We start from the raw sequence: 144179 nt of genomic DNA, 5'->3' as shown, positions 1-144179 counted from the left end.
CTTTGTCTTCTAAAACCAGCCTCTTGTGGTCGTTTGAGGATGTGCAACTAGAAACTGAATCTTTTCTACTATAATGTCTGTGCAGACATGGATGATGAGCTAATCCAGGTAAATAAGTTGCACTATAAAAGGGGCTATTGAGTTGCGTCTTGAATTATTAAATTATTGAATTATTAAACATTTCAAAGCCTTCTGAATACATTGATTTTAATAGTTCTGGGAGAAGAAGAGCCGAAAGTTATAGTATCATAGGTAGCTACCAAAACAAAAACGTATACAACTCATAAATATTTCATTGTTCAAGTTAGCCTTGAGTCACATTCAGATATACTGCATTTTTGTATCACATCCGAAGGTTCTTCAAGCTGTTGTTTTGAATAATTACAAAGCAAAGACAAACAACTATGATTCATCAAGATGAACTATAAAAAAGCTCATTAGGAACCAATGATGAGAAAAAAATGGTGACAAATTTTGACATGGATGAAAATGTTTCCCATAAAAGTCTGAAATAGTTTGTGCACAGACAGGGGGTAAATGAAGATCACATGCTGATAAGGAATGTGAGATAAATTCCCAGAAACAAACTCAACAAATGGAAAATTTTGGGACATTTCAAAGAGCCAAATAGATGCAAATCAAAAATTGGTTGTAAATGTAAATGAACTTTAGGCAAAAATTGGGTTACAGAAATATTCAGTACTTAGTCAAAATACAATTAGATTTTTTTTGCAATTTTTTTTGATTGATTAGTTTGATTAGTTTTATTTTCCTACTTTACTGCAAGTATATATAAATATCAATCACCCTTCCGCGGGTGGTTACTCACACAAGCTCGGGTCCTCTACCAGAGGCCTGGGAGCTTGAGGGTCCTGCGCAGTATCTTAGCTGTTCCTAGCACTGTGCTTTTCTGGACTGAGAGGTCTGAGGTCTTTCCAGGTATCTGTAGCAGCCACTCCTCTAGCTTGGGAGTTACTGCCCTGAGTGCTCCAATTACCACAGGCACCACTGTCACCTTCACTTTCCAGGCTTTCTCCAGTTCTTCTCTGAGTCCCTGGTATTTCTCCAGTTTCTTATGTTCCTTCTTCCTGAAAACTGCCACATCCACCACAACGGCTTTCCTCTGTTCTTTATCCACCACTACATAGACTGCTGTTGAAAAAACAAGCTAATTTCAGTTCACCTAGAATTTCGAAACACCTTCCAGGTCTAGTTTCCGACATCCTCAATGTAAGGATTTCAATAGGTTTCATGTCTTTGAACCACAGCCATGTTTGAGCAGTTATTGAAATGTAGCGTATTTTCCCCACCTGTTCCATTATAATACGCAGCGACCATGAATGGTCAATTTTCAAACTCATGTCATATAAGGCACTTTAAGTGAGATATTTGTCAGTCAGTCAGACTTAATTAACAGAACTCACAGTAGATCTTGAAGTAGTTTGTAAAACGCTGCATGTCAGACATGTTCAAAGCATTGTCAATTCACAATAGCTGTAACTTGTTTGCAACACATGAAAAAACAGACTGATACAGCTAAAACAAACGTTTCTGAACATTTTACTTTGTGTTTTTTCTTTTAGAGCAAATACTGTTTTTACCAAAATCCCTGTAAATTGGTCAAGTTTTCATACCGTTAATTCCCAGTTAGCTTGTCTTAAATAGCTTGTCTCATCTGGTGGTGCCACTTCGTTATGAATGTGAAAATGTAATTTGGCTAACCACAATGAAGAACTGTACAAACAGTTTTTATAAAGTGCTGGGGGGGCCGCATACTATTGATTTTATGAAAGGAGCCAGCGGGCCGGTGGAAATTTGAACATGGGTCGGACTTTGGACATGCTTGCTCTAGACGTTAGCCCTGTTAACATATTCATAATAACACCCAACCTTGCTTCCATTAGCACAACAAGAATTAATGCATATATTGGGTACCTTAGATTGCTCTGCGTCTTTGATATTTATTTTCTTTATTAAAGCTTTCAATTGGATCTTATAGTGCAGAAAATACTGTCATTAATGTCAGAAGTGTAGACATTACAAAGTCTATAATAACAGCTATACTCTTGACAAAAGCAACTACTGGTCAAAGAATCTGCTGATACTAACTAGTACCTGAAAGCTTTTGAAACCAAGATTAAGACAACTGTTTAAAATTATTTTAGAAAGCTAAATATTGACTTTTGAGACAAATATGTTTGATGTAATTCCCACAGTTTCTTCTCAAATGAATCAGTACTTTGTTACTTTGCCACTAACCCCACTAACCCTTCTCTCCTCTCCGAACATCTTGAGATGCGTTTGTTGTGTGATGTTAATGCTAAAAATTTTACAGTTATTTTAAAGCTTCCTTTTGTTGTAAATATGATATATTTGTGCTGTTATTTGGCTAGATTATCTGCTTTGTCAAAATAAAAGAAAAAAATAGCATACTCACGGAGCCATACACTGTCATTAACACTTTCTCAAACTGTTTTTACGTATCTTATGGGGTCCAGATGACCCCACTCCCAATCTTAAAGTACGTTGGATAGCACCTTTGTGCTATCCTAGGCACTTTGGCCCCATATACACTGCATGGTTCAAGTGACCCAATTCCGATTTTTTCCTCTCATGTGGCACAGATTGGATATGACCGGAGAAAATGTAAGCAGGAAAAAAAACACATGGATTCCGTTTTTCTCAGATCGCTTTCAGGCCTCATTCATATGTGGAAATATTCAACACTACTCATTCAAAACTCAGCGAGAGTAAATAAGCCGGCGGAGCAGCCCTCCTCTTTCCTCACCCGCGCATCCCCTCTCGTGCGCCTGCCTCATCAAGGAGTGGCCAAGGCAACGCCTCCTTCCGTCGCTGCGTTGCCTCCATGACAACAGTCACACAAAAATCCAAAGGAGGTCCGCGGAAGGCGGAAATGCTGCTCTGCGTTTGATAGTTTCAGCATTATATAGTGTGAATGCAAAAATCGGATACGGGTCACTTTTAAAAGATGATGTGAGCGGATCGTCAAAAAAAATCGGATATAGTCAGAAAATCGGATTTGGGCATCAGGACCTGCAGTGTAAATGAAGCCTTTACCATTGGGAGTTGGGTCATCTAGACCCACTAGACAGTGCTCTGAACCTTTTTTCTTCAATGATTTGTGATTTTCACTGGTGTCCATGGATTACATGAAATCCTCTTCACCTTTATCCACCTCTGTCATGGTAGGGAGAACACGTCAGTGTAAGGGTGGGGTCATCTGGACCCAAATACACTAGTGTTGAACTTAAACCTGCACATAGGGTAGTAATGGGATTTAATGCAAATTGTTTTCACACTTGTACTTTTTTCAACATATCTTGTTCCTTCAGAGTTCTGCTTTTGATACTGAGTAATGTAGACTGGTACTTTCCAATTAGTTGAAAGCAGCTGTTTGCTACAGATGGAAATGACTCTTTTGACAACTATGAGACTTCAACAAAGCAGTTGCTGAATGAAAACAGAACTAATGAGCTAAAAAAAGTTTATGATCTCAACTTCTCACATAACACTTGACAATTTAATTCATTTATTATTAAACATTATGTATTTGTGTGTTTTGTTTCCCCATTTCAAACAGCCTCTTTTTCTTTTCTTTTTTTACACACATGTTCCTTTTAAACTTGGCAAAGTTACGGCGGGTATGAAACAGAACAATAAGGACAGCAGAAAGCTGGAATGCTCCTCAGTTTGGAGGATGGAAATAGGTTGCCACATGGTTGTGCTTTTTGCCGATCTCACTTCAGATGCAACTTTCATGTCACACCACTTTCTTGAGCAGTAACTTCATTCTAACTACAGCATCTTATAAATCAGTCGTTTTCACTGTTCTACCTGTCCCACAGAGCGGAAAACTGCCTCAAGGCCCCTAAAGAAAAGAGTGGTCCTTCACACTTCAACTTCAATCAAAGGCTGCTCAGCCAGCGTGGCGAAAGGAGAACTTTTGAAGTCTAGGTGCAATGAATTGACCACAGAACACCTGTCACAATAAATCATGATGCAGGTAGATCACATATTCTAGCCAGTGAGGTTTACCTTTCCCTGAGGACACTACCGTCTCGTACAGTTACCATGCAGGAGGATGACATGCTCAAACCCATAAACTGTTGATGGTTCTGAATATGAAAGCCCCCTGGTGTATATAGTCAGAACAATAGTTTAATCTACTGAAAAGATGCCCAACTTTTCCCTCCTTACGTCTATCTCCATCCTAGGATCACCTGGCTGCCTCAAAGTGCGCCACATAAAGAAGTGAACACATCACTGCTCTGCTGTCACCTTAACACCTGCTTCCTTTGAACCCATTTAAGAGTCTACGACTGGTTTATAAAGCACAGAATGATCTGGTTCCATAAGACATTTCTCACTTGGTTACGTTTTTTATCTGCCCGCTGTATTTTCTCGGCTCCTATAATGGAATCAAAATCTGGGGGAAACTGTTCTAAGCCACTCTGCCCTGAAACTGCGAAACAGCGTGCCAGATGACCTGCACCGTGGCCCTCATCTTATCGCTTTAACAACAAGGCTTAAAACATTCCACTTCTGCCAGGCATTTTATTAGTTTGCATCCAAAGCAGTGGTGTGTGAATGTGCACCATTTTGCACTCTTTTATGTGCATTTGAGTGAGCATGAAAGTGTCTGTTCAGGCAGCCAGAAGCAAGGTGCCTAAATCTTCTGTCATGCATACTGGATTTGGAATTTTATTTATTGACAGTGCTGCTTTTCATGTGAATCGCCTCAAATGTACTTTGGAAGACTGCAAAAGAACTGGGACTACTAATGACAGAATTCCTGCAGCTTATGTTTGCAAATGAGTTCTTCAAGGATAGATCGCTATACAATAATGCTCTAAGGAAAATATCACTTTCAGTTCACCTCTCTGCAGAAGTCTGTGACAGCATCTGTCCATTCAGGTCTGACTGAACAGTACACTAAGTTTACTAAGATCCCTGATGAAAAATCAAAAATTGGGTGCAGGTGCAAACAGTCTATTGTCGATTTGCCCAATGCATTCATAACATGTGCAAATGGTAGTGTCTCAAAGTGGATTTAATGTGGGGTGGGGTTTGGAGTTAAGGACAAACACATTGGTTTGCTCTGCCCAACCAAAAAATGCTGGAAAACAAGAATGAGATAAAGAAGTTTGATTCTTGTTTGGGTCCACCCACCGGCCAATTCCAAAATTATGCCCCTATAATATCTACAAAAGTCTAAGAAATGAATATCCATTTTTTTATATACAGGCTTGAATAAAGATATATTACCAAATAATAAAAAAGCTGATTTTTCTAGAAATCCATCACCACAAACACACGAATGGAAAATGAAGAAATATATGTAAAAAATATATATATTTTTGTGTAAATTAGACATTTTAGGATGGAAGTCAGTGGTCATTTCACAGTGGGCCTGGAGTGTAAATCACATCATCAAATCACTTGATACAAAAACATTTAAAAGATCACAACAACAATGAAAAAAGCAAAAGCAAAACACTGTAAAATATGATAGTTTGAACTTATTAAAAACATTAGTTAGGATTGTCTAGATTAAAAACTAATCTTTGGAGAAAAATCATTTTAAAATGTAAGTAGGAGAAGCATTAAATGCCTCAGGGAACCAGCTGATCGATGCACAGGAGCTATCACAAATCAATACACCAATAACAGGTCTTCATTACCTGTTAGCATAGGCTATAAAGGATGCTTTAAATGTCAGGGTTTTTCAAGCTAATTTGTGTTCTTTTCAAAGAGTCACAGCTAAAGGACCCACACAGCACTGAACATTAGGTTCACACTACAGTCATTTCATTAGGGAACTAGGTGACTCACATATTTGGTTGAATGCTGTAAAGCAGTCAACCCATTGTTTTCTTGTTTCTCTTTATTTCGTTATCTTTATTATAGTATCTTGATGCCATTTTTCTGCGCTTGACCCCTTCCACAGTTTTTCAGCTATTTTAACCATTCAAGTATTAAAATGTTCAGCTCATTCCAGCTATGACTTTTCAAATCCTTGAACTTTGTAAGATTTTCCAGGATTTTAGCAGCCGTAGAAATACATGGGGAATGCTTGGTGCAGAAGCTTGCCGGTTCAAGGCCCGGCTCTGGCATTTATTTTTCAAAAAAATATCTTTTTTGTTATTGTGGTATTTTTACTTTATTTATGGTCAACTTTGAGCATTTCTTTCTTTAGTTTGTTGTTTTTTTTTTTTTTTGTCAATTATTACCCTTTAAGTTTCATTTTCATTCAGCAAAATAGCATTCAACCCTGCATTTTCTTCTGGAAATGCGGCTCCTTCTAGTTTAATCTGGTTTTCCTTTTTATACATTTGTTTATTTCAGGAAAAATAGAGCCAGAGGTGAGCCAAAAAATTGGTAAAGAACAAGTTTCAAAGCACATATGGGTTCTGCTTTGATTGGAAACTAATGTTAAAGAGCGGAAAACTCCACTTCCTTGTGCTATAATGTGACTTAGTCCAAATTTCTACATTGAGAAATCTTTTGTTTCCAGTTTGGTTTGTTTAAATAATCCATGTAGAATGTTTTTTTTTAAATCAAAGCAGACACTGTTTGTGACAAAGCAGCGTCACAGGTTGCAGGACTGCACCTTAACACCAAGCTGAACCGTCATCTCGTAGTCAGTCGGCAGTCTCTGCACCAAACACACCCACTTCTCACAAGCACGCACACAAATAAATCACTCACATTCCACCACCCCATAATATACAATTTTGATGTAAATAGAATTGTACTCATCATTCAGGCTTCCCACAGGGGGAGCTGGTTTAGCTCATGCTGGTTTGCAGCACCTTCCGTCCATGAAACCAGGGTTTGACTCCGGGCTGCTCCCTGTTCCCCTCTCTACCTCTGTGCCAGTTCCAAGCCCAGTTTGAGAAGGTTGCATCAGGAAAGGGCATCCGGCGTAAAACATTGCCAAGTTTACCATGCAACTTGTTCGCTGTGGTGACCCCTGATGGGAGAAGCCAAAAGTGGAAGAAGATTCAGGCTTCCCACCACAAACTTTTAAACCAGAGCATTGTACACATCATCATACATATCCATTTGTAACAGGAAACAGGAAATGACTTCACGTCAGAATTCTTAGGTTTTTTTTTTCTTTCAGTCTAAATTATTTATGTTGCTCACCTATTTCTGTATTTCATAAGTTAGAATGTTTCATTTTTATGGTTTACGTTTGAGAATTCTCTGAGTTGTAAGGAAGAAGTTTGTTTTGAAGAAAAGTTTGATTACTTGGCCTGTGGGAGGGGCTAAGCCTTAATGAGGGTGGACCACTTGGTTGCAGTGTTGGCAACAAGCTCTCCCAGGGGGGTTTTCCAGAAAGCAGGTTATGCTAGCTCTCACGGTAAGTTTGAGGCTAAGGAAGTTGATAACTTCAGTTTTCGGTTCCAGAAATGGAGGTATGTTTCAGGGTAGGTCAAGTTGCCATGGCAACTCATGCTCTGAACATAACCTGGTCGGGAGCAGGTTTAGTTGAAGGTTAGTTTGTTTACAGAGAGGTGAAGCAGCATGGTGTGTCCATTTGAAGATGATTTAGTGGATGAAGAAGCTCAGATAATACTTTTTACACCATGAGAGGGTGATAAGACCACATATGGATGTTGGAAAATTAAACTTTTTTACTTTGATCTAACTTAATTATTTGCTTCAGTTAAGATAAATCATTTGTTTGTTAAGTCGGTTTAAAAATAACACAGTTTTCAGACAGTTATTTTACTTTCATTCAAACTAATTAAATTAAGTAGGTGTAACTTTGGTCCTGCTGTTAGATCGGCACCGCAAAGGATTGTGGGATACCATTTCCTTTGCCTGTCTGGACGGAATTTTGTTTAAGTGTGGGTTTTTGACCAAATGTGTTTAGTTGTTTGTTGTGTTGTGCCATGTTTTGCTGAGTTGTTTATTCCTACTGTGCTTATCTCTCTGCACCATGAGTAAGAGTGAAGGAGAGGATGATTAGTTTATATTGCACCCCTACCGGTGCTTGATGTAACGACATCGACGGAAAATTCTTTAATGACGTTTTGCGCAACGTGCTTTTTTTTCCCCCCGTCCTTTTTATTGTTATAAAAATGAGCATATCTGCCGGCTCATACTTAGACATATGAGAGATCAAGAAATATAATTAAGTAAGATGGAAAAAATATTAATTGAATTGGAGTAATATGACATTTAGTTAGATAAATACATAAATTTGAGTTGTATAAACAATTATTTAGTTTTATAGACGTAAGAAATTAGGTTGATTAAATTTTACTCAATTATTTATTACCAATAGAGGTAATTCATTTAAGGTGGCAAAATTGGATAATTTATATATATATATATATATATATATATATATATGTATATATATATATAAATACATATATATATATATGCGTCACAAGGAAAATGGAAATAAGATCAGAAACTTGTGCGTTTACTTTGTTTGTTCTTACTACAAGCAGAAACTCTTTCTTTTGATAATGCAGCCATATTACTTTTTTTATGGACGTATAATCTTCATACGCCATCATTAAAACCTCTTCGGTGAGAAGTATAGCGCTTTCTTTTTTTCCACGCGTTTCCATGGTGACTCCAGAAATCGGCGATCCATTGAGAATGTCGTTATGTACTTGACATGCACGTGCATTAACCCAGGCTTACCAAGTCGAGCGTAATTACGCCAACTCATATCCGGTCTTTTGGAACCGACATACCCCAGGTAAGCAAGTTCAGGCGGATTTCAGCCAGAGTTCAGGTTTAGAGTCAGGATAGTTTAAACATGCTTCCTGGAATACCCCCCAGAAATGCTTGTGGTGTTTGTTTGTTTGTTTGTTTTATTTGGGAATGATAAAATTCCATTGATTTATCCTCAAAATGTATGATTTGGTCATCTTTTTTTTGAAAGTCTTTCTCTTTCACACCACGTCATACTATTGTATTTCTCTGCTAGGCATCTTAAGCAATAGTTGCATCTGCCCCGCACAGGTGGATAAAGGCTGTCTGCGGGCAAAAAATGGGAAAACTGGGATAAGGCACATATCAAGCCTTAAGGGCAGTTGTGACTAGCTCTGTAGAAACAACTAGGATGTATCATAAGGGTACCCCATTCAACATACACCAGAAGTGTGTGCAACTTATATTAGCTTTACGAATACACTTATAATCTATTTTCAACAAGCCTTAAGGAAACTGCAAGACCTGCGCTCCCCTTAAGGCGGCCTTTGAATCTCCACCACCCTCCACGGACCTGGACAATCCAAAAACCCGCAGCACCCAAATGGGGCAACCCCCAAAACAGGTGCATCCTTGAAGTAAAGATTATGTCTTTCTTTTGATTAACTTGAACTAGTGAGTGCTTTTAATCCAAAGCAGATGTCATTGTATTTCTCTGCCAGCCATCTTAGAATAAACCAAGTGCTTCAAGAATATATGCAATATCGTTCCCTAACCAGCTCCCAATTATTGCTTGTCCAAAGACAGCATCCACTGTATGGTAGAAGTGTAGGGGTCACTAAATAACAGAGAAGTCTGGTTTTTCTTTTGAAAAAATTCAAAAGAATAATGGTTTTACCCACTTCTTTACAGCATCTGTCAGGTTTACATTGAATTGATTTTTTGGGGTTAAACTAATAAAGCTGAGCCTCAGTACACTATGCAACACACACACACAAAAAACATCATCTGTTATTAGTAACAATGAAAAATACCATACAGATTAAAAAACAAAGCCGGGCTGGAATCATTATTTATATGTTTTTATATTTTTCTAACTTCCACTGCTGTCACATAATTACCACTAATGAAGTCAGAAGGGACAACAACAAAAAAAAGCTTTGAAAATTATCTTTGGTTTGAACTTAAAAATCTGTCCAAGCAGTACACCATTAGGAAATGCACAGATAAAGGCATTTCAGCTTTCGGCAAGATGCCTTGCAGCCTCTGCCAGCATCTCCCTCTGGGTGCAAGCTATCTCGTAGCACTGCAGCCAAAGCGCTGTGATTGAGCAGGGAAGCTCAATGAAAGCAGATATATTTACTGAGAGGGTTGCTATGGGAAACATCAATTCGATGTACGGCGTTTTTCCAAACCCAATTTGGTGTGTGTGTGTGTACGTTGGGGGGGGGGGGGGGGGGGGGGGGGGGGGGGGGGTGATCATTGATCCACAAAATATACTAAATGATTTAAGAGTAAGCATTTCTTCAGCAACACTTATGCAGCTGCAAAAGGGCAAAGCTTATAAAGGAGAAAAACCAGAATGAAAAGGAAGTGTGAGTATAGTAGCTGAGAAAATACAAGGGGGCTAGATAAGTCGAATAAGGGGGGGGGTGCTAGCTGTGGACGAAAGAACCTCCATCTTAAACTCCTGGAATTTTACAACCCAAATTTCTACCACTTTCTCATACGACCACTATGAGGTGGTTTCAAAAGAGGGCAACTTCCTTTAGACTCCCATGTAAAGAAGTCAAGTTTACGCCGAAAAATAATACAAGGTATAGCTGTCATAGACCTGGGTGTAGACAAATGTAGAACTCTATATTTGCCCCCTTTCCTGTTGGAGTGGTGAGCTGCACACATGGCCCCACTCAGGAACCCCCTTTGGTGGTTTAAATTCCCAATCTAACCCTTTAATGCTGAATGTCAAGAAGGCAGGCACTTGGCCCCATTTTCAGTCTTTTGTATGACTGTGGATTTCAACCCATGACTTTACCTTTCCAGAACCAACATCCTACCACCACCAATGAAAATGGTGTTTTGGGTGTTTTTAACATGTTTTTGTGGCATAATTTTCATAAAGGAGGACATTTATGAAGAAAATTATACTTAAAACTGCATTTCTGAGTATTTCATTTTTCAAATTGTTGTGCATCAGAAGCAGACGAGAAAATGCTGTTTGAAAAAGTAGTGATGTAGAAGCTGCAAGCTACATGTCATTGTATGACCTGTAAACATGTGAAACATTTTTGCATACGTGTTTACAATGTATGAACTTGGACAGCTTTGCCTTATACTGAAAATGTTTACAAAGTGTATCACAGGCAGTAAATGTGAACAAAATAAAATCTGGGATGACTGGCCTATTCTCTGGAGGTGCTGGACTGAGTGAACTACTGGTAAAATAGTAGAGAAATGTCCACAAAAAAAAAAAGGATTTTTGTTTTTGGGATGTTACTGTTCAAACAATTTTTTAATTAATTTAAGCATGTTAAATGTTTATTACAAAGAGGAAAAATTTAAAAAATTGCCATAACCAGCACATGGTTTGTACATAATCTTTCAAATTGAAACACTTCATTTGGTGATTTTACTTTGGATGCAAAGAACAATACATCTAACTGATCTAATCCTACAACATAATGCTAATTTTAAGTCAAAACAAAATGCTAATTTCAAGATTAAAGCAAGAAAAACATCTGTAAATAACCGGAGAAATGTATAACAAACAGGTTTGGCCCGGATTTAGGTTTTCGAGAACTGTGTTGGTTTCTTTGCAGGCAAATGAAGAGGCAAAGCCAAATTGAATTGAATAAGAAGAAACATTACTGTCGGTTAGGAGGAAAAGAGTTTTGTCTTGACTAGAGGCAACAAAATAATAACCCAAGACTTTGTTAAAGTGAAGGAAATATTTAGAAGACTGCAGACTTTGATACAAGATTTAAAAGAAAGACCCACCAACAAAGAAATTGTATGGAAAGAGAATTAGTTTTTTTGTTTTTTCCTTCTTTCATTTCCCTTTTTCTTTTATTTAGTTGGTTTAACAGGATTACCTGAGTTTAGGACTTGTTCATAAAGTCTGCAATCCTAAACCCTTGTGCTATCCTAGGCACTTTAACATTGGGAGTGAGGTCATCTAGACCCACTAGACAGTGCTCTGAACCTTTTTTCTTCAGTGATATGTGATCTTCACTGGTGTCCATAGATTACATGAAATCCTCTTCCCCTTTATCCACCTTTGTCATGGTAGGGAGAACACGTCAATGTAAGGGTGGAGTCATAGGATAGCACAAGGGTTAAGTTGTTTACCTTCACTCAGCATCGGAGATATTCCTGTAAGAAAACTGACTACTGCCTGGAAGTTAAAACTACTTTAATGTGCTTCTAACCTCTGGCTGAACTGACATAAATCTCAATGCAGTCTCAATTCAAACCCACAGAACAAAGTTATTCCCGGTGTTTGTATGCCAAGCAGGACTGTAAAAACCCATTAAACTGCTTTAAAGGTAAATAATTTTTTGTAAAGTGCAAAAAACAAATTATAGCACCATTGACGTATTCGGCTCTCATGGTACAGTTTTCTTGTTGTACATAGAAAATATGAAGTCCTAAGCAACTTGGAGAATTTGTCACTTTTGTCCTGAGTACTAAAGGCGTCACAGTTGTCTAGTCTCATCAGGTCATACCACAAAGATGTGACAATTTTGAGATCAGGGCTTGGTCGGGACCGTACCATCTGTTGCAGAAATCCCTGTGGCGGCAGATAGTTGGCTGTGGGTCTGGCTGTGAGATTAGTCTTCATGCTGCAGAGACAGATGCCCTGTTGCTGGCATTAATCAATGGATCATACTCCAAACACACCCGCACTCTTACACGTGTAAAGCTAGCTAGCAATATCTGAATTATGAGGCATCACTATGTAGGAACATGCGGTTGTTGGGTGAGCAACGAAGCAGAATATGTTCCTCATGTCCACTAGAAATGTAGGATATTTACTGCCAGTTTATTAATTTTTTTATGTGTTTTGTTTGCTTAAAACATGAGGTAGGACAGCTGTCTTCCCCACCTTAGCGAAAAGCAATTGCTGCCATGTTTTAGAATGTTTATTCTAGTACAAATGTACTTTCTAAAAAGCCTCTGATGTTGCCTGCTCTTCACATTGACACTGTTGTAACAAATTTGCACCCAAACTAAAGTTTACTTAGGTTTTCCTCTTTAGAAGCTTCCTTCATACTTTCAGGGCTGTAAATGTAAACACTTTGTCTTTCAGTTTTTGCTGCACGACTGACTGAAGATCATTTTCATATCACATAAAAAATGTCCTTCTATGAATATTAACCAACATTTCTGCATTGCATGAGATCAGCATTTGCTACAGTCCTACAGTCCTACTAAAAAGCATGCTTTCCATCTTCTCCACAACCTTACCATAAAATGCTGTAAGTATTACATTTATGAACTCTGATTTAAAAAAAATCAAAGTTTGGTCTTTAGAGGTTAATTAAACTCTCAAGGCCGGTTTATACTTCAAAGCCATCAGTCATCGCATCAATTGTCGCATCAATCGCACGATCTAGTTCATACCAATGTTGGCTGGTTTTGCTTGCGTCTGACCACGGTAACTGCCATGAACTTATGAGTGGCATTTATACTTTTTAAGCGATGCATGTATTTTTAACATGAAGGACATCTTAATCATACACTTGCTGCGTCTGCGAACATGTAAGTACATGAAAGGCAAGTGAGGAAGTGATGTTTGTCCACTAAACAGAAGCAGGCGGAAAAAAAAAAACAAAGACATTCTTTAGTGCTGCAAGATATGAAATCTTTCCAGTTCCATTTTCTATGAATTTGTCCTCTTTCTGCATCTGTGTGAAGTTAGGTATTTCCTAGCTTCTTTAATGAAGTTTTCATTATCTTTAGTGTTAAAAAGGACACAATCGCTCAAAATAAATTCTGGTTAAATGGCGCAACTTGCACACGATTGCACTACGGGCGTAAAATTCCACAAATTATGTCATCAGCAAATGTCACACCAATGCGACCCAAGTGATTACAAATTGCTATAAACCGCTCCTTAAGGTACACACACACCGGGCATGTGACGCTAAACGCACATTCTTGCACGTGCTTTTAAGCCCAAAGTGCTCACACTGGACAAGCAGGGAGGGGCTTCTTCTTCGTGTTCTTTTTCTTCTGTTTACTAGCTCTTGTCCCCCACCTACAGTTGGAATAAGCTTGGTGCCAAATGTCAAAGGGGTGCAAATCTGGTGAATCTTGCTCCAGGCTTTTTCCTTTATAGCTGTATTGTATGTACTTGGCGTCATATAATTCCAATTCAGGAACAATCAGCAATTCCATCATTTTTTTACTGGTTGACACTTCCATGAATTAAAAGGAATGCCATCCATATGTCACTATCAAATCCAACTCCCGGATTGGTTAAATTTCAACCTGTTTTGACTTGCAACGTGTGTTCAATTGCCAAGCTTTGTATGTAGAAGCCCGACCATGGTCGTAGAAACTTGAATAGCTACGCATGACTGCAAGAGTTTTGAAAGAGGAAGCTCGAAATGCAGATTTACACGCATTTACTTTTCACCGGAAGTGGCCACTTAAATGCACCATGCTGTGTGACAATTGTTCCCTTTTTTTATTCAATAGTCTTTCTGAATAAAGTGTCATTTCACCTTAGCTGCACCCTTCTAGAAGGTCCCTAATAACAGATTACATAATATTGCACAAAATCAGGTGCAGGCATGAAAAAAAAGAATGTATCCAACAAGTCTGTTTCTTCAGACGATGTTTCTAAAAGAACAGTTAATATTTTATGAACAGGCAAAACGAATAAACCGTAATCTTGCCAACCTCAATCTTCTCATCTTTTAATGCGAACAAGACGACAAGATGTCTCCAAAATGCCCAATGCTTCCCCTTCAGTTTCGGCAAGCCGCATTTCTCTCTCAGCTAAGTTGTTATGCAAGTGTGCAGCTCAGACACTTGCTCATTCACAATTCATGCACACTGCTTGTACACCCACATAGCAATACCTCTCCGCGAGCTACCTCCCGTTTTTCTCTCCCAGACAGCAATTTTTGTGGCAAAAAAGAAAGAAAACATCAAATGCATCTTCATCACTCCGTGCTGCAGACTGCTAATGATTCTTTACATGTGTGACGCTGCATGTCTCTTCCACGGCGGAGTGGGATTCATTTGGCGAGGGACATTTTGCATCCTCTTCACAACATCTTTCTTGTTATCCCCCCTCTGAACAGAAAGCAAGCGGGGTTGTGAGCTATTTTAATTCCTGTCAGCATGGAGATAAGTTGTGGGTAAAAGAGATTTTAGCAATGATGCAGTCCAGTGTTGCAGAGCTGACCATGTGTAGTGGCAGCAGTTATCTAATCAAAGCACTGCTCCCTTGTCACTTCTGTTCACATCGTTGCAGGTGAGAGTCGTGAAGAACACGGTGGCTACAATCGGAATTGACAGTATCTTGATGCGGGGCCCAGCAAGGCAGGAGTGATATTGTTATTAATGACTCCATCCAATGTCAGCGTTTTACTCACTGGCAGCCAGCGGACTGTAAAGTGAAACCCCCCTGCACAGCGAGAAACAAATTAAAGCACAGTGTGAGAGGTAGCCAGCCGTCCTAATTAGCTAATTTGGTGCAACGTGCCTGCAAACATTGCTCGCGCTTCATTTCTGTTGTGTAAATGCAACATTTGTGCTGTGAAGAATGCAGAATATTTCAGTAGCAGGCCAGACGTGCTGGGTTAGTACTGCTGTTACACAGCAAAGAGGGGTTTTGTGTTTCTCCACAAAGAATGTGGGGAAAGAAGGACAAACAGAAGCAGACCAAGAGATGTATCTATGTACCCATTAAGTGTATGTACATACTAATACACTGAGGGATTTCATAGCAACTTTGTATTTTCTTCACCAATATTGTTTTTTATATATAAAGACACAAAAAATATGTATTTTGCTAGAAAACTAAATTCATTCTGGCAAAAGCAGCCTTTTATCAAGAGGGGAAGACATATTTTAGAATGAATAAAATCAGCATGTTTACCTTTTTTTATTTTTAATACAGTGTAGTATATTAGGAAATGTTATCTTCCCTTCTTAACTTAACATGAATAGTTGCAACCGTTCATAAGGAGAACAGGACTGAGAGTCTAGCAATGAAACATCTCAAGAAAATGACATAATGGTGATATGCATACAACTTCTAAAAACAAAAATTTGACCATCTAACTATCAAAATTTGGAATAAAAAACATGAAATACATTGAAACTCTGTATAAACTCTTGTAAAAAATGTAAATACCAAGTAATTACAGGGCTAGTATTGCTGACATCGATACTGTTATAAAACAGGCCGATGGCTGGTGCCAATTGCAGCAGGTTGATAAGATCAGCTAAAAGTCCATGAAACTGAGTCAGACGCTGTGTCAGAATCCCTTCACTACTCACTACTTAGTGCATTATATAGCGCGTTTGCCATTTTGTAGTGCTGTCAGAATCTACCATTCTAAACTTGAGAGCCCTAAAAAAATTTCCCAGCATTCTCTGTGGAAAACCAGTGTGCATCGATTTGTGCTGGGGTTGCTGGGAAATGTAGTATGTTCAGAACTCTGGAGATGGTTCCCGCCGATGACCAGAGGGTGAGAGTTCTGACTTCTGACAGATACCGATAATTTTTCCTTTAAATGTTGTGATTATTGATTAATTAAAAAAAATTTGTTAATTAAGTGTATACTAAAAAAAAAACACAGAAAGCAGACATTTGGAAGATAAAAATGTAAACTAACAAACTACAACAATCTGAACAGATCATGCAACAAAAAATAAAAGAACAGCACCACAAAAATATATTTATTTTAAATAAAAAGCAATAATAAAATAACAAAGTCACTAGTGAAAAAAGTGAAAAAAATCAAACAGTGTAATAAAGTTAAATTAAAGTCTTGATAGCTGTCATACACCTAGGTGTTGAAATGTGTTCTCCACATATGACCCCTCCCCTGGGGGAGCAGTTCACTGCAGACACAGCCGCACACTGGAAACATTTGATGTCATTGAGGTGGGGGCAGGTAGTGCCCACGGGCCATGCAGCGCCACTCGTGACTTTCATTTCAATTGTTTTCTGTCATTCTTATTAACTGTAAAATGATAAATTTTCTTAAAAAAAAAAAAACAAACATTTTTTTTTGTTTTGTAAGCACTGAATTCATGGAATACAAAAGAGAGTTATATTTGACACAAACACAACCACAGCATGTTTGTTGCTTCACACTCGTCCACTCAATCGTCACATTTTTATTTAACTCATCCAGCAAAGTCCCAAATGTCCGTATTGACTGATCCCCGAGCTGCGACCTTTAAACCACCCCTGCAGCGCTAATTAATCTGAGCCTAGTGATACATTCCCAGGCTCAAGTCCCACCTTCTACATGCAGCCCGCTCTCCGCCCTCCCTGCTCAGACCATTAGCAGACAAGCAAAATTCCACATCAAAAAAGACACACAGAAATGCAGCGCCCCCTGTTCCGACAGCAAACGCATGAATGCAATTTCCTGTGAGCTAAGAGCTTTAAGGAGAGCTTGAACAGATAATAAAGATTTGAATAAATGCTGAAGAGAACTCGTACTCTATCTTGGGGACATAATATGTCTGGGAACACTTGGCAGAGAAATTCATGAGACAAATATTTGCAGCAAAAGATAAAAGAAAAGAGCCGGGGATTTGAGTCCCACACCTCGCTGAGCACTGCTGGTTTTGGTATTCATTTCCCAGCAGGATGAAGACAGAATTTAGCAGACACATAGATTATTCATCTGTGACTCCAGCACAACCAGTTCATGCCTTATATCTCAAAAATGTAAACGTGACAAGCTGGATGATTGACGGAGAGTCTGCAGACATTTACGATGCAATGCGCTGTCCTAAAATATGACAGGGTGTCGACTTCAAACGAGAACGTGTATTTTTTCCAACCATTGCGATCGATGGACTGGCTTGGAAGCTGCATTGTCTCTTCCGTTGAAGTATGAAGAGGTCAGAAATGCTTTTGGAATGAATAATTTGGTGATTTTTCAACTAAATTTCTTCCTTTTGCTTTGTGTTCTTTTTTAATGTTTTGAGGATGATTCAGAGGGAACACAGCAATCACAAAATTTCATTTTTTATGTGATCTAGAGGTTCTTAAGTGAGTGTGAGTGACTTAAAACATGGATGAATAACTGATGTGTGGGAAACCACAGAAAATGAAACTAAGAGCCTCCACTCTACCCCACAACCACATCCAAACTCGAAGTCTCAGTTACCAAATAAGTCATTTTTTCACTTCCTGATTTAAGGCATAATGTAAGAAATTTGACAAAAAGAACTACAGAATTTTTTTACATTTTTACCAAAATACAAAAGACTTCAAATTGAACTAAAGTAAAAACTATATGCTTGAATCTTATTTTGGAGGGTGGGGGTGGGGGTGTGGTTATTTACCCCTACTGTGGTCGTGTGACTATCTGCTCTTTTTTTTGAATAATCTACATTAAAATGAAGGAAAAACAGAAGAGAGTGGCTCATTGAAAGGCTTGTCAGTGCTTTCAATGTGTTGCCCTGAAGTCAGACACAACCTTGGTTTCTCCGGTGGGGCTGCTGAGTGGTCAAACGCTGAAGATCCCAGGCTGTGCAGAGCTGCTTGCAGGCGGGAATGTATGCAGCTTAACCTGAATGTTAAACAGGGCTTAAAAGTGCAGTGGCGCACTGTTAACAAGTTAAATAAGATAGAATAGGCAGAAAGGAAAACAAAAACAAAACAGGCCTCATTTGGGGAGGAAAGCTGCGAGCCAAAAGCCATAAATGCAAGAAATGAAAACACTGAAGCCTATAGAATCAAATATTGGAGTATTTTTGTTTAGCTCCAGTTATGTGTCTTTATTATAAACAACAACAGACAAAAAGTGTTTGTTGTTTGGAGAGCATCTTTGCATTTTGGCAATACAGTACTATTAAATATCTAGCTGTAATTTGACTAAAAACTACTACAGGCTAATTAGACTCCAACTCATCAGTGACTATGACTACCAGTTATAAAAGTTAGATTTTACACAAAAATAATTACACACACACACACACATATATATATATATATATATATATATATATATATATATATATATATATATATATATATATATATATATATATATATATATATATATATATATATATATATATATATATATATATATATATATATATATATATATATATATATATATATATATATATATATATATAAATGTTTTTTGTTTGTTTTTATGTCAATTTACAACAGTTCTAGGAAGTACTTTTTAATTTAATCATCATGAATTTAGACTTTGTGTTTTCTTCTGTTTTAAATAAATATTATTTGTGCTTTCCTGGATTATAGTTAACATGTTTAGCATGATGGAGGTGGAAGTGCACTATTTTGAAGTCAATTTCTTTTTTTTTCATTCTTTAAAGATTTTATTTAGAAAATTCCTCCTTTATTTTCAATGGCTAACTGATTGTTGTCTGAGTGTTTACTGTGCCCCTTAAAAATACACACAAGAGACATTACCATAAAGTTCAGAAAAAAGCAAACAAACGAAACCCACAAGAAAAATAAATTATTACCCTTTTTAAGAAATACAATAACCTTTTCTACGGCTGTTTGGTTGAATACTGAACTTTCATTTGTCTTCTATGCAATGGTGCAGTAAGAATTGGGAAAGAGAAACAGAAGGTAGCTAGCATAAAGGTATTGCTGTGTGGGTCGACAGTAAATATAAAAGCAGGACCACTCAGAAATACACAAAATCACACAAAATCATCAAAAAAATACTAAACTGAGACATCACAGAAGGACAGAATTTGTAAACAAACAGTCTGTCAATAAAGCTATGCTAAGGGACTAATTACAAACAAGAAGCAGCTGTGGTAATTAGTAACTTAAACCAGGTGTGATCATGACCAGGGGCTGGAACAGAACAGGTATCAGAGCCGCATATGAAACAGAAAACACACCTTAAAAAATAAAACATACACACAAAAAACCCTCATTACCTGTGTACATATTGCCAACATGAAATCCCTTAGAAAAATGTCACGCTATAGTAATAATACAATAACATTTTGTCAAATGAAGGACTTACATTCTACAGGGAACACCCCTATAAGCTGCCTTTTTGTCTGAGCGAGAAATTTAAAATGTCAGAGATTTCAGTTTTCATGTCTTTCCTTTTCAGGAAGTCAAAGTGGTGTGAAGAGCTGGATAAAGAAAACAGTCCAGGACAGTGTTTGGGTGCGCTGTTTGCAAGGCGGTGTCATCATTCATGTAACTTTTAAATATTTATGTGGTGTCTGGAATTACCATAAAGTGGATAATCAGCCCAAATACTGAAGTCAGCCAGTGGCAGAGAAACTGGATGCCTCAGTGCTCTGCCACCGCAGGATACCTTTAAAAAAATGGATTTACAACAGTGCGCTTCCACAGAAGTAATGGCTGTGGGGTCGTTAACAGATGAAGCTTCTTTAGTTTAGCTTCTTTTGTTAAACAAAGGTATCTGAGAACATGCAGCAAGAGTGAAAAGCAGGAGTTGATCCATACAAAATTCAGAGCAAATTTTACTTGCACACAGTAACAAATGGAAGACCTGCAGTGTATTGTATTAGCAGCTAAGAAAATATCAAACAGATTTTTCTCTTTAGCATATCTGATGACATGACTGCCCTACAATAACAGTTACCATATTTTCTGCACAATCAGGCGAATTTAAAAGCCTCAGGGTTTTTTTTCCAAGATCGACAATGCACCTCATATATGGATTAATTTGTCGAACCAATCTTAAGAGGTAAAAAGGAGCTCTACCAAAAAGGTCAGCCTGTTTTTTATGAGTTGCAAACAACGTTGGGTGTTATGATGAATAAGCTAACATGGCTAAAGTCCAAGCAAGTCACATAGCCACTACATAAATTTCGCGCATATTGCGCTAGGATGAAAATTGGTCAAATGTGAATATATGTGGAAAATGTGAAAAAAGTTGTTGTCTTTACATGAAATTTTCACAGATGTATTCCAAATGGACCACATTAAAACCATGGAAAAGGTAGTGATAAACCAAGCAAAGAACACTTAAATCAAAGTAGAACATTGTTGACATTAATCATTTGTGCATCAATTACGTGGTTCCAAGGTGACAAGTGGGCCATGTACGTGATATAATAGTCATGCATCAGTGGTACATGCATGAAAGGTCAGTTGGACAAACGTGAACATATGTGGAAAAGTCATGGAAAACCACAAATTGAAGTATGCATCTTGCAAAAATTACACACAATTGTGTAAGATTTATGTAATAATTGCTTTCATATTATGGTCCGGGTGATTTCTTGATTCTGACTGGCTGCTGGGTGTGCATTAAAAAGTGATAATCCACATTGATAATGCACGCCTGAAAAAGAAGTTCCGGTCACATAGCTGAAATGTTCTATATCACTGCGCTTGCTTCTTCAAAACGAACTTTTGCTTCATCATCTGGACAAAAACAAGTGGTAAGAGGTGAATCGTCCATCTGAACTGATGCTTTCTTTAACCCATCATGACGATCAGCATACATATCGCTTTCCTTTACCGCTGCAGTTGAGGTCGGGGCAGGCTCACTGCCGCATTGTTATGTTACAGTAACAGTAATAGTCCGCTTTTTGAAAAAAAGCAATCTAAACCTTAACAAAACACAAGAATAAAGTACTAAAAACTGATTTAATATCATTGTTTCTTTTGTAAGTGACCATGTCATAAGTGGGTTAATGGCCTTTGAAGAATGCATTGTCAGAAGTTAACGCACTTCGCGGAAGCAACCGTCCTCCATGAAGGTTTCTACGGTGTGCGTTTATTTCTGATAATGTACACTTCGTCTGCCATTTTCCTTTACATATACCATGTAAAATACGCTTAATTTGTTTAAGTCACAATCAACCAAAAATGTTGAACTTCTCAAACCACGTAAAGACCCGTCGGCCAAAACCCACGACGGACATCTGCGCACATCGATGAATGAGGGACGCAAAAAACGCATGTATTACATGTATCACGCATGTATCACAAAAGACTGACATTTTCAAACGTGGAAAATGTGCCAAATGTACATAGTGGCTGTGTGACCTGGCCTTAACGTGGTTAACATGTAGCAGTGTCAGACTGTGTTTTCTTTTACGTGTTGCCAATAAGTTTTGAAGTTAGCATTGTCACAGTAACGATTATTTTAGCTGCATCAGATGCTGTATCAGATGTATTGTAAACAAGATTGGGTGTTATTGTAAATAGGTGAATGCAACTAACGTAAAATTATGCACCAGTAAAATGTAATTTTTTGAATCTTATATACAAATCAAAACAGTGCAACTCTTTCAAAGCTTCAAAAATTGCTCTTTATTAAATGATTTATACCATTTACCAGTAAAATGTGAAAGAAATACATGGGCAACCAGGGATAACAGCCATGTTGCAGCTCAAGGATTCCATGTGGATGAAAAGATGTTTTCCTGTATGTCGCATCCAATCCATAACCTTTGAATTGCAGGCCATTCTCTTTCCATTTTTTCTAAGTGGTAATGTATCAGAGCTTTTTTTTCCTCCAAGGAATTTTGTCAAGCCATAAGTTGATGGAGACTCTCTCTAGCAGAGATGAACCAGCAGTAAATATGATAAAGGCACAACACGAAGAAAGGCTTAAACTGCATTAGGTCTGGCATTACTGGATCTGTTGCGTCCGCTCATGTTATGATGGATAGGCAGCCGGAGGAGGCATTCCACAGCAGCCTGCTATGAGCTTCCTAAAGATATCTCTACCTCACTGATGGGACTCCAGACTGTTTGGAAGCTATTAAGCTGCAAAATACTGCAGTACCTTTTTTTTTTTTTGTAACCAAGTTACCTTTGTGTTATAATCGATGCATTGTCATACGGCAAATGCCTTGGCTCCAAAGCAACAGATGTTCAGTCATCCCTCTGCTTAAGAAAGGTTTTCAAGATCTTTATCGCCATTTTTAGAAGAGGTGACTTTAAAAAAGGCCAGCTGTTGAAAGGCCTAAACCAGCCTATAAATGTCAACCGAACACCAAAAGGTCAATCAATAAAATTCTGACACAGTCTAAGAGAAAATCCTTGGATCCCTATGATATTATTTTATATTTCTTTTTTTTTTCAAAGGCTAAACAGAGAGTTTAAAATCTGTTTGGCTTTTTAATACTGCCTGTTTTATGAAAAAGGTTAAGGGGAACACCTTTACCTCATTTTCTAGAGTTACTACACTAGCTTTAAGCCACTAGAAAATGAAATGGAAAACAGGAGAACAGATTATTAAATGAGGATTTAATACACAAAAATAAATCAAATGAGAATATTTTAGTAATAAAGAGATAGATTCTATTATTATTACGGTTTATTTCCCCTTATTTCAGCCTTTACTCCTTTTGGCTTAATGATTTTTTTTCCTGATTGAAGTTTTTGCCACTGAGATTTAGAAATAACTTTTCCTCTTAATCCTATATGACAAAAATATAAAGCAATAAGCCTTTTAGAAGTGGAAAGTCCTTGTTTTCTTTTTTTAAATTGACAATTCTAGGGAAAGCGTTTGTATGTTGGTTGTGTCCATGAACAATTTTTGCCAGATGTGATCTGCTGTTGCCAAACAGCTCAATTTGCTTGACTCTTGTTTGGCGAAGTGGACGATTGAAGCCTGATGAAACAAGACATTTTGGCAGTTTGAAAATATATTTATTTAACAGACAAGAGCCTCGATCGGCGGCATGGGGACAGACACAGCTCAGTTTCCGTCGACAGACACCCCAAATTCTTATCCCTAGAATACAATTTGCCTTTTTTGGTTTCTGAATTTAAATGTTACGTTTGCTGCACAAATTCCCTATAGCATTGAGATCTTGGCTCCAAGAGGGATACTCTAAAAAGATTTTTGTCCATGGAGGACGTTATTTAAACCGAATTAAAGATGTTTTGGAGGATTGTGTTTCTTAAAGATCCAGTCGTAACCAAAGGGTATATATTTATTCATGTTTCTCCTTCAAATGTCAACATAATCCTCTTGTTTTGTGATCTTGTTCGCCGTAATGAGATTTCTGCTTAAAGCGGCAAAACAGTCCCACAGCATTGTGGTCTTATCATCCCATTTCAAAGTAGGCCTCGTCTTTCTGTCTGCAAAAAAAAGGGGCATTTATGAAGTCAAACAGTTGAAGCTTATCAAACCAAAATATACACTTTTGGAACTTATGTGCTGTTGGATAAACTTTCAATTTGGCTTTCGTGTTCCATGCTTTGGCCTTAAAGCCATCAAGATGAAGGTATTCTAGAAAAGATTTCCATAAAAACACTAAAGTCAGAAAAAAAAGATCAGTCCAGACCTTGTTGACAATCTCAATTTTTATCATTAACATTAGGGGATGGATAAGGGCTGATAAATTTATGACTACATTTGCTTTTTGTTTGGTGAGGATTCAATGCACATCTATACACATCCAGCTCCAGAGGAATTTAGCTGTGGGGGGCTTCTGCTCATTCTGCACCGCGAAGGGGGGTCTAAGGGCAGGGATGCCAGTATAGCTTAGTCAGTTTGTTAGTTCATTTTAGTATTTTTCTATTGAACTCTTTGTATTCGTGATCCTTTTGATTTCATGTTTTACTTCGAAGCCCATCGAGACGACTGTTGTTGTGATTTTGGGCTATACAAATAAAATTGAATTGAATTGAATTGCACAGCTACCAAAAGTTTTCTTTTGAAATAAAAAAAGGCATTTTTATAAATTTTCCAAACAGAAACTTTAACCTTAAATCTAAATAAAAACGTAAAAAAATAGATTTCACAAAACATCACTTAGATCAGATTATATCATGATGAACTGGTGCGGCCCTTTAACCAGGGGCTGCTTTCGTACCAACAACTAGAGAAACTGCATTTCTTTCCAGAGGAATATTGCACTGGATCATTTTTGAGGCACGCTGACTTGAGTTTATTAACTCCAAGGCCGCACTTGCCTCACTGATGCTGAGGTACTTTCAGTAGTTTCATGCAACTGCTTGTGCATTGTGTGCTCACTTTTTTAGTTCAAATTCTCACGTCAATTTTTATCATAATTAGGGTCTAACAGTACCGAGTTTGAAACAGAAACTGTTCAGTAACACCTGTCCGGGGGCCGGGATGGGTGACCCTGGCCCACCCTCTGGCACAGGGCCTGTGTCTACAGGAAGGCAACAATACGTGTGGACTAAACTTTTTATTTTAATGTAATCGGTTTATTTATTTACTCATTTCCATGATTTTTCATTTTCAAATATATACTAATGGTATCATCATCAACTCCCTTTTACTAAACATAAACATTGCAATGCTTTTTAAGCAAAGACTTCTCAGAGACACTTCTCTAGATGGAAATAGATGACGCAGTAAAACTTGTAAAAGGTGTATTTTTCAACATTTTTCTGTCCGTCAAAGATCTGCATGTATTTTAAAACTTGTGCCCCACAACGCTCTGAGATGCTGGCGTTTGCACTTAGCATTCTGTCAAAACTGAATGTAACCTTTTTTTTCTGTGGCCTGGAGGATGTGCTGACCACAATTTCCATTAAAACCTTTAAATCACGAACCCTCAGAGCCTAGAAAAATGTATCACGCCCATCTCAGGGTCGTGTTCATGTGTGGGACTAGATCTTGCTGGGTTAATATCTGTCTCATGATGCTAGAAGTCTCTGTCTCCGAACAGGGAATAAACCCAGAGGGCAAAGCTGTCAGTTAAACTACAGCCCAAACCTCCCCTATTTTAAGCAACCTCATAGGTAGCTGCACCCGTAGGGTTGGGGTCAAGAGTTCAGTCATCTGGGAGAAGAGTTGCTCCTCCCGTGCATCAAAAGAAGGAAAATGAGGTGGTTGGGGAATTAGGAAAAGAGGTCTTCTCACCAGTGGAGGTGTTTGGATGTATCCAGTTTATAGGAGGCCTTTGACGAGATCCAGGACTCCCTGTGGGGATGAGGTCCCACCTGGTAGGAACAATTCCTTGTGTTTGAGGCAGATCTAGGGTTTCTACAAAACTGCTGCTTCTGTGAGCTCATTTTGAGCTAGCAGTAGAAATCCGACGTGTGTGTAAATTTAAACCACTGGAGTCAGACTAATGATCCTATGCTTAAAGTTGGCAATGGGTAACAGAACACTAACAATTGTGTTGTGTTTGTCACATATACACATATCAGGGATGTACAAACAGATGAGGCAGTGCCTTACTTGCTGTCCTTACCTTCCATCATGAGATGTGTACTAATATTAAAACAAATATGTTCCACTATGTTCTAGAAATGGCATTTCTATGTATGAATCCTGTTTTAATAATTTCTTTAAAATAAAAAAACGCTTTATTTTGCGCATTTCTAGTTCATTTGCTTGCATAAACTTCGAGGTGAGGCAGCACCGAGCTCTGCCTCACAGGCCCATTGCATGCCTTTGGTTTACTCAGTGTATGCAAATAATGTAATGCTTAACTGAAAAATATAAACATTTTGGACATTTTTTTTTAACATCTCCCTACTTTTCATTTAATAGGTAATGTATTTCTTGTTCGTCTATCATTTATTTCATGTTTGGATCTGAATAACTGCCTCTTTATATAGAGGGCGCTCGTGTTCATTCTTCGGTGGTTGCTAATAAAGTTAAATAGGAGTCTGTTAGTTTTTGTTTTGCTCTGACTGACAGCAAAAATGTGATATTGTAAAAAAAAAAAAAGGTCTTAAAATTGGACTCTCAATCAAAACATGAAGTAATACTGAACAAACAAAATGCTATGTCAATGTCTAAGCCACAAAGGCTGTCCATAGCATTCACCTCCATGTTTTTCAGGGAGTCAAACGGAACTGCTTCACATTTTACATTCTTCCTTGGCCTAATATGTACCTGCTTTACACAAAGAATGCTGATATGAGATAAAAAACACAGGTTGGCAAATATATTGGGAGCATACATTTCTGAATCTGATGAAAAACAAGTCAGTGCCTCAGGCCTGGGAGCTTGATGGTCCTGAGCTGTATCTTCCCTGTTCCTAAAACTGTTCTCTTCTGGACCGAGGTCTCATATCTACAATCTGCTGGAGCCATTGTCCCAGTTTGGGGGTCACCGCCTTGACTGAACCAAGTACCAAGGGGGACTAATGTTGCCTTCTACATTTTTTCCAGCTCTTCTCTGAACCCTTAGTTTTTCTCCATCTTCTCGGGTTCCTTCCCCCTGAAGTCGCTACCACTTGTGATTGTTGCATTTATTACTTCGTCTTACTTCTTCTTTTTCAGCAGTATGATGTTCGGTCTATTAGAAGTTACTATTTTGTCCGTCTGTAGCTGAAAGTCCCACAGAATCTTAGTTTGGTCACTCTCAACGACCTTTGGAGGCATTTCCCATCTTAACCTTGAGACTTTTAGCCCAAATTCTGCACAGATATTTTTGTGTATTTTCTAAAGTATTGTTTGGAATCACTAATGCAGGAAGAAATGTTGCTGTAGTCCTAATAAGAACAATAAAATAAGGCGTGATTGGTTATATTTATTACATGACAAATTTTTATTTCCTTCATCCTCTAAAGGATCTTCACATCCTCTGCACCGACTGTAGGAAGGTGCCAAAGAAGACAGGACAAATCAACAACTGCAGACGGACTTAAAAAGACGAATTCATCTTCGTGCCATTTCATTGCCAGCTACTCTTAGTTAAAACAGAATTTTAGAACTGCTGAATAACAAATCCCATTGCAGAGTATGTGTTTTGAATGGCTAATTTTTTTTAAAAAATCCCGGAATTAATAAAGATGACAAAAAGGGTTACGTCGGGGGCAGATTGCTCAGAAAGTAAAACCGCTGACTGTGTGATCAGAATTCTAATAATCTTGTCAATTCTGTTTTTTTTTAGATTTTTTTCAAAGTTAGACTTCTGAGTCTTTGCAACCCTGCTAAGAAATGTGCCTACATCACAAAACATGACCCCGCACATCAAAGCCTATCATTCCTCGGGATTAGCCGCCATTCCCACCGGGAGGAATTCCAATGAAGAGCTGCAGCGCCAACTGGGCAGACATGATAACCTAGCATATGAGTTCCACACTGCACAGTCATTATGTGTCCACCAATAGAGAAGAATGTAAATCTCATTTCGTCTCCGTCCAGAATCCACACCCTCTCTGTACGGTGAGTTTAACTCCACAGGGCTTTCTTTCTTTTGGGCCGTGTTTCATGAATAAAAGGGTGTCTAAGGCTTCTATCTAATTTAGGGGCACTTAAGTGAGCTTCGGGGCTTTTGAAATGATGAGTTTTGTGTCAGTGGGAACACAGTTGACCTAATTTAGAGTACTTTACCAAGATACAAAGATGGAGAAGAGTACAAGCCATAAAATAAACACTCCTCCACGTAAAACCCGACCATAAATGATACATTGATGCACTGAAGGTGCTGTTCTCAGTCCTATAAAAAGTTGGACGATTTATAGGCTCAATTTTTCTCTTGGTGTCATTCTTTTTTGTTGTTGTAGTAAAGTTTAAACTTTGATACATCTGATAAAGAGGGTAGCATACATTCAGTGCAGAACGGCATTGATCAAAGTGTCAAATTGATGGGGAGCATCGGTAAGACCTCAATGTCTTTTGTATTTCTTGCAGAAATTGTCGATATTTCTCTGATCCCCTTCCCCCTCCCCCACACCAAAGCTCCCTCTATACTGAAACACTTAAGTGAAGACATCACCACAGGGAGGCTTTTTTCCTACAGGTCTGACATATTCTGGAAGTGGAGCAGATAATGTGACTGACCTAAATTTCACAACACACTTCTCTGGAACACATGCAGAACTCTGTGAAGTGTTTGCACTTTAAAGACCCACTGCGATAAAAATAGTTTTTTGGGTGATTTTAACATGTTTTCGTAGCATATCTCTCATTATGAAGGATATATATATATATATCCTTCCTTGTCTGAGTTGGCATCTGGCTCAAACAGTTGAATACCTCTGACATTTTTTTTTACTTGTAATGTTAGGTTGGGGTTGTGAGGGGCGGCAAGCTAGCAGAAGAGCATATAAACAAAAGGATGATGGGAAATGAGTGCAGCCTCACACTGCGCCAACAGACCCGCCCACAACTCAGAAGTGAATTTCTAATGAACTCTTGCCGCTCTGCAGAAACTATGGCCTAGAAAATTATTATTTTTTTCTATTTTGGATAAAAATGGCATCAACATAAATAAAAGACCACTGGCAACTCTTTTATAATAGATCAAATAATGATCAGAGTAAGACTAAGAAAACAGTAGTCGTGTCCATTAAAGACACAATTTGATTTTTCATTGGCTGTTAATTTGAATAGAACTGACCAACAAATTGTTAATATATATATATATATTGCCTTAAATTTATTTTTCCACATTGGCATAAAAAACATCCCTTCTCTCCAGCTTTTCCTTTCTCAATCCGGCCCTCAATTCCCAAAGCAATTTCAAGCCAGTAGTTCCATTAAAACAATATCGTCTCATGCAAATTGCTACTGTCAAGTTTAGTTTTTTTTTTTTTTTTTGTCTTCTTAAAGATCCACTCCGATCATCTTTTGATCTATTTTAAAAGTGTTCCCAGTGGTCCTTTACAATTTTAGGCTAAATTTAAAAAAAAAATGTCATTTTTTTATAGAACATAGTTTCTACAGAGCGGCAGTAGTTCTTTAGAAATCTAGCTCTGAGTTGTGGTGGGTTGTAGCACAGAGTAAGCCTCCCCTCATTTCCCATTATCCCTCTTTTTACACTCTCTTCTGTTAACTTACAGCTCTTAACATCCCCAAGCTAACATTAGCGGTGCAACAAAAATGGCGAGCAATACTGGAGCTACCCAGAGGTACAGTTTGGAGTCAGATACCAGCTCAGACGAGGAAAACGAAGACGTTCATGGATCCATTTATCTGTAAGTAGATGCATCAGGATGGAGCGGAGCAGGTAGATGGGGGCTTACTATAGAGGCCTCTACATCACTTCCAAGCTTGGCATTTTTTCATCTGCTCCTCACTCTAAACAATTTGAATAAAGAAATACTTAAGTACTCGCTTAGTTTTCTTTATATATGTCCTCCATCATGACAAAATCCCACAAGAACATGATAAAAGCACCTATAACCTAAATTCATCGGAGTGGGTCTTTAACAAATCTTTCTAATTGTGTAGAGCTAACCCTGTGACCTCAGTGGTTTACATTAAATCTGTTCCCACTTTCAGACAAGGAAAAGAAAATCGTTTGGCACTAAATAGTTGAGCAGCTCATCGGTAAACGCTGCCAAAAAAAACCAAGGCGCAACGGCAAATCTGACTTTCACGTCCTCCGAGTCTTTTGCAGCACAATAAAACACTTCACTGGTGGTGGACGTCCAGTGAAAACAAAAGAAGTCTGTTACCTCTTGACATGAGATTTATTTTGTGGGTTTCATTAGCAACTGTTCAATTAAATTAATAATTAACATGCTGGGTATCTTGGCATAGTTCAACCTCTCCCCACATACATTAGTCATAAAGTGTTGCAATGCGTGCAAGGCCGCCTGCAGAGCACCCTGTTATGTTCATTAGGACTGCCGTCTGCCCAAGAAATCTTCGCGTCTTCAGCTCCGACGAGTGACTGAGACTTTTTTTTTCTTTTACTTTTGGAAGTCAGGCTTTCTTGGTGGTTTCAGACATGCTTTCAGGGCTTTGTGAGTAAAGGTTACTGGCTGATTGGGGAGAATTAAGAGTAAATTCAAGCATTATTGATCTTCTGGTCAAAAGGAAGATATCAAGTGAACCTTTCATCAATACCGCTTAAAGGGAATTTTGTTTCAAGAAGCTCCTGAGTGCAAAATAATCTAATCAAGTCCAACCCATACATCAGTCATGTTTTCCATTTGATACTCTCAGTTGGTAAATTCTGGTGTAAAAAGCTACTAAGAACTCAATAATCTGATCTGGAGTGGAAACTTTGAGCCAAACCTCTGCATTCAACTCCATTCTTGTTGAATTATCATTAAAATCCTTTGTTTATAAATGTTTTTTTAACTTCTCCTTTCCAACAGCTGAGCAAAGAATGGAAGATCTCTTGTGTTACATAGATGTTACTGTTACAATAGGTGTCAGAAATCTTTGGACACATGCAGGGTTTATTTGTATAAACTCTTTTTGTATTCAAGGCAAAACTTTACTTATATTATCATTTTCGAATAAATGTTTTGGTCTTACAAAAAAGAGAAGATATAAAAACCTTTGTTTATTAATTAAAACATAGATAAATAGATCTTTATTAATACCAAAGAAAAATTGAATCATTTAGTAAAGTATAGAAATAGATATAAATGATGTAGACTTTCTACAATTAGTAAAACATGAGAACTTGACAACAACAATCTACAAAACCACAAAAGGATGCCATCAGGTTTATCTATCTGTCAAGCTGCAGACACACTGGGTATGTGACACACGTTCAAGTATGTGCTAAACGTACTAAAAACAAGTCCTTGGATGTGAGTATAGGAAAAAAAGCACGTTTTCCACGAGAACACCCAAAATTTTAAAATACACACCCATATATATACATATATAAATACATATAATAGTTTTCTGTAGGTACCCTTCAAGTTTAAAGACTGCATTTTGCGTATGAAGACATCAAATATTTTTTTAACAATTGACTGTATGGCCACCATCTTTACAAATGCCTGCCATTTTGGAATTTTGTTGTGGCTAAAAAAAAATTCTGAAAGAATGGATCCTAAGGTACATCCATGCCAAATTTGGTCCTTTTACCACAATGCATTGTGAAATGTCGAAGCGCTACAGATCCTGCAAATCTTGCTCCAGAAATTTTCACAGCTCTATCCTGATATGAGAAAGACTTGGGTTGTGTTGGAATTCCTTCACCACTCACTACATAGTGCACTATATAGTGCGTTTGCTGTTTTGTAGTGCCGTCCGAATCTACAATTCCAAAATCGAGTGCCCTACATATTTCCCAGAAGTCTCTTCGAAAAACCATTGTACATCAAATATAGACTACAATGCATTGCGTCTGAACAATTTTTGTCAAAAACATTTATTTAAATGTCTTTTTTTTTTATAAACCCTCAACGTTTTCATCTTCAGAAGACAGTGAACTCATAAATGGTTGTCGTAAAGCGCTCATCTCAATTAGATTTTGACTTTGTGAAATCAATGACTTCATGTTCTTGTTTAAAACAGAAAAGGAGGCATGGTGTCCTGACTGCTTTTAAAATCCAAGGCACTAGACAGTCCCGCACTATATAGTTTCTTAGTTGTTAGGGGTCAGGGTGGGAATCATGTGGTGTCACATGATTCCGTCTGGGCACAAACCCGGATTATCAATTTCTCCTCCATGATCATTTTTCAGATGGCTGGCACTTCTCTCTGAATGAAGAAAGGACGTCATTCATTTGTCACAACCAAATCAGAGTTCCTGTTTGGTCAAAGTTTGACCTTGTTTAACTTTAAACGTGCGTTTAATGGCCACGTGAAAAACTTGTATAGCCATGTGTAAACAAATGAGATTCAAATATGGAAGCCTAAAACGCCCATTTATACGTGTTTACCTAGACTTTTCGTTGGGAGCCGGTTTAGCTTGTGCTGGTTTGCGGCACCTTCCGTCCGTGAAACCAGGGTTCGACTCCGGGCTGCTCCCTGTTCCCTTCTCTACCTCTGTGCCGGTCCCAAGCCCGGTTGCTTTGAGAGGGTTGTGTCAGGAAGGGCATCCGGCGTAAAACATTGCCAAGTAAACCATGCGACTTGTTCGCTGTGGCGACCCCTGATGGGAAAAGCCGAAAGAGAAACAACCTAGACTTTTCATTGGAAGTGGTCATTTGAATATGCTTTGCTGGAGGCGATGTAAATGCAGTTTTAGACTTTATCATGTCCACGACTTTCATTAAAAAAGAACTGTTTCTAATTTTAATTTTTGCAAACTGTCTTTCAAACAAAGGTAAACAATAATGATAAAGCAATCCCTTTGTTCTCTTTAGGAAATTGTTAAACTGATTCCTAACTGTCTCCACACAAAAGTTAATGTTTAACATTTTGTAGAGTAGTCATTGTGTGTTATGTCTCCACGACCTCCTGCTTTCAGCTGAAAGCCCAAATTTTTATAAAAAAGGGTTTAAATTCCTTTTTTTTTTTCTTTACATAAGTTTCTAACAACAATGTCATTAGGCTGAAGACTGCCTGCCTTGGTAGGAGGGTGTCTGCTGCTGCCATGACTTCTTTCAATTGTTGACCTTTTCTAATTTAGCACGGCAATTTCTCTGTATCCATAGCAACACACCAATCATGAATGAGGTAAATTGCAGAGGTGGTTTATGGTCATCTGAGGTAACTGACTAGCACACTTCAACAACAGCAAAGTGTTTTATTGACGTAATTATCAATATTCATAGTTTTTTTTTTTTAAAGGTAAATTGTTATAGAATAATACATCAAGAATAGGGATTCACAAATTTTTAAGGAAAAGGTCTCAGTTATGATTTGTGGCAGTAACTATTGTGCTGCAGGAGAGAAGTGGTATCCACCTCACCTCCATGCTGCTGTACTTATCAGATGTTCATTTTGAAACCTTTTTTTCAATTGGGTCAATAAGGAATAAACAACAGTTAAGACAAAATAAAAATAAAAACTGTTGCTAAACAGGACCAGAAGGCAAAGTTTGGCCTCCTTCAGATCTCGTCCATGGGCTACAACTTTGGCAACTTCAGTACAAGCAGGGGCTTCTAAGCCTCTAAATAAATAAGCTTTTTGTTCCACTGTCAGTCATTATGTTAATTTGCAAATGCAGATTAAAAAGTAATTGTTAAAGTGTACACAGAATAATCTGTCGTGCCTGACTGCTGCAGAGAAGATAAAAAAGTGGTGCTGTGGAGATGTCCGGTGCAAAGCATTATGCGCTTCATTACACACCTTTGTTAAAGAGTTAAACAGGAAGCACAGATCCAAACATGACCTCAACTTGTATATTTATTATCTTTAACTCATTCTAACTTCTTGTCCACACTGTAAAAATGAAACGTGAAAGTTCTCTCAATATATAGAGAGTTTCCAGGGCAATTTATACTGCATACCCGGAGTATAAATTGCCCTGGAAACTCAGACATTTGTGAGCACTGTGATAGTAATCTACCTGACAGTTACATGCATGCACTGTGGTTCTGTACACCTGTCCCGCCTCTCTGGCAACAGGTATGTGCGGATCTATCAGTCTGGCTTAATGTTTCATTCACCTGGAATGTGACAAATATTGAAAAAATAAACTTTTCTTGACTTACTGACAAATCAATCATCAGAAAAAAACTACATCCAGGTTTGTTCTGTTGTTCTTTTATTTTCTTTTTTAATTACATCAGTAAATTAAGTCTTTGATTTTTAGAGTGCTTCCGTAAACAGCTTCTGAGAAAATAGCTCTTGGTTGTTTTTGTTTCTTTTATTTATTTTTTTAACCCTGTAAAGCTCACTAGCTTAAAAACTTGACAGAAATTTTGAATGTCTTGGAATGAAGATCTCTTTCAAACCCTTTCTTCAAATCCAAAAAACACTTTTGATACTTTTTATGCTAATTATGAAGGTCGAATGATTTGGTTAGTCTTTGTCAGATTAAGATGCAAATATATTGACATCGATATCCATGACAAAAAACAGCTTATTTACTCAAATTTGATCCACACATTTTTAACGTGGTATAACTGTATAAGAAAGAATTATTTACCAAATTTTGCCTTATACAGCAAGTAGTTATTTATATTATTTTTTAAAAAGAAGTGCGTAAAGTGTTGAAAATTAGAAAAAACTCACCAAGTGTTTTTGAGATTTCTTGGTAGCAGCCATTTTTGAAATAACCAGGAACAGCATTTTACTGCCCCTACTGGAATAATGATGAACTACAGGGCAGAAACATGCACCAAGTTAAATACAACGGGTTTTAAAGGGAAAGTTGGGATCATGCTAATGAGATAGAGATCTCAGAAATGCATGTACTAAATATGATACCAATGGTTATCTAGGGTTATCTAAGACAATGCTGCAATCTTAGTAGCAGATCAAGAAAAAAATACACGTTTTTAATGTAAAATGACAGAAATTGCTTAAACTACTGTAAAAATGTTGAGCTTTGAGTCTTTTTGGTAGGTGAAACCTTCGCCTCCTTTTCCTGTTTGATTCCCACACTTCAGAATTCCTCCCTCGTTCCCCGAACAGCATTCCGGCAGCCATCTGCTGCAGGTAAGACACAAACTGCTCATAAGTGTGTCACATCACCTCCCTTCAAAAGAAGCTGCGGACATCCACGCTCCATTTCATGCGTGGAGATGGATGCTGACCCAGTTCGTTTTTTTGATCTTAAAGAAGGAAAGATGAAATGACCACAGTGACTTTGACAGAGGTCGGCGGCACAATCAGCCAGATCAAAGCGCGCACCATTCAATCGGATCTGTGACTGCGCAGACATCTATCACAGGGAGAGCGGTTAAAAAGAGTCATGGGACTGACACTGACAAGCGCCACTGTGCCGCCAATAACAGGCGTCTGCGGTAAAGAGGCTCAGAACAGATTGGCAGCTTTAGAACTTCCCCCTTTGCTTCTTAAAAGGCCAGTAATGAAAAGATGTGTTGCCATGAGGCCACCAAAGTAGGAGACGCTGTGATCCAGCCTTGGGTTCAACTGACACGCACCACATGTGAGGAATTCCGGCCAATTAATCTTCTGGAATCAAAAGAATCTTTAATCATTTTTTTGTTACAAAAAAAAGAAGGCATGGCAAATGAATGTCATGTCACCTAAAAAGAAAGGGACTTTTTTGACAAAAACATTCAGAAAAGTGCTTCAACACTCATTTCTGAATTCATTTTATTCTCTTTATCTACGTGAATGGCAATCTTGACACTTTTAGCGCACAGATTTATAAAATATTCACACTAAAAATCAGTCAAAACCTTAGTGTGCGCATGTTCAAAGCACAGTTGGAGAAGGATTTAAGACATTTTAGGTATAAAGCGGGCAGCGGAGAGGTAAAACACAGCTTCCAGGCTGCAAACAAATGACAGTCGTATCCCCCTTTCAGTTGTGTTATCGAAAAAAAGCAAACACACGCTTAAAGGGTGTACAATGAGATCTTTATGAAAGCCATTAAGACACTACTGTTTTATTTTCTTTTCCATTATGTGCAAGGTACAAGTTCATGGCTGAAATTACAATATAAACACTGGATGTGCGCATCTTTGATGAAATTATCAGGGTTTACAGATCCTGTAGGGCACGTCCACCTCCAGAATCACTTCACGTAGCAGGCGGTGGAGGGAAGAGGGTCAAAGGTCAGCTGTCTCACACATCCTACAACATCTTCCTCTTCTCGAACTCCTGCGGAGAAAAATGCCCAGAGAGAACCGGCGTGAGAGGACAGCCCAACTTTTAATCCCGTGAGCTGGATGTGCTTTGCAGGACTCCCACCCGCCAAACAATGCGGCACATGCGTGTCAGCGCAGCGCATAAAAACAGCTCACTCCGACGTGACTGATGAGGCAGATAGGGGTGTAAAGATCTGATTTATGTTGGCTCAACGCTTGCCGTGTTTATCTGCGCGGTCCAAGCATTGGAGACTTGAAATGAGGAAGCGTTATTCTAGCCATTAGAACAAGGATGTTGCTATTTACATATTCAATTTGGAGAATATCACACAAATCGCAGGATGATAGAATACATCGTTCCCTGAGAATTCATTCTTTTTTTTCTATTCTGGGAGTAACTTTATGCAAATGCCATTTATCAGGACCGGAGCACATGTTGGTTCCTCTGTAGCGTGTGGATATCTAAAGGTCTACTGCCACCCTGAGGAGGAGAAGGGCCTTGGAATTAAAAATCAAAATGCAACACAATTTATTGAAGGACAACATTTATTTAGGACAACATTTAGAATAAAATAGACTCTTGTGGCCTGGTTTACCGCATTCCTGCTTTAGAGTTTGGAACGGAGCGCGACAGGGTTAAGTGGATCGGCTATAAACGTGCGCTAAAACAGGGAGGTTTAAAGAGATGCGAGCGCTGACGAGAAGAAAGGAGACGGGCTGTGTTTGTGACAAAAACAGACGGCGTGCTTTGATGTGTGGATCACAACCAGGCAGTAACTCAAGGGTACTCGACAGGAATCATAACTCCGAGGTACAACTGCGGAGCAGTTTGTAATGAACGGGGCAGGAAAACAGACGGCGGCAAGAGTCGAGAACAAAACGAGAGGTAAAAAGCAGAGGTTGCCACTCAAAAGTGATGGGAGAGACTGAGACAGAAGAGCTGATGAAAGCGTGGCGTGAAAGAAAGCAGGCAAAACAACTGCAAACAAGCAGCGATGAGAGCTCCGATACAGGGGGGGCATCGTAGGCATGCTGGGAGCATGTCTTTTAGAAGAAACCATTTTGTTTAGTTTGACCTTTACAGCTGGAAGGAAAGATTATAAGATGATTGAAATTTTGGATTTTGGATGAATGCTTTCTTTTTCTCTAAAGAAAAATGTAAAAACTTTGTTGATTTGTCCGTGTAACATTTGCAAAAATACTCCAGATAACTTCAGTTCCACCAAAATAAGAGTATTTTCTTTGCTGTCTTCAGTCCACTGACTGTAAAGAAGAACTGGAACGAGTGAGTATGACATCACCTCTGGCTCCAAGGAAATGAAGTCACTTCATTCACCACAGACACCACCATATTGGAGCCAGGCAATGTCAGTAAGCAGTGATTGGCACAAATTGGTCTGAGTCATCACTTCTATGTCAACCACTCTCGCCAATCAGGAGTGAGCTTCTTAGAAGGCCACACCCCAACCATTTGAAAGAGGGCTACACGAAATCTGTCGATGGTCTCAAATGTTTTTGAGGCATCTGATTGGTCAGCTTATAACTTGAACAACTTGAACTATAGAAAAACTATATTAAAAAAATAGGATCAGCAAGAAGATGTACTTCCTACTTTGAACACGAGGGGGGAGGAATTAATCAGTCCAGTTCTCATATACAGTCCAATATACAGACAACGCATATACAGACTTTCATATTAAAATGCAGAGACGACCCAGTTCCAGTTGTTTTTATGTAGTGTGATAAAACTTTTGAAAGTAAAACACTATTTATGGTCTGATCATCAATAAAAAAGGATTTTCTAAGTAAACAAAGGACACAGATTTAGGATTAAAGCCTTATTTTTCTCTTAAAAGGGAAATGCCCTTATTTCAAAAGGTTCAAAACCAAAAATACAGAAAGAAGAGAAAAGAGAAGAGAAAAAATATACGTGTTTATTAGCAGTTAAAAAAAATTACATAGGTATGTTTAACTCAAAGAGGTTTAAGCCATTCCTCTGTTTTCTTCTATATTCAAAACTGTTCTAAACCAAAACAAAAAAGGAAAGTGAGCAAACAATAGCTTCATGAAAAAACAAAAAAACTCCTTTTCTTCTTTTTGGATTAGACTTGAAAGGAAGAAGCGTGCAAATTTACCCCCCCTGGTCTGGAGGGGGATATATATATTCGCATATGCTGCATCCAGGCTCAGGGGATTAAACTTTAAAACTCTGTGCTACAGAGGAATTTTCTGACAAGATAGAAGGCGTGAACTGGTTGCTACTGGATCTTTCTTTCCCTCATCCCCCTTATTTAAACGTTTCCTGCCTATAACAAACACTCGGGTTTGCCTCTCCTCCGCGCCAATGGCTTCCAGGTACGAGGCTGAAACGCATTTCCAATAAAGACGCTGCTATCGTTTTGCAGGATTCCAACTCCGGGTTTTTTTAATGTTCTTTTTTTTTTTTTTGCTCCCTTAAAGCCTTAAATCAAACAACAGGAAACTATGTGAAGCAGAAAAATGACCTGCCACATTTGACCTGGAATGAACTATCTGGAAATAAAGGGGTCAAAGTTCCACTTCCATCATCATTTGTTCTATTATAAAAGCGTCCCAGTGGTCTTTTCATTAGGATGATGTCGTTTTTAGCCAAAATTTAAAAAACTGTCGTTTTCTAGATCATAGTTTCTGCAGAGCGGTGGGAGTTGTGGGCGGGACTCTTGGCGCAGAGTGAGCCTACCACTACTTCCCATCATCCACTAGCTTCCAGCCCCTCACGCCACCAAGCTAGCATTAGCGGTGCAACTAAAATGGTGAGCAATTTTGGAGCTATCCAGCCGTACAGTTTGGAGTCAGATACCAGCTTGGACGAGGAAAACGGAGACGTTTATAGATTTTTTTGTCTGGAAGTGGATGCATCAGAATGAAGCAGAAAAAGGAGCTTGTTGCCCCTCCAATTGTAGTTTGTAAATTCAATCTTATTCAAACGTAATTTTTTCATCAGGTTCTTAATCACAACAAATTGAATAAAGAAACAAACAATTTTAAGCTGAATTTTCCTAATAAATGTCTCCCATCATCAGAGAAAAGTCATAAGAATATGTTAAAAACTCCATTTACATTGGAGTGGGTCTTTAAAGGGCCTGTATCATGCTTTTCTTAAGCCTTTCACAGTAAACTACCGGTATATCCAAATATATGATAATATATTACTAAGAATAAATTATTCATGATATATGAGTTTTCTTCATTATCTCTTTTCCTACCGGGAAATAAAACGCCATGAACTCTGAGGTACCGCCTTTCCCTCCTTGTGGGTGCCACCCATTTTATATCATAAAGGAGCTTGGCCATTATTAGAGACCGGCAACCGCTGGCTCTGCAGAGAAAGTGGCTGTTTGGCTGTGTCCGAATCCCCACCCTAACCCCTATATAGTGCACTATATTCCAAAATTAAGTGCCCTAGAAATTTCCCAGAGGTCTCTGCGAAAATCCAGTGTGAATCGGTGTTCACTAGATCGGCGAATAAGGACCACAATGCATTGCGTCGGAACAATTTTTGCCAAAAAAATGTATTTTAATGTATTCATTTCTAATAAGCCACCAGCGTTTTTATCTTCAGAAGACAGAGGACTCATAAATAATCATCGTAAAACGCTCATATCAATAAGATTTTAACTTCATGAAATCGATGACATCATATCCACCGTTTAAAAAAAAAAGTAGTGAGCATGGTGTCTGAGTTTCTTTTAAAATTTAGGGCACTACATATACTACTACGTAAACGATATCGTTTTTTAGTAGTTAGGGGTTAGGGTGGGTTTTCGGACAAAACAGTCAGCGCAGATTCTTCCTGGAAGAGGCTGTTCTCACTGGTCTACATCAGCTCGTTTTGTGAGGGGCTGGTGCTCGGAGCGCAGGTTTTCAGAAGAATGCCAATCAAAATACTGATCAAAATACCGCTTTGTGGATGTTTACAGGGAGGAATGAACATTATAATACACCTAAAAGCTCAAAAAGTTGATTTTGCATGATATGGGTCCTTTAAAGCATCAGCAGAAACAAGAAGCTGTTAGTATTTTTAGGGAAAAATTGCTGCTAATACAAAACGTCGATACTACAGGGTGATCTTGTGCCACTAACGTTAGGTCTTCTCTGCAGGTTTCACCTGTACAGGTGAGAGTGTTTTCTGATCAGAAGATACAGATGTGGACTCAAACACCTAAGCAGCCCAGAGAGCGGAGGAGGAGGAGGAGTTGTTGTTTCTGGCCACACCCAAAGCGGTCGGTACATATAATTATTTCAATTAGAGCGGTCAATGAGATTAACAGAGATGTATGAACACAACATGGTGCAAAATGAGCAATCACACAGCACGTTTTTCATCATTACACATAATGATTAGGAATTAAACTCTAGGAAAAAAGAAATGTAAATCTATATCTGTGTGCAGTAGTGCCAGCAGTGGTAATGAAAGTATAGGATGATGAATGGCCGTAATCCATGCTTTCACTTTTTATACATCTTGTTAACTGGGGCCTCTCTTGAGATAAAGTGAAATAAAGAAGCAGTTGCACCAACGCAGCAGCTGTCAACGCATTTCTGCTCCGTCTTTTTTAGTGGCACATTCAAAAAAAAAAAAAAAAAACAAAAGGTTCAGGCTTTGGACCCAACACACTCTCTGACACTAGAGCCTAAGGGTCAAAGGAGTAATCTGATTTAATCTCAATAACTGAGTAATCAATTTTGACAGTAGAATTGTGGAAAAGTTTACTTATGAACCTTTTTATCGTCCGATATAATCAGCTGTTGATGTGAAAATGTGGATTTTGTTTCATTCTGAGGCACTAAAAAGCCCAGAAAACTGACTATATTCTGTGGAATTGAGCTGGAATAGGTCGTAGCATCTTCTACTTTACAACTGTGCATGTAAAACTTTCAACATAAAGTTCAAATAGTCTTTTTTTGTTTATTTTGCTGTAATGAAACAGCAAAAAAAACTGCTTGGGGGATATTTCCAGACGTAGACTGTATTGATGTTATCACAACACGCCGCTTCTGTTCCTCCTGCGCCTTTCTCCCGTTGCCAACATGGTTGCTCTTTCAGAGTAAGCCAGCCTTTAGGTTTTAGTCAACTGAATAAATCTGCTTCGGTTAAAAAGTCTCCAGCGCAGAAAATGATGTGATCTGAGGACAGATTGGTCAGTTTGTGCCAGGATGTTGGCCTTTGTGATTATAATCAAGATCATTTGGGCTCAAAGTTTGGGAGAAAAAAAGTTCTGGTTTCTAAAACACTGTTGTTTTTTAAGCTGCAACCAAGAAAAGCAGGGTTAAATTAGATCAATGTTTTTTATCAGGTATATACAAAAACGTCTCATCTTTTTGCCAAATTCAAATCTATAAGGCAAAACATTAAAAATATGTTTCGTTTTAGTCAAGTGTCATGATAGTGGGAATCTAAACTACAGGGGTAAGATTTCAAAATGAAACGTATGTTCTTAGACAAAGTTGCAAAAAACTATCAATAACACAAAATTTTGTTTTACGTTTAAAATTTCTGTTGTGAATACAATTCATTTTATATAAAGAAGTGGGCAGTTTATCATAGTGACTGTTATAAAAATTAAAATTAAAACAGTAAGATCAAAATGAGCAAGCTTTTTTTCTGGCATTTTTTGCTTAAATTTGGCAAAAGTTGTTTTATTTTAGTTTTCTCTTCAATCCCTCACTGTGGTGTAATAGTATTATTATTCCTGAATCTACATTGTCTTGTTTGTGACGTCACTGCTGCAACATGACAGTGTTTTATTATTTATTGTAACCGACAATCTACAATAACAAATTATTAAAAAATAAACTATTGCTAGAAAATACAAAGTCATTTATTAAAAAACATGTAAACTGTTTATCGGCGCCCAATTGTTCCCCATTGCAGAACAATGGAGTTTTATCTTTAGTGGTAGTCGGCATGAATGCGCACTTTGCTGAATTGATGTTTTGTGACTCGACATATGTGCCCGTGACCCTGTGTTGTGTTTTTGACGGTAATTTAACAGGGGAAATTTGGTCTTCAAATCAAAAGAGAGTCAGCCAAACACAAAACCAAATGTGTTCATTTTGACACTAACCGGCAGCTCGGCCCGTACTAAACCCTCACCTTGTACATGGTGCTGCCCAGTTGAGCCGGGGACATGCTGACGACAACTCCGGCAGACTGAAGGGCGGCGATCTTCTCTTTGGCTCCGCCCTTCCCACCGGCGATGATGGCGCCGGCATGGCCCATCCTACGGCCAGGAGGAGCCGTCAGCCCCGCAATGAAGGACACCACGGGCTTTGCCTTAGCACCCTGTATCATAAAATTACACATTAAGAAAAGAATAAAATAAAATAAAATAAAATGTACTCTTTTGGGGGAAAAGTGATTTAATTATATTGCAAAACAGCGTCTTAAGAATAAGGGCAAAACAATGGGATGATGCAGGCAGTTGTGATTAAAAAAAAACAAAAAACAAATGAATTTGTTTTTTTCACCAGCATTTTATTCATTCATTAGACACAAAGCACCTCGTGTCCTCCCATTAGAGGCTTCCATGATAACAGGCTTGTCTAACCAGTCATCTCTGTCTAAGCCAGCATTATGAAAACAAAGGGTCAATCAAGCCATTTAATTGCATGGGCTGCTGGATGACCAGATAGAGGCTCAGGCTGCTGTCATTTCCCATCATCTCACTCCTGAAATGGTAATTAGTCATGCAGCCAGTGATTAGCTTAGCGCCTGTCTGTGCTGCTTGCTCATTGATGGATGCTACGTTCAACAGTTAAGATCATTTCCAAGGTGAAGAGAGCCAATATTTCATCTTCAGCAATAACATCATAACTAGCATAAGGGACAGAGACGCAGAGTGTGTGCTCCAACAGCAGCTAATATTTCTTACTTAGGAATAACAGCGTAATTGCAGAGGACGGCTGTGCATGCAGCTGGCAAGCTGAGTTCGGGTGCCGGCTGCGGCACGTGCACGCGGGTCTTTCCCAGACGCACGCCCCTGCCACCATCTCCACGCCGAAAACTGAGACGCCTCGCTGGCAGCAACAAGATGGCAGCCAATATGAAAAGCCGGAGATCATCTTTGATGAATAAAAGCAGCTGGACATACATCAGCGAGGCAGACGTTGATGGCCTCTGTTCAAAGTCCATTGCTAATGAGAGCGTAAACAACCACGAAACTAATAGGGGAAAATGGAGATGGAGCACGGTAATAACACTTTCAAAAACTCAACCTATTTTACAAACATCTGTTCTGTATGTGAAGAAATAGTAAGAACAAAGCAAATTAGAGGAAAGAGGCTGCTTCAAAGTCGAAGCACGATCTGAGTGCACAGAACGCCCCTCTTGTGAATCAAGTCTTAAATCTACCTCAAACGAAAAAAAGGTTTAATTACTCTATTAATCGCTGCTTCCCTTGACACTGAGCAACAACTCCTGCAGGGAGGCGATTCATAGTGTTATTGGCTTCACACGTCTTTTTGTCTTCCACTGTTAACAATACAGACTTATTACCTCAATTATGAGAGCAACAATGGACCCCCCCCCCCCCCCCCCCCCATCTCTGTGCACTTCCATGACTGTTGCTCGCTCTTTGGAAAACATTATTTAGTGTTTAAAGTGAGGAAAACAGAAACTCATAATCTGGCAAGGGACTGGCATGTGCTTGAATATGCTATTCTAAGCATACACTGCAGAAGACAATTTAGTAACTTCAGGGTGTAGGATATTTATTTATAAATAAACGAGGGGGCAATAAAGTATTTGGCAGTCACCAAGAGGAACACGTCAACCATGAGAGGCAGAACATAAAAAAATAATCCAGGAAATCACATTGTCTGATTTTTAGCGAATTTATTTATATAACGGTGCAGAAAAGAAAGGGACAGTTAGAAGACAGTCAAAAACAAAAATGTATCTCAGTACTTTGTAATGTAAGAGGTCAAATATTTCCAGTAGGTTTTCACCAGGACTGAACTCAGTGTAGCTATTTTGGTCCATTCCTCCATGCAGATCTTCTCAAGAGCTAATAATGTTTTTTGTTTTGGGATGTTGTTGGTCAACAAAGACTTTCAACAATATCCACAGATTCTCTACTGGAATGAGTTCCAGAGACTGGATAGACTAAACCACAACCTTGAAATATTGTAGCCTCTCTGTTGCCCAAAAAGTTGGGATCATTGTCTGTTGTTTGGCAGATCCTGCTACGTTTTATCCACATTGCTCTCACTATTGAAAGGAGGTTTTTGTCTAAAAATCAAACACTACATGGCCTCATTCATCCTCTTCATTTGTCTTCCCTTTGGGGAAAAGCGGCCCCTAAGCATGATGTCCCCCCCCCCCCCCCTGCTTCAAAGTGCGTATGGTGCATCTCAAAAGACCCCCTCCCCCCAACATGGCATGTAGTGCTTATACCAGAGTTTTATTTCAGACTAATCTGACCACATGACACTCTCCCAATCCTCCTCTGGATCATCCAGATGGTCTCTGGGAAACTTTAGACAGACCTGTGCATGTGATGTTTTAAGCAGGAGGGCCATTAGAGCACTGCAGGATTACAATCTATGAGGATGTAATTACTAACAGTAACCTTTGTTACTGTAATCCCAGGTCTCTTCAGGTCATTGACCAGTTCCTCGTGTAGTTCTGGTCTGTTTCCTCACCACTCTCAGGATCATTTGTAACACACTAGGTAATATCTTGCATGTATCACTAGGTGGAAGGGAGATTGTCAGTGATCTTTTATTTCTTCCATTTTCTAATAATTGCTCAAACAGTTGATCTCTTTTAACCAAGCTCGATTGTTGCAGATTGGTTCATCCCAGTCTTGTTGTCCCTAATGTTCTCTGACAGCTCTTTGGTAGGGGTCATGGTGGAGAGGTTGCAGTCTGAGTATTTAAAGGTGTGAACAGGTGTATTTTATACAGAGAACTAGTTTAAACCAAAATCTATCAATACAAGTAATAAGTGGAGGATAGAAGAATTTCCTAAAGAAGTAACAAGCCTGTGAGGGACAGAATTCTTGCTTGTTTATAGGAGATAAATACTTATTTTCTACAACATTAAACAAATCAATTCTTTAAAAATCCGACAGTGATTTTCAGGATTTTTTTTTTTGCATTCTGTGTCTCAAAGTTGAAATGTATCGATGATGAAAATTACAGATCTTTTCTTAAGTAGGACAACTTGCAGAAAAAGTGACTAAAAAATGTATTTGCCCCAAAGTGTTTCTGTAGGTATACATACTTGAATATTGGTCATGCGTGGAAGAAGTGAGAAACGTTGTGGTCTACATGTGAAATTTTCACAGATGTATCAAGAATGAACTACCAGTACGTTAAAAACACGGAAGAAATATGAATAAACCACGCAAAGAACACGTAAATCAACGTAGAACATGATCCGCGTGTGATTATTGTGCTGCTTATTTGCAATTTATTAGTAATTCGTCCATCAATCGTGTAACTTGAATGTGATCTATGCGCCATATGGGCGATATCAAGGTTATACATCGGTGGTACATGCGTGAAAAGTTCGTTAGACATCCGTGGAACAGTCGTGGAAAGTCACAAATTTGCGTATGCATCTTGCAAAAATCATCCACAATTACGTAAGATTTATATACTAATTAAGTATAAACTATGCAAAATATGCGAAAACCACTCAAGAATTTTGAACAGCTAAAAACTGAATACAGGTGGAACAGAAAACAAACCAGAGACAGATATAACTCCTGCACAGTCTCCATTAAGAAACTTTACGGAGATAAACTTCATGTTGGACTTAATGGCCATCATAAACAAATGTAAAAAAACTGAAAGAATTTCCTCATTAAAAAAAGCTCCGATACAAATGAACTTATTATAAAACACTATATAAGTACAGTTATTCACTGCGCCAAGTAATGGGGATTTTTGAACCGTGATGTCGAGAGGAGGTTAAAATCCGGTAGAGAGGAAACAACCGGCTGTGAAATGACAACAGTCAGTCAGCTGTTGGCTGAAAACATCAACGGACATCTGCGCACATCAACGAATATGTGGAAAATGCACTAAAAGTACGTAGTGGCTGTGTGTCTTTTTCCATGTGTTTTCCACATAAGGGCACAACCTCCTAAAAGCAGAAAGCCATGGAAGTAGCTCCAGCTATGTGAGACTAGCCTTTATGCCAGCTGAATCCCAATGTATTCAAATGAAGAAAAGTTAAGTTTGACTCAGAGTGAAAACGATGTGTTCTGACATCTTTGTACGGTTCCTGACTATTAAAAATAAGGTCTAAGAGCACTGTTTTATGAACAATTTTCTCCACAATTGACTTTCAACGGGACATCTGCAGATTACTCCCACGCTCTGCTGGGCTTTTTCATGCCAGTGTTCCATTTGAAGTGTCCCTCACTGTCAACACTCCCTGTGATTGGGTGGAGGGTGTTTGTACTTTATTTGTTGTCTGAGAGTAGTTATTCTCCTGAGACGCCAGTAGGAGATTTGCATGCATTAGGGGAGCTGAGGGCAAATCAAATCTATTTCTCAGCTCTACACTGTTTAGCACAAACATTCGCACACATACACACAGCTCCAAAAAACACGCCAAGAAAAATGAACACGGAAGAAGTCATTTGCAACACAGAAAACGTCTTAGCAGATGAAGTCGTGAATGACATGTTCACGGTCTCTTGGCTTGAGGAGCTAATCTCCAGGCTTCTGGAGTGGGGCAAGACGAGAAACTGTTGACTTCGCCAGTATGACCTGGGAATCACACCTTCGTTCCATCTGTCATTCTTTAACCTGATCACATACATCACACGGAGAACTAAGAGAGAACGCCAGAGGCTGCAATCTAAAAGAAAGAACGCACTGACAGCTTCCCTATGTTATCACTTCTGATGATTTCCTGTGTTCACTGGAGCAAAGGCAAGATGAAAGGGCATTACTAAGTGTTCATTAAAAAAAAGAACAAAAAAAGCTATACATTTTTCATACCAGCACACACATCTGTTGATGTGAGTTGCCGTAGAAAAAAAAACTACTACTAAGAAGGTGAGGAGAAATCAAAGGCGGGTTTTTGGCTTACAGAGTTGTGCTGTTTCAAATACTCAGCCGCGTTTTCCTCTGCATTCCCTCCGATCTCTCCGATAAGGATGATTCCCTCCGTCTTTGGATCTTGCAGAAACACCTCCAGACAGTCTATGAAGTTCGTCCCATTAAAGGGATCGCCGCCAATACCTAACAGGAGGAAAAAAAACACCTAAGCACCCCCAAATGTTCTCTGTAAACGATAGAAAACCCTCTACATTTGACAAAAGAAGCAGTTTTGTGCAAATGGGATCTGGTAGCATTCTCAAAATGTACCTCAGGAACATAAAGCAGGTTCATTGCAGCTTAGGATGAACTTAATATCAATTTAGTTAACCTATAAATCCTGAGAAATTGGTTTTAGACAACCTTTTGAACCAAATCTAAGGTGTTTATTCCAAACTAAACAAAAGGCTTCACATCGGAGGCACTGTTCTCCAGGAATTGTGAACATTTTTTAGTGTTGGTTCTATTTTCCACCACACCTTTACCATAATGAGACAGCTTAAACAAAACTGTGTCATTGGCATTTTAGGAACAATGCGTTAAAATCTACAACCCTACAAAAAGTACCTTTTTTGTGTACAACAGTTTGTCAGTCATAATAAGTCATAAGTCATAGGGATCAAAAGCCACCTAAATGTCTGCTAATACCACTGGCAAAACGCAAAAGACGAAGAAAATAGATTAGGAGAATAATCATCTAGCAGAATCATATTACCAGCACTAAAGATTAGCAATCTTAAATATTGCATTAACTGTAATTTGCACAAGCCCAAAGGGCATTCCAAAACCCACTGAAGTCTCAAAGAGGCTCACCAATAAAGGCCCTTAATGAACTTTACAATATTTAATACAGTTGCAAGACTGGCTTTATTAACTCTGACTGGAGGATACTCCTTAATTAAATGTTGAAATAATAATGAAGCCAAGTTGTTTTTCATTCAATTCATGTGTCCAACAGAGACGTTACCAAAGTATTTTTGGCAACATCCTGAAATGATACAATCCAGTAAATGTTTCTGACTAAAGTTAGCCAAACGTAAGATCCTAACATTTAGGTGTAAGCTAATTTTGATGCTAGTTATACTTAATGAAAGGTTTAAAAAGGGACAAAATTTGTCCAAAACCCACAAAAAACAAAAAATGTGAGTATAGGATAAAAATGTCCACATTGGCTCTTTGGTAAATATAATTCATAAAAATGTAAAGGTTGCATTTTGTAATTTTCAGAATATTTTAGCTGAATATTTGGCTACATTGGTATGAATTTGATTTGTTGATTTAAGTCTGGTCTAGTAAGCCCGATACTTTTGGTGAGAAATAACATTTTGAACTTGTAAAGACGCTATGGAAGGATGTTTTTGAGTGTGAGAACCAATGGACTTGTGTCCTGTTCCCAAAGGATATTTTTGCACCAGGCAGCAGTGGGTGCAGTTTATTTTTTTCTAAACACTGAAACTTACTAATGATTTAACAAAAGACTGAAAAAGGAAATGGGTTTGTAACAGAACTGCTTTTTAAATATAGAAGTGTTTTCATTTACCATAAGTCTGCTGAGAGAAAAGGGGAACAATAACATTCTTTTAGATTTACTTGAAACAAAAAAAAAATGAACACAAGTATCTTAATAGTGTTTTGTAAGTTTTTAAATCAAGAAATCTGAGTTTTCCTGAATCTCTAAAAAGCCATAATTTATTGGTAAAAGAAATGATTGTAAATTACTACTCTCTGTGAGACAGACGCAAACACTAAATCTGATTGAAACATTTTTAAAAACCAAAAATGCTGTTGATGTTCTGCAATGGAATGTAAATATGCTTGGTCTCAACTGTAAGCTAATGTATACAGCAATTGTCATGTGCATTATGACAAAATGAAAAAGCCTAACATCATAGGTTCATTGGTTACCCTAAACTGTCCCTAGGTGTGAGTGTGAATGGGTGTGTGATATGTGTGACAGACTGGCGACCTGTCCAGGGCGTCCCCTGCCTTCGCCCACAAGTGGCTGGGATAGGCTCCAGCAGCCCCATGACCCCGAAAGGTTCAAAACGGAAGAAGATGAATGTATGAATGAATGAATGAAAAAGCCTAACAAGAGACTGCAGAAAAGCAGTTATGAAGTGTTTTAATGGCTTTAATTGCTGCAAACTTAGATAATTATCTTCAGTGGAGATTTGAAACCATTCAGCAAAGGTCAAGTTCATCTCGTTAAAAGCTCCATTTATCCAAGTAAATAATATCCTTACAGAAAGCGTTGTAGGAAAAAAAAGTGAAACAAGCTTTAGTGGCAGTATTAAAAAAAAAGTCAGTTATAATTACAGCGAGGCTTACAACGTTTACCCTAAAGATTGTTTATTATGCTTTACTCGATCATAAAGAAGAAAAAACAACATTAGAGTAGGAAATAGTGGAAAAATCTACTTACATCTTAGTCACCTTTCCACTGATATTATCGTAACAAGTTTAAAAGTTTTGTGCAAATCAGCTTAGTATTATTAATCCTATATTCAGTATAGATCCGTATATTGGCCTAATCCAGTTCTGAAATGGTGCAGGAAAAACATCATTGCTGTAGGTGTACATAGGATCCAAGGCATTTTATCCCTGATGACATCAGAAAAGGTTTCAAATAAAGCCTCCTCCTCATATGATGTAGTGTGTGTGGTCAGAGGCATTCTGCTAATACCCCCCATCAGCAGTCTGTGAAGTCAGAAATTATATTTACATTTATGCCAGAAGTTTCTTCAAGGGGGTTTCTGGATTTCAAAAGGAATTTGTTTCAACTGTGATGTGCTGTTTTTGAATGGATGATGTCATGAGGCCTTACCCACACAGAGCGACTGGCCCAGGCCCACTTGTGTAGTTTGGTGCACAGCTTCATACGTCAAAGTGCCCGATCTAGAAACAATGCCTGGAATGGGGAGCGTGAAGCATGGCATAAACGTACTATCCATGTAAACAAGTGCAAACAGATTCATTAAGACTGATATTACCAAATGTTCATCACATATCCTTTTTTTTTTAAAACATCCCAGCAGAAAAGATGCTGTAAAGGTTCAATGGCAGCAACAATCAGCTCATCGCGTTATCCACAGCAGGAGTCATTGGAAAAACTGCCAACTTCTATAGAAAAAGTTTCTACTTTTTTTCTAATGTTGCCCAAGTTTTGTCCAAATTTACAGAGGTAAGTGAATGAACAAGCATGATACAAAGAAGCAGAAAGCAATAATGATCCAATCTCTCCAGACGTTCTTTTTTAGGTTACGGTAAGTGTTATCAAGCTGGGCACAGAGCTGAGGATGAACAATAAGGTAACATTTAGATTTTAGCTTTAGCTACTGAAATACAAACTCAGAGATGCTAGAAGGAGGAAAACCTGGGTCTCGATTGACCAGATTCATAAAATTCCAGAATTGTCCTTAAAGTAAAGAGTTCAAGGAAGATAACTCTGTCTCTCTCTCTTTAAATCACTCATCTATTTACTGTTTCGTGTTAGACACAGTGATGTATTTACCAACTGATGTATTTACTAAATATTAAAAGAGAAATTGGTTCATAGAAGGAATGTTTTTGAGGTCAAGAACAAACTGCAAAATGAAATGGAATGAAAAATCCTGTTTTTTTATAGAATCTCTATAAAGGGCAGCTTTTCTTTTTCAAATATTGCTCGCATAGCAAATTTTGATCATGCTGAATTTTTTTTCTTTTATGGAAACTGGATTTTCATTTTAGAAAAGAAAAAAAGGAAAGGCAGACTTCTCACCGATGCGTCCTTTTTTGTGAATGTGCCCTGGCATGATGCCAATCTTGCATTCCCCAGGCTGAAAAAAAGAGGAAATGGTTTAAATTAAAAAGAAAGAACATTTCCTCTGACAGTATTACTGCTGCTTCCAATTAACAGGGTCCTCCACAGAGAAGCAACTGTCATGAAGATTTGGTATAAATCTGAGAAAGCACTGTAACCAGTTAGGAGCCTAATGCCCCCGAGTTTGCAGGGGGTGAGGACATCCAGCTCTAATATATATCATCCAAGTTCAAAAATCTATCATCTTTTTTTATTGGATGTCATGTTGTTGTTTGCAAGTGAAAATTCTTTTCTTTATGATAATCCTTTTTCTTTTTTCTTTACTTGCAGCAAAATGCGTAGCAGGAAAAACAACAAGTTGAGGCAGAAATATCTCACTTTACCTGAATGTCATGTCATTATATTTTCATCAAATTTCTGTCTTTTGCTCTTTAACTAATTAAAGGGAAAAAGTGACACACACACACACACACACCCCCACACACACACACAAAAGATGAACACGTGAGTACTGTGTGTGGATGCAGGGTGCTTACGTTGATCACTCCGGGGCAGTTGGGGCCCACCAGGCGGGTGGTGTTCTGGCGCAGCAGTTTGTGTTTGACTCTCACCATGTCCTGCTGGGGGATACCCTCGGTGATGCACACAGCCAGAGGGATCTCTGCGTCGATGGCCTCGATGATGGCTGCTGCCGCAAACGGGGGAGGGACATAGATGACAGTGGCATCTGCCCCTGTGCCCTCCTTCGCCTGCAGCCAGGAACACAATGACTGAGTGATGTTTGGAAACAGTCACCCCCAATGTTTCTGGGAAGAATGCAGCGTAAATCTCTGAACGTGAAGGAGCACCAAAGGATGAGACGTACCTCTTTGACCGAGTTAAAAACCGGAAGGCCGAGGTGCGTCTTGCCGCCCTTACCGGGTGAAACGCCTCCAACTAACTTGGACCCATAATCAAGAGCCTGCTGACTGTGAAACGTGCCCTGTGTGGAGGGAGGGAACAGAAATCAGCCAGATCGAAAGCAGCGGCTCTGGCAATCCAGGCTGCAAAACTAAAGAGGACTTTGAGTAATCTGCTGGTAAGATGGAGACAATTCAGAGTTTTATAGATCAGAGAATTTAGGAATTAAAGGACTTTACTGCTTTTGGAGGATGAAAAGGTGTTCCAAAAAATTGTATTTTATTTCATTTAAGAAAAAAGACACCAAAATAATTAATTTCCCTTCCATCAACTTTATAGGAAGTGAAATAAGTAGAGTGACTTGCTTTAATCTGGCTTGCAGAAACGTGCAGCTTCTGACTGACAATAACTGATAGAAACAGTTAGTTGGAGGTGAGAATTTTATATTTACTTTCAGAAAAAGCGTTATTATTGTGCACTAAAGATCCGTTTGAGTCATCTTGTGTTTCATGTGCTTGAGTCTTTCCAAAGCACTTCCTCTGGACACTGCCAACATTTTAGCCATTGACCTTTTAATTATTGTACTTGAGAATTTTGTAAGAAATGTGTTGCTTTCTGTGTTAAGCCAATCAACAAAAGCCTTCAGTTCACACATTGAAGGAGCTTCTAATGGATGGAGCTGAAAAAACGGTCATTAGCACCAGCTTGCAAAGATAAAACGACTTTTTCTTCCTTTTTTCACTTGTGTTTCTTAATATGCAACAATTGAATACACAGAAAATTGTATTTTTGCATCTAAATAAAGGTTAAACTATTTAAAAACGCAGAAAGAAAAAAAAAAAAAAATCAAGAAAAACTTTGTAATCTCAAGTTTGGCTTGAATTCAAATTACACTGACAGTAACTTTTTTGTAACCTTTACTAAACCTGGTAAAATAAAAGATGACGTTACTGCAAACGAACTTAAGAACAAACATTAAACCTCTGAGAAAAGAGAAGGAGTTTCATATGATCTCAATATCAACCCTCTGACACCAGAGAAACCACTTCTGCCCCAAAAATTCCCTCAAATTAAGAGATTGTGTTAGCTGAAAATAAAGTCAGGTATCAACGGGTCAAATAAAGTAACAATTACACAAATACCTAAAAATTAACATCAAATGGCACAAATGAATAAAAGAGTAAAAAGTATCTGAGGTGCTGTTTTTCAGTCAAATATGGATTTATGGATTTACTTTTTATGGAAACATAGTTGGCATTATTAAAAGGACTGAGTCATGTTTTCTGACAGTTTGGATGAAACTAAATAAAAAGGAGAAAAGCCTCCCAGCTTGTTTGGAACATTACTTTTCTTTGTGACGTGAGAAAAAGCATCAAACTGATCCCAGCCCTCTTTGTCAGACACATTAACTGGAAAGTGACAAACGTCTGATAGAGAAAATGTTGTCACTTTAACAAATGAATGGAGCCATTAAAAGCTGCCTATAGCCTGGGCTGAGAAGGACGGCAGCCAACTCTCACTACTGACTCTTCTCGTGATTACCTTCAAGGCCCATTGGAAATGAAAATGACGCAGAATCAGAGAGTTTAGGAATTCAAAGACTTGTTTTAGAGGATGAAATGATGTGAATGAATCAGTTTAGCAAAAAAAAAAAAAAGAAAAACTTTGGTTTGCAGCCGGTATGCTCCATGATTACGTCGTGACTCAGTTATTAGCGAAGATGCTAAGACAACGAGGAGTACAAATTAAAAGAACGAATACAAGATCCGAACAAAAAAAAGAAAAGAAAAAAGGATAACAAGCCAATTAGAAGGAACCAGAAGCTATGAATCAGCATTTTCCTCCACAGTTTTAACGAGCTTCTTCACCCTGCTAACGCGGCGGATTTTACCACTTCTTATTATCGCGAACGTTGGGACAATCATTTGGAAAAATGGCTCACTTATCGAGCCGGGAGGACACCGAACTGTGCGCTGGATAGCACCTGCTTCATTGCTCATCTATTTCTAATTACCAGAGTGTTCATTGGAACTATATTTAATAGCCTCATGCTGGAAGCTGAGAAATGAAATGTGAGCACAGACACAAGCGGAATGTCAATTTGCTAAATCCCCGCTTATTGAACACACTTTGCCCCATTCAGAGGGGAACCCCTGCATTTCTTTTAGCTCAGATAATCAATGAATGAGAGATGTTAAAGGTCATAATAAAAACAGTACAACAAATGTAAAGCCTTATAATAAATCCAGAAACGTCTCTAGCCCAGACGCCGGGTTCGCCTATGCCTCCCGGCGCCGGGGGGCCCCCTGCCCCTTCTGCGCCTGGCTTGGTGGGTGGGCGGTCCCTCCCCCCTCCCCCCCCCGGGCTGCTTGGGTCCTGTCGCCGGGGGTGCTCCTGACTTGGGGGTCTCTCCCTCCGTCTCCTGGTCTGGCTGGTCGGGCTGCAAAGGATCTGGTTCCCCTTATGATCACGCGGTTGACTTCAGCAGCATGCATGTATCTCCACCACCACGTGCAAACTGCCACACTGCTCCCTGTCTGCTTCATCCCTCCTCCTAACCCACAGTGTGTTGATGGACTGATATTCTCAGCTTCAGATTTTCACCTTTGATGTAATATTTGTCTTTCCAGCAGATCTGGTATAATTGTTACAGCTTAAAATAATAATTGATTCAAATCAGCACTTGTCTACCCCACTTTCTCCACCTCTCTTCCTTTTATTCTCTTTCACCCCCCCCCCCCCCCCCCCCCACACACACACACACACACGCACAAACACTCTCTTCCCCTCTCCCTCCCCACACACACTAAATGTAACAATTAAATAAAAAATTTAAAAATAATAAAAAAACAAAAAGGGGTTTATACAAATTTACACTCTGGTTTTTTGTAATAATAAAACCTGTCCAACACAAAAGGCCTTCAGCTGTAATATGTTTGCTCAGTTGTTGGACAGAACAAGTTATGAAGAAGAAAAAAAGCCCGACTGATGAAAATGGTGTTTTTGGTGTTTTTAACATGTTTGTGTGGCATTTTTCTGATGATGGAGGACATTTAGATAAATAAATAAAATTAAGCTCAAATTTACATTTCTGGGTAATCAAATCAGTAGCAGATGGATAAACGCTGTTGGAAGAGAGCTTATTTGTGAGGTAGAAAATATTCTGTGAGCTCTCAGTAATGGGGAAGGGAAGGGGGGTGGGGTTGCTCTGCTCCCACAATTCAGAGGCGAATTTCTAATGAACGACTGCCCCTCTGCAGAAAATACACTCAGGTTTTTTTGATTTTGGCGCTAAAAACAGCATCCTCATAATGAAATGACCACTGGGAACGGTTCTACAATAGATCAAAAGAGGATCTATTTTTTGAGTTTTAACCAAAATTGTACTGACTGCAGTTATTCCATAAAAAAAACTTTAAAAAGATGTTTTCTTTCCTTTCCTGCTTCATTTGTGCTTGTTAGCTTTGTTTGTTTGTTTGTTTTAGGAAGCCATTGGCAAAGCATCCAGCAAACAATAAGAAGCTGCAAACGTCAAACTAATGAAAGGCCTAATGCAGCATGTGATGAATAGTGGGTTCTCCTCTAAAAGTTAAATGGAAACAAAAATGTAAGCAAAAGAGGAATGAATGCAGCTTGAGGTGTTGCACAGTTGCTCACATGGAAGCAGTATGAAAAAAGTCTGACCTTTACACACCACTACAGGAGTTCACGGTTCACCATCTATGTTACATATTTGCTGTTAAACTGAGATAATCTAAGCAAACAAAGGCACATCTGACAAAATCAAGCTGTTTGTGCCCTTTTTCTGCTGTAATTTCTGCCATGGGGAGAATTGATTACATCTATTTTTCCAAAGAAAATGTGTTATAAAGTGTTCTGATTGGGCGTTTTCTTTTTATTATATGGTCCAATTCATATTCTATATGAATTGGACCATATGGTATATGGTTCATATTCTATTTGGTTGTGGACAAAAAAAGAGATAGTTTTGATAATGAAAATAGTGCATAGTAATAAAATTGTACTGAAAATAAAAGTTTTGTTTCAAATACCAAAAAGAGGTTTATATAAATATGTACCTTATGTACTTTTAAACTAAACAACCCTGGTAACAACACATCCAGTCAATCACAGAAGGCTCAGTTTCTATCTATTTGCTCAGCTTCTGGTCAGGATAACATAGAAAAATTAAAAAATAATAATAATAATAATAATAATAATAATAAAATAAAACAGCATTGCACCATTCTAGAAATAAAACCAAAAAAGTTTGCATTTAGTCATACAAGAAAAGAAGAACATATCTGAGATTTCCCATGACAAAAGCTAAATAATTGAACGTGAAACAAACCTGCTTCCCTGTGAAACCCTGACAGATGACCTTTGTGTCCTTGGAGATGTAGAGGTTCTTTCTGGATCCTGTATAGCAGTGTCTGACTCCACTCTGCTGCACTAATGGACGGATGGAGTGAGACACACAACAACACAGGGAAGAAACTGCTGTCAGACATCAACACAAAGCCTAAAATTACTGTCAAGAAATCAGGAGCTTGCATGATGCAAAAACATTTACCACGTCCAATTTAAACATGAGGAGAAGCAGATATGGAAAATGGGAGGCATTTCACCTCGGAGGTTCGTCTTTGCGTAGTGAAAGGTGAAATGTTTGATGGCACTCCTAATTTCAGGATTCCTTCAAGATCATCATCAGTAGGGTCCAAAATCCCTAGTGGTTTGACAGCAATTTCCTTTACTGTTGCTAAGCAACACTGTCAGCTTATCTCAAACCTTCATCAAAACTTTTAACTAAAAACATGAGCAAAACAAAAATACGTTGACTATGTAGATGTCAAAACTGTCGATAGTTTGACACGTACTGAGCAGCTGTCTTACACTGTAAACAACAAGCTATAAATAATATTTAAAAAAGAAAAGATAAGTTTAGAAGCAGGGCGTGCATTCATTGTATGGACAATCTTAGTTTCTAGGGGTTCTAGGCAGATCTTTACAACCTTAACATTTACAGAATGTTTGCACAACATCAGATTAGACAGATTACTGTGATATAAGATTTTGTTTCAACACCAAACCAGTTTTCTACATTTTGACTGTGTTCATGTGTATCAAAACCCCATACTAACATGTATTGCTGTGTCTGTGTGGGTAGAATTTGTGTCAATGACCAGAAAAGAAGTTAACAGAAAAAGAAACATCAATTAATCATTTTTGATCATTACTGAGCTTTAAAAAGGCCAAAGTTTTGCAGCTTGAAGTTTGGAAATGTCATCTGCAGCTTTGGGAATTTGTGGTGGCCTTTTCTTTCCCGTCCGTCCTGACATTTTGGGAAGTAATTTGAAAACATTTAAAAAGCAAATAAATTTGTTGAGGCCAAAAAGTTTTCGGGTGACATGTCACTGATTTTTGAAACTGAATGGCACAAGCCACAGCGGGCTTAAACAGATGACATTGTTTTAAAGCCAATGCAAAAATGGTTTTAAGCAACAAAACACTAAATATGTATAAACAGTATATAAAATTTTTTAAAATGGATTTTCAAATAAAATAAAAAATTACTTCACTTTGAACAACAACAGATACAGAGACATTCAGTGTGAATATCAGCGGAAAAAGCAAGTAGAAACAAAGTACCACCTGCTTGCTAAATGAATGAACTTTGACCTCTCATGCTTAAGATACCGACGTCACTGGGCAAAGTTCATTGTACCTACACTAGCTGAATGTTGAAGTGCTGTTATAGTGGGGGGAAAAGAACAACAAATATCTGCTATTAAGTGTGTCAACAACTGTCAACAACATCGTAAACACTTCATTATAATGCAGACTGGATGAAAACTGATAGAACTGCTAACTAATAATACATCAGTCATGCTAAATAACCCTGCCTGTTTCATTCATGAAACAGGTCAAGGTCAACACCAACAGCTGCGTTGTATGAGTAAAGGTATGGGACTGTTCTCGTTAGCAAAAAAGTTAGCTGGGTGACTTAGTGGCTAGCTGTCAGTGAGCTCCCGTACAGTCCAATCCGGTTGAAGCGGTCGAAGTGCTAATGTGGCTAAGTAGCATCGACAGTTTGAGACTCTTGTCTAAAAAAGTCCACAGAAAGCGTAAAAACGGAGAGCTTTAAGTATGCATATGTTACAAAAAGCTGCGGTTAAGCATTTCAAACGATTAGAATTGCAGCGTATATAAATACTTACAAAGCAGCTTGGCAAACAACCTGCTATGAGACATCTTCGGTCATTCAGCAATGACACCAGGGTCTAAGGACCTCACACTAAATGCAGCTGACCACAGATATCCCTGTAAAATATGCGAGTTTTAACAATATCTAATCAAAAAGAGGTTTTACATTGCATTATATATTAAGATATTCTTTTCAAGCCGATAAATGATTTATGTTTGTCTATAAAAAGAATAATAAGAGAAAATTGCTTTTGTTTTATTTTTTTAATACAGGCGCAGATCAGGGGCCTCGGCACCCTCTGAGTTCTGAAGTCGACTGTTAAGTGTGGAGACAGAACGGCCACTAGATGGCGCCCTTAATCTGTCAAAGTAGGCTACTTCTTTTATCACATCTGCAAATGATAAAAAAAAGCACTTTTTTAATATTAAATAGCCAGAAGTTTTCAACCTCTTAGATTTTACTACATTTAATGATAATAAAGACAAACCCTGATTTGCTTTAGGGATATCTACATTATTCAGGTATTTAGCTGCAGATCCTCATGTATCAAAATTTTGAAAAGCTTGCAATCAGTAAGCGATTTAAAAGTACTTAAAGTTTGCAATTACTTTTAAAACAATGTGACATTGACTTTTGAACACGTTTCAATTTCCTTTTGTAAAAATAATTACTGCAACTTTGACTTGATTAGTGATGATTCTCCTCTAGTACTTTACAACTGAATTTATTGCAGTTATTTGTGACTGTATGGGATTTTATTTATTTCATTTTATTTACTTTTCCACATGGTGAGGGAGTCCACAACATCTGAGCTAGGTGGCCCTGTCTGGGGCCTCTGCTGGTCACCAGTGTCCGCCTTGAGTGCCTGGATCGGCTGGGCTGCTGCGCTGTCTGCAGCTGGCTGTGGGGTGTGGGGTGCCGGGCCTCCTGCCTTTGCTGGAGCATTCAATGTGATAAAGGTACACTCTAAGAAGCACACGTTCATTCACCTGCTTATTCACTTTTGCAAAAATATTGGCATGCAATGTTTTTAACACCCCTCTCCAATAATGTTGGACATGCAAATCTTGTGTGTACCTGTCTGTGTGAATAACTCAATTTTCAGTCAGTGCACCCTGTGAGATACACTAGTAACATGTAAATAGTTGTGTGCATACAATTTGTTGGTGTGTGATGGTGTGTATGTGAGAACTAAGTCATGCAATTTACTTATGACTCTTGTGTTATGACTCTGTATTATCAAACTGCTCCCCCCACTATCTCCCTCATCTTAAGCCTTTATCCCCCATCTCGAACATACCACTCTTTTTCTGCATATAAACATAATTATTATAAATAAAGCTTTTTCTCAAATACAACACTTTTTATACAAATTTACACTTTGTTAGTCTGAAGATCCATAAACCCCTGTTGTAACAGTAAAATCTGTTCAACAAAACAGGCTTTCAGCTCTTATGTGTTTGCTCAACTGTTGGACAGAACAAGTTAAAAGTAATACTAAATAAATTATAACAACTTATTTGATTTATCTCTTGCCATTTAACTATTACTGACTTATGTGATACTATTTTGCTTTCACTTTTACTTTGAAACAGTCTCTCTTTGTTTTTAATTTTGTTTTTAATTTTTTAATTGCCTCCTAGTCCTCAAACTTAGCTGGATTTGTTTATCAGCTCCTCATTTGCATTGACCTGGTAAAAGTGCAGCCTATGGAGAATCAACTTTTTTCCCCTTTTCAATACTCTTGCAATTTCACTTTATTTGTATTGAATATACTTAAAATCTATCTTGTGGCCTACATATAAAAACGTCTCTAATATTTTGATATTCTATTGGACATTAATGTTTTTATCTTTGACTGTTACAACCGAAACATCAGGTCCTTTATTTAAATGCTTTTATGTTTTAAAACGTGAAAGCTCATAGGAACATTCCACAATTCTTTTTTTATTTACAGGGGGAAATGGGGATGAGGCACAATACATTCGGTATTTGGTGAGAATATAACTATATTCATATTTTTAGTGATATTTTAGAAACACGTTTAAAATCGAACAAATTTAAACGATGAAAACTCTAAAATCCAGCCAAGGTGCCCTTTCACAGCATCATTAGGTTGCACCACCGGCGTCCAATCAGAGTACACCAGCTCCTCCGACGCTGATTGGTCGAGCGCTGTTGTCACATGACAACAGAATCTGTATTCACGACAGTGTCTACGCTTGGTTTCGGGAGTGGCGACTCTTTTACGGGCGGAGTTTGCGCACGCGCGCCAAGGCGCGCCTATAAACCAACGTAATGACATAAAGCGAACCCAGGAACTAACAAAGTCAAAGCCAAAACAGGACCCCGCGGAGCGATTCGAGATGGTTTTAGAAACTATTTCAAGAATAATAAAAGTCCAGCTTCCAGCTTATCTGAAAAAGCTTCCACTACCGGAAAGCATCGGTGGATTCACCAAGCTAACAGGTAAAATAAAAAAAGCCTTGCGGGTCTCTGTCATGTGAAAAATGACAAGTTGAACTTTTCAACACAGAGTAACAAGCTAATAAATGTGCACATTTGAACCCGCGATAGCATCTATTGATACTTTTTACACCAAAAAAAGCACGTGTTTATATATAAAAATAACTAGCAGAAATGTGAAATGTGACCCTGGTTACAGATCAAAACTAATCCCAACCTGCAGAAACATGTGATTATGGTTTTTTATTATGGTTTGTTCTTTGAAATGTGCCATTTACAGGTGAATGCAGGTTTTTGTTTTGTTTCTAAGTTTTAAGATAAAACATTTATAAATCACATGGGTTTTTACCTCATTCAATTCATCAATGGTTAACTCAATTTCATTAATTGCAATGGTTCTTTTGGGTTTAAGCAACTGCATTTCCTGGTCTGATCCCAGGTTTAGCACCAACAGTTCATTCATCAGCTGCAGCTGTAGTACTTTGAATATATCAAACAGATGCATCTCTATTATTTTCCCTGGACCCTTTTTTGCATAGCAACACACTAAACCTGTTGTTACAGCTCAGTAGGATGATGTGTGTCAAACCATAAACACATGACACTGTGTTGCAGAATTCAGTTAATATCCTGGTTTCAATGGGGGGAAAGCAACTTTGTTTACAGGTTTGATGCAATAAATGAGTGTTAAAGTTGAAAAAAACAAAAAATACTTGCTTTGTTTTGACATGAAATTATGACATTTACTAAGTATTTATCAGGAACATCACTTAGAATCTTCCATCTTGAAAGACCCTTCTTCCTTATTTTATTTTATTTTTAAGAATAGAGTTGTTTTAGAGTAAAAGTGCCTCATGATTGAGTAAAACTCTTTTTGTGTAACTGATCAAATCCTCCCTCTGTGGCTTGTCCTTGCTTGCGCCTCATAATGTAAGGAAGGGTTTTCCCCATAGCAGTTTCCAGGCGGTTACTGATGATATAAGGTGACACTAAATGCAGCTCCGGCATGAAGCTGGTGAATTGCACATGACATCTATGTAAAATTGTTTACAAAATAAGAGCGACATGATATGTGACATACTTGGTTGCATCGCTGAACTCATTGCGCTGAGAGGACGGAGCCTAAACACAACTGTATTTTCAGGAAATATTTCCTGTCAGCTCAGATCAAGCTGCTGGTGACGACAAAAAGGGATATTCTGGGAGTTTTGACGAGCCTCTTGTTAGGATTACCCCCGACTCTTGATGGCTTCTTTTAGTGTGTTGCTGATGTGCAAACGTCTTTGTCTGCAGTGTCAGAGTGGCTCCGGTTGCTGCCGCTCCTGGGCATCTTGGCCTTGCTGGGCTATCTGACCATTCGCCCTTTTCTGCCCAAGAAGAAGAAGCAGAAAGACAGTCTGATCAATCTGAAGATCCAGAAAGAGAACCCTAAAGTGGTCAACGAAATTGATATTGAGGACCTGAACTGTCAAAATGTGTGTTACTGTCGCTGCTGGCGCTCCAAAACTGTAAGTTATGGAATTTTTTTTTTTTTTTTCATTAAACTTAACAGAAACTGCTTTATAGTTTAGGGTTTATTTTCGTGGTTGAGATAAGGGTGTGTTTTCTGCATCTCACTGATCATCATCATCTTCCTCTTTTAGTTTCCTGTTTGTGACAAGTCACACTTAAAGCACAATGAACTCACTGGAGACAACGTGGGACCGCTCATACTCAAAAAGAAGATTCTATAGCTTTCTTTTTAACAGATTCTGCCACTTGTTTGTTTTTCTGGTTTTGTCTCTGTGCCACATTTGCTCTTATTGGATAACACAATCTGCAGCCTGACTCTAAATTTTTAATTTAATGAAATTAAAGAAGTCACTTTCTGCAAGGGCCTTTTTTTTACCAGCTTGGCCTTTAGAAAATGGTTAAAGCCCCTCATAATCATGTGCATTCTTTGTGGAAGAAAGAACAGTAAGATCGCCATGAAGCCTGAAAGACCTACAGTAACTCCGTGATGAAGTCTGATAGTCAGATGGAAACCTTTTCCCTTAAAATGTCATTACTTAGTCTGTAGGCCAACATGTCTACTTGTTGCACTGTAAAGGTTTCTTTCTTGCCTTTTGGTTGGCCATATTTTAATCTTTTTCTTTATGGTGTGAAAGTTAACATTATATATAAAATAAGTTATAGTATGTATGATAGCCAACTTAGTCATTCCTTAAAGTTTCTTTTTTTGTATTTAACCTAATTTCCTTTATACACCACTAAGTGATACTATCATATTGCTAAATTTAACATGAGTTAACTGCAAAGGATTATGGTCTTTTTGCTGACAGTATGTGTTATCTAAATCATTGCTATAACTTTTAACTAAAGTACTTACAGTATAATTGTGAAAAATGTCAATTCTTGTCAAAATAAATGCTCATAGTTAACTAAAATAGTTCTGTCAGATTAAAACTGCTTGTTTTCTTCAAGTATGAAAAAATGTTGAAGTTTAATGCAAATAAAAATGTACAAAAGTCATTTGTCTCATTTTCTTAATATTGTCAATTATCTTTTCAATAGACACGCTAACAGTCTAAAGCTGCTTTTAAGGTAAAGCTAATGTCTATGCTAACTTTAGCATGCTAGCATTCACAGATAGTAGCAACACTGTGATGGTGCTAAATACAATTACCAAAAAATCACTACTTTGTACATAATTCTGTGGGTTTTAAAGAAGTACATACATGGAGAGGACATTCTGTAGGCAAAAATGTTGCTGTGATAGGGCTGCAAGGGTCCCAAGTAAGAATCTTATTGCACTGGTCCCAAGCCCGGATAAATACAGATGTCTTTGCCTAATAAGATATGTGAAACAGACCTATGATATCCAGACTGGATTGGTCGAGGTTAACCACGACCACCATGTGTGCTACTTGTCCAATGGGGAACCAGTGGAAATTGGACTTCTGTTGGTCGAAGGACAGCAGGAAGGTGTGTGTGTACCAGGCAAGAGGTCCAGAGGAAGACCAAAAGGTTTATGGACGTAGTGAACAAAGACATGAAGGTGGCTGGTGTTTGAGAAGAAGATGCAAAGGACAGGTTTAGATGGAGGAAGCTGATTCGCTATGGCGACCTCAGAAGGGAAAGGCAGATTCTGTAGTAAAAATGGCTACAGTACAAACTTTTTTTCAGGTTTTCAATTATGAAATGCAAGATTGTACTGCAAAGGATTCAGACCATTATCAGTTGAGAATCATTTGTATAAAAACTATTAAAATTCTCCAAGCTTTAAAGTAGCACTGGTAGGAAAATTAAAATAAAGTCTCCATTGGTCAAATATGATCCATAATAGAAGAGAGCTCCTTAAACGCTTCAACAGGAATGATCATTTTAGCAGCATTTTAAGGATATGTTGTATAGGAACACACAAAGCCATGAATTCAGTGTGATAAAACAATTTATGCAAGTTCTATTTGTACAAAGTGTATTGGTTAATATTTGCAGCAATACTGTAGATGTACAAAAAAAACATTTAAAAAAAAAAAAAAACTTAAACCATATTCTCTAACATTTGTTTGAATAAAGATAAAATTAAAGACAAACATTACACTCAATGGATCTAAATGTGTTTAAACTTATACAGTGATAAAAACACAATTCTCTATTGAATAGATCAACATATAAACTAAAGCATAGGATGTACGGTAGTAGCTGTCTCTTGGCATTTCCATTAGCATTATGTATCAACCCAAGTATAGTGCAGTAAAAAATGTGGTATTTGTTGTAAACTATTCAATTCATCAACATATAAAACATGTCACAAACATGCTGAACTATCACATTGACATTAATAAAAACATATTGCTTTAAGGGCTGACTTCAAAACCCCACAAAGACAAGTGCTTTTAGTGAGTAGTCTAAAGCTACTTTCATACCTCCCGAGGCGTCGCACGTTCAAGAGACTACGTCCAATGAAAAGTCTATTGAAATGCGCGTCTCGGGCTTCCTCGTTCAAAATCTTGCATTCACGCAAAGCAATGCAGGTTTCCATGACTGTTTTCGGGATCAACGTACAAAACGTGTGGATACTGAACGCACGTTGAAAGTTTTGACCAATCAGGGACTTGGATTTGATAGTGAGGAATAGATTTTTTTTTTTAATTCATTGAAGTGCTAACCTTTTGAACAGTGATTGCGGAAGTTAAATTAAGAGTTGCGGTTTGGAATTCTATGACATTTATCGAAAATGGAGCTGTAAAAGAAAAATCCTGGAGCAAGATGTGCACCGCTTTGATATTTCACACCAAGCCTCTTCCAGTTGTCGGTGGAAGACATGTGCTAGTAAACAGTGGAAATAGAAGAAGCAGCCCCTTCCTGCTTGTCCATGATAGATATGTGCATTGAATGACCCACGTTTAGCCCGGTGTGTCAGCAGCTTTAGTAAAACAGTAGTTTATCTATACACCCCTTTTCCTTTCAAGTCCAACTACTAAAACCAACAGAAAACAAATACTGGATTCAGTGAAGCTCTGGATAATCAATCCATGTTTCTAAACGATTGGGAGCCTCACAACAGCATATAGAAGAATAATTTCCTTTCCTTAGACAAAAGATCTTGTTTTAAAAGATTCATCCAGCAGGACACAACAGACACAGTGTCTTTGTTTAGAATGTGGGGTCTGGAAACCACCAGAGGCTATAAATACAGGACTGATAAACATCCGGAGCTGACCAACGGAGAGCCACTTGGTGGCTAAAGGGCAGCTCAGACATCTGAGGTGTGAAGAACAGTGGATGGAGTTATCAGAGTGTACTCTCGAATGTGACTGGAGTTTCACCGTCATCATCTCCTCCTGCTTCTGTTCCTAAATACAAAAAAAGACACACATTTCATAAAATTAAATCACAAGTTGTTCAAGTTCTGAGTTACAGATGTAAAGAGGAGTGAGCGATAGAGAAGCAGGAAAACTCACTGGGATTTTGAGCTGAAACTAGAGGATCTAGAACTATGCAAATGTTTGTTGACGTGGACCAGGCTGGAATTTAAGTAAGGTAAGGAAACTAAAGCAGGTGGAGGGAAATCACAAAGAGCAGCAGTGGCACTTTTCATTCCTCAACGTTGACCTTTACCCACCTAAAAAGAACGTAGACAAATTGGGTTTGACTCGCTCACCACAGTCTAAGATCTTTGGTTTTTGCAGCAGGCGGGGCCCGCAGAGGCCTATAATAAGAGCTCCTATGGGAGCAGTGAGGAGAATGGAGAGCACAGCCACAGTCAGCACGTCCATGCCGTTCTGGATCAGATGTGAGTCACCGTTTACTCGAGCCATGTCTAAAGCTTTGGAGCCTATAGCCGCCTGGTGAGGACAAGAATGAAACCAGTGACTCATCTGGGAGAGAATTTTTGGATACTCAATTTGGTGCAAACTGCATGGAAACCATTTGCTGACCTGCACGGTTGCTTTGGGAATCCATGCCAGAGCTATGAACACCTTTTCTCGAGTGTTGAAATCAGCAAACAGCACACAGACATAGGTGAACAGCACTCTAACCAGCAGAGCGATGAGCAAAGAGGCTATACCCAAACCTGCAAAGACAGACAAAAGGAGAGATAAAACACCTTCAAATACATGACCATCACAATATCAAAAACAAGAAGGTTGGGCTTTATTGTGAATAAAAACTGATTGTTATACCACATTTGCATTGGAATAAACTCAAACCCTAAAGGCAAATTAGTCTGCTACTTTAGGATACGAGTGTCGGGAGTGACAGGGATTTTATTATTAAGAAAGAGATAAAGAAGTAGCAAATTATGCAAATTTGACATCAATTTCACGTCCCGCGTCAAATTCACTGCGTCCCGCTGTGTGTGGGAGGAGCTACCACTAAAAGTGTTTAGCCTCATCTACGCATTAATGAAGACACGGATGATGTGGAATTCTTTTGAGGAGCCCCTCAAAAACATCAGTAATCATGTCTCCATGTCTGGGTTCATGACATCATTCAGACATTCTCTCAGTGCGGGGAGGTTCACCATCTACTGCAGGAGCTGCGCCTGAATGACGGCCCCTTTTAGAGCTATTTCCATCTCTCTGTGACCCAGTTTGACAACTCGCTGTCCCACATTAGTCCAAGGAGTGAAAAATGTTAAATAAGATTGAAATGAAATTTTCCTCATATAAAAAAGTGAAATGTCAAGTTAAGTCGAAGCACAAACGGCAGAGATCAGATTCTCCTCCATGTTGGTTTTGGTTGATCAAATCATCAACACGTCACAGACCAAAGAAGAGTTTCTGACTCATGAGATGCAAATTCTTTGCCAAAACTTCTGATATTTGAACTCTGGAAACATTGGGATCTTGAAAATGTGCCACAGCATCTCTGATTGCATCTGTACATTGACTTAGCGGCCCACTCCCATGAAAATCGTGTTTTTAACATATTCTTGTGGAATCTTTCTGATGATGGAGGACATATATATAAAAAAATTAAGCTCAATATTGCCCTTCTAAGTTTTTGGAGTATATAATACGCTGGGCGGGCAGCAAGCTCCCTGCTCCAAGCTCCAAATAATGGGGAGTGGGGGGGCGGGGTTGCTCTGCGCCAACAATCCCTGCCACAACTCAGAGGGGAATCTCCTATCAACTCCTGCTCCTCTGCAGAAACTATGTCCCAGTATCCAGTCATAGATCAAAAGATGATCAAAGTGGGACATAAATATTGAAACTGGACTTCTCTGTTGTGTTTGAATGTAGCTTAAGGTTTTTCAGTAATCTTACCGACTGCATGTCCCTCCAATTCAGAGAGGCGAATTTCCGCACCAATTAGTCCGAACAGCAGAGGCTGAAAGACATCCCAAGCCCACCCCACAACCTCCTCCACACGTGCCTTAAGACAAAACACAAGACGATATCAAGGCCGCAGCAGACACGTGGAATCTGCTGATGCTGGGATCTAACACTCTCTGCACAGCCTTCACCTTTTCTGCCCCCCAGCCGAGGCCAGCCAGGAATGCCAGCAGCAGGGTGCAGAGGCCTCCAGAGCCGGGAAAGCCTGCCACATCACTGCCAAACACAGCAAAGACAGACAGACCCAACACCAAGAAGGAACGCTTCATCACCACGTATTTCTACAAGAGAAAGTCAACAATGACAATATTTCAGCTGAAGGAAACATCCCAACTTTATGTCACTGAATTATCCTGGTAAAGACGTCTGCAGAATCGGAATTTCTAATCCCATTCTAATCAAACTGCACTGATTCGGAAGATCATGTTTACAAAGAATAACCCGCTGTCAATACGACACACTTGTAGGAATGTAATGCATAAAGACATGGCACACCTGGTCCACACTTGGGAAGTACTGAATGAGGATGCCGAGGAGAATTCCAGCAACCGTCCCGCCGGTCACTTCCAGAACCCCTCGGAGGAGGTTGTACCCCGTGGAGCCTAATGAGATTAGGAGAAAATGAATTAAGAAATCAGTTGTGCTGAATATTAGACTGAACGTTTATTTGATTCATTTCTCAGCCTTGAATATTGAGTTGAGCTGACTTTTTTGTGTGGATATTTTAAGAACTCTTTGGTTCTGTGTCTCCTGACAGAACATTGTTCCGTCTGCTCTGTTGATCTACGGCATGGGTCGGCAACCTGAACCTCTCAAAGAGCCATTTGGATCAGCTTCCCACAGAAATGAAAGCACAGGGAGCCCCAACACTAGGGGTGTTAGAAAAAATGTTTTTGCAGATATATCGCAATAGTTCATTTGGAGATGCTTGTATTGATTTAAAATGCTGTCAGGATATTTATTTAATTATTTATTTTAGTTATTTTTATTCTTTATGAGCGTGATTTTTCCTTTGATCTTTAGTCCATTTTCCACATCCTTGAGTAGACTTTTCCATCTGTCAAACACCTAGAGATAAGATGAATGAGATGATGGAAACAAATTCACTTTAATGCAGACTCCTTTCTATTTATCTATTTTCTTTAAATCCAATGAACCCAATAAATTATATTAATTTTTGGATGACAACTACTTTTTGTTAGGGAGCAGCTGTTAGTTTGTTGCGGGTCTGGTATCAAAAGCGGCGAGTCTAAGCCCCGCCCCCACCTCGCTACCTGTTCGTTGTTTTCCCCCACGTGCAACCCCCCCTCCAGCGTGTTCTACACAGACATACGGTCATTATAGCAGCAAGGTGACAGGATAGTAGGGGCCTCTTGATGCAAATTTAACTAATTTAGTCTACGGGGAAAAAAGCCTTTTTTTTTGGGCGCTCATGTGTCCCCTACGAGATCGCTACTGACTGTCTTTCCAGAAAAAATTTCCATCCCATTACAGACTCTGGTCGGCGTTTACAGCTGCAGACACGCCCCCTCCTGCCTGCTTGCACTACCTGACAGTGTTAAAGGCACCACGACAATCTTAGAACATGATAGTTATTTTACAAGAGCAAAGAGAGCCGCAGCACAGGCATGAAAGAGCTGCATGCGGCTCTGGAGCCGCTGGTTCCCGACCTCTGATCTATGGTGAAGAAAATCATAACGCTTTCACATCTCAAAGCTAAAAAACTAAAGTTATGTCTGGTTAAACGCCATGAATTAGGAGAAAAAAATAATTTCATGTCAAAAAGATATTTTAAGTCAGTATAGTAACACACAGAAAACATTGTTTAATTTTGAGGTTTAAAAACTTTTAAAAACTAATACAAGTTTAAAGTGTCTTAAGATCATGAGCTCAGTTGGTCCCTCTGCTGGGATAATGACAGATCACAGGGTTTCCAACACTTGTAGATACAAAAGTACTTCATGTACTTAAAAAATCTAGTAAATGTATGGATTGCTTTATTTAAAGGAGTGTACATCACCTGTAGCAAAGGCCATGCCTAAGCATGTAGTGAACCCTGTGATGGCAAGAATGTCATCAAAACTGCCGGCGGCCATCAGCAGAGTGGGAATGCCCTTCTCCACGCCGTAACCCTGCTTCTGCAGCAGCAGCATGGAGGGAACCACCACCGCTGGACTCACAGCGGCCAGAACAAAACTAAAAACAACAGATTCATCTTACATGGAGATCTGAAAATCTAAAGGAAACATTTCTGAACAGAGCAGACATTTATGACCTGATAACTCCATCTATAAAAAGATGCTGGACTTACAAAAGTGAAATTCTTACAGACAATGTAACCATGGAGAAGTTTGTAAGACTTAAACTTTGCTAAAACAAACCTTAATAATAAAAATTATGAATTGTATTTATATAGCACCTTTCTGGAAACCCAAGGTCGCCTTACAGATACAAAACAATTACAGTTACAAGAAAGATAAGTATAGTCTTAAATGTTGGCAGTACAGATTTTTGCAGTCATTTCCAAACCATAAATCTATTTCCAAAGTATAAATGTCTTAATTGGAGCAGGGAATTGTCATATTTGTTTAATTTCCTCATGGGTGGACAGCTTTACATTCACATTCATTCCTTTATGCTGAGACTCAAGTGTCAGTCACCTCCCGTCATTGCATTTCATTTAAGATTAATTCATACATTCTGCATTGACAGACAGTTTATTGGCAGATGTCTTTACATTCACCAAAAACCTTCAAGAATTCTGTCATTTTTTAAGCCACAAGCTCTTTTTGCACACATTTGGTGGGAAGTGGGGGCGGGCTCACAACTCAGCTGCAAATTTCTTATAAACTCCTGCCCCCCTGCTGATATGTATGCCCAAGAAAACGACAAAGGTTTTATAATTAAATACGGCATAAGCATCAGTAAAAGATCATTCAGAATAGATCATTTGACGATTGGAGTGGGATTGTAAAGATGGCAATCATTACAGATTAGGGGTCTTTGGTAAATTGCTGGGTTGTTTTCTGTCTTTGCAGAAATCAACAAAAAGGTCGGGATTCTTTTGTAAAAATTTGAGAGGTTAAAAAGAGGGTAAATCACTGCATTAGAAAAACAGAATCTTAAGATTTAGATGGGGCAAAAAAAAATATCTACCCGAGAATGAAGCCCCACACCCAGGGTAAGCCCATGAGGAAGTGAGAGACCAGCGCTGTGGTGCAGGCCTCCACCAAGCAGGGACCAGCTGCCACGCGAACACACACAGCTTTTAATTTCTTCAGAGCCTGACAATTAAAAAACAACAACACACAGTTAGCTCCTATTTAAACAGCTGCGTTAAAAAGTCAAATATAATCTCACCTTAGGATCCAGCCCCAAACCAGCTCTGGCCAGGATAACAGCCAGAGCGATATTCCTGAGAGAACCAGACCACCTGAAGTCAATATGCATGGCGTCTGTTACCACTGGGATGTTTCTCAGCGTTAAGCCCATCAGCAGCATACCTGTGGCCCAGCAGAGAGATGGAAAACAGGAGAAGGGCCGATCATTTGTTTATTCTAGGTGGTTGTTTCTCACACAAAGGCAAGAATCACCTGCTGACCCCTGAACTCAAACAGGAGATTGTCTTACAGCATCAGCATGAAAGCTGAACTAACACCCTTTTTTCTGTAAATAAAACACAACCAGGTTATAGTTGATGTAAAAGACCAATATTTGACCTTTTATAAACAGGAAAAGTAAGGATAAAAAGTGTGACAAGAGAAACTGTTCCAGAGTTGACACCCAGATTTATCATGGGACAATAAAGATCTGAACTGATACAGTAAACTAATAAAGTTAAAGTTAAAGTCCCACTATCTGTCACACACTTGTGTGCTAAATTTGTTCTCCTCATTTGACCCATCCCCTGGGGGAGCGGTGAGCAGCAGACACATTCGCGCTTGGGAACCTTTGAACATTTTTGATGAAATGACTTCCTCAAACCATGCCTTATCAGGACCATCTGTATATTTTAAAAGAATCTTTGTGTTGAATCAGATCCTATGTGCAGTGGCATTTCATCCCAGGCTTTCAGAAAACACCAGGGTTTGAGTTTTGGTACGGAACCATTGTTACTAAGCTTTAAGAGGTGGCTTATAGTGATCAAATGTAGGATATTCCTGCAGCCAGCAGATGACCCTCACTCAAACGCTACGACATTGGTACCATTATGTCTTCTGATAGCCTTTTGTGTGGGTGGAAATCAGTTTACTGAAGTCTTTTTCTTTTGTGATGGGTGTAGATTTATGCAAGATGATAAGATATAATGCCAACCGGTCCAGACAGATTAGAAAGAGCTCCTTTGTAGATGACACAGATAAAAACGTGCCATTGTCCGCATTAAAAAAAAAGTGTTCTTACTCACCTAGGAGCGGTGGAAATGGTGGTAATTTAGGCAGCCGGATGAGAGTGACTAGTTTGCCACCAACGACAGCGCAGATAAAAAGAACAGTGATGCCAAACAGGTTTCCATTTGGAAGACATTCCTCCCCTGTGATGGACCAAACCACCCCGAAGAGCACAGCTGCTAGAAGGACTAAAGAGACGGAGAAGATGGCGACTTAAATACGGCAAAGTTTACTGAAATTAATTATAGACGATGTACATGCATCTATTTAAAATCTGTTTAAACATGTATTCCTGCATTACAGTTATACGCAGACTTTTATAGATAAAGCGATAAATAAATGCACTATGAACTCAGTGAAAAAACAGATGAGTTTACGATCAGATGAACTGGCTCACCTTTGGTAACCAGCGAGGCGAGCAGGCCCCTGGGCGGGCACGGGCAAATCTTGCGGAGCAAAGGGCAACAAACCACAGGTGGGTCTGTGTTGGTCCCGGCATCCACAACTGGGTTGCGAGGAATAAAATAGGTGGTCTCCTCGGTTACATTTGGAGTTGAGCAGCGCCGGACCACCACCTGGATCTGGTTAACGTTCAAGTGCTTTCAAAGAAAAAGAACAAGAAAGTTGTTGACATAGTGGACAACAAGTTTAGCTAAAAGGTCCTAAAACTGTACTGAGCAAAGAGAAGATCTTTTCTAGACATTTTGATGAAACCTAAATTTACTGTGTCACTTGTAGAAAAAAAGAGGAGAGAGTCTAGCTAGAATAATTTTAGGTTCTAATTTTACAAGCAATTCTGGATAAATGTCCGACTGCCTAGACTAAAGGAAATAAAATACACAATTCATTGTTGAGCAAAAAACGAGCCAAACTTTGACTTTACCTCTACATGGTTTGCAGCAGGTAAAGCGATTCTGTCGAGCATTAGGGTGCCTGCTGGGCTTGGCAGTGGGCTGGGTACGGGGCTGGGGGGCGAGCTGTGTGGAGGGCTGGGTTCCACAGTGGCAGCTTTCTGCTGGCTGTCCTCCATGGCTGGAAGCAAACTTCCTTTCCTCCTTTGTCACAGTAGAAACCTGGAGACGGCGTGGGCCATCGCTGCTCACTTCATTCCTTCACTCCACTCCGGACTGAGGCGCCGTTTGAACCTAAATCGCTTCAAAGGGAATGAGGGAGATCAAATAGCTGTTGTGTTCAAATTATAAGACAGCAACTGCATATGTAAATTAAGATATCATCTTTATTTACATTTTTTGTACCAAATACAGCAAAAGCAATACAAATACATGATGTCAGCTACTCACTAAATAGAAAAGGAACATCAAATGGTGTTTTAAAGACAAATCAAGCCTACATATGCAATTCATAACATGTAAATAAGGATTTTCACGTCATTAAAAACACTCCTAAGTGCTTCTTACACTTATAATAAATAAGGTCTTCATCAACTTCATCTTGAACATTAAAACTTCATCCAGGCCACGTCCTTCAGTCAGATAAGCTGGATTAAACAAGTTCCTTTTTTGTTTAATGCAACACAAAAATGAAATACTGAAAGAGACACCTCCATTCCAAGAACAACATGATCAGCAATCTCAGGAAAATTCAAAGAAAGCTCTTTTTACTTAAATTCAAGACAATCCATCCTATGTATTATTGAAGCATCTAAGCTGATAAATCCAAAAACATGTAGTTTTGTAGAAAAAAACTAATAGAGGTATAGTTCTTTGTGTATATTTAATACAACTTGAAGTAACCCTACCTACTACGATGTTTTGAAAGCTGCACACATGGCAACAGACGTCGGCTAATCCAATTGTGAGCAAACCACACTACTTACAGCCCGACCATATGGTCCAATTTGGTTAGCAAGAAGAGCTTAAGTCACTGTGTTAAAACGCATGTATATGGAATTGGAGCTATATGTATGTGTGGTTAGTTTCTGCTAACCTCTGGCATTGTAGGTAAACCACGTCTCGTCCGGCAAGGGGGGAATGATGTAGGCGTAGTGAACACAAACCACGTGACTGAGCAAAGAAATGAACCGTTACTAAATCCATTATCGGACATAATGTTTAGCTAGCATTAGCTAGTAGCCGGTTTGGATGTTAAGTCAAATATTTGACCCATTTGCTAATCCGCGCTGTTTTAACTACTACATGAGTTGAGCGTAAACAAAAAAACGATGCTCAATGAAAACCTCAAAATTATACATTATTTTATATCAAATTGCTAACAAAGCTAGCAAAACGTGAAGTGATTTTTCACCTAAAAGTGCTCAATAATGTCAACACTAAGAAGGATGTGGGTGTCTCAGCTGCTAGCGCTTCCTTTTACTTCAGTTTGAGCAACTCCCACTCAACCCCCCCCTTTGCAAAATGTCAGCTGGCTCGTGCCTTCACGAGAGCTGGGCACAAAACTTAAGAAAAAGGCACATAACCCACCTGGTTTCGTAAATACCATCACAGGACGTGGAGTGTCATCTGCGCTTCGCCTTTTCAACGCACACCAGCTGGTGTCAGAGGAATGAGGCAGATTAGTGCTGGGAACACGATCCGCCCTCCTTCCCCCTCCCCGCGTGCGCTCCAGGAAAGGCGGGAGTGTGAAAGGTGAGGGGGCAACAGGTGAAAACTAGTAAAGCCACTTTACACCATCAAACCCTTTGGAAATCTGCAACATTCTTCCATATATCCTTTTGGTCACAGCAGTATCTTGTAAATAAATATTGGTCTGAAACAGACCATGTTTTCAAATGTTTTTATTATGTTTTCTAATCATCTGGCACATTTATTACACACATTTGAAGTACTGTATGCTGCATTATTTTCAACAATGATTCAAGTAATCTTCAACTAAGTAAAAACATCTACAGAATCACCATCAAGAAGTGCAGCTTCATTTTAATTTTGAATGAAAATTTCCAATCATAAAGGATTCTTCATAGACTCCATCCTCCATCAATGATGTGCTCCGTCCCAGTCACATAGGCGGACTGTAGAACATAGAAATGCTTGTAAACTGCTGGGAGAATTCAACCAGAACTAATCAACAAGCTGACTTTGGAAAAATACATTAAATATATGTGTGTATATGTATATATATATATATATATATATATATATATATATATATATATATATATATATATATATATATGTATATATATATATATATATATATATATATATATATGTATATATATGTATATATATATATATATATATATATATATATGTATATATATATATATATATATATATATATATATATATATATATATATATATATATATATATATATATATATATATATATATATATATATATATATATATATATATGTATATATATGTATATATATATATATATATATATGTATATATATGTATATATATATATATATATATATATATGTATATATATGTATATATATATATATATATGTATATATATGTATATATATGTATATATATGTATATATATGTATATATATGTATATATATATATATATGTATATATATGTATATATATGTATATATATATATATGTATATATATGTATATGTATATGTATATATATATATATATATATATATATATATATATATATATATATATATATATATATATATATATATATATATATATATATATATATATATATATATATATATATATATATATATATGTATTTAAAGTATTAAATACAAATACATTAAAGACCCACTCTGATGAAAACTGTGATGGAGGATATGATAGATATCTCTATCTATCTATCTATCTATCTATCCATCTATCCATCTATCCATCCATCCATCTAAAGCAAATATATCTTACAGTTGCATTTCTGAGTATTTCTTTATTCAAATAATTTTGAATCAGGAACAGACGAAAAAATGTTGATGGAAAAAGACATAACTGGTCCGCTCCATTCTAATGCATTTACTTGTAGACAAATAGATCCGTGTATGTCTTTGTTTTTCTCGTCCGAGCTGAAATCTGGCTCAAACCTATACAGCTCTAATATTGCTCACCATTTTTGTGGCATCGGTGATGTCAGGTTGGTGTTGTGAGGGGCTGTAGGCTAGCGGCTGTGAGCGTAAACAAAGGGATGATGGGAAGTGGGGGAAAGGCTTACTCCAAGCCACCGGTCTCGCCCAAAAGTCAGTGGCGAATTCGTAAAAAACTACTGCTGTTCTGCAATAACGATGCCTTAAAAAATGATTGGCTAAAAACGGCATAATCATAATTTTTACAAAAAATCAATGGGAATGCCTTAAAAATAGATCAACAGATGATCAAAGTGGGACTTTAATGCGTTTCTTAGGAAATCCTCACCTCATCGGAGGCAAGGTACACACAGAGGTGTGCAACTTCTTCCGCCGTGCACATTCTTCCAGTTTTCTGTCTAGCCATGAAATCCTTATATGCCTGCAAAGAATAAAACATTCAAACGTTACAAAACCTTTCAGGACATCCAGTTATTGGCGCGCACACACGGATGCCCTTTGTTTTTGACCGTTGCCCTTCAGCGGTTGACAGCCTAGATATACATAGCTGGAAAGTGTTTAAGGTATGATAAGGAAAATGTTACTCTTTAATCAGAGTTCTTATCGACAAAGATGCATAAAATTGTTAGTCCAATAAAAAGCTGAAATGCTTAGGCTGAAATCAGAAGGGCCAAGTTGTATTTTTTATCCTCCTGGAATGTCGTTAGTTTTTTTTTTATAAGCCAGAAAAGGCAAAATAATAAAAGGTAAGGAAAATAAAGACTAAATATTAAAAAAAAAACATTGCTATCCAAATTAAAGATCTTTGTAGTCCACATTTGTGTTAATGTTGAAAATATGTATTTTCTTTTTCTTTTTCCTTTTCACTTCAACTTATAAAGGTTATGTAGACCCTATTGCTAAAGGGGATGATGCTGCACAGAGGATAGAAACTGGTAGAATTGTTGTCATATGTCATTTCATTTAATGAAAAACTTTATTTGATATACTGTAGATTTTTCTCAGTCAGAGCTCTAACACCCTTGAAAAGCTTTACAAACATCTTCCAGTGATGATGTGTTAAAGGCAGGCGCCTAAACATTTATCCTATGCATGTTTTATTTATTTATTTCTATCTTTTTTGTACATGTAAAACCTTAAAAAAGGGTTTATTTGAAACAATACAAAACAATACAAGTTAAAAGTGAAATGTGCAATATAAATAGATTTTTCCTTTTACCGGTAATTATTTTGTTTTAACTGAGAAAGTCCTACTGAGATCAGCAGATCTCTTTTTCAAGGGCAAAAACCTGAAACTTTGAATATATTAAAAGGAAAGAACATTTCTATCAGATATCAATCAAAATATTTTGGAAAAAATTAGGGTTTACTGTACTTTTTCTGGGTCAGGTTGGGCCTGGATCCTGTCCCGGAGGGACGGAGTATCAACAGTCCCTAAGATGATGGGGAAAAAAATAGTAAAAAGGCAGGTTAGGCAATATTCCTAAACAAAGAAAAAGTCTGTTTTTTTTATTACTTCACTTAGGGGTTCAAGGAATTTTCCACGATATCAAAAAGTCAGCAGAACGTAAGAGCAGAGCGGAGATCCCCTGTGACAGTGGGCGGAGACTTACCGGGACAAATGCAGTTGCAGCGGATGCCTTGCTCGATGAAATCTGCCGCTATGGATTTGGTGAGTCCTATTACAGCAGCCTTCGATGTGCTGTAGACGAAACGGTTCACCACACCTGCATTCACAGGGAACAACCGTCATTCACAAACTAGCATGTGAAGAAGAAGCTTTTGATCACACATGCAATAAAAACTATCAAACAAAAGAGAGAAAAGTATAAATTCAATAGTCAACATTTATGTTTTGGCTTTTTAAAAGTGTAAAGTCTCACTAAATCATGTTTTGATCTATTGTAAAAGTGTCTCCAGTTGTCTTTTAAATATGATTATGCCATTTTTAGCCAAAACATACAAACAAAAGAGTTGTTTTCTAGGACAAAATTTCTGCAGAGCAGCAGGAGTTTAACAAGAGTTGTGGGCTAACATCACCGCCACAACAAAAATGGCGAGCAATATTGGAGGTATCCAATTGTACAGTTTTAAGCCAGATGACACCTCAGATGAGGAAAACAAACACGTCTAGTCATTTACAAGTGGATGTATCAGAATGAAGCGGAGCCAAGCAGCACCAAGAACATGTTAGAAACACCCAAAACAGGATTTTCATCTCAGTGGGTCTTTAAAGGAAAGTTAGCAAATTGTTTACAAATTCAAGTGCTCAAGTGCTCTTTTTTTTTTTTATCTGAATTATTGATAAACTAGAAAAAACAGAATTCCAGTCTGTGGAAGCGTCTTCTTGCCTGTCCCAATAGAATGAGTGAAGACTTTTGGGATAAAAAAGCAGCAAAGAAACGTATGTGACATTTTGTTTGCAGAAATAATTTCAAAATGTGCTTTTTCCACAATTGCCGCAAACACTAAGGAGAATATTTTTACCTTTAATGCTTGAAGCAACTGAAGACATGTTAATAATATTTCCTGATTTCTTTTCCAACATCTAGAGAGACAAAAAACACAACATATAACAGTGACTGACTTCATTTAGTAGTTCATATTAGCCAACAAAGAATGAGCCCAGCTTTGATGGCTCACTAAATACGTGTCGTTTTGTCCAGTGTAGAGTAAAGAGGGTTGGGGTTAGCCACCTTGGGCAGGAAAGCCTTGCACATGAGATACATGCTCCGCACATTGACATTCATTGTGAAGTCCCAGTCAGCCTCCTCGCAGTTCAAGATGCTGCCATGGTGCACAAACCTGTACCAACATTTAAAGCTTTAGTGCATGTCATCACAGGCTCCAGACCATAATGCCTCTTATTGGGGGATAACACAATGGTGGAAACTAGAAATGTGGTTGAGGTGAATGTCATCAGTCTCTGTGCTTTACCAAAGCATCAGCAGTAGTCCTTTAAAAAGGATTGACAGCAGCTCAAGCTGAGATTTAACCCTTTCGATGCAAGGACTTTGGAGTGGCGATTAAGCAGGGGCGTAAACAAGTGAGGCAACCGTTTACAGGAACAAAAAGTTGGGCTGTTCTCTAAAGAGAAGGAGAGTGGGACACACACACACCCTGCAACATTGAACACCACATCCACATGAGCGTGTTCTTGAGCCAAAGCTTCTACTTCCTCCTTTTTGGTCACATCCACCACTTTGGTTCTGATTCCTAAAATCAGGAAGAAAACGGATCAGTGCACACAGTTTTAATGTGCATTTCTACATCCTCTTCTATGAGTGAGAGTACATGCATGTGTGCTGACAGCCTTAGCAGCAAAAACTCGTTCAATAACCCTTTTTTCTCTCCACCATTTATTTCTGGTAGACTTTAGTCTGCCAAATACTTCTACAGTCTATGATGGTCGCTTATGACCAGCGACTTGCAGAGAGGTTAAGGGTTGGCGATGCTCAGATTCCTCTAATTTACAATTTCAGTAACTAAAGTTTTTGTTTGTGCTAAACAAAAAGTTAAACATAAGCAGTTTCCACTTAACACATAAATACACTTGTATTTAAGGATTATGGTTAATTATAAATATATTACAACTTCTGCTGTTTTGCAGAAGCATACATATTTTTGTGTGTTTTTATACATTTTTTTTTAATTATCAAGTTTTGCTATAAAAGTTGATGAATTGAGCACTTTGTTTCAAACTTGTCACAAGATGATATGATTTGGTAAATGAAGCATTTTTGAAAGCTCCACACACTCAAACCCAAACTAAGTCACAGCTTTAGAGGTTGTGTTTTAAACTTAAAAGTCAAATCCATAACAATTAAGATGTAAAATGACAGAAAAATCTCCCACTGTCCAGGCCTTAAGCCTCTTGTAATCCAGCAGATGGCAGCAGCAGACCACTCTCTTTATCTTACCTCTAATTCCTTCCAGCTTCTTCAGCTTTTCTCCATTTATGTCTGTTGCAGTGACCTGAGCTCCTTCATTTGCAAAAGCCTGAATTTAAAAAGGTTGAGTTAGTTCCAAACATCTATGTCTGTCATGGCAGTTTTTTGCTCCTTTTTTTTTTTTTGCAAAAGATGGTTACTAACAGCCTTTTTTTTCTATTATAGAAGTAGGAATACATTTGCCAGATGGATATTTTCAAATCCACAGACCTCTTAAAATTATTTAGAGACTAAATAGTAAATTCCTTAAGTAAGACACATCCAATAAAATTGATTTGACCAATGTGAGTAAGGCAGTTTATCAAAATAATAGCTTATAGGAAAATACTGTATTTTCCGGACTATAAGTCGCTGCAGAGTATAAGTCGCACCAGCCCAAAAATGCATTATAAAGTAGAAAAAACACAGATAAGTCGCACTGGACTATAAGTCGCATTTTGACGGGAAATTTATTTGACAAAATCTGAGACCAAGAACTAATAACTTGCACAATCTCATATGACACAATCATAGCAGACTGTTTATCTCATAATTTCATAGTAATTCTTTCTCATACTTATTTATTTATTCCTTTCTTGAAGCATAGTTGTCCAACTAATACTCTGTTTTCATCCTGTATTTGTAGAAACAGTTGTCATTTTTATTGCATTTCTGAATCTATGAAATCATTGGAAAATAGAAAATTATGTTTTTAGCCTTCAAGATCTTACTGTAAAAAAAGTTTGCTGATTCTCTGAGTCACTTAACATACTCTTAACACTTAACATACCTCATACAACAAATTGACCCAGGAACATCATCTCTGTTCCTCACAAATGAACATAACAGGAGGGTTAACAATGTATTTATTTCAATTTATTTCTAATATAAGTCACTGCTGAGTATAAGTCGCACCCTTTGCCAAACTATGAAAAAAAGGGCGACTTATAGTCCGTAAAATACGGTAGTTGTTGATGATAAAACATTGTCTACACAAGGAATGGCTAAAATACGTGATGCAGGTCAAACTATTCATAAATGTTACATTTGCAACCTTAAACTATTTGGAATTTGTTACAATGTAATTTGGAAGAAAATTGTAACAAAATCTACATACAATTGCTGCAGCACGTCCAATTCCCTGCGCAGCAGCAGACAGCACAATCACTTTCCCATCCAGGCGACCCATGATGCACCTTTCACGGCGGCTGTGAAACAGGCGAAAATACAGCACTGATCAATAAGAAGATCATTATGATGATAAACACAAAACCTGTTTGTTCATTAGCTGTGTTCACTGTCTATTAAACAAACAGCTTTTATTGGGAAATCTGTGGCTGATGACATAAATGTTTCTAAATGAAGAGATACAAAGATTCAAGATTCAAAGGGTTTATTGTCATACGCACAGTGAGAAACGGGTTTCCCTGCACTATGAAATTCTTACTTTGGTGTCTACTCCGAGTGCCAAAACCTATACAGGAAACTGAAAATTTGCACAAAACATACACACAAAAAACACAAGATGTCGTGCAAATTTCTATATGCAAAGCAAAAAGTAAAAAAGAAATAAAAATAAAACGAGAAAAACCCATTTAAAGCAATAAATAACACAAGATAACAGCTAACTGTTAAAGATGATTGTGTGTGGCTGCACCAAGAAAAACAGGCCAGTAGCTTCCACTATTATCCATCCTATCATGGCTTATGAAAACTCACCAATCAGAATTATGTAACTCAGAATTTTCTAATAACTTCTGCAGACTTTACAGCATTTATAAATCACATTGATGACCATTTTAAGGATCACAGAACGCTAGTGACAGTTTCAAAGTCCCATGCTATAAACCTTACAAACCTTTTAAGTAAATATTCTATTTGATAGCAGGTAATGTGAATGAGAGCTTATGCTGTATCTTATTAAACATGAACTTCGCCAATACGGTCTTTTCTCATCAGTTTCTTTCAAAGTAAAACATAAAGCTTAATTTCATGACGCTTTTATTTTGAAAACCAGACACCCTCTTTTAAGCTCTAACTAGGTTGCAACTAGAGTAAAATGTTAATAAATGATGGGACTCTTGACAATGACAATACTAAATGTTCTTGTAACGATTTCGTTACAAGAACATTTTTACATTTTAACGAAGTTTGCATTAAAATATCTTATATTAGAGAAAGTTCGCTAAAAGTTGCGTTAAAGCAAAAGAGAAGGGGATTTCAAACCACACGCAGCTCCTGCAATGCGAACAAGGCCTATGATGAGACAACTGCGTGTTCACTCCGACAGCACGCATTTCTGTTATTAATACTTGCATAACACCGAGGACGACTTTTCATTACTAACTAGAAATTACTTCGTGCTTTCATCCAAGCAATAACAAAAAGAAAACCCAAAACTGGTGGTCAAAACCACGGGAATTTGTTGAGAACTTACTTTTTGGCTGCACAGCAATCACAACGACAGACGAAAGGGAAAAGACACGTGATGTCGTTCTTGGATTCCTATTGGTTCGAGACCAGGAAGTAGTTCCATAGAACCTGCTACACTTGGACTATGGAAGTTCAAAGTGGAAATGACCCAATCTACAAACCGTCACTGCATTGACTAAAGACAAAACAACTTTTATTTTTACACGTTTCTTTACAGGAGATTAGAGCCAATGTAAAAAAAGTTTTTTTTAAACGTTTTCCTCTTTATTGAAGGCTATTCCTTAAGTATGCTGCAGTTTACTAAAAGCACTTACTCACTAAAAGTGGGAATGTTGTATAATTCAGTTTACCTTTGATATACAATCTTTATTTTGCAAATCTTAACTGTTTCCATTTTTGTCTGAGAATGTTTTCAGTTATACTTTCTGCATTACTTGTATTAGGTCTACGATAAACATGCTGTGCTAATATTCAGGTATACTTTTTAAAATAAACTTCAGTGTACAGTACTACTTTTTGCTTAGGGATTTGTCCAGTCTTAATCTCCTCATCACACCTTCACTTTGAAATATTGGGGGGAAAAAAGAAAACATTCTGTTTGTTTTACCTTTGCAAAACATTTCGCATATTGAATGCAATGAAAAGTAAGTGAGTAAAGGTCATACCTAAAGGTTTCAATATTCAAACAAAAAAATCCCCCTTGATAAAAGTAGTACACTTAAAGTATATTTACTTGAGTGTTAGTATAAGTACTGTATATAAGTCATGTACAAGTAATGCAATAGTGATATTAACTCAATACTTCTTCAGACTAAATTGTAACATTTTAAACTTACAACACATAGTTTATAATAATAATTTCAAGTATAGTGCATCACTTGTAGTATAGACTTATTTTTGTAATAGACTTAAGTAGACTACTTTCTGCTAAAGGAAGTCAAGCAAAAGTTCCCAGATGAACAGTTTGTTTATATCTGTTGCAAAAATCAATTCTTACATACATATTGAAGGGGTATTTATTGAATTGCAGAGTTTACAGGAATGAGCCTCAATATTTTTTCCAAATGCGTCAGTCATTGCTAACTGTGGGAAGACATTTTGCACAATCATCTGACTGCACCACAGACCGTTTATACAGCCATTATTTGCAAACTTTAAAGTGTGCAGTTTCACTAAGTATGTGCAATGTTTATACTGTAAAAGATCTTGTATCTCATTTAAAAGATCGTCAGACACATTTAAACTAAAGTCTCAAAAAGTTTTTCAATCGTAAATAAATCTAAACATATTGGAATGCAACTATATATGTATTGTACTACTCCTTAATATTACCATATTTCACCTACTGAATAGAAATTTGAGGGAATAATTATAACTCATTACATTTTTCTCTTTTTACTTAAAACAAGCCATCAGAATTGTACATAAAGCCGGATATCTTGATCATACAAACAATTTATTTTATCAATCTAGACTTTCAAAACTATATGACCTTGTGGATTTTTAAACTTTTATACAGAGCCAGTCGCCAAATCGTTACCATTCAATATAAAAAAACAGTTCTTAGAAAATGAAGGAGGCTACAGACTGAGGGGATGTAGAAACTTCAAGATCAAATTGATAAGAACCACAAAGAAAAGTTTCTGTGTTGGTGTGTGGCACTAAACTATCAACGGGTTAAGTAATGAGCTCAAACAATGTTCAAATATTCAAGAAAATGTATAAAGAAACTGTGATTTCAGGATATGAAGATAAGAGGATTTAAGGATCAACAGGTGTTTGAATAATTTCAAAAACATGTGTGAACTTTATTGTGGTAAAATAATCAGTTCTTTTAATTACAACCAAGTATTACATTGTAATGTGCAATAATGATTACTGAAATGTTTTAATTATAATCAATAAGCTATCAATTTTGTTTACTTGATCTGCAATGTGTAGCAAAAATTAATGGTTTATTGTGATCATGTGTTCTAACGATAATCAATTATTATTACATATCGGTACCGTTACTGTTTACTGAAATCATGAATGAATGTTTTCTGAAGATCATCAATCATTACTAGGTACTGGATTTTGTTACTTCAAGAGAATCTATCCGATCAGAACCGGATTTAAAAACACTGTTAAACTATCAAATGAATGAACTCAGTAGGGGTGGGATTATTTAAGTTAGCTTCTTCCCACTCCTTTTCAAGCAATAAATCAAACTCTACTTAACTTTAGTTAATTATCTCTATATTTAATAAAGCAAATGTGATTTAAGTGACTTTTTGTTTTTTTGTCTTTTTAAACTATGCATTTCAACATTTTTGTAATGAGTTTGAAAAATATTTGTAATTTCTTTTTTTGCTTTGACTACAATGCTTGAAATAAATCAATAGATAAATTTAAAAAATAATCTAATATTGCAGAAGCAGGCCCGACATGTCTTCTTTTGAAACTGGTTGTGGACATGACGTGTTTAAGAAAAAGCATAATTTACTGCTTACACGTCTAGGAAGCATAAAGCAGGCTCATCTGAAAATTTTATTATGTATATGCTGCTTTTGAGGCCCATTTTTATAGGGTTCAGTTTTCTCAGACTTAAAGTTAGTGCTTCATGTGTTGCCACAGATTTGAAATGTGTTTTTGACCTGTGTGAGTGTTAACTTCATGCTGTCAAAGAGCTTATTTGTCATTTTAAGACCACGTGAAGGAGGGATGCTCTGTATCATGTCCAGTATCATGCGGTGTAGCTTTACAGATCGTGTCAGACCGTGGAACAAGTGAAAAAAATTATTAACGATTTGTGATCTTCACTGGTGTCCATGGATTAAATGAAATGCTCTTCACCTTTACCCACCTGTGTTATGCTAGGGATAACCCGTCAATGTAAGGATCACGTCATCTGGACCCCATAGGATAGCACAGAAGACATCAACTATCATCAAATTCTAAAAAGAGAGGAATAGAAGAAGCCGACACCAACCGTGGACTGGCCTGTGAGACACCTGGTGCATCACAGCGCTGTCAACAGGCAACAACATCAGAAGAGGATTGAGCGGGAAAACCAAGTGAGTTATGAGTCTTTGCTCCAAAACAGAACATTTTTCTTTAACCTTAATACATTTCAAGAATGATGCACGCGTTATAAAATACTCAATATAAAACGGACTGTTTTAATACTTTTTATTTGTTTGTCTGCTGAGTGCCAAACACAGTGAACAAAGCTGTTCACTGTTTAGGACGTCTCTACTTACATTAGACATGACACAATAAGTGGAGGATTATTTCCTTTGCTTGATGATCATTTAAAAATCATACAATGTGATTTCCTGGATTCTTTTGCTATATCCTGTTTCACAATTAAAATGTAACTATGATGAACGTTACAGACCTCTCTCAAACTTTACCATGAGAAAACGAGGAAATCTATTGACTGACAAAAAACTGTTTCTCCACTACATATGGAATATTTCATGCAGATTTTAGCTTTAAACAGGATTTCTGAAACAAAATTATATAAACAACACAAGTATACCTAACTTTGATTCCAAGAGTGTGTTTAGAGAGTGTGATGAGAAATGGGGGTTACATTTGTTTTGCGTTTGATTAAATAAAAGCAAAATTTGCTTTAAGTTGTCTGCCGTTTGTACTTATTGCTTTCCTTTAGTAGGGGGTGGGGGGATCCGGAAAAAATCGGAAATCGATTGAATTTTTTTAATTTTTGGCCACATCGCCCAGCCCTAATCCTAACCCCGACTCTCACCTGAAACCTTAACCCCTAACCAGAACCCTCAGAAAAGCACCATTCCTGTACATCTACAGATCCGTCTCAAATGAAAGTCTGAGCAACAGGTCATCCTCCGGTCTGTATTCACTGTAATGACTAGCTTTAGAACTTTGCTTATTTGTAGGTGCTGTTGTTTTCCTGCTGTTTTGATCGCGTCACTACTCTGCCCGACCCGGTGATTTCTTGGTGCACCATTGCTGAGGAGCGTTGCTGCTGCCAGGACTCCCAGGGGCTGAGTGTGCCTCATACTCTGATTCAGCTGACCTTCGTCCGTCCGCAGGCTGGAGCAGCGTCCAAAGCCGGATTGAGAGCTGTCTGTTCGGGTCTCCTGGCGTCCCGGACACCACTGGAGCTCAGTGTACCCTACCTCGGGTTGGCAACAGTTGCTGCCACTGTACCCAAGGGGCGTGGCTCTGAGACTTTGCAAGCGTAAGTGAGACTCAAATAGGGTTGGGCGATGTCCCTTAAATTGGCAGTTGACGATGTTTGCTGTCAAACATCGGGATGGATGATGATATCGTCGGGGGGAGGGGCTATTTTTAATTTTTCGTTCTTATATAATTGCTATTCGTTATTTTACTTTATTTATTTTATTACCCAACTAATGACTCATCCGCGATGATCCAGTCCAAACTGAGGGAAGGGACTTTAACAAAAAGAGTAACAAACAAAATAGAAAAGCAGTAGTCTGCTCCCGCACTTAACTAGTCTAGTGGACCGGCGGGGCGCGGACTTACAGCTTTGTGTTTGATGGGGGGGGGGGGGGGGGGGGGGGTTGCTTTGTTTCATGTGAAATTCACAGCATTTGTTACCCTTTTAATCCACGTTACAGCCGCCGTTCCTTTTCTATTAAAGTCCCAAAATGAAAGTCCCGCCCCACTGCTTGACATGCAAATTTTAGCCAATCAGATCAACCAGAAAGATTCCTGCCCCTAAGTGACAAACACACCCCTGAATACCGCCCCCAAGTGACAAAAACGCCCCCATAACACCGAGCGTAAATCCAGCTGAGGGCGCAAAAGAGAATTGACCGAGCAAGATCACCGCTCGGTTAGGATTTCAGCCGTTCACTTGTAAAATACGGGGTCGCTTGGTTAGGATTGCGCCAGCACGGTTTTAAGGTTCACTCACTCAGTTCCTGAATACGCCCGCTTAGTTGTCTTTACGCCCTTTCAATTTTTGGCTGATATGTAATCCCATATGTGCGAATGATTTATTCCGACCTAAAGTGACCCTTGTGAATGTTTGTTATGTTCTGAAAACATTTCTCTGGGCGTGGCATCACAATGTTTTCTCTCCATCGTGATGTCACTCACCCATCGTCCATCGGCACAACCCTAGAGTCAAATGTATAGTTTGAATCAACTAGCAGAGAAATAATCTACATTTGATTAACTCATTCATAAAATGCTTCAATCATTATGTTTGAATATTACTGACTAAAAAAAGCTCTTTAGTTTGTTTCAGTAAAGGTTGTTTTTCTTTTCTTTCTTTTAATACAAGAAGTAAATCCACCAAGTACAGTACAGAAACGACACATTAGGCTAAATGATAAAAACTGATCATTCATGGTCACGTGTTCTTGCTTTGTCTTTAGTGAATTCTAAGTAAACGACTGAATAGCTTAACTCACAACAGTACAGAGAATTATTACAGAGAGCACTTAATTCAGATCTATGCTGTTTTTTCTTACATAAATATAGAATATTTAATTTTCAGGAATAAAAAATGTCTCTTTTGTTCTGTTGCTTAATTCATTTTTAGATTATATTTAATAAATGGCTACATGGTTAAATCTCTCTTTTCAGCATCTTCAGGTTCCAGGTCAGTCAGCTCCAGAGCCACAGTCAGTGAGACGGCTACGCTTGAAGCCCAAACTACACACGATGCAACCCAAGAACCCTGCTGCTAAGAACATTGGAACGACAGAACTCTGCAGGCCATCAGGATCTACTTCTGTAAAACACAAAGAGAACATCTGAGTTCTGACGGAACCATGAACTGGTCCAGTATGTGGACTCTACTCTCATTGGCCCTCTGGACGGGCAGGGGGAGCTTGAACTCAGCAGGGAGCTTGTCCTCAGTGTAACCTGTCTGTGAAGAACATCCTCTGAATCCGACAGTTGGCATGAATCTGATGAAAACGACAAGCTAAGATCAAACAATCTGCCGTAAAACATTTCCTCGCCAGCTTCACGTCCACAAACCTGGATTCACGGCGTCCCTGTTAAGTCGGATCGGAAGGAGGACTTTGTTGTTATTACCGACAGGTTGACGGTCTTGTGGCTCCACCCGTCCCCAAGGTTTAAGGCCAAGATGCACCTGAAGTGGTCCACCTTGTTTTCCTTTTGGATGGTGGGGAATTTGATCCATTGGCGGACCGTTTTATCATCCAAAATCTGGACTTCAAAAGAGAAATACTTTTTCCAGTTTTTCACCAACAGGACCAGGAGTCCTTTAGCAGAGTCTCCGGATATTCAGATCCGAAGGATGCTTTCTTTAAATCCGACAGGTTAACCCTTGTGCTATCTTAGATGACCCCACCCTTACATTTACGTGTTATTACTACCATGACAAAGGTGGATAAAGGTGGAAAGATTTCATGTAATTCATGGACACCAGTGAAGATCACAAATCATTGAAGAAAAAAGGTTCAGAGCACTGTCTAGTGGGTCTAGATGACCCAACTCCCAATGTTAAAGTGCCTAGGATAGCACAAGGGTTACACTGTTTTTGGCTCCACCCGTCCCACAGGTTTAAGACCAAGTTCACCTGAAGTGGTCCACCTTGGTCTCACTCTGGTTCTCACTCTCATTCTGAACCTCTGTCCTGCCCTTCACAAAGAAAGTACAACTCCCCGGGGCTCCCGCCGGCTCTCCGGCTTCGCTTGCGTTACCGCACTGGACATCTCGCAGCGCCTTGTTACCACTCTATGTTCGGGGATCTGAACCCGACTCGCTTTCGGCCGGGGGCAACAGAGCCCACCCCCCCTGCGCTTCCGAACGCCGTTTTCCCATCCCTTAGGACCGACAGTGATTTTTAGTATGTCTCCACTGGTGGTTCCACAGAAGAAGAATTGATCATCGTTCGAGAACTGTGAAGATGTGACTAATTCAGCAAATTTGGCCTATTTTTATAGATTGTGCTGATTTTTTTTACCACACGTTACAGCCACTAAAATACACCCACATCTAGTTGAAAGTCAGTTAATGTTTGATCCAATCAAACATAACAGCTGAATAAGGAGACAAAATCTTGTGCTTTTTACCTCCACACATTTAACATTCCTCTGAAGTCTACCTAAGTTACAGTCTGTGGGTCTAACTTTTCTGTTGACATCCAGTTCCCAAACTCATCGATAACCATGCCTGTCATTTTTTAGCAGAGCATTTATTTATTTATTAAATGTAGTCACAAAGTTATTTTTGAACACTATATATTAAATATATCCATTTACATAACATAACAATTCAAACAAAGAACATGAAGAAGAAAAACAAAATGAAGACAATTAAAAGCATTCTTCTTCCTCATTTTTCTCCCTGAAATCACAAAAAAAAATATTTTTAACTATAAATTGTACTTTGAAAAAAAAAATATCGTGGAGAAATGAGGTGTGTCGTGTGTGAGAAAGATGTCATGTTTTTGAGCAAACATTTTTAACTCACTTGGTTTTCTGAGGCCACCCTGCGCGCCTCCTTGGCGCCGTTTGTGGCGCTGTGCCACACCAGGGGCCTGGACCGGGGTGGGGGGTTATTTTGCGCCATAGATTTGTCGGAGGCGGCGTCTCTCCTCCTCTGAACTGGCCAAGGCCAAGAGCCTCCGTAACAGAAACTGACAACAGAATAAAATCAACAGATGACTTCACAAGTGAAAACTTCAAACAATCTCCGTATATAAAAATGTTTAAATAAGAAAATGTGAAATTTTAAACGTTGTGCCGACACAAAATATTTCTACATAAGTCAGTCTAATGGAAAAAGTTTAATGATGAAAACTCTAAAAAGACTCAATTGCAAAGTGTGTTTCATTTGAAATCAATTTTAGAAGAGTATTTGTAACTATAAATTGTACTTCTTTAAAAATATATATATATATCGTGGAAAATTGAGGCGTATCATATGTGAGAAGGATGCAAAGGATTACAATTGTGAGAAAAAACAGTCAAAAGTATTGAAACTTTAATTAATTTAATGAGTATTTTGTGACGAGTGCACCATTCTTAAAATGCACTTTGGTTAAAGAGAAATGTCATGTTTTTGAGCAAAAACTTATAACTCACTTGGTTCTCCCATTGTATTCTGGCCAATTCCCTGGCCCTGCCCTGCGCCCCATGCCATATAAATGGCGCTCTGGGCCGGAGTGGGGGTCTTGGCGGGAGCGGGGCTCTGGGAGGGGGTGGAATTCTGGGCCGGAGTGGGGGTCTTGGCTGGAGCGGGGCGCTGGGAGGGGGTGGGATTCTGGGCCGGAGTGGGGGTCTTGGCGGGAACGAGGCTCTGGGAGGGGGTGGGGCTCTGGGCTGGGGAGTGGCTCTACGAGGGGGTGGGGTCTGAGAGAGGGTGTGGGTGGAAATTTCTTCATTTTCCTGTGAGTTCAGAATACATATGTGAACGGTTAAGGCACATATCACTAGAGGAGACATCACGTAATTCCTCATGGGAGGAGAGCACCGCCATCTTGGTGGACAGAAATCCTTAAAAGATGAGCACACCAATATCTTGTATAAAGTAAACACAGCACATTTTTTTCAACTTTACAGCAACATTTTCAAGTGGCACCTCTGTCCACAACACGCTGAATTGTTGCAAGCAGAAAGGGGAAGGATGCCGTTCAAATGTCGTGGAGAAATGAGGCGTATCATATGTACATAGGATGCAAAGGATTACAATTGTGAGAAAAAAACGGTCAAAAGTATTGAAACTTTAATTAATTTGATGAGTATTTTGTGACGAGTGCACCATTCTTAAAATGCACTTTGGTTAAAGAGAAATGTCATGTTTTTGAGCAAAAACTTATAACTCACTTGGTTCTCCCATTGTATTCTGGCCAATTCCCTGGCCCTGCCCTGCGCCCCATGCCAAATAAATGGCCCTCTGGGTGCGAGGTGTGAGGTGAATGGTTAAATTTATCCATTTATGAACATAATGTTCAAACCAAGAACATCAACAAAACACAACAAACAAACAACAACAAAATGAAAACAACTACTAGCGTTTTTCTTCTTGATTCTTCTCCCTGAAATCACAAAAACCGAAATCACATCCTTAAATTATTTCAGCATTTAAATTTGTTATCACATAAATATTCCATTTTATTGTTCATCCATCCATTTTCTATTCCGTTTTTCCCTTTCGGGGTCACGGGGCTGTCGGAACTTGGGCTAATTTTAGTTTGCGCCATAAATTTGCCGGAGGCGGCGTCTCTCCTCCTCATTTCTGGCCAAGGCCAGCAGCCTCCTCAACAGAAATTGGTTTTCCCATTGGACCCTGCGGGCCTCCTTGGCTCTTGCGTTGGCGGTATGCCAGACCAGTGGTCTGGGCATACGGTTGGGGGCAGCTTGGGGGTTCCTTTGAGGACGTGGGGGTGGGGGGTTATTTTGCTGTGGTGAGGGGTTATTTTCCTGGGGGGGATTTTGATTCTCCATATTTTCTGGCTTGAGGGGGTTTTCTTCTTCGAAACAGTCATGGGGCGCAGGCGGAGTGAGTGAAACTGCTGTACAGACAGCATGAGAACAATCACTTTTCTTTAGTTTCCAATGTGGAAAAGAGCATTTTTTAAGTATTACCTTAAGTTTATAAAAACACCAACCACACCAATCCCTTGCTTTTCTGTTAATATTATGAAAAAGGCCTTGCAGAAAGTCATTTCTGGGTTTGAGGTTTGGTTTCTTTTTTCATAGATGGTAAAAGTTTATTGAGGAAATCTCTAAAAAGGCAAAATTGCAATGTGTCTGTTTTCATTTGAAGTCAATTTTACAATAATATTTCTAACTATAAATAGGCTCCGTGCACGAAAGTAAGGAGTTCTACTTCCGCCGCCTTGAGTGTGAGGCCGACCATTTCCGGCTTGCGACTTCTATAGCAGCGACACGGCAGATTTTGATTGCGAAAGATGGTACATTTCGCCCGTTTTCTACAAGGTCTCCCGAAAATCGACGTGAACGACATCTACAGGATTGTCGACCAGTGCGTGGTTACATGGGCAAAATATCGTGTCGAAAATACCGAAAAGGAAATGTGTCCCGTTGTAAACAAACCTGTGCTGTCACATATTTATGCAGCAGCTCGTTAATATACGAGGCGATCTTCCAAACGTGCTTTTATTAATTTTATGAATATTATGAAGTGCCTGTTCGCTCATCATTTTATATTTAATCCTTGTGGTCAGTGCTTTTTTTGTGGAAGAAGAACAGAACTGAAGAACACCCAAGTGTTAGGAGAGGCTAACAACACGGGCTAACAACATCAGCCTTTATTTGTCGGGGCACAATTAGAAACACAATTCCATGTGTCGTGATTTTTTGAACAGTTTCTAAGGACTGAGCGGCATTTCTGCTCTGAAAAGCTCACACACACTGTGCTCTGCTCTGTCCTTGTGAGTCCGGCAGCCGCTAACCCAAAGCGGCGGTTCGGCTCGCAGTCCGAATTCTCACACATAACAAAACGCACACGTAACAAAGCCACCCTCCCCTCAAACACATAAATAACCCGGGGGGTTTGCTGGGGGGGATTTTGCTTCTCCATTATCTGTTAATTCGGCAAACATACGTGCAACGGTTAACGTTGAAGTACCTACAAGCTGAGTGGTTAGCTTCCATTTTATTGTACAAAAGATAAAATGAAAGCACATATATCTAACAAACAATTTATCTAACTATAGTACACACTAGGGCTGCACGATATGAGGAAAACTTGCGACTAATACGATATTAGTGATCAATATTGCGATAACGATAAATTTGCGGTAAATAAACAAATAGAAAAATAAACAAAAACATCATTCCCATTTCATTGCAACAGTTTAAAAATTATACTCCAAATGACCCTCATCGACATGGGGGACAAACGTCAGGGTGGCTAACCCTGGTCCTCAAGAGCCACAACCCTGTCTGTTTTCCAATTCTCCCTAGACTGCTCGATAATGATAACCAAAATCAGGTGTGTTCAGTCAATCAGGATGTGAAATCACTTGAGTCAGCCAATCAACAGCAAGCTGGTTAAGTAGAGCTGGAAAACAGGCAGGGTTGAGGCTCTTCAGGACCAGGGTTAACATAATAGGCCTCCATCTGATTGGTCAACAATGGGAAGGCGTCCATCTGATTGGTCAAAGCATAAAGGGATTTATTTGATTCGTTAAATGCTTCAAGCTGCTAGAAGATTGTTTTAACACATTTTGGGTTTGCGATTTATTGCGATATTCGCCGTCTTTTGCGATATGCATATTGCAGTGCTGGATATTGCGATAACGATAAATTTGCGGTATATTGTGCAGGCCTAGTACACACACAACAAATTTAATCAAACTTAAGAGAAGAAATTACTTCTAAAAAAATATGACCTATGTATTTCTTAATCAATACATTTTGTGAGTTGCCCTACTAAAACTGCACATTGGTTTATCTCCATTTACAGGTTGATCAAACAGATTGCAGATACAAATAGTGAAAAATACAAACATGCAAAAAGAAGTCACAGATCTGTTTTACCACCATCAAACATTTGCACATGCCAGTGTAAAAAATTAAAATGGATTACTTACCGCATACTACAATGATTAGGAGTCATATTCACGTCATCTGTATTTACTTCTTCTGGAAGGCACACGTCATCCACATGGAAAAACATTGCATCTTCCTTTTCCTCCAAGTAGGCCAGCAGAAGATCACTGCATAAGTGACATCAGCAGGCTTAGTAACGGTTTCATTGAACACTACACACATATTTTCTAATGCACATATTCTATGTTTCCAGGACATATAAGCAGTAAATCCATCCCATTAATTTGTTTTAAAACCACTCACTGGACATGATACAGAGCATCCCTCCTTTACGTGGTCTTAAAATGACAAATAAGCTCTTTGACAGCATGAAGTTAACAATCACACAGGTCAAAAACACATTTCAAATCTGTGGCAACACATGAAGCACTAACTTTAAGTCTGGGAAAACTGTGGACCCCATAAAAATGGGCCTTAAAAGCAGCATATACATGATGAAATTTTCAGATGAGCCTGCTTTATGCTTCCTAGACGTGTAAGCAGTAAATGATGATTTTTGAACACAGATCATGATGTCCACAACCAGTTTCAGATGATGACATGCCGGACCTACTTTCTGCAATTATATGACCTTTAAATGAGATACAAGGTCTTTTGCAGAGTAAACCCTTGTTTTTCGCGGGTGTTACGTTCCAAAAAGAACCCGTGATAGGCAAAATCCGTGAAGTAGAAACCTTTATTTTTTTTAACAATTATTATACAATTAAATACTCTTATACATTGAAAAGAAAGAACAAACCATTTTACAGGCTCAAGCATTTGTTTCACAAAAACAAATAGAAGTACTTTAGAAACGTTTTTTCAACAAATAACTTCTGTACTGCTGTCAAATAATAAGTTTAATCATCAATGTGAACAGAAGGCTTCAAATCGCGGAGATTAGCCCCGCCCACCGCGACCCGAGTAATGGATTAAACAGGAGAAAATTTAAAATGATTATGAAAAAAATACAAAGTACAGTGGGACAAATAGTGACTCAGGTGTATTTCACTGCTCTTCAGACTGAGCCGCTGCATCCTGCAGTGTTTTCTTCATTTGAAGCCCGCAGTGCAGGTGTGTTTGATCGGGAGAAGAACATAATGATTGGCAGTTGAAGTCGCTGTTTTTTCTATGGGTTTTGAGAAACTCGAAATTGCAAAAGATGATTTGCACTTGCGTAATGTAAATTTGGCAAGCTGTTTTACGTACGTGTACATATTAAACTGCAGCGTTATTGACGCACAGATACTATAGAGAAGAAGCGGAGTGGCTTTTTAGCCAATCAGAATGCAGAGCACAATGCACGATGCAAATCCGTGAAGTAGCGAAACCGTGAAAAGTAAACCGTGTTATAGCAAGGGATCACTGTATTAACATTGCACATAATGAAACTGCACACTTTAAAGTTAGCAAATAATGGCTGTAGAAACGGTCTGTGGTGCGGTCACATTGTGAATGGGATGAACCCTGCTGACCCTGGCTGGAAGTACAAAATGTCTACCCACAATACTGACGCTTTGGAAATAATATCGAGGCTCATAATTCCTATTAACTCTGTAATGCAAGAAATACCCCTTCAATATGTACGTTTTTATTACAAAAAGCACAATTTTTCATTTTTAGATTTTAATAATTACTTTTACCGCCACACTGCGAGTAGCCCAGAAGTCTGTACGTACGGAGCTAGCTTAATTATGCACCTGAGTTGGAGGAACGAAGTAGCAAACTTACCGTGCAAACTCCAAAGTTTTTACTTGAATCATTTAAAGACAAGCAATACGAATGTTGAAGATTCATCCCATGGATTGTTAAAACACAGAAAACATTCGACAGTCGCTAGTCCAAAGTCTCTCGTTCTCTGCACTTCTCCCGCCGCTTACCGTCTCCTGCCCGTTAGTGACGTCAGCCACAGCGTTTTCCCTCCCACTGTGTTCAACCAATCAGAAATCTGTGTCACTTGAGCCTGTGATACAGTTTGAAATTCAAATCTGGTTACAACAGGCTTCTGTTAGTTCAATGCTTCTCGTCACCCCAAGTTTACAATTGACATTTTGATGTTTGACATTTTCCATCAATGTATTCTTTCTGTCTGCCTGTCACTTAGTTGGTGTCAGTATTGGACATAAAGACAGCAGGTAATGCAGGAAAACAGCTGCACTTTATGAGATCATTAATAAACAATCCATCATTTAGAAAAAGAATCAGCACAATGTTTTTTACCTATTTCTTCAGACTAAAAAACGTTAATGTTTCAGATCATTCATTCATCATTCATTTTCTGTACCGTTTTTTCCCTTTCGGGGTCACGGGGCTGCTGGAGCCTATCCCGGCCACTTGTGGCGAAGGCAGAGGGACATCCTGGACAGGTTGCCAGTCTGTCGCAGGGTAAATTATCCAGAATCACACATCCATTCACTCTCACACTCACACCTATGGTCAATTTAGAGTTGCCAATCAACCTATGAAGCATGTTTTTGGATGGTGGGAGGAAGCCGGAGATCCCAGAGAGAACCCACGCATGCACGGGGAGAACATGCAAACTCCACACAGAGAGGTCTCATTGATGTTGTTTTTCTTCTTGCTGTGAGGCAAGAGCGCTAACCACTGCGCCAACGTGCAGCCCTGTTTCAGATCATTTTACATGTAATATTATTTATTAATTGAATTATTTTTCTCTGCATCAAATGGTTCAGTTGATCTAAATGTTTCTAGTTTAAATAAGGACCAACAGTTTTTTTCCTTTCAGGCACTTTACGCTTCTTCTCTGTTTTAGACTATAACAGGGTTTCTGTGGCTAAATAAAGTTAATATTTGTTGAAAGTGGATTTATATTGCTTTTTTCTTTTGTTTTTTTGTTACAAAATACAATTTTAGGTTTACTTACACCATTTTTTTAGATACTAACCTAATTTATTGTCACCGCCGCGAGTGTATGTGTGGGGGGGAGGTTGTGGGGGGTTAGGGGGGCGCAAAACATTTTCTTTTTCCTAGGGGGGCTTGGCAAATAAATAATTATAAAGCACTGTGTTAGTTCAAGATGATACAGACTAAAATCAAGAAAAAAAAATATATTTTCAGCTTGTGAGGCTGCATGAAGGGTGATTTTTTTTAGGACAAAGATAAATGAACTCAAACTGCCCCCCCCCCCCCCCCAAGTTGTTTTATGTATTTATTCTTTTTAATTTATTTATTTTATTTGTTTGGTTCAATATACAATCATGTTTTTTGTTTATTTTAAGCAGATCCAAATTTGATCCCAAATGTCCTTAATTTAGTTCAGACATCAATCTGTTAAATTTTTTATACACACCACCACATACGCATGTGTGCTCTTGTGTGTGCGTGCATGTGTGCCAGTGCATGTGTGTGTTTGTGTTTATCTAAACGTAGCATCATTGACCCAACATACATACTTGTTCATTTATGTTTATCTAAGCAGTCAAAAGAAAAGTTTATTAAATCGACATTGCAACATTGTCTTGAAACTTCATGTATTATAAAAAGTTTCAAAAAGATGTATTTTTCTTTGAGGACATGAATGTCTAAATGATTTAACTTTTCTCTCTTGAAACTGTAATTGAGTCACAGCATATGAGAAGAATGAGAAAACCAGATTAGACTTAAATGGTTCTCATTTATGTCTAAGAGACGTAAATGAGACAGAATCGAGATCTCATCTTCAATTTTGCTTTGCTACGGGAAATCTATGAAGAATTGATTTTTGCAACAGATATAAACAAACTATTCATCTGGGAACTTCTGCTTTACTTCCTTTAGCAGAAAGTAGTCTACTTAAGTCTATTACAAAAATAAGTCTATACTACAAGTGATGCACTATACTTGAAATTATTATTATAAACTATGTGTTGTAAGTTTAAAATGTTACAATTTAGTCTGAAGAAGTATTGAGTTAATATCACTATTGCATTACTTGTACATGACCTATATACAGTACTTATACTAACACTCAAGTAAATATACTTCAAGTGTACTACTTTTTCCCAAGGGGGATTTTTTTTGTTTGAATATTGAAACCTTTAGGTATGACCTTTACTCACATCTTTTTTATTGCATTCAATGTGCGAAATGTTTTGCTAAGGTAAAACAAACAGAATGTTTTCTTTTTATTCCCCCCCAATATTTCAAAGTGAAGGTGTGATAAGGAGATTAAGACTGGACAAATCCCTAAGCAAAAAGTAGTACTGTAAATTCAAGTTTATTCTAAAAAGTATACCTGAATATTAGCACAGCATGTTTATCGTAGACCTAATACAAGTAGTGCAGAAAGTATAAGTGAAAACATTCTCAGACAAAAATGGAAACAGTTTAGATTTGCAAAATAAAGATTGTATATCAAAGGTAAACTGAATTATACAACATTCCCACTTTTAGTGAGTAAGTGCTTTTAGTAAACTACAGCATACTTAAGGAATAGCCTTCAATAATGAGGAAAACATTTAAAAAAAATACTTTTTTTTACATTGGCTCTAATCTCCTGTAAAAAACGTGTAAAAATAAAAGTTGTTTTGTCTTTAGTCAATGCAGTGACGGTTTGTAGATTGGGTCATTTCCACTTTGAACTTCCATAGTCCAAGTGTAGCAGGTTCTATGGAACTACTTCCTGGTCTCGAACCAATAGGAATCCAAGAACGACATCACCTGTCTTTTCCCTTTCGTCTGTCGTTGTGATTGCTGTGCAGCCAAAAAGTAAGTTCTCAAGAAATTCCCGTGGTTTTGACTACCAGTTTTTGGTTTTCTTGTTATTGCTTTGATGAAAGCACGAAGTAATTTCTAGTTCGTAATGAAAAGTCGTCCTCGGTGTTATGCAAGTATTAATAACAGAAATGCGTGCTGTCGGAGTGAACATGCAGTTGTCTCATCATAGGCCTAGTTGCATTGCAGGAGCTGCGTGTGGTTTGAAATCCCCTTCTCTTTTGCATTAACGCAACTTTTAGTGAACTTGCTCTAATATTAGATATTTTAGCAAATATATTATATTTTAGAAATCGTTACAAGAACATTTAGTATTGTCATTGTCAAGAGTCCCATCAGTTATTAACATTTTACCTTAGTTAGAGCTGAAAAGACGGTGTCAGGTTTTCAAAATAAAAGTGTCATGAAATTAAGCTTTATGTTTTACTTTGAAAGAAACTGATGAGAAAGGACCGTATTGGCCAAGTTCATGTTTAATAAGATACAGCATAAGCTGTACCATTACCTACTATCAAAGACAATGTTTACTTAAAAGGTCTGTAAGGTTTATAGCATGGGACTTTGAAACTGTCACTAGCGTTCCGTAATCCTTAAAATGGTCATCAATGTGATTTATAAATGCTACGAGTTGAACTGTAAAGTCTGCAGAAGTTATTAGAAAATTCTGAGTTACATAATTCTGATTGGTGTGTTTTCATAAGCCATGATAGGATGGATAATAGTGGAAGCTACTGGCCTGAATTTTCAGTTTCCTGTATAGGTTTTGGCACTCGGAGTAGACACCAAAGTAAGAATTTCATAGTGCAGGGAAACCCGTTTCTCACTGTGCGTATGACGATAAACCCTTTGAATCTTGAATCTTTGTATCTCTTCATTTAGAAACATTTATGTCATCAGCCACAGACTTCCCAATAAAAGCTGTTTGTTTAATAGACAGTGAACACAGCTAATGAACAAACAGGTTTTGTGTTTATCATCATAATGATCTTCTTATTGATCAGTGCTGTATTTTCGCCTGTTTCACAGCTGCCGTGAAAGGTGCATCATGGGTCGCCTGGATGGGAAAGTGATTGTGCTGTCTGCTGCTGCGCAGGGAATTGGACGTGCTGCAGCAATTGTATGTAGATTTTGTTACAATTTTCTTCCAAATTACATTGTAACAAATTCCAAATAGTTTAAGCTTGCAAATGTAACATTTATGAATAGTTTGACCTGCATCATGTATTTTAGCCATTCCTTGTGTAGACAATGTTTTATCATCAACAACTATTTTCCTATAAGCTATTATTTTGATAAACTGCCTTACTCACATTGGTCAAATCATTTTTTTTGGATGTGTCTTACTTAATGAATTTAATATTTAGTCTCTAAATAATTATAAAAGGTCTGTGGATTTGAAAATATCCATCTGGCAAATGTATTCCTACATCTATAATAGAAAAAAAGGCTGTTAGTAACCATCTTTTGCAAAAAAAAAAAAAGGGAGCAAAAAACTGTGTTTGCCATGACAGACATAGATGTTTGGAACTAACTCAACCTTTTTAAATTCAGGCTTTTGCAAATGAAGGAGCTCAGGTCACTGCAACAGACATAAATGGAGAAAAGCTGAAGAAGCTGGAAGGAATTAGAGGTAAGATAAAGAGAGTGGTCTGCTGCTGCCATCTGCTGGATTACAAGAGGCTTAAGGCCTGGACAGTGGGAGATTTTTCTGTCATTTTACATCTTAATTGTTATGGATTTGACTTTTAAGTTTAAAACACAACCTCTAAAGCTGTGACTTAGTTTGGGTTTGAGTGTGTGGAGCTTTCAAAAATGCTTAATTTACCAAATCATATCATCTTGTGACAAGTTTGAAACAAAGTGCTCAATTTATCAACTTTTATAGCAAAACTTAATAATGATTAAATAAGATGTATAAAAAAAACATACAAAAATATGTATGCTTCTGCAAAACAGCAGAAGTTGTAATATATTTATAATTAACCATAATCCTTAAATACAAGTGTATTTATGTGTTAAGTGGAAACTGCTTATGTTTAACTTTTTGTTTTTTAGCACAAACAAAAACTTTAGTTACTGAAATTGTAAATCAGAGGAATCTGAGCATCGCCAACCCTTAACCTCTCTGCAAGTCACCGGTCATAAGCGACCATCATAGACTGTAGAAGTATTTGGCAGACTAAAGTCTACCAGAAATAAATGGTGGAGAGAAAAAAGGGTTTATTGAAAGAGTTTTTGCTGCTAAGGCTCTCAGCACATATGCATGTACTCTCATGCATGTAGAAATGCACATTAAAACTGTGTGCACTGATCCGTTTTCTTCCTGATTTTAGGAATCAGAACCAAAGTGGTGGATGTGACCAAAAAGGAGGAAGTAGAAGCTTTGGCTCAAGAACACGCTCATGTGGATGTGGTGTTCAACGTTGCAGTGTGTGTGTGTGTCCCACTCTCCTTCTCTTTAGAGAACAGCCCAACTTATTTGTTCCTGTAAACGGTTGCCTCACTTGTTTACGCCCCTGCTTAATCGCCACTCCAAAGTCCTTGCATCGAAAGGGTTAAATCTCAGCTTGTGCTGCTGTCAATCCTTTTAAAAGGACTACTGCTGATGCTTTGGTAAAGCACAGAGACTGATGACATTCACCTCAACCACATTTCTAGTTTCCACCATTGTGTTATCCCCCAATAAGAGGCATTATGGTCTGCAGCCTGTGATGACATGCACTAAAGCTTTAAATGTTGGTACAGGTTTGTGCACCATGGCAGCATAACGTGAGGCAATTCAACCACTGCAGCAGATCTGTTGGAGCAGGAAAAGATCTAAAACATTCAGGACAGTGGCCCTCGAGGACCAGGATTGAGACCAGTGAAATACAGTAAGAGTAAAAAAAAGAATACTAAAAATATAAATGCTTAACAATTTATTTGGGCAGCACCATCATCAGTACAGCATTAGAATTGGGGTAGTAGTATTAGACACGTATTAAAATATTTCAACAAAATACAGAATTCTAAAAACATGAATCAGATACAAAAATAAATTAAATACAAAGAAAATTAAAGCTCTGTCATCATCTTACAAACCCCCTTGCTGAAAAGTTCACTTTAAACATAATTTTTTTCTCCAAAGAAGAAATTAAAAGTACTTTAAAGCTAAACATGAGTTCTTATTTAACTATTCTAAGCACAACCAGAAAGATTGTAACAGCTTTGTTTTATACCCAGAGATTTATTTAAAACGATGTGCAAACTTAGTTTATAAACTGCATTAAGTACATGAACTGTGGCGTACTCAAAATCTGTCTGACATGCTGATCATGAATACTGCCAGATTTTAAACAAACACACTGAAAGCACTGATGAGGTACAAGAAAAAAAGAATAAAAAAATCACACATTGGAGCAAGAATATGTAACCACGTAAAAAAGTACCTGATAAAAAAAATTCTGGAATTTGCATACCAAATCCATGAACATTAACTTTTATGAAGACGGAACCTTTTAACTTTACCTCTATGGAGAATAAATAAACCAGGTTTATCACAAAACCATCCTGTTGTAAATCCAACAGACATTTTAATGAAAATGTCAACATCAGCATCTTGGTTTATGAGTTCACTTTTTAACCACAGGAAAATATGTATGATGGGATATTTTCTACTAAAATTAAGAAAATCATTTGTTAAATCTAAATAACAGTTACAAAGCAGTCATATCTATCCATTTGGTATGTTCCGAGTCATACCATTTTTTAACTATTCTAACGGCGGATTTTTTTTTTTATCCGTTTCAAATTCCAACGGCTGGAATCGCAATTGTCTGGCAGACACAAATTGGTGAGATACATTTTTCTGTTTCATTGAATATAATTTTTTGTGTGTGAAAACTATGGTTAGATAGATTGTTAGATTGAAAAAGAAATAGTTGAATAGTTATGGTTCATAAATATCAATTTCTATCAAGCATATTAATTCAAACAGCCATGGCCCGTACCGAAACGTATATTGGAACCGAAGTCTGAATCGAACCAAATTATTGAGATTTTTAGCTTATTGTTACACCCCTAATATATTTAGATAGATATCATTTTGCTGGAAGTGACATACATTCCATAGATAAGTGAACAACTTAACTATCATGCAAACAGCAGATCTTTTTTCTTTTCAAAGCTAGTACGGAAATCCCAAAGCAAAACCCCTTCAAGGTAAGATACTGTTTCATTATTACAATTTGTTGTGTGTGTACTATAGTTAGATCAATTGTTTGTTAAATATATATGCTTTCATTGTTTTCTTTTGTACAATAAAATGGAAGCTAACCACTCAGCTTGTAGGTACTTCAACGTTAACCGTTTCACGTATGTTTGCCGAATTAACAGATAATGGAGAAGCAAAATCCCCCCCAGCAAACCCCCCGGCGCAAAATAACCCCCCAAAACCCCCTCCCCAATGAAACAACCCCCCACCCCGCCCCAGACCCCTGGTCTGGCACAGCGCCACAAACAGGGCCAAGGAGGCGCGCAGGGTGGCCTCAGAAAACCAAGTGAGTTAAAAATGTTTGCTCAAAAACATGACATCATCTTCAATTAATTGATTATAGTCAATCAGATCAAGAACTAACCGGATATTATTGTGAATTGAACATCCTTTTAAGAATCCTGATTGTGTGTCCGAGATGATCTGATTCAGTCCTGTTTTTAATCTAGATGCATAAATGTTGGTTAAAATTTTATAATCACTATTAAGGAGGGATATTGGCCTCAAATTATCAATTAGTCTGGCGTCTTTCCCAGGTTTAGGAATTAAGGTGATGACGCCTTGCTTCATAGTAGTTGGAATGAAGTTTAACTGAGAAATTTCCTTTATGACCAACAGAAACTGCTCTTTCAAGTGTTCCCAGAAATGTCTATAAAAGTTAATAGTAAGCCCATCAGATCCTGGAGATTTATCTAAAGCTAAACTTCTCATGGCTTTTTCTGCTTCTTCCATAGTGATTTCTGCTTCACACACTTGTTTAAAGTTTTCATTCACTTTAGGAGCCAAATCCAGGAAGTAGTGGCGTATAACCTGCTACACTTGGACTATGGAAGTTCAAAGTGGAAATGACCCAATCTACAAACCGTCACTGCATTGACTAAAGACAAAACAACTTTTATTTTTACACGTTTTTTACAGGAGATTAGAGCCAATGTAAAAAAAAAAAGTATTTTTTTAAATGTTTTCCTCATTATTGAAGGCTATTCCTTAAGTATGCTGCGGTTTACTAAAAGCACTTACTCACTAAAAGTGGGAATGTTGTATAATTCAGTTTACCTTTGATATACAATCTTTATTTTGCAAATCTAAACTGTTTCCATTTTTGTCTGAGAATGTTTTCACTTATACTTTCTGCACTACTTGTATTAGGTCTACGATAAACATGCTGTGCTAATATTCAGGTATACTTTTTAGAATAAACTTGAATTTACAGTACTACTTTTTGCTTAGGGATTTGTCCAGTCTTAATCTCCTTATCACACCTTCACTTTGAAATATTGGGGGGGAATAAAAAGAAAACATTCTGTTTGTTTTACCTTAGCAAAACATTTCGCATATTGAATGCAATAAAAAATAAGTGAGTAATAATAGTATAATAATAATTTCAAGTATAGTGCATCACTTGTAGTATAGACTTATTTTTGTAATAGACTTAAGTAGACTACTTTCTGCTAAAGGAAGTCAAGCAGAAGTTCCCAGATGAATAGTTTGTTTATATCTGTTGCAAAAATCAATTCTTCATAGATTTCCCGTAGCAAAGCAAAATTGAAGATGAGATCTCGATTCTGTCTCATTTACGTCTCTTAGACATAAATGAGAACCATTTGAGACTAATCTGGTTTTCTCATTCTTCTCATATACGTAACTCAATTACAGTTTCAAGAGAGAAAAGTTAAATCATTTAGACATTCATGTCCTCAAGACATCTTTTTGAAACTTTTTATAATACATGAAGTTTCAAGACAATGTTGCAATGTCGATTTAATAAACTTTTCTTTTGACTGCTTAGATAAACATAAATGAACAAGTATGTATGTTGGGTCAATGATGCTAGGTTTAGATAAACAGAAACACACACATGCACTGGCACACATGCACGCACACACAAGAGCACACATGCGTATGTGGTGGTGTGTATAAAAAATTTAACAGATTGATGTCTGAACTAAATTAAGGACATTTGGGATCAAATTTGGATCTGCTTAAAGTAAACAAAAAACATGATTGTGTATTGGACCAAACAAATAAAATGAATAATTAAAAAGAATAAATACATAAAACAACTGGGGGGGGGGCAGTTTGAGTTCATTTATCTTTGTCCTAAAAAAAATCACCCTTCATGCAGCCTCACAAGCTGAAAATATATATTTTTTCTTGATTTTAGTCTGCATCATCTTGAACTAACACAGTGCTTTATAATTATTTATTTGCCAAGCCCCCCTAGGAAAAAGAAAATGTTTTGCGCCCCCCTAACCCCCCACAACCTCCCCCCCACACATACACTCGCGGCGGTGACAATAAATTAGGTTAGTATCTAAAAAAATGGTGTAAGTAAACCTAAAATTGTATTTTGTAACAAAAAAACAAAAGAAAAAAGCAATATAAATCCACTTTCAACAAATATTAACTTTATTTAGCCACAGAAACCCTGTTATAGTCTAAAACAGAGAAGAAGCGTAAAGTGCCTGAAAGGAAAAAAACTGTTGGTCCTTATTTAAACTAGAAACATTTAGATCAACTGAACCATTTGATGCAGAGAAAAATAATTCAATTAATAAATAATATTACATGTAAAATGATCTGAAACAGGGCTGCACGTTGGCGCAGTGGTTAGCGCTCTTGCCTCACAGCAAGAAGAAAAACAACATCAATGAGACCTCTCTGTGTGGAGTTTGCATGTTCTCCCCGTGCATGCGTGGGTTCTCTCTGGGATCTCCGGCTTCCTCCCACCATCCAAAAACATGCTTCATAGGTTGATTGGCAACTCTAAATGGACCATAGGTGTGAGTGTGAGAGTGAATGGATGTGTGATTGTGGATATTCTACCCTGCGACAAACTGGCAACCTGTCCAGGATGTCCCTCTGCCTTCGCCCACAAGTGGCCGGGATAGGCTCCAGCAGCCCCGTGACCCCGAAAGGGAAAAAACGGTACAGAAAATGAATGATGAATGAATGATCTGAAACATTAACGTTTTTTAGTCTGAAGAAATAGGTAAAAAACATTGTGCTGATTCTTTTTTTAAATGATGGATTGTTTATTAATGATCTCATAAAGTGCAGCTGTTTTCCTGCATTACCTGCTGTCTTTATGTCCAATACTGACACCAACTAAGTGACAGGCAGACAGAAAGAATACATTGATGGAAAATGTCAAACATCAAAATGTCAATTGTAAACTTGGGGTGACGAGAAGCATTGAACTAACAGAAGCCTGTTGTAACCAGATTTGAATTTCAAACTGTATCACAGGCTCAAGTGACACAGATTTCTGATTGGTTGAACACAGTGGGAGGGAAAACGCTGTGGCTGACGTCACTAACGGGCAGGAGACGGTAAGCGGCGGGAGAAGTGCAGAGAACGAGAGACTTTGGACTAGCGACTGTCGAATGTTTTCTGTGTTTTAACAATCCATGGGATGAATCTTCAACATTCATATTGCTTGTCTTTAAAAGATTCAAGTAAAAACTTTGGAGTTTGCACGGTAAGTTTGCTACTTCGTTCCTCCAACTCAGGTGCATAATTAAGCTAGCTCCGTACGTACAGACTTCTGGGCTACTCGCAGTGTGGCGGTAAAAGTAATTATTAATTTCTAAAAATGATAACTTGTATTTTTTGTAATAAAAACGTACATATTGAAGGGGTATTTCTTGCATTACAGAGTTAATAGGAATATGAGCCTCGATATTATTTCCAATGCGTCAGTATTGTGGGTAGACATTTTGTACAGGGCTCCAGACTGCGACCATTTGCTCGCATTTTGCGACCAAAATTTGAGACTGTGCGACTGAATTTTACATCCAGTCGCACATGCGCGACCAGTAAATTTGCCTCCCCCACCCTCCGTATTTTTTTATTCATTAAACGTGGAAGCGGCCCGTCAATGATCAATGAAATGAGCAATGAAATCATAAATGAGACGCGAGCCCACACGCACGCAGACAGACACACACACACTCGTGAGACTGGAGCACACGCGAGCGCACACTCGCATGTCATTGAGTGATGCCTGAGGCGGCCAATGCGTGTGAGAAGAATAGGGAAAGTCACTGCAAGTGGCTAAAATATGTGGAGGGGCGGGGCCTAGAGATAATCGAGTGCGCGTTAACGTCTGTGGGAAGGAAACGGAGACAAATCATCACAACCTGATATGTGCGTCTGAGCTATGAACAGCTAGCGAACTATTGATTCGTTCTTTCGACCTGCGGCTAGTATACCAGTGCCAGAGTGTACAGCAGGGGTCTCAAACTCGCGAAGCAAACCACGGCTCTCATGCACGGCTGGGAGATGGTCAGCTGAGGAGCATAAATGTCCCACACCTACATGCGTGACAGCTAACGGGGCTCGAACATAAACACGTGTGAGCGACAACACGATTTAGTCTTAGACGCACTTAAAACACGTGTGGAAAATGCAACGATAGACGTGTTTAAGATGAACCAGCGCCCGGGGGGGGGGGGGGGGGGGGGGCATGATGGCGAAGCTGCAACAGGAAGTTGGAGTTGTCCTTAACATTCAATTTAATAATTATGCCTCTCCCCCTAAGTAATATTGTGATATTACATCTTTTATAATTATTTCAATGTTTTGTGATGTATGTAGCCTTTTTTTAATCAGTTGGTATTTTAAATTATTTTAATTGATCAGTGAACTACAAAAACCCATCAGGACGCATGTCCCATAATGCATTGTTTTGTAGTCTGTAGGGCAGCTTTCAGTCAGTTCAGTACTAAATTTCCAGCTGTGTTTGGTCAGGTTGGGGTCTTGCTTCCGCCCCTTTCTGGTGATATTTTGGTTTTGATTGACAGGTGATGTTAGAGCAAAAACAAAAATATGTCTCACACCAGGTGATCTGTGCAGCGTTACGTCCATCTGGGTGATCTCAAATTATTGTGCATCTTGGCTGCACCTATTTGGTTTCGCCAACATGAATTTCCATCCCCTAATGTTTACATACATTTAAGTATTGTTCTTAACTGTGAAATGACCGAAAGGTTATTACGGTAATCACTTGTTACTAAAAACTTTTTTTATTCTAAATTTATGGTATATTGTTTACTATTTTTTTTTGTCATGACAGCGATGCTGCTGTCAGTTTACCTTCTTGTTGCATCTTCAAAAGTGCAGAATAAAATCTGACACTGACTTTGAAAAAGCAGATTGTAATTTTTGCATCTATAATTAAAGTATTTATTTACTTTATTTATTTTATTTAGTGTATTTATAATACAGTGGAAATTAGAAGATCTGGTTTGCATGTTGATTTACGGTATGCGCCCCTAAATTTTCAGGTTGTGCCCCTAAAATTTTCATTCAGGGGCCACAGTGCTCCTAGTGAAAAAAGTTAGTCTGGAGCCCTGTACTTCCAGCCAGGGTCAGCAGGGTTCATCCCATTCACAATGTGACCGCACCACAGACCGTTTCTACAGCCATTATTTGCTAACTTTAAAGTGTGCAGTTTCATTATGTGCAATGTTACTGTAAAAGACCTTGTATCTCATTTAAAGATCATTAAAGGTCCGGCATGTCATCATCTGAAACTGGTTGTGGACATGACGTTCAAAAATCATCATTCACTGCTTACACGTCTAGTAGGAAGCATAAAGCAGGCTCATCTGAAAATTTCAGTATGTATATGCTGCTTTTAAGGCCCATTTTTATGGGGTTCACAGTTTTCCCAGACTTAAAGTTAGTGCTTCATGTGTTGCCACTGATTTGAAATGTGTTTTTGACCTGTGTGAGTGTTAACTTCATGCTGTCAAAGAGCTTATTTGTCATTTTAAGACCACGTAAAGGAGGGATGCTCTGTATCATGACCAGTGAGTGGTTTTAAAACAAATTAATGGGATGGATTTACTGCTTATATGTCCTGGAAACATAGAATATGTGCATTTGAAAATATGTGTGTAGTGTTCAATCCAAAACCGTTACTAAGCCTGCTGATGTCACTTATGCAGTGATCTTCTGCTGGCCTACTTGGAGGAAAAGGAAGATGCAATGTTTTTCCATGTGGATGACGTGTGCCTTCCAGAAGAAGTAAATACAGATGACATGAATATGACTCCTAATCATTGTAGTATGCGGTAAGTAATCCATTTTAATTTTTTACACTGGCATGTGCAAATGTTTGATGGTGGTAAAACAGATCTGTGACTTCTTTTTGCATGTTTGTATTTTTCACTATTTGTATCTGCAATCTGTTTGATCAACCTGTAAATGGTGATAAACCAATATGCAGTTTTAGTAGGGCAACTCACAAAATGTATGGATTAAGAAATACATAGGTCATATTTTTTTAGAAGTAATTTCTTCTCTTAAGTTTGATTAAACAACTTGTCTGTTTGCTTTGAATAAAACATCTAATGCCTGTGTTGTTTATTAAGACGTATGTTCTGCAGAGCAGCTGGAGCTCAGTAGAAATTTGCTTCTGAGTTGAAGGCGGAACTGTTTACCCGAAAGTTAGCCTGTTGCTAATTTCCCATCAACCCTTTGGTTCAACTTTAAGCCAAAGCTAACATTAGTCTTGCAAAAAATGGTGAACAATATTGGAGCTATGCAGCCAGCTGTACAGTTTGGAGCCAAATGACAGCTGAGATGAGAAAAATGAAGACCAACATGGATCTTTTTGTCTGCAAATGGAGAATTCAGAATTTGAGTGGAGGACTTTCTCCCGCCCATCGCTTTTTCAAACACCGGGTTTTCAGCAGCTCCTCATGCAACACAAGAGCAATTTTAATCTTAAACTATTGTATATATAGTCTCCATCATGAGAAACAGGCTACAGGAACATGTTAAAAACACCCAACAAGGTTTTTTTTAAAGACCCACTCAATTGGAAAATCATGTTCTTGGTGCCTTGTGGTGCAGTTTAAAAAAGCTTGTTTGTGACATAGCTAGGGGGTCATTTTCTTTGAACGTTTTTTTTTTTAAGTTCTGCATATGGTGCATGACTGGAACTATAATAAACACATAAAACACATTCATCTTTGCTGATAATTAACTTGTTCTGCTAGTCCTGTGTTCAGACTTGTCCTTCTCTCCCTGCGCCGTCCCTCTCACATCTTGGGCTACGAGCGGCTGTCACTGCCTCTATGCTGCACGCAGCCCGCTCCTTCTACTCAGGCGCTCCCTCTACTAGGCGTGCGGTTTCAGAAGCACACATCCTCATTAATTCTACAACAGAAGTTTCAGTCTCATGAGGAAATACGACAAATTTACTGTGTTCTAATTATTCATTTCCATTGTATTAATTTCCATTACAAGCTGCATGCGTTCTCAAGTGCGCGACACGGCCGCCCGCCTGAGGATTTTGTGTGGGGGGGTGGGGTTATTACTGTTCTCTTTCATTACATAACACTGAATGCGCACAATTAGATTTTGATGAATATCACTACATGTTTTGTTTGGGAACTATTTTATGCAGCACATTTTATGCATAAATAACGGCGGAGCCTCCTGCCCCGCATTCTTCATGGGTGTCAGGCTTCATTTCTACTGGAAAGGTGACAATGTGTCTGCAGTCTCGTTTATACCTGGGCAGTATATAATATTCTGAGAAGATGTGTGTACCACAGAGCACAGGTGAAACTCGCTTGGAGCTCCAGAGCGGTCCGCTGCAGAAGAATCAACACGCACCCCCAACACACTTGTGCGCTCCCACACACGCACATACAAATAATCATTCTACAACACGTAAAGTGAAGTATTTGCTCACCCATCCAGAATCTAGAATTGGGTGTCCGAATCACTTGGTCTGGCCACAGGTGTGTTAAATCAAGCCCTCAGACGTGCAGACTGTTTTCACAAACATTTGTAAAAGAATGGGCCGCTCTCAGGAACTCAGTGAACTCCTGCATGGAACAGTCATAGGACGCCACCTGTGCAACAAATCCAGTGGTGAACTTTGTTGTCTCCTTAATATTCCACAGTCAGCTGTCAGCTCTATCAGAACAAAATGGAAGAGTTTGGGAACAACAGCAACTCGGCCACCGACCACGTAAGTTGATGGAGAGGAGTCAGTGGATGCTAAAGTGCAAAGAAATCGCAGACTTTTTGCACAGTCAATTTCTACAGAGCTCCAAAAGTCATGTGACCTTCAGATTAGTCCAAGTACAGGACGCAGAGAGCTTCATGCCATGGGTTTCCATGGCAGAGCAGCTGCATCCAAGACACACATCACCAAGTACCATGCAAAGCGCTGGATAGAGTGGTGTAAAGCACGCCGCCACTGGACTCTGGGGCAGTGATTTTCAACCCTTTTTGATCCACGGCACACTTTATCCCTGACAAAAACTCAGCGGCACACCAGCATCCAAAAATGAAAAAAGGAGAAAGTCTATAGTCTGCATTGATCTAAAGTCCTTCCACAGTCTCACGTGCATTTTTGTGATAATTGTGGCAGAAAAAGCTGGAGGTTGCAGCTGTTTTTCTCTCTCTAAAAGTTGTAATAAGTTAGTTTTCAGTAATAATTTTTAACTAAATTATTTGAAATTTTACCCTGGTAATTGTTTTTCCCTTCAGTTTATAAACATGCAATTTTATGTAACCTCACAAAAAACACATATATTCTTTCTAAATAGTGATTTATTTTTTAAATGTTGGTGCAAAGGCAACTGTAATTTTTGAACAATTTTATCACAATATGTTTGATAAATTTTACACACAAAAAAACTAACATGTTTTCTGTAGCGACACAAAAGGTGAACATGTTGAAGTTTGATTCGTTTTTCTTTTGTCTTAATCAAAGATAATCTTTGAAAACTTTAACAAAAAAAATTTTTTTTTAGAGGATTAAACCGTTTTAATTTAGATTAATTGTGTCTGTTGGCCACTTCACCTTAATTCTGTTTCTTAAATGTTATTACTTCTACCTAAGTTTAACATATAAAATAATCCAGACCTTATTAGAAAAGTGTTTCAGTTAGAAAGATGACTTGGACCAAACTCTGGGATGTTTGGCTGTTAATAAACACAAACCTTGAAGGAGAACTAAACCGTTGACCTCTGAATTCATCAAGAAGACTTAAAAACTACTTGATGTGTGTTCATTGTGGTTTCAAGACGTTTAACAGGGAAAACTCGTTGCAGTGCCGATACACTGTCAATTTAATCCAATGCATCATGGGAGATGTAGTGCAAAAACGGCCGGAGATCACTGCTCTTAGCTTCATTATTTTGTTCACTTGTTCTACGGTCTGACACCGGATCCCGCGTAAAGCTACACCGCTTAAGACTAGCTTTAGCTGGTATTTTTGTTCGAACTGAGAGACTTTATGAGCAGAATCAGAACAAGGAAGTGAAGACTTTAACAACTTCTGATTGGTCAAACTGATGACGTGTGATTAAGCCTCCAAGAATGATTGGTGGAGACGGTTAAAAGGATGGGACTTTTATCAAAAACAGCTGAAGCTGCGGCTAATTCGCGGTACTGTCAAACAAAAGAAAAAAAGTAGTTTAAGTGGGAGTTAATTCATTATCTGATTTGTGATCCGTGCTTATTTATTGGTTTAGGCTATTGAGCTTAAGCATTCTGATCAAAGTACTGTTAAACAAGAGGGTAGACTTGTTTCTTTTTTATTATAGAAAACTAACCTTTTTTTTTACTGACATCCTTTTTTTTTCATACTCTTTCTTCATTTTTAGGGCATTCCTGCCTTTCTGCAAGAAAGTTCATGCTGAGTCTGGATGGAATTGTTGTGCAAGCCAACAATACTTCCTTTATCTCTCTGCTATGCATGATGTTCCCAAACTACTAAACCTTCAACATCCACCATCCACCGGAGCTGGCATCAACTTTGGAGTATCTCCAGAGGTTTGTCTTTTTGACTTCAAATTCTAATTTTACAGATTTGGATCACTCTAGAACAGGGGTGCTCACACTTTTTCAACATGCTAGCTATCTTTGAGACTACAAGCTCCGGAAGCTCTACATATATAGAATTTGAAATGTTGTGCTTAAAGACACATACTGATTTTGAAAATCAAATTTAAAATTGAAGTCATCTAAATGTCTGTGCATTTAGATGAACATGTAAGATAACAACTTAACAAAGAGTTTGCAGCATATTGCCTTAAACAACTTGTTGAATCGGATCCGTGCGTTCTTAGTTGTCATGTCAGTGGCTCTGCAGCGCGTGCTGTAACCTTTTTTTACGTTTTGCATTTTTAAGAATAAAAGAAAAAGTTTTGTTATTTAAACAAAAATAATTTGGCAGCAGTGGTTGCTATAATAAAAATGTAGAAGATACAGTAAAAATGTAAACAACTTTACAGGACCCAGTGGAGCATTCATGAGCTTGTTAGCCGACACGGCAGAAGGCGAGTCTGTCTCCCAGAGTCCAGATGAGATTGAAGAAAAGGAGGAAGAGGAGGATTTGTACAAGAATTAAGATAAATGTGAGTAAATATTCTTTCAGCTGTTGTGTTTGATTATTAGTAAGTACTTTGAATGGTAACCCTTGTGCTGTCCTAGGCACTTTGACATTGGGAGTGGGGTCATCTAGACCCACTAGACAGTGCTCTGAACCTTTTTCTTCAACGATTTGTGATCTTCACTGGTGTCCATGGATTAAATGAAATGCTCTTCACCTTTACCCACCTGTGTTATGCTAGGGATAACCCGTCAATGTAAGGATCACGTCATCTGGACCCCATAGGATAGCACAGAAGACATCAACTATCATCAAATTCTAAAAAGAGAGGAATAGAAGAAGCCGACACCAACCGTGGACTGGCCTGTGAGACACCTGGGGGGGGGGGCTATTTTTTATTTTTCGTTCTTATATAATTGCTATTCGTTATTTTACTTTATTTATTTTATTACCCAAGTAATGACTCATCCGCGATGATCCAGTCCAAACTGAGGGAAGGGACTTTAACAAAAAGAGTAACAAACAAAATAGAAAAGCAGTAGTCTGCTCCCGCACTTAACTAGTCTAGTGGACCGGCGGGGCGCGGACTTACAGCTTTGTGTTTGATGGGGGGGGGGGGGGGGGGGGGTGTGTGTGCTTTGTTACATGTGAAATTCACATGTTAGACGCATTTGTTACAGTTTACATCCACGTTACAGCCGCCGTTCCTTTTCTATTAAAGTTCCAAAGTGAAAGTCCCGCCCCACTGCTTGACATGCAAATTTTAGCCAATCAGATCAACCAGAAAGATTCCTGCCCCTAAGTGACAAACACGCCCCTGAATACCGCCCCCAAGTGACAAAAACGCCCCCATAACACCGAGCGTAAATCCAGGTGAGGGCGCAAAAGAGAATTGACCGAGCAAGATCACCGCTCGGTTAGGATTTCAGCCGTTCACTTGTAAAATACGGGGTCGCTTTGTTAAGATTGCGCCAGCACGGTTTTAAGGTTCACTCACTCAGTTCCTGAATACGCCCGCTTAGTTGTCTTTACGCCCTTTCAATTTTTGGCTGATATGTAATCCCATATGTGCGAATGATTTATTCCGACCTAAAGTGTGACCCATGTGAATGTTTGTTATATTCTGAAAACATTTCTCTGGGCCCATGTACACGGTTGAATTCTAATCCGACCATTGATCCGATCAAGATATTTTGCACATGTAACCGCGGCTTATGGTGTTGACTCGCAACGTGGCGGGGGCGTGGCATTCACAATGTTTTCTCTCCATCGGGATGTCAGTCACCCATCGTCCATCGGCACAACCCTAGACTCAAATATATAGTTTGAATCAACTACCAGAGAAATAATCTACATTTGATAAACTCATTTATAAAATGCTTTAATCATTACGTTTGAATTTTACTGGTTAAAAAAAGCTCTTTAGTTTGTTTCAGTAAAGGTCGTTTTTCTTTTCTTTCTTTTAATATAAGAAGTAAATCCACCAAGTACAGTACAGAAACGACACTTTAGGCTAAATGATAAAAACTGATCATTCATGTTCACGTGTTCTTGCTTTGTCTTTAGAGAATTCTAAGTAAAAGACTGAATAGCTTAACTCACAACAGTACAGAGAATTATTACAGAGAGCACTTAATTCAGATCTATGCTGTTTTTTTCTTACATAAATATAGAATATTTAATTTTCAGGAATAAAAAATGTCTCTTTTGTTCTGTTGCTTAATTCATTTTTAGATTATATTTAATAAATGGCTACATGGTTAAATCTCTCTTTTCAGCATCTTCAGATTCCAGGTCAGTCAGCTCCAGAGCCACAGTCAGTGAGACGGCTACGCTTGAAGCCCAAACTACACACGATGCACCCCAACAACCCTGCTGCTAAGAACATTGGAACGACAGAACTCTGCAGGCCATCAGGATCTACTTCTGTAAAACACAAAGAGAACATCTGAGTTCTGACGGAACCATGAACCGGTCCAGTATGTGGACTCTACTCTCTTTGGCCCTCTGGACGGGCAGGGGGAGCTTCCATCCATTTTCTATTCCGTTTTTCCCTTTCGGGGTCACGGGGCTGTCGGAGCCTATCCCGGCCACTTGTGGGCGAAGGCAGGGGACGCCCTGGACAGGTCGCCAGTCTGTCGCAGGGTAGAATATCCACAATCGCACTGTTCACTCTCACACTCACAACAATCACACCTATGGACAATTTAGAGTTGCCAAAAAACCTATTGAGCATGTTTTTTTATTGTAAGTAAACTATATAACAATTTGCTTCAAAGTCAATTTATATATTTTTTTAGAATTTTCACATAAACTTTCATGTCACTAGGAAGTCAGTGTTCAACTTTAATGTGCATTATTCACCGCATATTTTTATATTAAAACAGAATTAAAAGAATAAGAAAAACATGTAGTCTAATCTAATTGTTTGGCGGTTTTTATAAGATTTATAAAAGTAATCTTGCTACTAATGCCTTAAAAAAACTTAAACCCCATTTGTTCCCAAAAAAAAAAGTTGCAGATTAAATATATATGTATTAATTTTGATCAACATCCAATAATATTTCACCACCATTTTATCTGGGGCCATATATGCGGATCAGGCGGCGCTTCTCCCGTTGATTCTTGGCCAAGGCCAGGAGCCTCCGAAGGAGAAACTGACAACAGAATAAAATCAATATATGACTTCACAAGAAAAAACTTCAAACAATCTCCGTGTATAAAATTGTTTAAATAAGAAAATGACGTGAAATTTTAAACGTTGTGCCTACACAAAGCATTTCTACTTAAGTCAGTCTAATGGAAAAAGTTTAATGATGAAAACTCTAAAAAGACTCAATTGCAAAGTGTGTGTTTCATTTGAAATCAATTTTAAGAGTATTTGTAACTATAAATTTTACTTCTTTAAAAATATATATATATATATCGTGGAAAATTGAGGCGTATCATATGTGAGAAGGATGCAAAGGATTACAATTGTGAGAAAAAACAGTCAAAAGTATTGAAACTTTAATTAATTTAATGAGTATTTTGTGACGAGTGCACCATTCTTAAAATGCACTTTGGTTAAAGAGAAATGTCATGTTTTTGAGCAAAAACTTATAACTCACTTGGTTCTCCCATTGTATTCTGGCCAATTCCCTGGCCCTGCCCTGCGCCCCATGCCATATAAATGGCGCTCTGGGCCGGAGTGGGGGTCTTGGCGGGAGCGGGGCTCTGGGAGGGGGTGGAATTCTGGGCCGGAGTGGGGGTCTTGGCGGGAGCGGGGCGCTGGGAGGGGGTGGGATTCTGGGCCGGAGTGGGGGTCTTGGCGGGAACGATGCTCTGGGAGGGGGTGGGGCTCTGGGCCAGAGTGGGGCTCTGGGAGGGGGTGGGGCTCTGGGCTGGGGAGTGGCTCTACGAGGGGTTGGGGTTCTGAGAGAGGGTGTGGGTGGAAATTGCTTCATTTTCCTTTGAGTTCAGAATACATATGTGAACGGTTAAGGCACATATCACTAGAGGAGACATCACGTAATTCCTCATGGGAGGAGAGCACCGCCATCTTGGTGGACAGAAATCCTTAAAAGATGAGCACACCAATATCTTGTATAAAGTAAACACAGCACATTTTTTTCAACTTTACAGCAACATTTTCAAGTGGCACCTCTGTCCACAACACGCTGAATTGTTGCAAGCAGAAAGGGGAAGGATGCCGTTCAAATGGCACTGGTCCCACCAAAAGTCGCAGCGTGAACTTGGGCTAATTTTAGTTTGCGCCATAAATTTGCCGGAGGCGGCGTCTCTCCTCCTCATTTCTGGCCAAGGCCAGCAGCCTCCTCAACAGAAATTGGTTTTCCCATTGGACCCTGCGGGCCTCCTTGGCTCTTGCGTTGGCGGTATGCCAGACCAGTGGTCTGGGCATACGGTTGGGGGCAGCTTGGGGGTTCCTTTGAGGACGTGGGGGTGGGGGGTTATTTTGCTGTGGTGAGGGGTTATTTTCCTGGGGGGGATTTTGATTCTCCATATTTTCTGGCTTGAGGGGTTTTCTTCTTCGAAACAGTCATGGGGCGGAGGCGGAGTGAGTGAAACTGCTGTACAGACAGCATGAGAACAATCACTTTTCTTTAGTTTCCAATGTGGAAAAGAGCATTTTTTAAGTATTACCTTAAGTTTATAAAAACACCAACCACACCAATCCCTTGCTTTTCTGTTAATATTATGAAAAAGGCCTTGCAGAAAGTCATTTCTGGGTTTGAGGTTTGGTTTCTTTTTTCATAGATGGAAAAAGTTTAATGATGAAAACTCTAAAAAGACTCAATTGCAAAGTGTGTGTTTCATTTGAAATCAATTTTAAAAGAGTATTTGTAACTATAAATTTTACTTCTTTAAAAATATATATATATATCGTGGAAAATTGAGGCGTATCATATGTGAGAAGGATGCAAAGGATTACAATTGTGAGAAAAAACAGTCAAAAGTATTGAAACTTTAATTAATTTAATGAGTATTTTGTGACGAGTGCACCATTCTTAAAATGCACTTTGGTTAAAGAGAAATGTCATGTTTTTGAGCAAAAACTTATAACTCACTTGGTTCTCCCATTGTATTCTGGCCAATTCCCTGGCCCTGCCCTGCGCCCCATGCCATATAAATGGCGCTCTGGGCCGGAGTGGGGGTCTTGGCGGGAGCGGGGCTCTGGGAGGGGGTGGAATTCTGGGCCGGAGTGGGGGTCTTGGCGGGAGCGGGGCGCTGGGAGGGGGTGGGATTCTGGGCCGGAGTGGGGGTCTTGGCGGGAACGAGGCTCTGGGAGGGGGTGGGGCTCTGGGCCAGAGTGGGGCTCTGGGAGGGGGTGGGGCTCTGGGCTGGGGAGTGGCTCTACGAGGGGGTGGGGTTCTGAGAGAGGGTGTGGGTGGAAATTTCTTCATTTTCCTGTGAGTTCAGAATACATATGTGAACGGTTAAGGCACATATCACTAGAGGAGACATCACGTAATTCCTCATGGGAGGAGAGCACCGCCATCTTGGTGGACAGAAATCCTTAAAAGATGAGCACACCAATATCTTGTATAAAGTAAACACAGCACATTTTTTTCAACTTTACAGCAACATTTTCAAGTGGCACCTCTGTCCACAACACGCTGAATTGTTGCAAGCAGAAAGGGGAAGGATGCCGTTCAAATGGCACTGGTCCCACCAAAAGTCGCAGCGTGAACTTGGGCTAATTTTAGTTTGCGCCATAAATTTGCCGGAGGCGGCGTCTCTCCTCCTCATTTCTGGCCAAGGCCAGCAGCGTCCTCAACAGAAATTGGTTTTCCCATTGGACCCTGCGGGCCTCCTTGGCTCTTGCGTTGGCGGTATGCCAGACCAGTGGTCTGAGCATACGGTTGGGGGCAGCTTGGGGGTTCCTTTGAGGACGTGGGGGGTTATTTTGCTGTGGTGAGGGGTTATTTTCCTAGGGGGTATTTTGATTCTCCATATTTTCTGGCTTGAGGGGTTTTCTTCTTCGAAACAGTCATGGGGCGGAGGCGGAGTGAGTGAAACTGCTGTACAGACAGCATGAGAACAATCACTTTTCTTTAGTTTCCAATGTGGAAAAGAGCATTTTTTAAGTATTACCTTAAGTTTATAAAAACACCAACCACACCAATCCCTTGCTTTTCTGTTAATATTATGAAAAAGGCCTTGCAGAAAGTCATTTCTGGGTTTGAGGTTTGGTTTCTTTTTTCATAGATGGAAAAAGTTTAATGATGAAAACTCTAAAAAGACTCAATTGCAAAGTGTGTGTTTCATTTGAAATCAATTTTAAAAGAGTATTTGTAGCTATAAATTTTACTTCTTTAAAAATATATATATATATCGTGGAAAATTGAGGCGTATCATATGTGAGAAGGATGCAAAGGATTACAATTGTGAGAAAAAACAGTCAAAAGTATTGAAACTTTAATTAATTTAATGAGTATTTTTTGACGAGTGCACCATTCTTAAAATGCACTTTGGTTAAAGAGAAATGTCATGTTTTTGAGCAAAAACTTATAACTCACTTGGTTCTCCCATTGTATTCTGGCCAATTCCCTGGCCCTGCCCTGCGCCCCATGCCATATAAATGGCGCTCTGGGCCGCAGTGGGGGTCTTGGCGGTAGCGGGGCTCTGGCAGCGGGTGGATTTCTGGGCCGGAGTGGGGGTCTTGGCGGGAGCGGGGCGCTGGGAGGGGGTGGGATTCTGGGCCGGAGTGGGGGTCTTGGCGGGAACGAGGCTCTGGGAGGGGGTGGGGCTCTGGGCTGGGGAGTGGCTCTACGAGGGGTTGGGGTTCTGAGAGAGGGTGTGGGTGGAAATTTCTTCATTTTCCTTTGAGTTCAGAATACATATGTGAACGGTTAAGGCACATATCACTAGAGGAGACATCACGTAATTCCTCATGGGAGGAGAGCACCGCCATCTTGGTGGACAGAAATCCTTAAAAGATGAGCACACCAATATCTTGTATAAAGTAAACACAGCACATTTTTTTCAACTTTACAGCAACATTTTCAAGTGGCACCTCTGTCCACAACACGCTGAATTGTTGCAAGCAGAAAGGGGAAGGATGCCGTTCAAATGGCACTGGTCCCACCAAAAGTCGCAGCGTGAACTTGGGCTAATTTTAGTTTGCGCCATAAATTTGCCGGAGGCGGCGTCTCTCCTCCTCATTTCTGGCCAAGGCCAGCAGCCTCCTCAACAGAAATTGGTTTTCCCATTGGACCCTGCGGGCCTCCTTGGCTCTTGCGTTGGCGGTATGCCAGACCAGTGGTCTGGGCATACGGTTGGGGGCAGCTTGGGGGTTCCTTTGAGGACGTGGGGGTGGGGGGTTATTTTGCTGTGGTGAGGGGTTATTTTCCTGGGGGGGATTTTGATTCTCCATATTTTCTGGCTTGAGGGGTTTTCTTCTTCGAAACAGTCATGGGGCGGAGGCGGAGTGAGTGAAACTGCTGTACAGACAGCATGAGAACAATCACCTTTCTTTAGTTTCCAATGTGGAAAAGAGCATTTTTTAAGTATTACCTTAAGTTTATAAAAACACCAACCACACCAATCCCTTGCTTTTCTGTTAATATTATGAAAAAGGCCTTGCAGAAAGTCATTTCTGGGTTTGAGGTTTGGTTTCTTTTTTCATAGATGGAAAAAGTTTAATGATGAAAACTCTAAAAAGACTCAATTGCAAAGTGTGTGTTTCATTTGAAATCAATTTTAAAAGAGTATTTGTAACTATAAATTTTACTTCTTTAAAAATATATATATATATATCATGGAAAATTGAGGCGTATCATATGTGAGAAGGATGCAAAGGATTACAATTGTGAGAAAAAACAGTCAAAAGTATTGAAACTTTAATTAATTTAATGAGTATTTTGTGACGAGTGCACCATTCTTAAAATGCACTTTGGTTAAAGAGAAATGTCATGTTTTTGAGCAAAAACTTATAACTCACTTGGTTCTCCCATTGTATTCTGGCCAATTCCCTGGCCCTGCCCTGCGCCCCATGCCATATAAATGATGCTCTGGGCCGGAGTGGGGGTCTTGGCGGGAGCGGGGCTCTGGGAGGGGGTGGAATTCTGGGCCGGAGTGGGGGTCTTGGCGGGAGCGGGGCGCTGGGAGGGGGTGGGATTCTGGGCCGGAGTGGGGGTCTTGGCGGGAACGAGGCTCTGGGAGGGGGTGGGGCTCTGGGCCAGAGTGGGGCTCTGGGAGGGGGTGGGGCTCTGGGCTGGGGAGTGGCTCTACGAGGGGGTGGGGTTCTGAGAGAGGGTGTGGGTGGAAATTTCTTCATTTTCCTGTGAGTTCAGAATACATATGTGAACGGTTAAGGCACATATCACTAGAGGAGACATCACGTAATTCCTCATGGGAGGAGAGCACCGCCATCTTGGTGGACAGAAATCCTTAAAAGATGAGCACACCAATATTTTGTATAAAGTAAACACAGCACATTTTTTTCAACTTTACAGCAACATTTTCAAGTGGCACCTCTGTCCACAACACGCTGAATTGTTGCAAGCAGAAAGGGGAAGGATGCCGTTCAAATGGCACTGGTCCCACCAAAAGTCGCAGCGTGAACTTGGGCTAATTTTAGTTTGCGCCATAAATTTGCCGGAGGCGGCGTCTCTCCTCCTCATTTCTGGCCAAGGCCAGCAGCCTCCTCAACAGAAATTGGTTTTCCCATTGGACCCTGCGGGCCTCCTTGGCTCTTGCGTTGGCGGTATGCCAGACCAGTGGTCTGAGCATACGGTTGGGGGCAGCTTGGGGGTTCCTTTGAGGACGTGGGGGTGGGGGGTTATTTTGCTGTGGTGAGGGGTTATTTTCCTGGGGGGTATTTTGATTCTCCATATTTTCTGGCTTGAGGGGTTTTCTTCTTCGAAACAGTCATGGGGCGGAGGCGGAGTGAGTGAAACTGCTGTACAGACAGCATGAGAACAATCACTTTTCTTTAGTTTCCAATGTGGAAAAGAGCATTTTTTAAGTATTACCTTAAGTTTATAAAAACACCAACCACACCAATCCCTTGCTTTTCTGTTAATATTATGAAAAAGGCCTTGCAGAAAGTCATTTCTGGGTTTGAGGTTTGGTTTCTTTTTTCATAGATGGTAAAAGTTTAATGATGAAAACTCTAAAAAGGCAAAATTGCAATGTGTCTGTTTACATTTAAAGTCAATTTTACAATAATATTTGTAATTATAAATTGTACTTCTTTGTAAAAAAAAATATCGTGGAGAAATGAGGTGTGTCGTATGTGAGAAAGATGTCATGTTTTTGAGCAAACATTTTTAACTCACTTGGTTTTCTGAGGCCACCCTGCGCGCCTCCTTGGCCCTGTTTGTGGCGCTGTGCCAGACCAGGGGTCTGGGGCGGGGTGGGGGGGTTGTTTCATTGGGGAGGGGGTTTTGGGGGGTTATTTTGCGCCGGGGGGTTTGCTGGGGGGGATTTTGCTTCTCCATTATCTGTTAATTCGGCAAACATACGTGAAACCGTTAACGTTGAAGTACCTACAAGCTGAGTGGTTAGCTTCCATTTTATTGTACAAAAGAAAACAATGAAAGCATATATATTTAACAAACAATTGATCTAACTATAGTACACACACAACAAATTGTAATAATGAAACAGTATCTTACCTTGAAGGGGTTTTGCTTTGGGATTTCCGTACTAGATTTGAAAAGAAAAAAAAGCTGCTGTTTGCATGATAGTTAAGTTGTTCACTTATCTATGGAATGTATGTCACTTCCAGCAAAATGATATCTATCTAAATATATTAGGGGTGTAACAATAAGCTAAAAAATCTCAATAATTTGGTTCGATTCAGACTTCGGTTCCAATATACGTTTCGGTACGGGCCATGGCTGTTTAAATTAATATGCTTGATAGAAATTGATATTTATGAACCATAACTATTTAACTATTTCTTTTTCAATCTAACAATCTATCTAACCATAGTTTTCACACACAAAAAATTATATTCAATGAAACAGAAAAATGTATCTCACCATTTTGTGTCTGCCAGACATTTGCGATTCCAGCCGTTGGAATTTGAAACGGATAAAAAAATCAGCCGTTAGAATAGTTAAAAAATGGTATGACTCGGAACATACCAAATGGATAGATATGACGGCTTTGTAACTGTTATTTAGATTTAACAAATGATTTTCTTAATTTTAGTAGAAAATATCCCATCATACATATTTTCCTGTGGTTAAAAAGTGAACTCATATACCAAGATGCTGATGTTGACATTTTCATTAAAATGTCTGTTGGATTTACAACAGGATGGTTTTGTGATAAACCTGGTTTATTTATTCTCCATAGAGGTAAAGTTAAAAGGTTTCGTCTTCATAAAAGTTAATGTTCATGGATTTGGTAGTATGCAAGTTCCAGAATTTTTTTTATCAGGTACTTTTTTACGTGGTTACATATTCTTGCTCCAATGTGTGATTTTTTTATTCTTTTTTTCTTGTACCTCAGCAGTGCTTTCAGTGTGTTTGTTTAAAATCTGGCAGTATTCATGATCAGCATGTCAGACAGATTTTGAGTACGCCACAGTTCATGTACTTAATGCAGTTTATAAACTAAGTTTGCACATCGTTTTAAATAGATCTCTGGGTATAAAACAAAGCTGTTACAATCTTTCTGGTTGTGCTTAGAATAGTTAAATAAGAACTCATGTTTAGCTTTAAAGTACTTTTAATTTCTTCTTTGGAGAAAAAATTATGTTTAAAGTGAACTTTTCAGCAAGGGGGTTTGTAAGATGATGACAGAGCTTTAATTTTCTTTGTATTTAATTTATTTTTGTATCTGATTCATGTTTTTAGAATTCTGTATTTTGTTGAAATATTTTAATACGTGTCTAATACTACTACCCCAATTCTAATGCTGTACTGATGATGGTGCTGCCCAAATAAATTGTTAAGCATTTATATTTTTAGTATTCTTTTTTTTTACTCTTACTGTATTTCACTGGTCTCAATCCTGGTCCTCGAGGGCCACTGTCCTGAATGTTTTAGATCTTTTCCTGCTCCAACAGATCTGCTGCAGTGGTTGAATTGCCTCACGTTATGCTGCCATGGTGCACCAACCTGTACCAACATTTAAAGCTTTAGTGCATGTCATCACAGGCTGCAGACCATAATGCCTCTTATTGGGGGATAACACAATGGTGGAAACTAGAAATGGGGTTTAGGTGAATGTCATCAGTCTCTGTGCTTTACCAAAGCATCAGCAGTAGTCCTTTTAAAAGGATTGACAGCAGCACAAGCTGAGATTTAACCCTTTCGATGCAAGGACTTTGGAGTGGCGATTAAGCAGGGGCGTAAACAAGTGAGGCAACCGTTTACAGGAACAAATAAGTTGGGCTGTTCTCTAAAGAGAAGGAGAGTGGGACACACACACACACTGCAACATTGAACACCACATCCACATGAGCGTGTTCTTGAGCCAAAGCTTCCACTTCCTCCTTTTTGGTCACATCCACCACTTTGGTTCTGATTCCTAAAATCAGGAAGAAAACGGATCAGTGCACACAGTTTTAATGTGCATTTCTACATCCTCTTCTATGAGTGAGAGTACATGCATATGTGCTGACAGCCTTAGCAGCAAAAACTCGTTCAATAACCCTTTTTTCTCTCCACCATTTATTTCTGGTAGACTTTAGTCTGCCAAATACTTCTACAGTCTATGATGGTCGCTTATGACCAGCGACTTGCAGAGAGGTTAAGGGTTGGCGATGCTCAGATTCCTCTAATTTACAATTTCAGTAAAGTTTTTGTTTGTGCTAAACAAAAAGTTAAACATAAGCAGTTTCCACTTAACACATAAATACACTTGTATTTAAGGATTATGGTTAATTATAAATATATTACAACTTCTGCTGTTTTGCAGAAGCATACATATTTTTGTATGTTTTTTTTATACATCTTATTTAATCATTATTAAGTTTTGCTATAAAAGTTGATAAATTGAGCACTTTGTTTCAAACTTGTCACAAGATGATATGATTTGGTAAATGAAGCATGTTTGAAAGCTCCACACACTCAAACCCAAACTAAGTCACAGCTTTAGAGGTTGTGTTTTGAACTTAAAAGTCAAATCCATAACAATTAAGATGTAAAATGACAGAAAAATCTTCCACTGTCCAGGCCTTAAGCCTCTTGTAATCCAGCAGATGGCAGCAGCAGACCACTCTCTTTATCTTACCTCTAATTCCTTCCAGCTTCTTCAGCTTTTCTCCATTTATGTCTGTTGCAGTGACCTGAGCTCCTTCATTTGCAAAAGCCTGAATTTAAAAAGGTTGAGTTAGTTCCAAACATCTATGTCTGTCATGGCAAACACAGTTTTTTTCTCCCTTTTTTTTTTTGCAAAAGATGGTTACTAACAGCCTTTTTTTCTATTATAGATGTAGGAATACATTTGCCAGATGGATTTTTTCAAATCCACAGACCTCTTATAATTATTTAGAGACTAAATAGTAAATTCATTAAGTAAGACACATCCAATAAAAATGATTTGACCAATGTGAGTAAGGCAGTTTATCAAAATAATAGCTTATAGGAAAATAGTTGTTGATGATAAAACATTGTCTACACAAGGAATGGCTAAAAGACATGATGCAGGTCAAACTATTCATAAATGTTAGATTTGCAACCTTAAACTATTTGGAATTTGTTACAATGTAATTTGGAAGAAAATTGTAACAAAATCTACATACAATTGCTGCAGCACGTCCAATTCCCTGCGTAGCATCAGACAGCACAATCACTTTCCCATCCAGGCGACCCATGATGCACCTTTCACGGCGGCTGTGAAACAGGCAAAAATACAGTACTGATTAGGCCTGCACAATATACCGCAAATTTATCGTTATCACAATATCCAGCTCTGCAATATGCATATCGCAAAAGACAGCGAAAATCGCAATAAATCGTAAACCTTAAATGTGTTAAAACAACTTTATGGCAGCTTGAAGCATTTAACAAATCGAATAAATCCCTTTATACATTTGACCAGTCCGATGGACGCCTTAACGTTGTTGACCAATTGGATGGAGGCCTATTATGTTAGATGTTTGTCTCCTATGTCGATGAGGGTCATTTGGATTATAATTTTTCAACTGTTGCAATGAAATGGGAATGATGTTTTTTGGTTATTTTGTTATTTGTTTATATACCGCAAATTATACAGTTATCCCAATATTAATCTCTAATAGGCCTGCACAATTTACCGCAAATTTATCGTTATCGCAATATCCAGCTCTGCAATATGCATATTGCAAAAGACGGAGAATATCGCAATAAATCGCAAACCCAAAATGTGTTAAAACAATCTTCTAGCAGCTTGAAGCATTTAACGAATTGTAACCCTTGGCATCAGACTAGCCATCAGACTAACTGTGAACACCTGGCCCCGCCCTTATTATGAGAGGCCCGGTGTGTATATAAGTTCCTGGTCAGCTGGTGCACTTCCTGCTTGCTGCTTGCTACTTCCTGCTTCCTGCTGGCTGCTTCTTGCTCTCAGCTGTTGCTGCTGCTGTGGCCACACCAGGACGCCTAAAACATTTTCTTAATACGAACATATTTGGACACCTCAGCATTTACCTTTGGACACTAACTAACCCCAAAGAGACCTGCTCATTGGTGAGTTTTTGCGGTCGCGACACCGAAAACAGAAAAAAGCTTTATCATAGTCACAGAGCTAAGCTAATGCTGCCTCACCTTTGAGACTTTGTTTTATTTAATGGTTCTTGTTTGGTTGTTTTAATTTAGTCGGCTGAATTCAAGCCGAAGCAATTTTGTTAAGTCGCTTTACTTTTGTGTTAATTGAACACTTTGAACTGTTTTAGTTACTTTTATTTCCATGATGCCAAAATGGCCACTCTTTGAATTAGATAATGGAATGAAAAACCATGTTGCGCAACGTTTGAAATTTGAAAGTTTAATTTGTTTAAAATTATTCTACTTTGTTAATAAAATTAATTGGTAACTTCAGAGTACATTTTTGATTTAAAACTTTTATCCACTTACCTTGAACCTTGATATTTTGATTTTGATTTGAAATGGTTTATTTCAAGCAATTCAGTAGAAATAATACACAACAGCAATATAAACATCAGTTATACATTCATACAGTAACTAATCAAACTTAGGATAATTAGACATATTAATAAATATTGCTTGAAAGGGAGTGGGAGGAAGCGAATTTATATAATCCCACCCCGATTATACTATAACCATTTTATTACATGATTTATCAATATCCGGTTCCCAGTTTTTATCAGACAGAATAAAAATCATAAAATATCGAAAAAGCACATGACAAAGATGAATTACTTAAGTATTACGTCAAAAATAACTATTTTAGAAATCAACATGGCAAATGCAGATCAGTCATCTGAACTATATGCAGATTATGTTACTTATAAAAGCCATTCATATGAATAAAACATAATACTATATCAGTAAAGCAGACAACACTGTTTCAGGAATTTTCATAGCAAAATTTCATCAAGTATCAAAAGTTAAAAACATGTGCAAAATTATGCTACATTAGGAAAGATTTTTGAATAAATTTATCAATTTTTGGAGAAAGTGAAGTAATATCATTAAAAGTCAATCAATTTAACAATTTTCAATAAGTGAATAATCATTTGTTTTACTTTTTTTTAATATTTTTTGTATTTTTTTTTTTTTTATAATAAAGTAATGCTATAGGGGAAGAGTAAAAAGGGTCCATAACTGTCGATTGTCCAAGGTTGGTATTTCTTCTTTTACTGATAACAGCTGATCTCCTGGGTTCAAAACAGAGTTTATAGTTCTCTTCCATGTTATGTCTGCAGACATTAGATTCAGGTCCATATCCTTCTTCAGCTGATATCAGCTGCGGTGAAAGTTGAGGTCAAGTTGTCTGCAGGTCAGAACTCTGCTGTTATTCAGGTTACGTCAGACATACAGAGAAAGTGAGGAATCCACGTGTCATATTTCTTGAAATTATTTGGCTCATTGGTTTATTACTCCATGTTGTTTCAGACGACCGTGGTCAAGCACTTCTCAAAGTCCTTCATGGTGTTCACCACCAGAACCTTGGACCAGTCCTCTGGACCGAGCGGTTTGACGTAAATCCTGCAGCCTTTAACCCAAGTGTTCTCAATCTGCTTACGCTTCCTGAGAAGCCGTGCATGTTTTGAGATTTCAGCATTCCTTCTGGTCAGATGGTCGTTCAGATAAGCAGCCGAACCTTTCAGGTGTTTTCTTTGGGTCATCAAAGCTAGCTTGTGTTTGTGATTCACAAACCTGATGAGGATCGCTGGTTTATCCGTCTCCTTTCTCCTGGGGAGCAGGTGGCAGGTCTCGATGGTATTGAGATCCAGGGAAATCCCTTTAGATGTGAGAAATGAATGTATTTGCTGCTCCAAAGACGCTGCACCGAACTCCGTATTAGTAGCACTGCTAGCTACGCTAGCGCTAGCATTAGCAGTGCTAGCTCGAGGCTTGATTGGTACTCCAGTGAGAATGACATTATTCATCCTTACTTGCTGTTCCACATCGTCCAGTCTTTTCTCCAGAATCTCGACCTGATTTTCTCGCTGCTCGTTTTGAGCCCGAAATCTTCGGAACTCTTCCATCATATCCCAAAGGGGCGTTAGCTTAGCCGACACTTGTTCCATAAAACTTTTCAGCGTTTCTTGAATAATGTCAAGAGTCTTTTTGAGGTCTTCATATTCTTGGGGTTTCTTCGGGGGCATGGTCAGCTCTCTTTTTTGAAAATCAACCTTTTAAGTAATTTGAAGATAGTTGTATTCGCAGAGAGGCACGCCACGCGTCCTGCCGTGTAACCCGGAACCGGAAATGATATGGAATTGTTTGACATGTGTACGCACTTTGAATTCTATTTGAAACAGCTATTTGATTTTTGATAATATTGTTTCTTTCTTTTACTTTCTACAATGATTAATCTGCTCTATTTCAGTATACCCAGTGAAATGACTGATTTGTTTTTTTCTGACCCTTTCTAGGTCAGGTTTTTGTTATGTATGCTTTGATCTACAACTTGATGGCGAGCCACCCAAATCTGAGCTCGTGATACTTCCACCCTCAATAACAACTCCTCACCTGCAGGAAACCTCAACTACATCCCAACCAATAGACTTTTGGAAACCACTCAATAGGACTCAGACCCATATCCCGGTTCCTTTTGTTGTTTGTTTGTATTGTTTAAATGTCTATTTTCTGTTAATACAATCGATTGCATTTTACTTTTATCGCTGTCTTGTTTTCATTTACATACCTTGGGCTCCCTGAGACAAATTCGGATTAATGCGTCTAGTCCCATAATCTTGGAAGCGTTACAGAATCAAATAAATCCCTTTATGCTTTGACCAATCAGATGGACGCCTTCCCATTGTTGACCAATCAGATGGAGGCCTATTATGTTAGATGTTTGTCCCCCATGTCGATGGTCATTTGGAGTATAATTTTAAACTGTTGCAATGAAATGGGAATGATTTTGTTTATTTTTCTATTTGTTTATTTACCGCAAATTATATCGTTATCGCTATATTGATCACTAATATCGCATATCGCAAGTTTTCCTCATATTGTGCAGCCCTAGTACTGATCAATAAGATCATTATGATGATAAACACAAAACCTGTTTGTTCATTAGCTGTGTTCACTGTCTATTAAACAAACAGCTTTTATTGGGAAGTCTGTGGCTGATGACATAAATGTTTCTAAATGAAGAGATACAAAGATTCAAGATTCAAAGGGTTTATTGTCATACGCACAGTGAGAAACGTGTTTCCCTGCACTATGAAATTCTTACTTTGGTGTCTGCTCCGAATGCCAAAACCTATACAGGAAACTGAAAATTCAGGCCAGTAGCTTCCACTATTATCCATCCTATCATGGCTTATGAAAACACACCAATCAGAATTATGTAACTCAGAATTTTCTAATAACTTCTGCAGACTTTACAGTTCAACTCGTAGCATTTATAAATCACATTCATGACCATTTTAAGGATTACGGAACGCCAGTGACAGTTTCAAAGTCCCATGCTATAAACCTTACAGACCTTTTAAGTAAATATTGTCTTTGATAGCAGGTAATGTTAATGAGAGCTTATGCTGTATCTTATTAAACATGAACTTGGCCAATTCGGTCCTTTTCTCATCAGTTTCTTTCAAAGTAAAACAAAAAGCTTAATTTCATAACACTTTTATTTTGAAAACTAGGTTGCAACTAGAGTAAAATGTTAATAGATGATGGGACTCTTGACAATGAGAATACTAATTGTTCTTGTAACGATTTCTAAGTTTGCGTAAAAATATCTTATATTAGAGCAAGTTCGCTAAAAGTTGCGTTAATGCAAAAGAGAAGGGGATTTCAAACCACACGCAGCTCCTGCAATGCAATAAGGCCTATCAGTGGCGGTTTTTGATATGGGCGATGTGGGCGGTCGCCCAGGGCGGCACTTCGTGGGGGGCGGCATTTGCCGTGCCCGATGCGTGCGTGTCAACGATATTCAAAGAGGAAGCTTGCAGCTTTTAATTTGAAATTGCTTCAGCTGCCGGCACTCAACACTTTTATTTTGATACATCAGACTGTTAAGAATGTCTTCATCCTATTTGCTCTTCACACTTATGGTGCAAAAAAAAAAAAAAAAAACAAAAAAAAAAGATGAAATAACTCAGAGTGAAACAACGTAAAACAGGCACATGAAAAGGAATTGGGCAGAACAAACACCCATGCTCAACCAAATTTCGACAAAAGCAGGCAATGGGGATTATTTCCCACAATTCCTTGCTCTGACACGGCAGACCCGACACGCACGTGACCACCGCCTTCTGCTGCAAGACATTTGCGGCCACACCTCTTTGCGGCAGTCTTTGGAACATAAGTCAAAAAACTCGAGAGGGGGGCGCAACTCACCGGTGGCTGGCTGAATCACACTAACAGGTGTGAGGGGAGTCTTTTTCTATCTGACAATCAACTCTGAGCCGCAGCTGCGGCTCCCGTCATAGAGACGGAGCCGCGTGTGTCAGAGGGAAGGGGAGGGGGAGGGGGGATGAGCGCAGACCATTTTTTATGGATTGAGGTTTTTTGGAGGATTTCTACTGTTGGTGTTGCACAAAATTAGGGAAATGCCAAATATTTTTTGAATAATCCCACTGATGAGTTCTATGATTTAGTCTTTAATGTTTTATAAGACCTAAACATATCAATCACAATAAGTTTTTTTTTTTAGATCTAATCCCTCTGATATGTTTCACAAAGACACACACAGGACGTCACACATTAAGAAATTATTGCTAAAAATGAAGCAGGAGTCCAGCTCTAAAAAAAATGCTCTAAAAAATGATAAAAGAGCAACAAAAAAACGGAATTATTTGATTTGTAATTTCTTATTAATATTTCCAGGCTTTCTTTGTTTTGTTCAGAAGCATGTTCATATTTGTATAATTTTGACAGAATATATTTCTATGGAGAGCAAAATATTACAAGTTATTTAAGGTTTAACTTGTGTTCCTGTTTTTATTCATATTTATGTTCAAAAAGTTCAGTTTAAAAGGTTTAAAAGTTTAGCTTTAGTGTGTTCAGTAAATGTTTATCTTCTTCGGCCCAAAACCTTAAGCGTGTTTTTAACTTAGGCCCCCTGTGTGACTGAGTTTGACCCCCGCTGTAATACGAGGCTAGAAAAGTCATGCATTTTTTTTGTAAAATGGCTAAATAGAATATAAGGAACACAACAGGATGTTGTTGTCAAATTTTGCATGTGTGCGGGGGGGGGGGGGGGGGGGGGGCGCTGGTGGGGTTACTCGCCCAGGGAGTAAGTCAGTGTAGAACCGCCACTGAGGCCTATGATGATGAGACAACTGCATGTTCACTCCAACAGCACGCATTTCTGTTATTAATACTTGCATAACACCGAGGACGACTTTTCATTACAAACTAGAAATTACTTCGTGCTTTCATCAAAGCAATAACAAGAAGAAAACCAAAAACTCGTGGTCAAAACCACGGGAATTTGTTGAGAACTTACTTTTTGGCTGCACAGCAATCACAACGACAGACGAAAGGGAAAAGACACGTGATGTCGTTCTTGGAATCCTATTGGTTCGAGACCAGGAAGTAGTACCATAGAACCTGCTACACTTGGACTATGGAAGTTCAAAGTGGAAATGACCCAATCTACAAACCGTCACTGCATTGACTAAAGACAAAACAACTTTTATTTTTACACGTATTTTACAGGAGATTAGAGCCAATGTAAAAATAAACAAAGTAGTTTTTAAACGTTTTCCTCATTATTGAAGGCTATTCCAGTATGCTGCAGTCTACTAAAAGTGGGAATGTTGTATACTTCAGTTTACCTTTGATATACAATCTGTATTTTGCAAGTCTAAACTGTTTTCATTTTTGTCTCAGAATGTTTTCAGTTATTATACTTTCTGCACTACATGTACTAGGTCTAAGGTAAACATGCTGTGCTAATATTCAGGTATACTTTTTTAAAATAAACTTGAGTTTACAGTACTACTTTTTGCTTAGGGATTTGTCCAGTCTTAATCTCCTTATCACACCTTCACTTTGAAATATTGGAATAAAAAGAAAACATTCTGTTTTACCTTAGCAAAACATTTCGCATATTGAATCCAATAAAAAGTGAGTAAAGGTCATACCTAAAGGTTTCAATATTCAAACCAAAAAACCCCCCTTGGTAAAAGTAGTACACTTGAAGTATATTTACTTGAGTGTTAGTATAAGTACTGTATATAGGTACTTGTACATGACAAGTAATGCAATAGTGATATTAACTCAATACTTCTTCAGACTAAATTGGAACATTTTAAGTTTAAAACACATAGTTTATAATAATAATTTCAAGTATAGTGCATCACTTGTAGTATAGACTAATTTTTGTAATAGACTTAAATAGACTACTTTCTGCTAAAGGAAGTCAAGCAGAAGTTCCCAGATGAATAGTTTGTTTATATCTGTTGCAAAAATCAATTCTTCATAGATTTCCCGTAGCAAAGCAAAATTGAAGATGAGATCTCGATTCTGTCTCATTTACGTCTCTTAGACATAAATGAGAACCATTTGAGACTAATCTGGTTTTCTCATTCTTCTCATATACGTAACTCAATTACAGTTTCAAGAGAGAAGAGTTAAATCATTTAGACATTCATGTCCTCAAAAGACATCTTTTTGAAACTTTTTATAATACATGAAGTTTCAAGACAATGTTGCAATGTCGATTTAATAAACTTTTCTTTTGACTGCTTAGATAAACATAAATGAACAAGTATGTATGTTGGGTCAATGATGCTAGGTTTAGACAAACACACACATGCACTGGCACACATTCACGCACACACAAGAGCACACATGCGTATGTGGTGGTGTGTATAAAAAATTTAACAGATTGATGTCTGAACTCAATTAAGGACATTTGGGATTTTGCGCCATCTTTGGCCATCTGAATCTGTGGCCTGCCCTTCACGAAGAAAGGAGAACTCTCCCCGGGGCTCCGGCCGGCTTCTCCGGGTTCGCTTGCATTACCGCACTGGACATCTCGTGGCGCCTGTCACCACTCCATGTTCGGGGATCTGAACCCGACTCGGATCGCATTTTTCACAAAAGGCGGACAGTTTTTTTTACCTCATCTAACGGTTAGCGGTAACGGTTTATTCCTATGAACTGATGGGGTAAACAACTTGGCAGTTAAACCCTCCTGAATAGGATGCTTTTAATTTGAAATGATGTCTGTGTTTAAAAGCGAAGCAAACCTCTGTTTTTTTTTTACAGCAATAACAGCATCAGTGATAAGAAGTTTAAAGATTTTAATCCTGAAACAGAATCACTTTTAAACTTCTCTTTAACTGACTTTTTTTAGATTTAACAAATAATTTTCTTAATTTTAGTAAAAAAATATCCCATCATACATTTTCTTGTGGTTAAAAAGTGAACCCATAAACCAAGATGCTGGTGTTGACACATTTTATTAAATTTTATGAGACTTCATAAAAATGTCTGATGGATTAACAAACCATGTGGTTTTTTAATAAAAATGATTTAAATATTCTCCATAAATGTCAAGTTAAAAGGTTCAGTCTTCATTAAAGTTCATGGATTTGGTAGAATGCAAGTTCCAGAAAAGGTTTTTATCAGGTACGTTTTTACGTGGTTACATATTTTTATTCCAAGTGTGATTTTTTTTTTTTTTTTTTCTTGTACCTCAATAGTGCTTTCAGTGTGTTTGTTTAAAATCTGGAAGTATTCATGATCAGCATGTCAGCCAGATTGAGTATGCATTAAGTTTATATACTTAATGCATATACTGTTGTGACAATCTTTCTGGTTGTGCTCAAAATAGTTAAATAAGAACTCATGTTTAGCTTTAAAGTACTTTTAATTTCTTCTTTAGAGAAAAAATTATGTTTAAAGCGAACTTTTCAGCAAGGGGGTTTGTAAGATGATGACAGAGCTTTAATTTTCTTTGTATTTAATTTATTTTTGTATCTGATTCATGTTTTTATAATTCTTTTTTTTGTTTAAATATTTTAATATGTGTCTAATACTGCTACCCCAATTCTAATGCTGTACTGATGTTGCAGCCCAAATAAATTGTTAAGCATTTATAGTTTTAGTATTTTTTTACTCTTACTGTATTTCACTGGTCTCAATCCTGGTCCTCGAGGGCCACTGTCCTGGATGTTTTAGATATTTTCCTGCTCCAACAGATCTGCTGCAGTGGTTGAATTGCTTCACGTTCTGCAGGAGGCGGTTAATCACCACTTGATTCAAATCCAGGGAGCAGTTATCTCTTGCTTCTCCAAAAATGGCGTATACATATATAGCACTTTTCCACCTTCTTTCGAGGCCCAAAGTGCTTTACAGTCATAGACCCATTCACCCAGTCACACACACACATTCACACACTGATGGCGGCTCCGCTGCCGAACACTGGCGCCAACCTGCCACCAGAAGCAAGGTGGGGTTCAGTGTCTTATCCAGGGACATTTCGACACATGGGCGGGCAAGGCGGGAATGGAACAGATTGAAGATTGGCCGCCCTCTAAAACTAAGGATTTGCTTTTATTGCACCGTCAACAGTTATATCCCATATTTAGAGTTCAAACTGTGAACTCGTTTTTAATTGACGTTTTTCTATTGAATTACAATTTAGTCTTACAAGAGACAAACATGATCTGAATTAGAAATACTTAACATGGTTTTGGACCAGCTGACATTTAGCCTTGGTCTTGGTAATAAAAATGAATAAATAACAGAAACAAGCCACGCAAACACGTCACATTTAATTTAACAAATAAACCTCCAAAATCCCCAATTTTGCAATTTTTATTTCAAACCTATTTATCCCATGAATGTGTTCTGTGCCTGCTCCAAAACAATCCCACAGCCTCACAAAGAAAAGTGTCTTCAGTGGTGAGTGCTCTTCCTCACAAGAAGCTTCGCAATTTCAGTTGGAAAGTGAAAATGACAGTACTCCAGAAAACCCAAGAGCTTTCCAAGAGTTTCAAGTGTCCGAAAAATGTGATGACGCACGGAAAATGACACTAATTCTCTGATTTAGAATCTATGGTGCATCAACAGAAAAAGATTTGTCTTTAACATGTTTATTTACTTTGATTCTTTTATTTTCTTTGGATATTAATTAGTAGCTGAAATCAACTGACCCATAAGGTGACTAAAACAGTACGATACTGCTAACACGGGACTTAAAAAAACCCCAAATGATTGATTATTTTGCATATTATGCAAAATAATCAATCATTTGTTTTTTCACCATCATTCTAAATCATACTTTTGTTTATTTATGTGTTGGATTGGTCTAAAAAATGATTAATCTGATAGAGTCTAATCAAATATTACATAGTAGGAATGCAGAATTTGTGATGTCTAACTGATGGACTCCTGGTAAAGAATCACTACACACTCTGCTATAGTACAGAACATTTGTTGTTGTGGAAGGACGACTAAATTACATTAAAAGTGACTTGTTACAGACCTTTAATGGCTTATTGATTTGGTTCAGTCACATGAGAATTAAAGCATTTTCCTCTCAACAGCTGCACATGCATTACATCCAAGGTTATTTGTCAGGCCTTTATAAAAGGTGGACATTATTTTTTTAAACTCTTTGATTGAACTCACTGAGCTATTATAGTGTTTAAAATTGTATTTTCTCATACAGGAACCTTTCAGCTAAATCATCGGAAAAATTGATCAAAGACGGCGGAACAGTTTTTCTTGAAGTGTTTAAGTTTGAAAAAAGAAAACACTCAATATTGTCTTTGAAAAGACAAAAATTTTTTTCATATTTGAAAAAAATTTTTTCAGACATAAATACAACTCTTCAACTGCTCAGAAATTTAATGCCATAAATGCCTTTAAAATTAAAATAATAAAGGAAACTACCCCCCTTGTTCAAAAATTTGTGACACAAGTTTTTGTTCACATAAGATGATAGGTGCCTATTTCAAGGCAGAATACTAAATATAATAAAATTGTTGTTTTTTTGGGGGGCTGCACGGTGCCTCACAGCCGGCCCCTGGTTCGAGTCCGAGCTGGGGGCCCTGAAAAAGAGTGGAGCGTGGAGTGTAGAGGTTTGCATGTTCTTCCTGTGCATGTGTGGCTTTTCTTCCTCCCTCCGACCAAAAACAAGCTTCATAGGTTAATTGGTTACTCTAAATTGTCCATAGGTGTGCATGTGAGAGTGCATGTGTGTGTAATTGTGGCCCTGCGACAGACTGGTGACCTGTCCAGGGTTTTCCCTTTCTTCACCCACGAGCACCCGGGATAGGCTCGGGCAGCCCCATGACCCCAAAAGGGGCAAAACGAGTTTAGACAATGAATGAACTGACTTGTTTTATGGGGTTTCTATGTAACATTTAAGGCACCGATGCTTATTCTTCAAGTATAGTGAGGATCTTATCATTCAGGTCTCTTTTGTGCTTGAACTTCTTATCTGTCTTGGGCAACCAAATTAATTACAGGTTTTGTGATAAAACACAAGAACAGTGCTAATATGTAATGAACTACTGCTAATAGAGCATAAAAATTAAAATATATGACTGCTGAATATTGAACTAAATATCATGCTTCTTTGCTGGTGCTAATCCACAAGTTAATTAGCTTTATTTAATTTTATTGTATTTTTTTCATGTGCTTATCTATTTTATTTTTTTGACTTACCAGTAATATAGTTTGAGGTTTAGGTAATAAAATGTATTTTTGAGTGTTTTTAGTTTACTTTTAATATTTTTGCCAACAAGCAGGTGCTGCAGCTTAGTAATGTTCTAATGAAGGAATAAACCACGTGTTGCACCACTTCATGAACAATATTGCCTTAGATTATTACTCAAAGAATTTTTTTTATGATATCTGGTGGTGAAAAGTGAGAACTTTCTTTTTAACTAGTATAACTTTAAAAAAAATGAGTGTTAAATGTAGGTTTGTCTTAATTTTATTCATCTTTTATATATCTTAAAAGAAGGATTCAATATTAAAGGATGTTTTTTTTAATCAAAGTTTAAAATATATGCTATGTTTTAATTCTCATTCTGCAACAATAAGAGTATTGACCCAAAAAAAAGAGTTGGAAGCTTCATTGAAGCATAAATTCAGAGGTGCATCAAGAAAACGTTTGGCTCTTCAGTCAGAATGAATGTGGATTTATAATTTTAGTGTGCCAAGTGTTTTGTTTTTGTTTTTGAGGGTCAACATGTAGAAAAGAGTCCCTATTCTATTTTGGATTTAGTCACTTCTGTCTGCTGACTGACACTTGGAGTAACTGGTATCCAACCACTATGATCTTCTGTGTTGTGCCAGCAACAGCTTTTCAATTCCATTTGAATCAGATAATGACTCTGATAACCCATGTGGTTTGAGGTTGTTGGGTTCCATTTTCTGTTGGGTTAGTGCCTGGAGCAGCAACGCTCTTAGATCCACTTTGGAAGGAGCAAAACTGTTGTTTTCAGGTCCATTCTGTTTTGTGTGGGTTTTTGACTGGCTGGTTCATCACTTCTGGTCTTTTTCTTGTTATTCATTTAACAACAATCACTTGGAGAAAATTAGGACCTTTGTTTTAGTTCTTGTTGACTCCTGGGGGAACTGGGAAGTTGTTTTGCCTTTCTGCCTCTGCTTAAAGTGGAAATGTTACTTTTCCCTGTTGCCGGCCGAGAGCCAGGACCATAACACAAGTAATGATCACGACTTGGTTACAAAACAGCACAGTCACTGACCATGGGAGAAAACTTTTAAATGGATGAAATTTAAAAAAAGAAAAAAGTTAGGCAATGTGATTTACTTTGTGAGAATAAGAGAGATTACAGGAAACTTGGAAATTGAAAGAAAAAACTTATTTATGATTTTTGATGTATTCATTATGGCTTTCTTACAAATCTAATGGATATTTTCCCTTGAATTAACCAACAGTAGAATTTGTTTTGTTAAAGAAAACACCAACTGATTGCTAAACTCAAAGCTCTGACCTTTACTTGATTAATGTTTTTCTTTTGAATTTGAAGAAATCATAACAGATTTGGTAAATGCTGGCTGATTTGGTTAGAATTGTCTCACCAAAATGATGTTAAGACCCCAGTTTAAATCAATGGGGTCAATGAGGCTGCAACAGTAGTACACCCCCACTGAAGAAACATAAAAGTTCACATTAAATCTTTATTGAAAATGAATACAAATGCACTAAACACAAAAGAATTGCCTTAAAAATGTGCTTTTGTTGAAAAGCCTTGTCCAGGTTCCTTTTGTATTCTAAATTTATAGATCTAAATGTCTGGAGTTTCAGAAATTAGTTCCTTCTTGTCAGTTAAACACTAAAGACTTATAAGCAACCCGTCTTTGGTCAATTATTTTCTAACATGCACCAGCGGGTTGCAGCAAAGTTTAAACCATAAGAAAGAATCTTAAAATGAAATTGTGCATTTGAAATCACTTCACAAGGCGAATAAAGTAAATAATGACTATTGCAAATGTTTACTGCTTTTCTTTGAACTTGGATGTCTGCTCTAATCGAGCTTCAGAAAAGTTGGTCTGTAAAGAACAGCATCTTTCTTTGCTTCTTTCCACGCACCAACAAACAAAGGAGAGACAAAGAAAGAGAAAAACTCACTGTTGGAGACCAGAGGAACAACGTTTTCCAGGGAGGATGGATGGACGCTGTTGAGAACTCAAACTGCATGACAGCTGTCTCCTGGCAGCTCAGTGACATGTTGGTTTTCAGAATAAGGCACAAAGATGTTAATTAATTTCAAACGTTTGTTGCATTTATCATGATGCTCAATATAGGCACTAACTAAAAGTCGCCATTAGATTTTGCAATGTCAATATTTGAAACAAAGTTTTAACCAACTACATCCATTTCTTTTTAACTGAACTTTACAGAACCATTTTTTTAGGACAAATACTAACCATTATTTAAAAAAAAAACAAGCTTTTACAATAAATTATCAATTTTCATGCTTGTTTTTTTTTTTTTTTCAGTGCCGCAGTGCATTTCTGGTACGTCAAGATAGGAGGATCTCACTATAATAACTTGGAAATAAAAAAAACAAGAACACTAAATTACCTGTAGTAATTTAGGGTACACCTTGTCTCTGAGGTACCTGGCCACACAGACAAAAAAGCATTGCAACCCATTTTTAAAGTCAAACATGTTCTTTGAGGGCCCTCAGATAAAACATGAATAAACATGAACTTAAGTAGTCCTAATTAGTTTTTTGCCGTAAGTGCCTTTAGTCATAATAAACAGCGATTCAGGCAAGAATCTTTCAGGACACGAGAAAAAGGCTGGCGTGGGACTATATGAGTCATTTCTAATTTTCTCCGATTTTTAAAGAAGTATGGAGGATTCCGTGCAGACATCCTAACAACGCTCTTTCAATTCAGAAGCTCAGTCCATGCTCTCTAGGGAAACTGACCAGAACATAGATTCTCCTTTGAGGAAAAAAAGTTCCATCAACTTCAGGGCTGCAACTGTGAGAAGTCGAGGCGGATGTTTGCAAATGGCTGCGGGTTTTCTGTGACCTGGGGGTTCTACTCTATTATTCACCTGAAGCCACCCACCATTTTTCAAACTGCAGTCTGTTTATATTCACTTATCTTTTTATCCCCATCTGGAAACAGGCACACAGAGTTTAGAGCTTCTAGAAGCATTTTCCCCGAACAAAAGGAATTCTTGAAATCCATCCATCTTTTGTGGATTTCTTCGATTACTGGTGCTTACCACCATGAGCTCCTTCATCCCTATGATGACCAGCTGGTTCTCAGTATGGAGGAAGGATGAATGATTCACAGAATATTTCTTTTTTTTTTTTTAAACTTAGCCTCATAACATCAAAAAGCAGATTATGGATCTGATGTCAAGTCAGTCAGCAACATCCTGTTAGGAGTGTGCGACGTCCCCTACTGATAACAGCTACAATCCAGCCTCTAGAAGAAGAGGATGCAGACGTAGAAAATGAACGAGATTTAAACCACAGCCATAAAAATCCTTATAGAATTTTTAACCCTAAAAAAAGAAGACAAACCCCCTCTGATTTTCATTTGGCCCAACTTTTCATCCACAAGTGTGCACCCTCATTTCCCTCTCATCCTTCCCCTCTTTGAACCCTGTCATATCATCAACCCCCTGTCTGACCTCCACCTGCTGTGTCAAACACAATGAGAACCATGAGCCGTGCTAATAAGTAGGATGGCAGAGAGGAAAGGAAGGAGAGAAGAGCACCTTTGTTCCTGGACAAGCAAAACGGATGAGGTCAAGAAGTCACATCCATCTGCCTAGAAACAGCGTGAATGAATGTGGACACAGCTGGATTACACGGTCTGAAAGTCCCATCCAAATCATCTTTTGATTTATTTCAAAGCTTTCTAAGTGCTCTTTTAATGATGGTTTTGCTGTTTTTATCCAAAGTATATAAACCTGTATTGGTTTACAGGACATAGCTTCTGCAGAGCGGCAGGATTCGTTAGAAATTCGCCTCTGTGTTGTGGCACTGTTGGCACAGAGTAAGCCCTGCCCCATTTCCCCTCATCCAACTGTTTACACGCTCTCCTGCTAGCTTACAGCCCTCACAACCCCAACCTAACATTACCGGTGTAACATGGTGAAGAATATTGGAATATGACAGTTTTGAATCAGATGCCAGTTCAGACGAGGAAAACAGAGACATAAATGGATCTGTTTGTCTGCAAGTGGATGCATCAGAATGGATATAGAAGCAGAGAGGGCTTGCTGTTGTAAGTCCTGCATCACATTTATAAGCTTTATCAAACAGCATTATTTCATCTGTTCCTGATTAGCAATGATTTTAAATAAAGAAATCTTCCTAATTTTCTTCATATATGTCCTCCATCATCTTAGACCCTTGATAAAATGATGCTTTTCTTGTATTTTATGATAACTTTCTTTAAAAGTAAGATTTTGTTGATAAATATAAACTAATGTTTGACGGTCAATATGGTTTCTGACAAAAAGATCAACATCCGTGGCGATTAGCAATTACCTGAAAAAATTATAAAAGGCACAGACGATGAAGAGTTCGATGAGTGTTCATCGATCTAATAAAAGGCTTTGACACTATTGATCATAACATTTTAGTAAACAAACTGGAAATATATGGAATACAAGGACTGGCATTAAATTGGTTAAACAGTTACATTAAAATAGGCAGCAGCTTGTTTTACCTGAAAATTGTAAATCATCCATGCCAAATGTAACCCTTGTGCTATCCTAGGCACTTTAACGTTGGGAGTGGGGTCATCTAGACCCACTAGACAGTACACTGAACCTTTTTTCTTCAATGATTTGTGATCTTCACTGGTGTCCATGGATTACTTGAAATCCTCTCCACCTTTATCCCCATTTGTCATGTTAGGGATTACACATCAGTGCAAGGATCGGGTCATCTGGACCCCATAGGATAGCACAAAGGTTAAGCTGTGGAGTACCACAAGGGTCAGTCTTTTAGGAGGCCCAAAACTGTTCATTCTATATCTAAATGACATACACATGGTGTCAAATACACTCAAATACCTTTTATATGTCCGTGACACAATCATAGTGTTTACAGGGGAGAATCTCAGGGAAGTTGTAAAAATAGTAAATACAGAGTTAGGGAAACTAAAAAATGGTTCGACATAAATAAACTCTCACTCAATGTTAAAATAAAATTCATAATTTTGGGAAATCGCCACATTCCTGCAGATTTAGAAAAAAAAGTTGCTATTGATAATCACGTTTTGGAAAGAGTGACTGAAATCGGAGTAATTATGGATGACAAAATTAGGACACATACAAACACACAATTTTTAAAATCAGGTTTATTGAAATTATGGGAACTAGTAACTAACTAGTAACTACTAACTAACTTAAAACAGTACTCATTATGTTAAAAGCCAGAAAAAAGGTACTTCCTGTAAACATTCAACAAATGTTCAAGGACAGAGAAGAGGGTTACGAGTTAAGAAATCAATTGAACTTCAAAAAGCAGTGCATCCGCACTACAAAAAAGAAAATGTGCTTATCGGTGTGTGGTGTGAAGGTTTAGAACAAAGCAAAAGTTTATAAGTATTCAAAAAATCATACATAATGTCAATGAAGAAACTTTACAAGGCTAGAAATTATGGAAGAAATACCGTTCAATCAGAGTCCAACTTTTTTTTACATTGAATTTAAAACACTGAATTTTTTATCCTGTTTTATTATGTATATGATTTTTTTTTAACTTTAAAGTTCGCAGGCCAAAGTTTACCTGGAAAAAAGTCATGTTAAAAATTCGCCTGCAGAAATACAGCCAGAAAATGATAATCTGCCAAAATTCACCTGGAAAAAATGTAGAAACAGCGGTTTTCTTCAAATTCATCATAGCTTAATTACACAGACAGGATCTTTGCTTAAACGTCTCAGAGACCCACTGTTACCACTTAGCTACTTGCCAGCATAATGCTAAGTGAGTTACCCTTTTCGCACTGTGCGTTGAAAAATATAAGACTCAGTAAAATATTATATTCCCAATGATTCTGAAGGATAGACAAAAAAACTAATAAAACATAGAAAACGAGATTAGCATGTAATGGACCCCATCATGTTTTTTTAACACTCAGTATGCAACTACATTTTTGACCACTTGGTAGCGCAGTAGAGCTTGCTAAGTCCCACTCCAACTATGTTCTTTTTACTGTAATATCCTTCCCAATATTTTTTTAAATTATTTTTATGTAGTTTGAAAAAATAAAACAACAATTTATGTGTCGATTTTTAACTCTTGTGTTTATTGTAATTTTGGGTTTGAAATAAATATATTTTTTTAAATGCTGTAAAGAGCACTCCTTTCCCATTGCCCACACTGCATTTACATTGCTGTCTTTCTTGGACTGAACAATTTTCTCTTTGAAATATTCTGGTTCTCTTTTATCCATAGAATTTTTTGTTTGAGATTAACGTTTTTCAGCAGGCTTTCACATGGAATCCGGACACCCCTGCAAAGGAACTCTACCAGCTACACTAAAGCTGGAGGAGTTGGACTTCAATCCATTTCAGAAGCCTCCGCTTTTGAAAAAAAAACCTATAAGTTATGAGCTTCAGCTCATGCTGTTGTCAGGAGGAAATCACACACATTAGTGTTCAATATCAAGTACCCTCATGAAATGAAACTAGAAGATTTTAAAAGCTTAAATATATAAACAAACCAAAAATCCATTATAATGTTTTTTTTTGCAATAATTCTTTATGGAAATGTTTTTACAAACCAACTTTTTGTGTTCCACAGTTTCCAAAAACACAAAAAAAATAGAACTTATGAATCTGTAAATAAAATAAAAAAAGACAACGCATGAAACCCCCCCAACTTCACATGGCTAACTCTATCCAGCAATTAGCCCCTCAGGGACAACCTCTTTTGACATCAGCACAGTGCCTTAGTACCGCTTGTTAATTTAGCTGAAGCCACTTACAATGCATTCTAATTCAATGCCTCACATCCATGACGCTCAATGCCCTATTTCACCCCTCTGTGACATACAAATTCACAGAACACTCGCACTGATGACTGCAGGTTGGTTTTGGGAACTTGGCCGAGGGTCTTACGATGCCAAGATTACAAAGATTGTGTTGAGAAATCACAGAACAGCAGCTAATAAAGCAATTAAAGACTAAAACAAAAACTCACTATCTACAGAAAAGAAACATTTGTTCAGAGCTCATATCGCTTGCATACAGAATCCCATTAATAGCCCAGGGTCCTTTTTTTTTTTTAGCTAATATGAATATAAACATAACATTTAACCTACTTTGACTTTTTGTAAGAGCCAAGAACAACAACAAAAAAATATTACATTATATAAATGTCAACGAAGGTGGTTCTTTGAAGGCTTTGGATGTCACATCAAGGGAGTTTCCTCATAACAGGAACCTGTTGCAAAGTAGATTTTAACTGTCATTTTATTAACAACCAACTGTCGCTGCAACTATAATCGTTCTTTAGGGCTTAATAAGGATCATACACTGCCATAAACACACGACT

The 144179-nt window shown here is 38.3% G+C and overlaps 7 protein-coding genes and 1 long non-coding RNA gene across 25 annotated transcripts; 4 read left to right on the top strand and 4 right to left on the bottom strand.

The window, feature by feature from the left end:
• Positions 1-35951: 35951 nt before the first annotated feature.
• On the bottom strand, positions 35952-58370 carry LOC144994567 (succinate--CoA ligase [ADP/GDP-forming] subunit alpha, mitochondrial). The gene is made up of 9 exons (XM_078952768.1): positions 58225-58370; positions 56358-56458; positions 51972-52088; positions 51643-51855; positions 51065-51122; positions 50129-50212; positions 47297-47448; positions 42341-42529; positions 35952-36217 (listed from the first exon to the last, which is right to left on the bottom strand). Exons 1-9 carry the CDS (start codon positions 58256-58258, stop codon positions 36191-36193), a joined length of 975 nt encoding a protein of 324 aa, XP_078808894.1. The 5' UTR covers positions 58259-58370; the 3' UTR covers positions 35952-36190.
• Positions 58371-60490: 2120 nt separating this feature from the next.
• LOC101158419 (CDGSH iron-sulfur domain-containing protein 2A) lies at positions 60491-63188 on the top strand. The gene is made up of 3 exons (XM_004065871.2): positions 60491-60680; positions 61971-62185; positions 62321-63188. The coding sequence occupies exons 1-3, from the start codon at positions 60578-60580 to the stop codon at positions 62408-62410; spliced, it is 408 nt and encodes a 135-aa protein (XP_004065919.1). The 5' UTR covers positions 60491-60577; the 3' UTR covers positions 62411-63188.
• Positions 63189-64089: 901 nt separating this feature from the next.
• On the bottom strand, positions 64090-74398 carry LOC144994553 (sodium/hydrogen exchanger 9B2-like). 10 transcript variants are annotated; one of them, XM_078952683.1, is made up of 15 exons: positions 74331-74398; positions 73837-73913; positions 72773-73034; positions 72287-72488; positions 71907-72077; positions 70862-71004; positions 70658-70785; positions 69522-69697; positions 67997-68103; positions 67633-67782; positions 67433-67541; positions 66101-66237; positions 65824-66007; positions 65624-65711; positions 64090-65515 (listed from the first exon to the last, which is right to left on the bottom strand). In XM_078952683.1, the coding sequence occupies exons 3-15, from the start codon at positions 72917-72919 to the stop codon at positions 65494-65496; spliced, it is 1764 nt and encodes a 587-aa protein (XP_078808809.1). In that variant the 5' UTR covers positions 72920-73034; positions 73837-73913; positions 74331-74398; the 3' UTR covers positions 64090-65493. The 10 variants fall into 10 exon arrangements, with proteins under 10 accessions (XP_078808809.1, XP_078808811.1, XP_078808820.1 ...); XM_078952685.1 differs by having other exon boundaries at positions 72773-73042; positions 74331-74397; XM_078952694.1 differs by lacking the exon at positions 65624-65711 and having other exon boundaries at positions 65785-66007.
• A 229-nt stretch (positions 74399-74627) lies between these two features.
• On the bottom strand, positions 74628-131787 carry LOC101167770 (3-hydroxybutyrate dehydrogenase, type 2). 5 transcript variants are annotated; one of them, XM_078952712.1, is made up of 13 exons: positions 131654-131787; positions 125325-125415; positions 124814-124892; positions 124012-124108; positions 80941-81031; positions 79815-79893; positions 79008-79110; positions 78591-78699; positions 78382-78442; positions 77508-77621; positions 77270-77328; positions 76223-76315; positions 74628-74878 (listed from the first exon to the last, which is right to left on the bottom strand). In XM_078952712.1, the coding sequence occupies exons 2-13, from the start codon at positions 125394-125396 to the stop codon at positions 74825-74827; spliced, it is 1011 nt and encodes a 336-aa protein (XP_078808838.1). In that variant the 5' UTR covers positions 125397-125415; positions 131654-131787; the 3' UTR covers positions 74628-74824. The 5 variants fall into 5 exon arrangements, with proteins under 5 accessions (XP_078808838.1, XP_023812785.1, XP_078808851.1 ...); XM_023957017.2 differs by having other exon boundaries at positions 79014-79110; XM_078952725.1 differs by lacking the exon at positions 78591-78699 and having other exon boundaries at positions 79010-79110.
• LOC105354169 (uncharacterized) lies at positions 81750-88033 on the top strand. The gene is made up of 4 exons (XM_078935885.1): positions 81750-81767; positions 85211-85312; positions 86312-86460; positions 87840-88033. The coding sequence occupies exons 1-4, from the start codon at positions 81750-81752 to the stop codon at positions 87883-87885; spliced, it is 315 nt and encodes a 104-aa protein (XP_078792011.1). The 3' UTR covers positions 87886-88033.
• On the bottom strand, positions 89403-91266 carry LOC144994564 (uncharacterized). Its single transcript, XM_078952732.1, has 3 exons — positions 90314-91266; positions 89700-89865; positions 89403-89573 (listed from the first exon to the last, which is right to left on the bottom strand). The coding sequence occupies exons 1-3, from the start codon at positions 90610-90612 to the stop codon at positions 89562-89564; spliced, it is 477 nt and encodes a 158-aa protein (XP_078808858.1). The 5' UTR covers positions 90613-91266; the 3' UTR covers positions 89403-89561.
• LOC111947681 (dehydrogenase/reductase SDR family member 6) lies at positions 98400-103967 on the top strand. Of its 4 annotated transcripts, none has more exons than XR_013658128.1 (7): positions 98400-98494; positions 99527-99617; positions 100052-100130; positions 100834-100930; positions 101246-101373; positions 102666-102700; positions 102875-102991. XR_013658128.1 is itself a non-coding variant. In XM_078952742.1 (7 exons), the coding sequence occupies exons 2-6, from the start codon at positions 99546-99548 to the stop codon at positions 102667-102669; spliced, it is 384 nt and encodes a 127-aa protein (XP_078808868.1). In that variant the 5' UTR covers positions 98400-98494; positions 99527-99545; the 3' UTR covers positions 102670-102700; positions 102875-102994. The 4 variants fall into 4 exon arrangements, 3 of the variants coding, with proteins under 3 accessions (XP_078808868.1, XP_078808861.1, XP_078808876.1); XM_078952742.1 differs by having other exon boundaries at positions 100834-100934; positions 102875-102994; XM_078952735.1 differs by lacking the exons at positions 102666-102700; positions 102875-102991 and adding an exon at positions 103532-103967 and having other exon boundaries at positions 100834-100934.
• LOC144994566 (uncharacterized) lies at positions 105912-115526 on the top strand. Of its 2 annotated transcripts, none has more exons than XR_013658130.1 (7): positions 105912-106084; positions 108707-108832; positions 110678-110745; positions 112392-112560; positions 113022-113144; positions 113361-113485; positions 114898-115526. It is a non-coding gene; the product is annotated as an uncharacterized LOC144994566 (long non-coding RNA). The 2 variants fall into 2 exon arrangements; XR_013658129.1 differs by having other exon boundaries at positions 106073-106233.
• Positions 131788-144179: the final 12392 nt, after the last annotated feature.

Source organism: Oryzias latipes, chromosome 1 (assembly GCF_053564925.1).
Source record: "Oryzias latipes strain Hd-rR chromosome 1, Olatipes_Hd-rR_3.1".
NCBI classification, from domain to species: Eukaryota; Metazoa; Chordata; class Actinopteri; order Beloniformes; family Adrianichthyidae; genus Oryzias; species Oryzias latipes.
This window is presented reverse-complemented; position numbering and strand designations above follow the sequence as displayed.

What these genes read in the sequence shown, in the direction of transcription:
- LOC144994567 (XM_078952768.1), bottom strand. Translation starts at nt 58,258, where the DNA reads ATGTCTCATAGCAGGTTGTTTGCCAAGCTGCTTT. An exon ending in GTTGTTTGCCAAGCTGCTTT is followed by an intron (nt 56,459 to 58,224) that starts GTAAGTATTTAT and finishes TCCGTCCATTAG; the next exon opens with TGCAGCAGAGTGGAGTCAGA. An exon ending in TCACAAAAAAGGACGCATCG is followed by an intron (nt 50,213 to 51,064) that starts GTGAGAAGTCTG and finishes TCCCCATTCCAG; the next exon opens with GCATTGTTTCTAGATCGGGC.
- LOC101158419 (XM_004065871.2), top strand. Translation starts at nt 60,578, where the DNA reads ATGGTTTTAGAAACTATTTCAAGAATAATAAAAGTCCAGCTTCCAGCT. An exon ending in TGGATTCACCAAGCTAACAG is followed by an intron (nt 60,681 to 61,970) that starts GTAAAATAAAAA and finishes CTTTGTCTGCAG; the next exon opens with TGTCAGAGTGGCTCCGGTTG. An exon ending in GCTGCTGGCGCTCCAAAACT is followed by an intron (nt 62,186 to 62,320) that starts GTAAGTTATGGA and finishes TTCCTCTTTTAG; the next exon opens with TTTCCTGTTTGTGACAAGTC.
- LOC105354169 (XM_078935885.1), top strand. An exon ending in GGATTGAGCGGGAAAACCAA is followed by an intron (nt 85,313 to 86,311) that starts GTGAGTTATGAG and finishes GTCCGTCCGCAG; the next exon opens with GCTGGAGCAGCGTCCAAAGC. An exon ending in GGCTCTGAGACTTTGCAAGC is followed by an intron (nt 86,461 to 87,839) that starts GTAAGTGAGACT and finishes CTCTCTTTTCAG; the next exon opens with CATCTTCAGGTTCCAGGTCA.
- LOC101167770 (XM_078952712.1), bottom strand. Translation starts at nt 125,396, where the DNA reads ATGGGTCGCCTGGATGGGAAAGTGATTGTGCTGTCTGATGCTACGCAG. An exon ending in TTGGACGTGCTGCAGCAATT is followed by an intron (nt 79,894 to 80,940) that starts GTATGTAGATTT and finishes TTTTAAATTCAG; the next exon opens with GCTTTTGCAAATGAAGGAGC. An exon ending in CTGCAACTGCATTTGTCCCG is followed by an intron (nt 77,329 to 77,507) that starts GTAAGTCTCCGC and finishes CCATCATCTTAG; the next exon opens with GGACTGTTGATACTCCGTCC.
- LOC111947681 (XM_078952735.1), top strand. Translation starts at nt 99,546, where the DNA reads ATGGGTCGCCTGGATGGGAAAGTGATTGTGCTGTCTGCTGCTGCGCAG. An exon ending in TTGGACGTGCTGCAGCAATT is followed by an intron (nt 99,618 to 100,051) that starts GTATGTAGATTT and finishes TTTTAAATTCAG; the next exon opens with GCTTTTGCAAATGAAGGAGC. An exon ending in ATTGAGACCAGTGAAATACA is followed by an intron (nt 101,374 to 103,531) that starts GTAAGAGTAAAA and finishes CATTCACTTTAG; the next exon opens with GAGCCAAATCCAGGAAGTAG.
- LOC144994553 (XM_078952683.1), bottom strand. Translation starts at nt 72,919, where the DNA reads ATGGAGGACAGCCAGCAGAAAGCTGCCACTGTGGAACCCAGCCCTCCA. An exon ending in GTTTGGGGCTGGATCCTAAG is followed by an intron (nt 70,786 to 70,861) that starts GTGAGATTATAT and finishes TTTAATTGTCAG; the next exon opens with GCTCTGAAGAAATTAAAAGC. An exon ending in TTCCCAAAGCAACCGTGCAG is followed by an intron (nt 66,008 to 66,100) that starts GTCAGCAAATGG and finishes TGTCCTCACCAG; the next exon opens with GCGGCTATAGGCTCCAAAGC.
- LOC144994564 (XM_078952732.1), bottom strand. Translation starts at nt 90,612, where the DNA reads ATGAAGAAATTTCCACCCACACCCTCTCTCAGACCCCACCCCCTCGTA. An exon ending in GAATACAATGGGAGAACCAA is followed by an intron (nt 89,866 to 90,313) that starts GTGAGTTATAAG and finishes TTCTGTTGTCAG; the next exon opens with TTTCTGTTACGGAGGCTCTT.